The sequence below is a fragment of the Nyctibius grandis genome, chromosome 5 (genome assembly GCF_013368605.1).
Source record: "Nyctibius grandis isolate bNycGra1 chromosome 5, bNycGra1.pri, whole genome shotgun sequence".
NCBI lineage: Eukaryota > Metazoa > Chordata > Aves > Nyctibiiformes > Nyctibiidae > Nyctibius > Nyctibius grandis.
The window spans coordinates 54,086,269-54,230,447 of NC_090662.1; the positions used below are offsets into that span (position 1 = coordinate 54,086,269).

The 144,179-nt window shown below is 41.9% G+C and overlaps 1 protein-coding gene across 3 annotated transcripts; it reads right to left on the bottom strand.

The window, feature by feature from the left end:
- Positions 1-2,787: 2,787 nt before the first annotated feature.
- On the bottom strand, positions 2,788-60,102 carry TMCC3 (transmembrane and coiled-coil domain family 3). Of its 3 annotated transcripts, XR_011048203.1 has the most exons (6): positions 59,945-60,102; positions 13,124-13,255; positions 8,889-9,787; positions 7,238-7,373; positions 3,703-4,431; positions 2,788-3,589 (listed from the first exon to the last, which is right to left on the bottom strand). XR_011048203.1 is itself a non-coding variant. In XM_068400951.1 (5 exons), the coding sequence occupies exons 1-5, from the start codon at positions 60,020-60,022 to the stop codon at positions 4,129-4,131; spliced, it is 1,548 nt and encodes a 515-aa protein (XP_068257052.1). In that variant the 5' UTR covers positions 60,023-60,102; the 3' UTR covers positions 2,788-4,128. The 3 variants fall into 3 exon arrangements, 2 of the variants coding, with proteins under 2 accessions (XP_068257052.1, XP_068257053.1); XM_068400951.1 differs by having other exon boundaries at positions 2,788-4,431; XM_068400952.1 differs by lacking the exon at positions 13,124-13,255 and having other exon boundaries at positions 2,788-4,431.
- Between the last annotated feature and the right edge of the window lie 84,077 nt (positions 60,103-144,179).

A 144,179-nucleotide genomic window follows, 5' to 3' on the forward strand; every position in this document is an offset into this window, starting at 1 on the left:
TGGAGAACTACTGTCAAAGTGAAGTGAAATAATTGACTACCAGACAGCACCAAGCAGAAAAGACACTGTCTGGCAACTTTTCGTTTAGTGGGAGTGTTTGAGAGGCTCATGAGTAAGTGTAAGGAGTACACTGAGAATGTCGAATGTGTTGTATGAGAACATAAAAGCAAACGGTATCCTGACAACACGTGGTTAATTGATTGAAAAGCTGAACGAAGTTCTCATTAAGAGAGGTCTTGCAACCGTTCGGGATGGCCTCGGCCTACTTCAACAGCAAGCAGAGCTCTGACTGCAGGCCAGCTATATACACTCATATAATCCCAGCCTAAGTGGTGGAAGTGGTGCTGATACCGAAGTTAGTGGCACAGGCCTCAGCCCTGGCTGGCCCAGCCACAAGCCTGCTCTCAATCCTGGGCGCAGACATGGCTGGCTAGCCTGTGCTACCACATCCTGCTGCTGTTTGTACCTGTCCCCTGGAGCCAAAAGCTAGGAAGAACCTTTCTGTGCTGAGGCTGCCCCATCATTCTGCGGGGAGGCTGGCTGGGGTGCAGTTTTAGGGGCAGCTAATGATTCACTGCAGCAAGAAAGAAAATAGCTCATCTCCCTTTTTGTCCCCATTTCACACTCACAAGACCCTTCCATCAGCCCTTTAAGTCTCTAGCTGTGGAGGACTATCCACCTCCTTCGCTACGTTTTTCTTCCAGCCTCATAAGCTTACACGGCCTATGGAAGACTGCAACACACACCAGTGTCAGCACAAGGTAAGAAATGGGAAGGTAAAGGCAAAACTATAGCAGTTTCACCCAAAAGCAGACTTTTGCCCTTCACATCTTTTTAAAATTTCTTGATGCATGTCACATCCTCCAGTAATTTAAATCCAGGAGGGAAAATAACCTAGAGAAGTGCTGTGCCCATTTACCCATTAGGATTGTTTTAATTTGCATGAGTAACATTATGCAGCTTTTACTGCTTTCTCTGTGTCCTCTGCCAGATATAAAGCCCATATGGAAATGCAAGACCTTTTTGTTTCCAATTTGGACCCAGTCAGATTTTATCAAGACAGTGAGCAATCTTTTGTAGGCCCATTGATTTTTATGTTCTACTCTCATTTTGCATTGAGGTCAGCTTCCAGGATTGCCATAGGCTGCCCTTGGAATAGAAGCCTTCACATCCCCAGGCTGTACCTTACCAACTTTCTTTGTTGTAAGAAAAATGATTGACCTTTTTCCTGCCTGACCTTGAGTCTACCTAACATTACATTTCTAACTATATACGCTAGAGCTGGGAGGATTATCTCTTTAAACGTACAGGCAAGGGAGTTTTTTCTTACGTAAGAATTATTAATGCGTGGTATTTCTTTCTTGCACATGTACCCTTCTGAACCCATTTAACAAAATGCTAGACAAAGTGTTTTCTCCAGTGGCCAAACCAGAAGGTGGCTGTGCAAACTAAATAGAAGAACAGAGATTGTAATAAAGATGGCAAAAAAACCACCATGAAGAGTCACAGCTTTCTGAGGATCAGTACCAGGACTCTTGTTTTTTTGTAATGGATGTACAATCTCGTGGCCTATGGCAACGAGGGGAATAAAAAAAGTCACAGGGCTGATTAGTAAAATGGGTGGCGGAATTTAGGAGATGACTTCAGAAAGGAAGGGACTCTGAATAGAAGCACGCTCATTGGCTAAAGAAATGGAAAGTACAGGCTATAAAAAGACATTATATGCCTTTTGAAAAATGAAGAGAGGAACAAATTATATTAGAACAGTGGAAAAGACCAAGAGGATCCCAGGGCACATCAAAAGGGCATAAAAAGAAGCCAAGGGAAACCCCTTCTTGTGATGTACAGGCCAGGAAAGAGCTACTTCTTTTTTCCTTTTAATCTTTTTAACATTGTACTTCCCTGTGAAGATAAGTTTATGAGCTGCATTGGTGGAAGCAGTCTTCTCAGTTTATGAGCTGGCTACAAAAAGAGGCTAAGTGCAGGTACTCAGAAGGCAGGGGTGAAGGTCTGTGGCAATGCACGCATACAGTGCCCAAATGGGTGGAGAGACATGAGAAGAAAGGTCTCCCTGAACTGAACAGCAGCAGGAGCACATGCAACAATTAAGACAGAGAAGTTTTGCACATAACACAATACCTCTTTCCTTCTTCAGGGTATACCAGGAATACAGGGGTAAAGGCAAAGAGGAAAAAAAACCCAACCAAACATTAGGGGAAATAATAATATATCTATATAATAATTCTTCCTGACACAGCCAGGGGTAAAGCAATTGGTAAGTCTGGGCTTTATAAATGCATATCCCCCTCAGCAGGACTTCTGCTTTCCACTCTGCCTTCCCCTGAAGATTAGGCAGGGCTGGGTTAGGATAACATGGGTGTGCCTGATCTGATCTGGTGCCTGCTAGCCAGCACAATCCTTCCTGATTTCTCTGTTCAAAGATGTAGCACATATGAAGAATTCTTTAACGATTTTTAAAATGTTTTAATTGAATTCTCTAAATCCTGACTCATATCATTATTTATGCAGTTAATTCTGTCCTTCCTTCAGTCCCTGAAGCCACAAAGAGTAACTGTATTCACTGTTAATCCAATCATGGTAAAATGTCAAAGTTCTTCCCCTGCCTCCCCTCCCCACTCCTTTTCTTCAGAATAAGGTTTTCTGAATTTCTACATCAACTATTCACTTGATTAAAAACAAATACACACATAGTAATCCCCTTCCCTCCCCCCCCGCCCCCCCATAAAACCAGCATAACAAATACTGCAACTGAAAAGAAAATCTGTCGTGACAATTATTTTCTAAGTAAGCAACACTGAACATCAAATAACTGGAGACATTGTCTTTTTTTTTTTCATTTAATGGAGACTGGAGAAGAATTCTGGTTGTGGTGGTTGGTTTCTTTTTTTTCTTTTATTAAAGATCTTGTTTTTACATCATGGCTGAAAGCCAAGCAGATTTCAGGGAATTTTTTTTTTTCAGTTCTTAAATCAAGCAAAATAAATTCCAGTAAGAAAACAAAACCAACCCTGTCTCCTAGTAGTGGTACTGTATGCTAATACATTATATTCAGGAATGTTTATCAAGAGAGTCTGCACAGTGTTTCTATATTTACAGAAGTTTAACTCCCTGCTCCCCTAAGGACCTGTTTCCTCATGCTTCTTCCACATTCCTTAATCTGACACAAGAAAGGGAAATCCACCGTACCCAGAGTCCCACCACCTATCTGCTTTGCGTTCAGTTAGAGCACCCCAACAACTCAGTGCTAACAAAGGCCAACCTAAATGTCGTCTTTCTGTGTACTCCTTTCCCCTTGCAGGTTGCAGGGTTTGAAGTGAGCGCTTTGGTCTGCGTGACAACATACTCACCAGTTACTTGCTTCTTTAGTCCTTTGCAAAGTGGCCTGGGGATCTTCTCATTCAATGCAGTTCATCTTTGGAAGTCTTATGTCACCTTTGTGTGTTTCTTGAGTGTGATAATAGAACAACCACAAACTGTGGTCAATAATCGTCGCTGGTCTAGTTTACAAACAATACGCTCTGTGCAAAGGGTTACTAGCAGGAGCATTGAGTTTTGCTGGTCCTGAAAACTAGAAAACCCATACACAAATACCCATTAATTTAGAAACAAGAACTGTTAACACATACAACTGTATAATTTGGCTTATCATTCTAATTGGATTCAGAGAGAAAATTAACTTACTAGTCTAACAGGGCTGATACACATTATGGTGCACTCCCTCCTGATCACACTCTGCATTCCAGTCTAGTAAAAAGTACACCTGACATTTGCAGTTGCGTGGATCCCTCCCAGAGCAGCATAGCATCTTTTGTGGGTGTGAGTTTGGAAAGTGGAAAACCCGTTGGATTAAGGCAGAAGACTGACGTAAGTGAGCAGTTCATCACAGACACAGCCAATTAGACACAATCTGATTGAACAGGCAACCGACTGCCAACAAGTATGCATTTATGTATTTACACCTTAAAGTCCAAGAGTCTTTGTAGGCTTCTCCATCCAGTTTGCACATTTAAACTGACAAAAAATAATTTGTGTACATACAGCACTCAAAAAATAGGGAGGGGAAGGAAAAAAAAACCCAAAAAAAAGAAAGCAGCCAGACCAGCAGCTTCATCTTGGTATAATCATCCTTTCTATGGCACAAATGATATGATCCCAGTTTTTACAAAATATTGCCAGCAGCGTCACTGCGAAAAAAGTGCAAATGATATGAAAACGGCTCTTCATCATAGGAGCAATGAACTTTGCAATAGTAGAAACACACACTAAGATGACAGTCATGAAGGCCAGGATAACATTTATGCATTTCCCCAGGAGCACTTTGGCATTAACTGTTTCAGACTGCTGTGCTTGCTGTTCCTGCTGATGGAGCTCCAGCTTTGACACTCGGGTCTGGCATGATTCCAAGGCTTCCTGGAGACAGAAAACAAGAAGTAGGGCAGCTGTATTTCCATACACCACTTTTCCCGTTTTAGCTGCAGAGACATCATCCATTAGCTAGATTATAAGTGTAATTTATTATAGACTCCTAAAACTTGAATGAACCACCAACTCTTTTAAAAATACATGCACATGTATACCTGTACATGCGTATCCCTGCCTTCTCAGGCATAATCAAGTCTGACAACACTGTCCAAAATTTAGTTTTTACAGTTTTCATGCTTGTGAAAAAGTACCATAACTCTCATGTTCACAACAGATAATGTTTCCTGCATGTACTGATGAGATAAAGTACTGGGAAAGTTGTTGCCATGGCAACTTTCACTGCATTAAAACAGCAAAGATAGTTTCTTTGTATACGCTATGGAAAACATTAGGGTAGTACAGGCTTGCTGCGACACTAATTAAATCTACTTTGCAACATGTACCATTTGGTTTACACCACCTCTCTGGTCTATGTTGCTTTTCTTTCAAAGCCACCCATCCTACAGAGCTGGGATTGAGTTGTCTGTGAGAGCTTGCCTTTTCCCTCTGTCAGTGTGAAGACTCGTTAATCCACACCCCAAGTGGGCAGCATGCAGTGGAGAAATCTGTGGTGATGCTTTTATGGGATTGTTTCTCTCACATGATATATTCCCCTTCCCATTTTGTTCTAAAGAAAACAGATCTTGCTTTTCTGCTTGAGGTTGGACTAAAACCAACCTCAAGCAGAAGAGTAAATTTCTTTGAGTAAATTTGAGTAAAAAGAGAATTTTCTTTGAGTAAAATTGTTCCTAAGTCACTAACCCCACACTTAAGCCCTCTCAAAGTGAAACACGGAAAAATTTCCGACTGCTTCCGACTGTGGAAAATGCCACTTTTTGCTGGAGCTGGGACTTGGGCACCACTATGTAGCACAGTGCAGCGCTATAATTTAATGAGATTGATCAACTTGACATAACCTTTTACCACTGTGTAAAAGGGAAAAATTATACTCCAGCATCCCTACTTCCTTCCCCACTCTCAAACTCCAAACATTTTCCTTGCACTGGCAGGGGTGTTCACCCGATCACACATTAAGCTGATTCAACCCAATCCTCCATGTAAAAACAAACAAACAAAACCACTGCACACAGAGTTACAAGCTTTCTTTGGCTGGGTCAGTTCTCCAGTTGTTTTGGCAAGTTGAACTGGCTTACTATGTGACCAGCCAGGCACCAAAGTCAGTGCAAAGCACATGGCACAGCACCTTACAAAAGGCTGCTTCCTTTCGCTGTGCAAGGAATTAGTAATAATATAGAAGACAACTCTTAATGGGTGGCACAAAGTCTCTTAGGGTCCATGCATGCTCTCCACTACACACTAAAGAACTTTCCTGGTCCTTCTTCCACTCTGACTGTAAATTATTCTCAAATCATCTCGTTCTGCATCAGAGAAAGTCCAGCTGTAAAAGTCTGATACCTGCAGTTCTGCATTGAGAGGCTAAGTGATTTAAAAACGATCTGCCCAGCCCTTAGGGACACAGTGCTCCGAAGTTAGGTTGTTATTTAAAATATCCACAACTTCAATGCTTTTACTCTATTTTAGCTTGTTTGCCAGCCCCCCAGAGAGACAGGTTTAAACAGGCCCAACTGTACAGAGATAAAAGAAACAAGGCTGTATCATGTAGCACTTCAATTAGATTTAAAAGTCTCTGACACCCCTCCAGGGTTCTGCTAATGAGTCAGTGAACATTTCAGAGCCCTTCTGCTGAAGAACTCGGGTCTCATTCAGTTTTTACACCCTCAAGATGCCTTCACAGAAAGGAGTTCTGCATGAGAGACCTCTCTCATTTAAACCTACAAAGAAACCTATGATCTGCTTAGATTCAATACCATCTCTTTCCCACTCTGTTCCCAGGGGCTTCCTGACTCACACCAATCGAGAAACAGGGTGATCGTCCTGTTGCATGTGCTCTCTATGATTAGAAATGTGAGCACAGCGGTGTACAGGACAGCGTTGGTTTGGTTTGTTTTTTTTATCATCTGAGCCAATAGGAAGACAGTCTTTGAGCATTCCTCAGTTGTTACTGAATACAAACCCAAGGTAAGGCAAAACAATGTCTTCACCATTTTTCTCAACTTGTTCAGACTTTGGGTAGAAATATTATGCATTATATAAACGCTTATATTGTATAGAAATATTCGACTATGTAACTACATGCTGTCAGGACAAACTTGTAGAAATTATTACTGGCTTTTGATTGAAGCCAGACATGACTACAACTGGTCACTGACGTGTACACACCCTACAGCTCTGGTTATAGGGGCCGTTGCGACCATGGATTAAAACTCTTAAATTATACCTGGCAAGCCTACAAGTCTATGTATCAATTAGCTCTCTTACTTTTTACCTTAAATTCAATTTATAATAAATCTTGCCAGTGATATGACTATATTGTTGAAAGTCTGAGCAAGAGGTTTTTATGTTAGGACATTGTCAAAAGTGGCATTTTACACAATACGAGGAGACTCAATTCCTTCCTCCTCTTGTGCAAGAAATTAAAACAGGCCATTCTTCATCCACAAGTCTGCCTAGGCTATATCATCAATTCCAGCAGATAAAATTCTGAATACGTTGAAACAAATGGAGACTGTCACAGATTTAAACGTGCTGGGTTTTCATCTTGAAACAGACAAAATATGGGCTTAAATCTTTTCACCACATTCCTTACATACAAAGCTGTAGAAAGATGCAAGTGTTTTACACTACAAGATTTCTACAAAATGTTAGAAGTTTATGGTAAGGAAAAAAAAAGTACCTGAACATCTCGTGATCGCTCATACGCCTGATACGCCACTTTCTCCTCTATGCTGGCTAGCTCTTGTTTCAAGTTTGCTGTCTCATGTTGATGAAGATCAGTGAGGTCATTTAACTGGTCTTCCAATCTTTCATATCTTATCAGGAAAAAAGGTCTAAATTTAGTGCGTTCTATTCAAGTAATGCTAAATCCTGAAAACAATTAGACATTTTAAAAGGTAACTTCTCAGTGTACTATGGATTCTTCTGACTGGCATTACAGAGCACATAGAGAAATCAGTTAAAACTTTGGAAACTCTCCATAAGCATTTATTCAGCAAACTGAAAGCCTTTTTTGAGTGTTCCTTGCTGGCAGTGGGTGTTAAAAAGCAAATATTTGTACATCATTGGCAAATTATATGAACTATAAACAGTGGCTAAGGGTATCCAACTCACATTTTTCCATTTCTCACTTTTCATTTAGACAAGAAGATACGGTTTCGTAAGTAAGCTTGAGCCCAATAACAGCTCACCAGTAGCAAAAGGAAAAATATGTTCCCTGGTTCCCCTCTCAAACACAAGTGCAAGGTCCTGCCATTCATGTACAGCCTGTTCTGGCATGTCTCTGCATGGTAAACCTTTTCAACTAAAACATCAGAAAACTAAAATATTTTTTGTGAGTTTATAACTTGGTTTAACACACAAACAGGCAAACACTGCAGTCAGCACAAAAACAATGGAGGCAAAACTGTTTAGCTGTGGAAGTAGTGGCAGGAGGCTTGAGATCTTAATAGCAGTGAGCTGCCAGAAAAGGCCACTCTGACTTCTCCTGAAACCATGGCTTGAGTGCAGTAGGCCATTTGCTCTGTTCTTTCCTCCCCCATGTTACCACCTGATATCCAGTCTTCCCTTGTATTTCAAGAAATGTAAACAAGGGAAACATTAAATATTGCAATTCATACTGAGTTTTTGCCCATTAGCATAGTAAAGACTTCAAGAACCAACACTTACTTTAACAAACAATATGACAAATGGGATATAGGTACAGCAGGTGCAAGCCCTCTGTAGAACATATCTCACTTCCCACAGGGTATGATAAAGGAATTAATTGCCAAGTAACAAATGCAAGAGGAAGTTGTGCTACAGCACTTAAAATTACATTTCACAGCCGTGCGTTACACCAGGGTACAAAGTGACATTGCATCCACAAGATAGCAATGTGTCTGAAGTATTTAGAAGAGGTACTCAGGACTAAAGGGTATATTTATCAGCTGTAAGTCAGCTCTGCTACACCATAGACTGATCAGCATTTTCAAGTTGTAATAGATCAGAATTCTTCCACCAGTCAACAAAACAATTGGCATCTCCTACACACAGTATTCACACAATACAATATGGCAGTAAGATGTCAGATGAGGGAATTTTTCTGACAAGCCTTTGACAAAAGGCAAAGAACTACCACATCATTTGATAGGAAATATTAATGTTCTACATGTATTTTCAGTTATTGGAAGGAGTGGAACATTTTGGTACCAGATATTGATTGGAATTATTTTTTCCTCTTGCTTCTGAAATATCACACACACAAGCATACACCCACATTTACACTTTCCAAATAGCTTCTATACCCATCCAAAAGTCATTTCAAGAGAACAGTTAAAAAAAAAAAATACCTATATCTTTCCTCTTGTAACATCTGAGAAATAAAGCCATAGTCTCTTTTAAATTGTGCTTTTAAATTCTCAATATCATCGGCTAATTGGGACTGTGTCTCCTTGATTTCCCTTAGTTCCTCCAAAATCACAGAAAGCTTTCCTTGGCTGTCCAGGGTACTTGCCACAGCAGGACCAAAGGAAGTGTTCCCATTGCTATCCGCTGAGCCAGAGGTCCCGCTTGAGCATTCATCATCACTAACGTATTTTGGTTTAGCAACAATGGTGGCACTGCCCCCATATGTTCTAGAACTCGTTTCTGGCCGAAATTCATCCAAGGTATTTTTGAGATGAGCAATGTTGTCTGCACTACCAAATTTGTTTCGGATCAGGTTTGCAAACTCTCTAGACTTGCTGAAAACAAAGACAGGTGGTGTCAAGGATACACCTGGCACACCTGACTTGCTGCTCTCTGTTCCATGCCCAGAGGTACGAGGCTTTCCATGCTGAATATCTTTCAAGTTATCTTTGCAAGTATCCTTACTACTTTTGGAAGATCCATTTTGTTCAATATCCTTGAGCTTTTTGTGATACTGTTCCAATTTCTTCTGCAGCTGGGCAATGGAGTGGGCAGATTTCTGGTTCTTTTTCTCAAAGACTTGTTTAATGCGCCCAGCCTGTTGCTTGTCTGCACTGTTTACCAGTTTCAAATACTCAGCCACGTTTCCATCTCGAGCTGTTTGTTCAACTTTGATTTGTTCTGTAACCTTGAGGATTTTCTGTTTCAAGCTATCTGCACTGAGTTTGACTTTGTGGAACTCTAGGACCCCATCTGGTACATCAAAGTTCAGGTTGGTGTCAGAGCCTCCACGGCGAATGCTAAGCGGTAAACTCAGGGTATTCATGTCATGTCTTTCCACCTGAGGAGAAAAAAAAGGAGATAAATGGAATTTGAATTTTATTCTTTTAAATCCAACTTTCAGTTTCCTTTTCCGCATGTAATTGTAACAAGTACTACAATATAAAGTAGCTTATAGTAGCAAAATAAAAATTTCCTCATATAAAGTCAAAGCCACAGGGGAGGCATGAGACCAGGGTGACCTAACCAGAACAGCTTCATCCCTATTAGCATCTCGTGCTAGCCTCTGTGACAGAGAAGGTACATTTCATTAAAGCTGCCACAACATCGTATCTATAGAGACTGCTTAACAGTCCAGCCATAATGAGTTTTCAGAGCTTTAAGACCGGGGGAACTAATACAATTGCTCAGGCAGCACCATTGCAGAGAAAAGGCAGAAGCTGTATTAAAGTATCTTTTAAAGACGCATTTGTGAAATGCTTTAACTACTCTTCGCTTCAAAATGCCTGACATCCTATGTTAAAAGTTTGATTTCCAACTACAGTATTTATTGTCTATAATACTGAAGATCTTGCAGCAAGACCTATGTGCACACACATGTCCAGTGATCACCATTCAATCTTTCCCTTGATTAAAAACATAAAAACATCATTAAGCATTGCTGTAGAGCTTGTTTTCTCATCCTTGCACAGCTTTGGTGGCCCCCCTGGAAATTCTCTCCAGTATTCCTGTACTCCCCTTAAAATACGTACTCAGGAACAAGACATAGTGTCCTACTGTTAATGACATGCATCATGCACAGATTGATCAGGAGAACTACTCTCAGCCTGTGTCTATCATGACAGGTTACAAACACAGAAAGGGTAATACAGCCATAAAATTGGATATGTATCTGACCATTTCAGAGACAACATCATCTCTACTCCTACTTTATATGCTTATCCTTATATTACTGAGGATTACAGTACTTTTTTTTTTTTTCCTTTTGCTACTGCACTGCTCAGGGTGCAAAACCAGGTAACATGAAAGTTCTCATTCACCAGCCTCTAAGAAAAATGGGCACTTGAAAAATGCAAACTGAAGAGTTCTACAGTTGACAATTTATTCTGGAGAATATTGGTTAATGGTGACCTTTAAGACTTGGACTCTATTCCAAGGATTAAACGAGTGCTGTGGCCTAATAGCTCTGCACTTTACCAGTTTGATAAAAATAACTGATACTGAGTCATGTGCTTAATTATTAAGAAGAGAAGCAAGTAGTTTTTATAAATATATAAAAACTGTATAGGATTTAGTATCATCAGTCATATGTGCTTCACCGAAAATCCACTTTATTGATGAGATCTCATTTTAGCATTTGTACATGACACACGGATGGTACTCTATATTCAGGGCGACACCTAATTTAAAGAGTGACAAAAATCACAAGTGTCAAAACTAACGTCCATTTTTATTGATTTTTTTTAATTGAACAAGTCTTAGAAATATAACTATAGAAAACAAATAGCTTTCACAGATCACTTTTTAAAGTGGTAACACTCATAATGCTCTTGTGGTAGCTAAAACATGTATTTAATATAAGCAAAAAAAGTTGGACATAGGATACTTATATCTTTCCAGAGGCTCACACGGCAAAGAAAAGCAACCAAGGCAAATAGCTGAAAAGCTTAGATACCAGATTGATACCCCATATTGCAAATATTTCTTTAAATGGGTTTACTGGGTCTGGACAAATTCAGTAAAGAGAAAAAGCTCAGTATAAAATAATAGTTTCCTGAAACAGCCTGAGACATTTTTGAATAAGCTTTGGCACAAAAATATATTGTAATAAATCACCAAATTGCCTATACACACAAGACAGATCCATCACTGATGTCACTCAGGACAAGCCGTACATACTTCCAAGAATGGGTGGGTCTACCTCTAACCTTTACACAGCATTAAGTGTTTACTTCCTTAGTACAAAATAGTCTAAAAATGTATTGTAATAATTGGATACAAGCCCAAACCAGATCCCTTCTCCCTTATGTCCTCTCCCTCACTGGAGTCTCCAGCAGTCAGCGAGGTCTATCATCACCATGCACCCCCTGCCTTCCTGGAACTTCAAGGTCACAACATCAATAGAGATAAAAAGAACAATAACATTGAGGGAATACATCTGCTGAAAGTTGCATTGCTTTTGGAGTTGAGGAAATCAATTAGCATCTGGCAAATCTACTCCTGAAAACTAATCGTAGGGTCAGTTTAAATTCAGTGAAGTTTATAAAAGAACTGTGTCTGAATTCCCAAAATACTACTAGGAGTAGCTTTTTAGCTTACTGGATAGAGAGCTCACCAAGGGTACAGAAGAGTCATATCCAAGACATTCCTCTATCTGATCGTATTTGGCCAAAATGGCAGTTGTCCTCTTGCCATCATGATGCAAGCTTTGGTCAAGCAACAGAAGTTCTTGAAATCTTCTCTTGATGTAATACACCTTTTTGTTGGTGGGATAAGTTTTTTTGGGGTTTGTTTTGTTTTGTTTTCTTTTTTTTTGATTGGTTGGTTGGTTTTGTGGGGGGTTGCAGGAGAGAAGGTTTGTTTTTTGGGTTTGTTCTTTTTGTTTTTTGGGGGGTTTGTTTTTGGTTTAGTTTTTTTGTTGTTGTTGTTTTTTGGTTTTTGGTTTTTTTTTTTCAAATCAGAAGCAAGCAGACACTGGAGGACTCACGTATCTCTAGACAAGTGGCCTATCACTTGTCTTCTGTCTCGATGAGGTAGAACAGTTTGGCAAAGATCCATTTGTGATTGCTTTATAGCTCAATACTAATGTTACCCCAGGACACCAGAGGTCCAACTTCAAATCCTATCCCAAAGCCTCCTTGCTGCAACAGTCTCGAGTTGAGAAGAATTATCCTCTGTGAATCTTCCTGAAGCACTGTAAACATAGCTTGCACTTCTGCTGTATTGAATGCCCAGTTCTTTATACTTAGCAGAAGACTGTCAGTAGGAGTCTGGGATGCTACCTCATCCCCACAGGGACTGGCGCGCTCTCCTGTGATGTAGACTGAAATCCTCCCATGCACAGGAGACTGAACACACATCCCCCTCAAACTACACAAGTATTCTTCCAGCTATGCTACAACAAGAGATGATGAATGCCATCAGTCTTTCTGTGACTCTCAGGTCACCAGTGCCTGACAAGGACACCAAGGTGTTAATAATAAAGAAGCTGTTGAGAGATTTGGTTTTTTTAAGATTTTCACTGTGGCTGCCAAAATAAAACAAAATATATATATATACACACACACATACAGTAGTGGTCCCAATAGTCAAAACAACCTATCTGGGACCAGCCATATTTTTGGAAGTGAGAAGCACTTAAAGAAAAAAGAATGGAATTATCATACATCTCACCTACCACAGTAACAATTAATAGGGTGCTGAGTAATAGATGAGAGGAAGCAGTCCCGAGATAAGTGGTAACACAAGGAAGGCAATGCACCAGCCCAGAGTCTGAGGAAATACCAGAGACATGTCCAGAATCTGGCTTCTACGAAAAACAGAGAAAAACCATTTTGCACATGGTTACTGGGATAGCCATAGCTGAAGTTAGCTTGAAAGAAGAAACCTGGCGCTTGGAGAGACCAGTGCACTTTATGAAGCAGTTCACATGTGCACTTTGCTACAACCCAGCTGAGAACTAATTGTAATGTCTGTGCTGCTCAAAGCTTTTAAGAACAGTGATTTAGGAGCGCAGCAATTCAGGCTCCTTGCCTGCATCAGAGCCAGACACCACAGAGGACTAGATAGGTACCTCTCAAAGGTAAAGCAACTTCATTCTGCCCCAACCCCTTTTTTCCAAGGAGCCAAGCAGACCCCTGGCTGCATGGTGTCGCGACTGGGTCAGGGACATGGCAGAATAATATGGACACCTCACTCCACTGACTCAGAGTCAGGTGATTAGTCCAGTTAGTAACTTCCCGTTACTAGATACCCCGCTTCACTGATTCAATGCCAGGCAGTTAATTCATTTAGGCAGCTTTATTATCACAATTGTCATCGTCCTTAAGCAAAACAACCTTAAACAGCCTGGCGAGCTCAACACACAATAATGCAAATAACAGTGGGGTAAAATAAAAAGCTCTAGCAGGGAAAGGGACCACACGACCTGTCCAGTAGCCTGATGCAGCTGTTGATATGGCAGAAGCAAGGTTAGGTGTAATGGGGTCTCAGACCAGTTGAGAAGGAGCTCTGAAGAGTGGTTCCCTCGGTCACATTTTATACCCTCGAGTTATATAACTACATATGTGATGTGGTGATAATCCCTTAGACTTTTCAAACACCCACCAAGGTCTGGGTGGTAAAACAGGGTTGGTCCTTACTGATAAATGGGTAGTGAAAGGAGAAGCAAAAGTCCTTGTGCTTCAGCAAAAACACACACACTGATATATTCATAGTAAAGTCTGAGAAGGAGAGACAAGAAACACTACAACCCACTCGCAACCACACTGTCGTATTCGTGTAATTTAGTTACAAGTAGGCAGCAGCGGCTTGACCTCATCAGAGCACTTCTTTTTTTTGGTGTCCATTTTAAATGCGACAGGCCCTCGACATGAGTTTAGGCCACAGCTTCTGGTTACGGATAAGCGACAGAGGAGTGGCGGAGGCATCCTTAACGTGGTCTGCACAGTAAGGGTGGTTGTGCTAGACACAGAGAGGCTACTCGGTCTACGCCTGGTCCCACTTTCCACCTGCACAATTATGGCATTCCCTGTCTTCAGCAGGCCTTTAGCCTAAGTACAGACCATGGCTTTGAGGTCTGGGCCTCACACATGGCCAGGCTGTTCATGCAGCCCATCCCAAGCCAAAGTCCAGAGCTTCGAAAGGGATAGCAGAATAACTGCTTGGTGCAATGAACAAAGACACACTGCTAGGAACCCTTCATTATGGATGAACTGGCAGGTATACTTTCCATCTTAAATGGTAAGTGGAGGGCTGGGTAAAAGGCAACCTGCCATTCATAAATAAGTATTCAGAGCACAATAGTGCTTTGAAAACCCAATCACAGAAGCAAGGATAGGGATTTTATTGGCATAATAATGATCCACGTGTTTTCTCACTCACTGTCTGAAAAAGCAAGCCAAAGGTCAGATTTGCAGGCCATGCTAACAATGGGCTCAGAGCACAAAAGGACTCGTGCCCAAATGCCACAGGTAAGACTGTTGGGAAGGGGTTCCATATGGACAGGAACTGCTGAATGGTGAGAACATCATGCTTAACAGCCTGTATAGATTGGCCATTATAAGCTCTGGCTGCAAAATGCAAATCAGACATAGAAGGTTCTTTCTTCCCCAAAGATCCTGGGTGGGATCCATTTGGGAGAAATAAATCCGTAGTGAATAGAGCACAGAGAGCATGCAGCCCACCCTGGTGCAGCCCACCCTCAAGCACGCATCTCATGGCTGCTCAGGTGAATCACTTCCTCTGTTCCACTGACTGTGTCAATAGCTCTACCCTGTCAAGTGAGAGCTCAGCCACCTATGTTTAGGTGTCAAACTGAATTCTCCTGTTTATTTCATAGATTTCTTTTATACTCTTAAGAAGTGGCTGAAAGAAGCACAGAGAAGAAACATTTGCAAGACAGAGTCATTGACTGCACATACGCATCAGGCTCCAGAAAGCACACAGCTTTGGGTTGCCTCACAAACAGAAGCAAACCATGAAGACACAAAGTGATCTACTTACTCAAATAGGCTCAGTTTAAAGGCGGTTGTTTTTCTTCTTTTTCTTTTCCCAAACAGCCTCATTACTATCACCAGTCATAGCTGCACAAGCTAAACAAAATCTTATGATGACAATTTAAGTCTATCTTGCAAGACTTTTAGAGAGGCATCCAATTAGTGCTTAGAAAAAGAATCCCGTAAGAAACATACAAGATAGGATTAAGGCAGCTCTAAAGCTTTTAGGGTTTAGCAACAGCAACAAAAATAATCAGAAGTAATTCTCTTTTTGTCAAGAAGCATCCATATACCAGAAGCACAGGGGTTCCAATTAGTAAAAGAGCATGCAGAAGAGGTTTTGTTACTTTTTCAGTATATTCCAAGTCAGAAATGTGTTTGGGGAGAGAGTTTTACCATCTCTTTCAAATTTGCTGCTCCTTCTAAAACCCACAGAAGAGGAGTCCTTCATGGAGGCTTAAAACAGTGCTTAATCATCATAAAAGGTTGTAAGTTATATAAAGTCGGCCCCGAAAATTGTTGTACAGTATGTTACAGCAAAACACCTTCTGCTCATATTTTTTTAAAGAGCTACTTAATAGTAATATCTAGAAGTACCTACACTCAGAACATCATACTAGTAGTCATGCAGAGGGTTGAGAATATAGGAATGGAGGTAGACAGCAAACCCTGCTCCTACTTTTTACGAGGGAAATCAGAGATTCAGGGTGAGTGATTTCTCTGAGACCACCTGCAAACGCTGAGGGAGTAAATACAGAAGGTTGGTCTTTTATCATCAACAGTTCCTCTATCAGCTACCAAAAAGACAAACATGAAGCTGTAGGTGTCTCACTAACACACAACAGGGGTTTATTCCAGGTGGCAGTCAAAGATAAACCCAGATGCCCTTTGGCAGGTATCTGCACTTCAATATTCAAAGGCTGGGGAGCTTCAAGGCCGTTTCATGAGTAAGGCATCATACAGAGGCAGACTAGACGGTAGAGCTTTAGATACCTTTGAAAATTTTCCCCGTTACATCAACATAGTCTGTTATTTATAAAAATTCAGTTGTTATACACTAAGCACTTAGGCAAGGCATCAGATATAGACTAAGTAACTAAGCATACTAGGCAAGACCTCAGATATAGAACCCACTCCTCAGGGTCAGTTTTGATCACCTCTCTTTCCCCCAGTTTTAATTCTTTTATTAGCACCACAGAATTGAGACTGTAAGCACAGGCACCTCAGAAAGATGTAAATGTGCTTGTAATTGTAGTTTAAAAAAAGTTTAAAATGCTGTAAAACAAACTCTGTAGAAAGCAATACCAAAGGCATATACATGTAAGTTCTGGTGTTACTAGAAAGACAGCTTTACTCTCTTGGTCTAATTTGGTCAATGCCAACTACCATGTATAACCTGCGACCCAAACAGCCAAGTTCATACCAACATTGTTTTGCCTCATATCCTACAGACATGCTCAGTTCAAAGCAGAAGTATCCCAGAAATAACCTTTTACCCAATTTCTAATTAAAGGACTGAGCTAAGGCCAAATTAGCCAGGTCACTGCTTGTGTGTAAATAAGTCTTTAGATATGGTACTATTTCAATTAAACTAACAACGGGAGAAGAGAACAATGGGGGGAAGTGGCAGTTCTCTGCTTCATTGCTAAAACCAGCTCCTTCAAAACCTAACAACACCCACTGAAAAGTCTCTCATGTCACAACTCGCTCTCAGTCCTGTTCCAGTTGTTCCACAGCATAAAACTGACACAAACAAACCAGTTCCAATACAAACAACTTCTGTGCCTAGACACTGCAAACTTCAACAGGCCTTTATAATAGTAAGCACATTACTTTCCATTTACTGTTCAGCAGTCATAAAAAAAAAAAAAAAAAAAAAAAAAAAAAATCACTGTCCTGGCTAGGGAAAACAATACAGTGATGAACTAACTCAAATTTGCTATGCTTAAGTTTCTTAAGTGGGCAAGAGGTAGGTTCCACACCCCACAGTTAACTATTTTGCTTCAGATCAGTCTCACTCTTTAGATAAGCGCAATTAAGGAGGAGTCATTAAAATACTCTCTCCTAAATTCTTAAATCAAAATGTCACTTTTATGTGTATGTTCCTTCTCCCTCAAGGTTTCCATAGCAATATAAGGAAATACTTGGGAGACCCAGAGCCTCAGGTGCTACACAGGTGGTTCTATCAAGAAGTTGCTTATGAGCAGCCTGCGCTCCCACCGAAGGCGAGTGCCTTTCACCTGACACAAATCCCCCAAACACAGCCACTACAAATCAGTGTGGAGGTGGCATATTTTTGAAGAGTGATGCAAGACATTCTGTGTCTCTTCTTCTAGACTAATTGTTCAACACACTTTTAGTGTTTCTAACAAGTGCTTTTCCTCGCCCCTGCCCCAGCTTTTATGGATTTTCTTCCCTCCCATTCAATAATAAGCTTTCTTTTCTAAAGATGTTCAAAAAGGGTGGCAAGAATGAAATTTTCCAGAATACTGTGAAATACTCTGTGAAAAGCCAGCTGCTATAGATTCTCAATTATTAAATCCTTTTCTATGAATGAGAATTTGACAAAAAGCCAGCCACATCCCTGCCACGACTAACCACTTCTCATCGTTACAGCATATGCTTCTGACTTGCCACGACATGTGAATTAGAGCATCCTTTCCTTCGTCTCACTCCATTCTCTACCTTCACATCACAAATTATCTATTCCATGTTGATAAATCTACAACAGGTCACCTGCTCCCTCCACCCGGTTCTTTCTGTTTCACACTCAACCCTCTTAATTTCATTGCTATTTAGACTGTCTAAGCATTTCCTGAAATCCCAGCTCCTGGAACTGTACAATCGTACAAGAGACTTCCAGCGAATATAACTAAGTTTCTTGCCCTCGGTTACAGAGAACTAACTCCCACATCTAACTCAATAGTCAACAACCAACCAAGTCCTCCTTCCCCCAAAATACAGACAATGTTAAAAAATTTTAAATGTGATTTACAGATCTACCAAAAAAAAAAAAAAAAAAAAAAAAAAAAAAAAATCAAACCCACGACCCAACACTAATTTTAGAAAGTCTAATTCATGACTTTTTATTGCTTTGAGCTGGCAACACTTACATAAAACCTACTTCATAACAGGAACATTAAGACTTTACAGTAGCAGGGAATTTTGGAAGTACTACCATTCAGAGATAAAACACTAAATCCAGATAGAGTGTCCAGAGGCAAAAGACCCAAGACGTTGGTCTGTTGTTTGTTTTAACCATTGCAAAACTTCCATTTATAAACAAGAGAACAATAGCTCCATCACGCATAAGACCTTTTCATTTGCGTTAAAGCTGCGGCACCACATCCTGAGCATATAAACAATCACATCTTGTCCTGTACGTGAACTGAGTCACTTATTCAAAGGAGCCCGATTGCTTCTTCCTTTTTTCCCTCCCTTCTCTCCACACTGGGCTGATACAGTAAAATCTCAAAAATACGTTTCTTTTATATCAGCAGTTCTGCCTACACACAGGACTTTTAGTTCATTTTTTGATATGAAGGCCTAACGAAAAGATAAGGTCTGCTTCACTACATTACGTGACTAACGGGCTGTTAAGCAGCTTAGATGTCATTTTTCACTATTATGGGAACTACTGGAAGGCTTACAGCTGTGGCTTTGATCCCCCTTAAGAAGACTTCACACATATTCGATATTCCTCCCATCTCTCTAACTTTTAGATATTAGGGGCTCTAAGCTTTGCTTGTCCATTAAGTGCAATATCCGGTAGCCCTCCTTCCAGGCGTCAGCAACAAACCAACCAACCTATTTGAACTCGGAAGTGTGCTGAACACCACACGGTCTCTCCTTCCTCTCTCCTCCTCCCCACCCTTGCCCTTATACTTCAGGCTGCCCTTCGGGAAAGGATCTCCACTTTGAAGAGCATTTTATTTACCTCTTCATGATAACTAGTACATCTCTTGACAAGGCAACTTTATTTTTTAAAGCTTAGTTACTTATATACACAAACAAACTTTCACCACTTGCCACATTACATGTATATGAGTACATTTTTTTTGTTTCACATCTGATATCCAAGTGTGTTGTATTTGTACCCAATACCACAAATAAGCCCGAAGGCAGAGAACTGCAGGGAGACTGAAGCTTTGGCCGTACTTCATGATCTACATACACTGAGAGAAAGAAAAAAAAGAAAAAAGAAAGAAGACAAGCCCAGAAAAGAAAGAAAAGAGAGATGAAAGGTTTTATTTTAAAGACTACTTTATTAAAAAAAGTTTTAAATTATTTTTATTAATAAAACTGTATTTTGTTATACAAGATAAGGAAAATAAAACTGGAATCACACAGATGCATTATTATACAGGTCATTTGTTATTCATAAACACTGCTGCAATAATGGCATTTTAAGCTACTATACATAACTGATTAACAATGCTATGAATAAACTCTGGAGAAAACATCTTAATTGCAGTGCAGTAAGTGCCAAAATTCTCTGCAGATTCAACCGATTTAAGCCTCTACCTCCTGAAGACCACAACAGAACTTTAAAGCATTTTCTTATTTACATTTCTTTTTAAAATAGCAAAAATCTTTTCCCTTCTTTTCACTGAAGGGGCAATATAAAGCATTAGGCAACAGAACCCCAGTTTCCTGCTCAGATATTCTTTGCATATCTTCCTCCTGGAAGAAAATGAATTGTCCCCCAAGTTAATATAAATAACATTGTTTTGAAAAGTAAAAATATAATGGAACTAAGTTTTCTGTTGTTGTGACTATGCTACTAAACTGTGTCACAGGTGATGCTTCCCATTTCTGAATATTGGTTTGTACTTAGTGATGGGTCATCCCCATACTCCATTTTTTTCCTTTGTCTTTCAAATTTTTGTATACACCATACACTTCAAATACTCATGCACATCACAGAAGATATCTCAACCAGTAAATGAAACTGTATTGTAGAGAAGTTCCACAAGTCAATAAGATAACATCAATTAATTAAAAACCCAAAATGCCCAAGGCTTGCCTAACTGAAAAGAAAATCAGAGATTCACCCAATTAGAGAGGAATAAAACCCTACAGTAAATTTTTTATCTAGTCTTAAAAATATTCCTATCCTGCAAACACACATCCCCAATTATTGAGATTTATTAAACTAAATTACTTTGAGATAGCAATCCTGACAATTTTGGAAGATAAACTAGATTAAATTATACTTGTGTCACCATATTACTTGTAACAAAACTGTTAAATCACTCTTTTTTTTTTTTAAGTTTTAGGGGGAAAGAAAAAAACTATTTTTTAAACAACTGCCTTTAACAGGGATTCAGAAAATTTTGAGAGTATGGACAAAGCCTCTGATGTCTTTTTGAACAAGCTGAGTAGTAACCATTATGTATTGCCAGGGTAGTACTGGCAAATGAAAGCAGACTTTTCTTCTCAGAGATGTTTGCAAACTGAAAATACATCTATCTCTGTTCGGCCAGAACTAAAATGTCAAGGGTGGAATGAACTCCTGCAGATACTTAAGGCACATTACAAAGCTCACTGCCTTCTACTCCAACTATAGGGCACATATGGTGAGTATCTCTTTACGTAGTACAAATACACAGGAGAATGTATATTATGCGCAAAATTTAGGCACAAATTCAGTGCTCATAAACTAAATAAAAAAAAAAAAACACAAACTAAAACCCAACAAAAAAATCTGCTCCTTTCTCTCTGCCATCCAACACAGAAACCATTCCCAAATGCAGAACTGCAAAATGAGAATCAGAGCCAACAAACAGTAATGACTTTGTTTAATAGAGTACTGGAAAGTGCTCAGGAACTGTACAGTTGCATAGTACATGAAAGTGCGTAGAGCAGAAGAGATTCTGTAGAAAAACTGTGTTCAAGTTGGTCTGTCTTAATCTGCTAAAACCATGTTGCTAATCTAAAAGTCATTAATACAGTGAAATTAAAACCCCTTATCTTAGATAATTGTAATTGAGAGGGTTGATAAAATATTATAGACCAACTTTATGCAACTTCTTTGCTACATTAATATGCTTATGCAAAATCATGCTCAATGTGGTACAGATCTAGTCAAGAACTGTCATAGGAGACAGCAGGGCTAGAAAGGCAACACCAATAATGCAACAGCAACAGTAAGAGGTCACATAAGAAAATGACAAGCCACAACAGCTTTGCAGCCTGTATTGCTTTTACTGTCTTTTCTTGCCTTTGGATAAGTGTTACAGGCCCCCGTCCTTCATATTCAAGGCCTTTCAGGTTTTTTTTTTTTATTTTGTTAAAACTCTATCTAGGAAGACAGAGGGGATTAAGGCCTTTATAATTTTTTCAGAGTCATGACTTAATTTGGATGTCAGCATCATTAAGGTTATCTTGAGTGTTTCATCCTAGCCCTCCAGAGGAAGTGATGGTGTCAGAGGGATTATTTATTTAATTGAACAGGGCAATACTAACAATGTTTAATTGTTCTGGGACAATGTCTCTCAGGTAATGATAAAATTATTCTTCAAATAATATTTGTTGAAACATAATTAAAGTTCAGAAAGGTTTACTTTACCAAGATGCTTGTATAGCCAGATGCCATACTAACCATAATTTAGAGTCCAAAGACAAAACAGGCAAACTTGTCAATTCATATCAACGAGGACCACTAGCTAATCAAACTGAGATTTTTTTGGAAGAAGAAGCCTTAATATTGTCATTAGAATACTGTAGTACAGTCAGCCTTACATAAATAAAAACAAGTATAGCTTGCTACAGAAATAATATCTACACTGACAGTTATGTGCTTATTCATGCTCTAAGTTTGTACATTTTTCTTTTCAATTGTGTCTTTCTTCTTGCTTTTGCTCATCTAATATCTGCAACTTCATCTTTTTATCTGAAATTAGGTTAATCATGCTTTTTATCTGGGATATATTTTACCTGGTAAAATACTTACCAAGATTTACAAAAATTGCCAATCTATGCATTAATGTTTCTTAAGAGTCTCGAGTCTCATAGAAGGAGACATTGGAAATTAAGACTATCCCAGAACAAATTGCTTTTTAAAATAATAGTGATGATTTATATTACACCACACAAACAAGTGTTTATCCTGGATACTGCAAAACCCAAAGCACATGATTTTATGTGATCCATACATTTCAATTTGAATGGATACTTGATAAAACAGCTGATAATATTGCTTTATTAATAAAATACAATCTTAAAAAAAATACTGAAGATTTTATCCTCAGTAGTGTCTACTATTAAATTCACAGTGACAGGTAAGTCAACTGGTATAAATATGCATGATAAAAACAAAATTTTCAAGTCAGACATTAGTGCAGACCTGTGTTTTACCCTGAGAATCTCTTCCAGCATTGCCGGTAAGCTTCACATGCTATGAAGAAACATAAAGCTACCTATATTGTCTGAGCAGGAATGGTAATAGAGTTACTCAAATATCTAGAAACACTTCATGATTCAAATAGATATTTCAGATTCTTATATAGCTGTACCCTGTGTTAGCTAGACCAGGATAGCAATAATAATTATGCACTTCTGAAACAAGTGCACAGGCTATCGCTTTACTCCTTGGTCGAGTTGTCACACAAACACTCGCCATCCATGACGTACACCTTCCATGAACCAAGTCACAGAGTTCACCAATCAACTTCTCTGCCAAGTGTATGAAATCAATAGAAGATGCTTCAGAACACTTTTAAGAGTTATTTTTCAGATTATTGAAAGTCACTGCCTCCCTTACCTAACCATGGAGAATTGGGAGAGCCTCTCTCAAGCCACTGCCATAGTCAAACAGTTGCACTCATCTCATTATAATATTTCTGTATGAAGCTTCAGGCTGCTCAACTCAAGTAAGTTTGTTCCCCATGTTCTTTGGCCATTACAGGACAACAGCACCACTTAAAGCAGATACAGAAGTTCAGTCATGTGATTCCCTACCTACCTTCCCCATATAATTTTATTATGCCATAAAATACTGCAATAAGCCTTATGGTCTTTTTAAGGCAGTTCGTAATCTTAATTCAGAGTATTTTAAAAAAATTATCAACAGAAAATGGCATGTGTTCAGCTTACATTCAAGCTAAACAGAGGGCTTCTCAAAAGCACACAGACATAAACGTTAGTTGCCAATTCTCTTTTAATGCTAGTTCCTACGTATTAAACTCATGTTAGATTTTTCTATTTTTAGAGTTGTGGAGATGTTAGCAGCCGATTCACCAATATGATTTGATTAGAAATGAAGCCACAATCAATATTCTGTTCCTAGCCTGCCTGCTCCCCTCTCCTTTGAACTTTCTAAATAGATTCTTTTTTTTTTTCTCTCTCTAAGTTTCTATTCAGACAGTCTAAAAGGATATGCTTTATGACATGGTTAGCTTTTGGTGTAAAAGATTTATAAACATATTACCATATTCAGTCATAGCAACGGCACATAAAAAAGGAAACAAAGCGGAGCTCAGTGGGAAAGGAAGCATGACAAGAGTCATGCTGTCCCCTTGGAGTCCGACCATGGTTACTGGCACTGCACTGAGCCAGGGCTCCATACCTGAGCAGGGAGCTCTGCTTGGCTACAAGCTCCAGGATCCTGTAGTAAACAGCCTAAACATTCGACCCAGGAGGCCTCGTACCTTTGGAAAAGCGGAAAAGCAAAACAAAACCCAAAATACAGCACTCATTTTAAAAGATCAAGGCACTAAAAATTGTCTAAATATTTTTCCCTTTATCTCTCATTTCGGCATGTGCTTAGAGTAACTTAAACCTGCATAAACTGCCGTCTATAAATCCAGACATTTAGTGGTCTCAACAGGCAGATGAAGCTCTGTATCCACTACTAAAGCTTCAAAAATATGCCTCCTGTGAGATTAGCTAAACGATTCTAGCCTAATTACAACTTCCACACAGTAAGTTAGTATTCTATACTGTATTTACAATGAAAAAAACATTTCCAGATACTCTTCCTAAATAAACAAGACTGACAAATACACTCACTTTCTGTAGTCAGTTACTGGACAAGTTTGAGAACACATAAATCACACCATAGCTCTTTCACAAAGCCAGAGATGCCAACAGATCCTCAAGCAAATCCTGCTCTTTCTTTCAAACTACTGCTCTTTGCTCATCCGTGTCTGTCATGCCTTGACTTTAATTCCATTATTTCTAAGGAATGCTTTTACATTCAGGTTTTCACAACTACAGCCAAGGACAAAAATTCAGGAGCCACATAGGTAGTGGTTATGTTAGATCTTGGAGACTCTCTTCCCAGAACAACTTGTATTCGCTGCTGTGTCAAGAAGCTTTTGCTGATACAACTTTGAATTAGAGAAGTAGAGGGTTGTCCAAGAAATTATAGTGCAAACTGCAATGGAAGCTACTTCAGCTTATGCCCTCTAGTTCTTGGTATGTATGTTACAATCCAAGCAAACCACAGGCAGGTAAGCAAGTGGAAGAAACAGATTAGAGGTGTCACCTTCTGTACACAGGAGTAACACGCACGCAGCCTAGCTGCAGTTCAGATTTTGTTCTAGAGTATCAACTGTTTTCCAAAGTTGAGAAAAGTACTTGCTACCAGCATTAAGCTTGGACAGAAATATACTTTAAAAAGTACGCTCCTGCAGACTTAACCTGCCTTAATAAAACAATGGTTTTGGAAGAAAAAAAAAAAAGCAGGTAATAAACTAAAACCAAGAATACCTAACATTTCAGCAACTCAAAGTGGCCTGAATGGCTTATATTCTGCGTCAGCTAGGGAGGGAGCTTGTGGATTTGCAAACATCCATTAAATGCTTTAAATGAGCATTAAATGCTCAAAAACCTTTAATGAGTTGCAGTGATTTGCACAGACCAAAACCTTCCGTGCAACAGAAACAAAATGTGAATGCAAGGAACTCCACACCCCCCCTTCAAATGAAAGAGCAAATGACAAGTTACTTCTTTAATTGATCTGCTCTACAAATCCAGATTTTAAAAGTCTGTCTCTGCATATGATTCTGCTAACTAATCAGGCAACACTGCATCATTTTAACTTTATGGAATAAACTGACGTAGTTAATTATTCATCCCAGTTGGTCTGTAGGCTTTTTACTTGCTTTTGATTATCATTCTTGTTCATTTACTGCTTTAACAAGGGTGTTATAAAAATAAGGTCAGTACAGAAATAAATACACCAGGTGTTATGTTCCTCTGCATAATTTAACAATATTTAGACAATAGTCATATAGCCATGAAAGCAAAAGATACAGTAAAAAATTGCTGAAAAGCCTGTTAGAGCTGTCTGCTAGTTGAAAAACCAAAGATTCACCAAAATAAAAAGCAGTTATATGCTCAAACATTTTCAGATTCACTTAGCCACAGATACTGGGACCACTATAGTGGTAGTACATCCATGTAACAGCTCTTAAGCACATTTAAAGTAGTATAAATTAGACTAGTAAAAATAACTATTTGTCCTTATTTAGCTTTTTTACTGAAAAGCTGTCTCACTCCTCTTAGTGTGACATAGGTGATGTTTAGTTTCTGGTATTGACTTCACAATACAGGTTTTAAAAGATTCATGCACAATGCTGTGCATGCATTTTTGTTTAGCATGCAGAGCTGCGGTTGGGGGTTAGCAGAGTGTAAATAACTTAAGACACTTACGATGTGGTGTAATAAAAAATTTATACCATTTTAGCATTGCTTTTCAAGTTCTCTAGATGGCTTCTGGGTCACATGAGGTAACAGATAAGAGAAGTTCTTACTATGTTTAAAATATCACAGTATTGTGATATTTGATTACCTAACATATTAGGGTTGAAGCTTGTGTCAGAACTGATCACAAGTTTTCTTACAGTTTTATTATTATCTGTAGGGAAACAAAAGGATGCTTCCTGGAAATACCTCCTGGAAAGAGCATTGTTCCAGAAGGTATATAGTTTCATTACATGCAGCAACAACACTCTAGGCACTATGCACAACTCAGAGAAATTTTGTTACAGTCTAGAATGCTAAGACCCAACTACAAGTACCTTACCTTGTTGTCAGACAAAATCTCACAGTGCAACTAAAAGAAAATTAACAGATTCAGTAGATGCGCTAACAGACTGGTCGTATAAGAGACTGCTACATGTGAATGTACACAAAACCACTACTACAGACTTGGCAGCCTGCCAGTATCCTTACAGTGAGCAAGTTTAGCAAGGCCAAAATATTTTTAGAGTAAAATTATCAGAGTTGGGTATTACGCCTAGGAAAACTCCACTAGTTGCAAGATGAAGCCCCAGTGACAAACTATATCTCAAAGCTTGCATTGAGATAGTCATGCCAGATGTACTCAATGATCTGTTCCACAGGAATTTGCCTTTCCCCTGGCCCCAAAGCACACAGAACATACTGGTGGGGCAATATGAGCCAGAGGTGAAAAGAATAAAAACTAATCACCACATTGTTCTTTCAAACCAATCACGAGTTCTGAGTATTAAAACATGATCTATTTATTTCCCTTTTGGTCAGTGTTGCCTCCTGAACCATAAGATGAAGACTTTGTGATCTCCTGCCCAGAGATCAAGTGTCACAACTGCTTTCATCATTGAAACATTCAAAGACTCCCATTAGGCCAAAAATAAACAAAGTGTGTCTTCGGACAACCACAGACACTGATCTGTGCTTACATTTAGATGCCATATAGCTCCCGCATCCACCTCAGGTAAAATTTCATCCTCAGTCTGATACCTGAGGCATCTGACAGCTTGCACATAGTGATTCTGCCACCTGCAAATCGACTTTAGCTCTTATGCCTTCACTTTGTCTCATCCATGGCATGGCTGGCATCCATGAATGATGATAGTAGCCACTTTGGCAGCTGGAAGCTGAACCAGTCGCTATTTTGGGTGAAGCAGGAAGGCCTGGAATTTTTCTAAATGTTAAGCTCAGGGAGGACACTGCAGGACCTGTTCTGCTCCTTCCTGGAGGATGGGAGGATGCCACATACAAGGACTTTGCTTCAAATCACAGTTTTCAGGTTAAGCACAAGTTCTATTCGTGTGAGCAGAAGCTCCTGTGAGTTTCTGCCTCATGTGAGCTCAGGATTTTCCCCTCACTGCTTTCCACCCTTCCTTTATCTCTATATACTTTTTTGTGAACTCTTCTGTTCTCAGTTCCTTCTCTGTCACTGCTTCCCTCCCACTTTTCTGTCTATGTACTTTGTAATAGGTACCTTCCCCTAACCCAGAACTTCTGCAGGATCTACCTATTCCCCAAAATTTCCTGACTCAATTTAGATTTTGCTCATCTCTGAGCCAAGGGGTCTTGAAGCTAGGATCTAGCTCTATAACTTTTAGAACAGAAGCATATAATTTGTCATTAGTGGTAAAACTTCCTGTAAATCATATCAGTATCCACTCACATTGGGAAAGTTGAAGAAAATAATCTCACTACCCAATCACAGTCTTTCTAGTAGGTTATTCTCAGTCTCTCAAAAGATGCCTTCTCACACATACAGATACTCTTCAGCTTACATAACTTTACAAGGAAAGCAAGTGCAGCTTTAATTCTAAGAGTCTAACAGTAAGTTAACAGCAGCAATGCGATGCAGCTGCAGAAGTAAGAACCAACGTAAATGCATAACAAGCAGCTCTGTAAACCATGTAACAAGCTCTGACACTCAGCCTTCCCAATTAGCCTGCCAGTACCTGGAAGAAACTTCTTCCTCTCTAGTCTCTCATGTATGCACCTTCACTTCTCAGAACTACAAAAAAGTATGAAAGCGATCATATATAAAAACCAAACCAAACAAAACCCAAACAGACCCAGGCCAATATTGAAGGTTTAAGTGCTAAGTTATTATCGGCCATAATCTACTCATGAGGCTATCCAGGCTGCCACTTGCCTGTCAAGCAAAAATAACATCTGCTTTAAAACCTACCATTGCACTGTACTATAGGTACTGCGTGAGGGGTAGATGATTGCAATAGCATCATAAACTATACTTCCCAATTTTTGTAGCTAAACTTTTTAAGCTTACAGCAATTGAAAGAATAAATTAAAGCTCTGTGTTATCTGTATAATGAAAAGAAATACCAACATCTTTTTGTCTCTGTTTTGTGCCACTCAAATAACAAAGACTGGAAAGATGGTATGTAATACTTCAAAAGCAATTTCAGCTGAAACAGAGCTGTGATTCTAAATAACCTACCAGAGAACTAACGTAGGTAGTCTGAAAGCCTTGTACTAAGGCAAATGTCACTGTTTCAAGTGAGATGCACTTAGCTAGTCATTTCCTGAACTCTTTTTCCTGTTATTTCACATGCTTTAAAATGTATTTTCCTTAAGAATTTATTCCCTTATTCTCCAGGGACTTCTTTGCAGTGATTTCATAATAGTCCACTAACTGGGGCAGTGATATCACAGTCTGTTGCCAGGGGAATCAATTCAGATGCAAAATGTATCATGACTTCACTGCAGACATCAATGGGGAAGAAATACTCCATCGAAGATGAATCACGTGTTTAGTCATATGTGTCTTCAGCCACAGGCATGGGGAAAGAAATAACCTGTAGGCTTGCTTATCAGTTAAGAATGTTCATCAAGGAGGTAACAGTTGGGTTCTAGGCTCTCTTCAGCTTCACACACGTCCAAACTCACAGCTTCAAGGAAGACATCCTAATCACCAAACTGACAACTAAGACAATCGCATTACTCTGCCTCTCCTGAGGAACTGTGGCCACTGAACCCTGAGATTTATGGAGAGATTACAAAAGACAGCAGAGCAGTGAGGACATGCCCCAGCAAGGGGAAAACTGTCCTCACACCATAGACATGTTTTGAAGAAACACACTCTCACTGAAAGAAGGCATGCTAGCATGTTGCGTTGTGTTCTCAGGCTTGCTCTTGTTATTCTTGAACAGGGAACTTGTTGCCCTGAGCCCCTACTGAGCTGGGGCCAGCCTGCCTCAGGAGGTGCAGAGGCCTCGATCAGATTGCACACCTCAAACACATGCTCCCAAACATCTCATCTTGGAGATGCTGAGGAGCTGCTGAGGGAACTGGGGTTGTTTAGTCTGAAGAAAAGGAGGCTCAGGGGAGACCTTATTGCTCTCTACAACTACCTAAAAGGAGGCTGTAGCAAGGCAGGTATTGGTCTCTTCTCCCACGTGACAAACAATAAGATGAGAGGAAATGGCCTCAAGTTGTGCCAGGGGAGGTTTAGATTGGATATCAGGAAAAATTTCTTCACCAAAAGGGTTGTCAAGCATAGGAACAGGCTGCCCAGGGAAGTGGTTGAGTCACCATCCCTGGAGGTATTTAAAAGATGTGTAGATGTGGTGCTTAGGGACATGGACTTGTCAGTGCTCGGTTAACGGCTGGACTTGGTGATCTCGTAGGTGATCTTGGTGATGTCGTAGGGGCAAAAGGGTTCTGGGACAGGAATTAGCAGGGCTCATTTGGAGAGCTTTAAACTAGATTCGAAGGGGGATGGGGTGGTAGCTGGGCTTGCACCACTGGGGCAACGCTCTAGTGTTGAGGTAGACCAGGAGGCCCCCCATCCCCCTGGGGTGAAATCAGGGGGTGAATCTGGGATGAAATCGGTGTGCCCAGCTCGCTCCCTGAAATGCCTGTACACCAATGCACGCAGCATGGGGAATAAGCAGGAGGAGTTAGAAATCCATGTTCGGTCGGGGGGCTATGATCTAGTGGCAATTACAGAGACTTGGTGGGACGCCTCGCATGACTGGAATGTGGTCATGGATGGCTATGTCCTGTTCAGGAAAGACAGGCCGCTAAGGAGAGGTGGTGGAGTTGCTCTTTATGTGAGTGAGCAGCTAGAATGTATTGAGTTCTGTCCAGAGGCGGATCAGGAGCGAGTTGAGAGCTTGTGGGTGCGAATTAAGGGGCAGGCTGGCAGGGGTGATACTGTTGTGGGTGTCTATTACAGGCCACCGGATCAGGATGAGGAGGGGGATGAGGCCTTCTACAGGCAGCTGAGAGCAGTCTCTCAATTACAGGCCCTGGTTGTTGTGGGGGATTTCAACTACCCTGATATTTGCTGGGAGGCCTACTCAGCCAGCCATCCCCAGTCCAGGAGGTTCCTCCAGTGCGTTGATGATAACTTTCTGATGCAAATGGTGGATGAGCCAACTAGGAGAGGAGCGCTGCTGGATCTGATCCTCACTAACAAGGAGGGTCTGGTTGAAGAGGTGAAGGTTGAGGGCAGCCTTGGTTGTAGTGACCATGAGATGGTAGAGTTCAGGATCTCATGTGGCAGGAACAGAATAGCTAGCAGAATCACAACCCTGAACTTCAGGAGGGCCAACTTTGGCCTTTTCAGGCAATTGCTAGGGGAAATCCCATGGGACAGGCTACTAGAAGGTAAGGGGGCCCAAGATAGTTGGTTAGCATTCAAGGACTGCTTCTTCCGAGCTCAAGATCAGAGCATCCCAACAGGTAGGAAGTCAAGGAAGGGTACCAGGAGACCTGCATGGTTAAACAGGGAACTGCTGGGCAAACTCAAGTGGAAGAAGAGGGTGTACAGATCATGGAAGGAGGGGCTGGCCACTTGGGAGGAATATAAGTCTGTTGTCAGAGGATGTAGGGAGGCAACTAGGAAAGCTAAGGCCTCCTTGGAATTAAACCTGGCAAGAGAGGTCAAGGACAACAGAAAGGGCTTCTTCAAATACATTGCAGGTAAAGCCAACACTAGAGGCAATGTAGGCCCACTGATGAATGAGGTGGGGGTCCTGGAGACAGAGGATAAAAAGAAGGCAGAGTTACTGAATGCCTTCTTTGCCTCTGTCTATACTGCTGGAGGCTGTCCTGAGGAGCCCCGGACCCCTGAGGCCACAGAAGAAGTCAGGATAGAGGAGGAGTCTGTCTTGGTTGATGAGGGCTGGGTCAGGGACCAATTAAGCAACCTGGATGTCCATAAATCCATGGGCCCTGATGGGATGCACCCGCGGGTGCTGAGGGAGCTGGCGGAAGTCATCGCTAGGCCACTCTCCATCATCTTTGCTAAGTCGTGGGCAACGGGAGAGGTGCCTGAGGACTGGAGGAAAGCGAATGTCACTCCAGTCTTCAAAAAGGGCAGGAAGGAGGACCCGGGTAACTATAGACCGGTCAGCCTCACCTCCATCCCCGGAAAGGTGATGGAGCAACTTGTTCTTGGTGCTGTCTCTAGGCACATCAAGGATAGGGGGATCATTAGGGGCACTCAGCATGGCTTCACCAACGGGAAGTCTTGCTCAACCAACTTGATAGCCTTTTATGAGGATGTTACCCAGTGGATAGATGATGGTAAAGCTGTGGATGTGGTCTATCTCGATTTCAGTAAAGCGTTTGACACGGTCTCCCACAGCATCCTCGCAGCTAAACTGGGGAAGTGTGGTCTGGATGATCGGGTAGTGAGGTGGATTGTGAACTGGCTGAAGGAAAGAAGCCAGAGAGTAGTGGTCAGCGGGACAGAGTCCAGTTGGAGCTCTGTGTCTAGCGGAGTTCCGCAAGGGTCGGTTCTGGGACCAGTTCTATTCAATATATTCATTAATGACTTGGATGAGGGATTAGAGTGTGCTGTCAGCAAGTTCGCTGATGACACAAAACTGGGAGGAGTGGCTGATGTGCCAGAAGGCTGCGCAGCCATTCAGAGAGACCTGGACAGGCTGGAGAGTTGGGCGGGGAGAAATTTAATGAAATATAACAAGGGCAAGTGTAGAGTCCTGCGCCTGGGCAAGAACAACCCCATGTATGAGTACAAGTTGGGGACAGAGCTGTTGGAGACCAGCGTAGGGGAAAGGGACCTGGGGGTCCTAGTGGACAACAGGATGACCATGAGACAGCAGTGTGCCCTTGTGGCCAAGAAGGCCAATGGCATCCTGGGGTGTATTAGAAGGGGTGTGGTCAGCAGGTCGAGAGAGGTTCTCCTCCCCCTCTACTCTGCCCTGGTGAGGCCGCATCTGAAATATTGTGTCCAGTTCTGGGCCCCTCAGTTCAAGAAGGACAGGGAACTGCTAGAGAGAGTCCAGCGCAGAGCCACGAAGATGATTAAGGGAGTGGAACATCTCCCTTATGAGGGGAGGCTGAGGGAGCTGGGTCTCTTTAGCTTAGAGGAGAGGAGACTGAGGGGTGACCTCATTAATGTTTATAAATATGTAAAGGGCAAGTGTCAAGAGGATGGAGCCAGGCTCTTCTCAGTGACATCCCTTGACAGGACAAGGGGCAATGGGTGCAAGCTGGAGCACAGGAGGTTCCACTTAAATTTGAGGAAAAACTTCTTTACGGTGAGGGTGACTGAACACTGGAACAGGCTGCCCAGAGAGGTTGTGGAGTCTCCTTCTCTGGAGACATTCAAAACCCGCCTGGACGCGTTCCTGTGTGATATGGTCTAGGCAATCCTGCCCCGGCAGGGGGATTGGACTAGATGATCTTTCGAGGTCCCTTCCAATCCCTAACATTCTGTGATTCTGTGATTCTGTGTGATTCTGTGATCTGATCTTAAAGGATGTTTCCAACTAAAACGATTTTATGATTCTATGATCAAATAAAATGGTGGGGAATATACGAGGTGTCCAACAGACTACTTTCCTTAGTTCAGCAGCAGCTTACTCATGCTGCACAATTTCTATGAAACACGTTGAGTCTAATTTTTATCCTATTCTCATAAAACTGTATTTTGGACCATTTTTCTCAGTACATTATTAATCAGCAAGGTTTGAGCCACACATCTCTCCCATTAAAAGAGCAATTGTGCTGTAATGTTCCCCACCGGCCATGACCTCAATGGAGCTTACCAAAAAACACATGCATCGCTACTTAATATTGACAGGAATAACTTGAAAAATGGTATTGTATGCAAGCCAGAGTGCTTAAATGGACTGCAGGCAGAACCTGATTTCCATAAATTGTTCTTACCTCTTCAGTAAATGTATAACACAAGTAATGCCATCTAGTTACCTCTAAAATACATGGTAGGCTGGAATTGGCTTATATACCTAAATAATTCACCACTGAAGAGAGGTGATTGCACTCCAGTTTGAAATCAAGGCATGAGAGCCTGTCACTGTTGAGACTCCCCTGCACACATTTCCTGACTTAAGAACCCCAAGCTGTTGGTTACAACAACTTTAACTGTTATGCCTGAGCACTCCCTATTATTTTAAAGCTCTACTGGTTTGTTTGTTTTTTTTTTTTTTTCTATTAAATATACTCATGAAAGAGGTTTTCATCAACTGGTCAGAGGACAGCAAGTATCTGCACAAAATAGCTTACATCCTTTGGAACGTTTTCTTGGACAATCCTGCTCTATATGTCAGGTATCAGAAAAGGTAACAGGAAAATTCTGGAAAAAAATTTCTCTATCAGCTGAAGCTTCAGTTTTTCAGATTATGAATCTTAACATGGATGTCTAAAGTTTGGCAAGTAAAAATTGAACTAGAGCTCAAAAGTTACCTTCAATATCCAGCCTTGTATGCAGCAAAGCTCAACACTTATTAAAAGTCAGATTTTATTTTTTTAATGAAAGTGCACTAAGTGTAGATAACCTGTTAAACACTTAACACTTTCTAAGATACTATACAACAATCCATTCCAAAAAAAGCAACATTTGTACATTTTTTATGAAGGCCATGTTTTTCTTGCTTCAGTAATTGTGAAAGTGAAATATTAATGTCATGCACAGGAATGAAGCATACTGAAAACCCCCAGAGCTCTGTCAAGACACCTAGATCCAGAGCTTCAGAAGCAGCAACCAGAGCTACTTTGGTAAAGACCATTCTTCCACACTGTGTGGCAGCTAAGTAGTGCAGAAAAGCATTTCAAATATTTGACTAGCATCAATTACTTTTTGTACAAGCATGGATGAGCCCAGATTCTCAAAAAAATTATCAGGAACATCACTATACTATGCACTTGAAGACAATGACACACTGTCAAACAGAATTAAGTGTGCCAAAAAACCAAACCACTAGACAGCAATGAACACGCTGTGTTCTTGGTGAGAGAATTCAAAATGTAGATTGACAAGAATTTTCTGTTTATCCCCTGCTACATGAAGCATGTGCCCAAATTTAGTTAACGCTAGTCGTCTGTGAATCTTAAATTAACACATGGAACATGGATGAAAAAAAACCAAGACGAACAATTGTTTAAAACTAAAAACTAAGATTTTAGTTTCCAGTGACAAATGCAACCACAGAAACAGTCAAAAAGAAAAAAAAAAGGAAGCAGCCCCCTTCTAAAATTTCAATGAGATGTTCTATACATATCAACACAAACACTTCCTATGGCACTTGTTCTCAATGAAGGATGCTTGTTCCCAACGAAGAGAGCAATGGTGTGATAGAAAACAGGCACATCAAAATGCAGTGGATACAAGAATAGAATCCTGCACAACTGTGGCAGGAAACACTTCAAGTAACACCAAGCACCACACCAGATCAAAGTGGTCTGCTGTCAGTATCTGCTACTTCACTTGACACGTTTTGCCTTCCCAAAGGCATACCATCTCATTTTGAAGCCATCTACCCTCCTTTACAGTGCTTTCTCTGGCCACTCATTTGCTACTAAGAGTGCAAGAGTTGGCTGGGATGTTGTGTTCAAATCAAACTTGCCTTCCCAATGCTCCTACAGAGCTCTCTCTGGCAGGCCCACTTTCTCTTTCTACACTCTAATGGGACACACTGACGATGCTAGAGCACCTTCACCCAAGCATTTAGAGCAGATCATTAATAGAGCTCTCACTCTTAATACACTTCTGTCAATTCATCGCTATCCTGCTGATATGAAAACTTCATTGAAGTTAGAGTATAAAACTGCCTTTCATGGGAGAGTTCCATGGTAGTCATAGACACTACCAGAGGGCACAGCTGATTGGCAGCTGAATAACCAGCAGTTATGCATCAGGTAGCTAACTTGATCCCACATTAACTCCATGCTTTCTTCTGAAATTATTGTTAGCAACACAACGCAGAGGAGACCACAGATGATTAAAGAGAGAACTCTTTTGCAGGGCTGGTTACATGCAAACTGATGGTCAACCCAAAGATAACAGCATCAGACGGTGTTCAGAACCAGCAGACAGGCATCTGCTTCTAAGGTTACTAAAGAAGCTAAATAGGAAACCTCATACCTGAGAACAGCCTGTATATTAAGCAAGTTGTCTACAGTTCTACAGTTCAAAAGCAAATACCAGTAACTGCTTTAAAGACACTAGCAACCCAATTGTCTTGCAACTGACAATTGACAGATGAACAATTACTATGACAAGTTGTATGAATTTTCCAAGAAGCATCTCTAAATCACTGCTAGAAACCACATATGCCCACAAAGTCTAGCCAATCCATTTTTTCATAATAGATTGGATATCCCTGGAACATTAATCTTCTATTATGCTGTGACTTAATGTTTGACCTGGTGAGCACTATGGGCAAGAATATCTACACGTTAACACAGCATTACTATTTTTTAAGCAATAATTTGGGGTTGGCTTAAATTACCCAGGCTACAGACTCCAGCAGCACACTGTCCATCATATAACTTTTTCTAATACATCTGGAGGGTATCCAGGACCAGCAGCTAGGGCAGAGGGCTACAGTGAATATGTATTCTAGTCTAACACCATTAAGCAAAATTAAGGCTTACCCATCACTAAATGGATTGGATTATTAGCTAAGCAGTTTAACATAATAATTTGATGTGAACTGAAATACAAGTGTGTATGTGTTCCTGTGTGTGGAAAAGCACATGACAGGGGACCTCACAGTTCTCTACCACAAACAGAAATTTTGAAAGTGTTCCATAATGCAAAATTATCCAATACCTCTTACAGATTTGAGCCTTAGCTCAGCCTGAATAGCAGCGTGGAACAATTGCTGTATTCCTTTGGACACATTCAAATTGATAGAGAAGTGGCAGGGACAGCCTGCTGTGTAATCCCCCACAATCCAGCAGAAGCATTAGTTCAGCAAAACCAATGAAATGTTGTATCATATGGACCTTAGACTCACTTCCTACAGCAACAACGCCAGCAACATCTTTCCAGATCCCCTTACTCCCTGTACCTCAGTACCCTCGGATGCTCTTAAGTCCCTAAAATGCTACAGAATATTTTCTGCTTCCTCCTGTGTCCTTAATTGTCCTTTATTATGGCTCCAACTTCATTAGTGTCCCTTGAATAACCTTTCTGGCCCAGCAGGTGGGCAAGACAGCATATTCTGTGGATAATCTTAAACTATCTGCCTACTGACAGACAAGCAGGCCAGCCAGTGGATAATAGGCAAATTGTGTCTGACCTTCACTCCCTGCAAGAACAGATAAGTACCTGGTGAGGACACACAAAAATTATTTTCACAAGATGTCTGAGCTCATTACCTTTGAAGTCACTAGTCTCCTGTCACATTTATTAGACAGAACACATTCACTTCAACAAGCCTGAAAGATGCAAAAGCCTCAGGAAACACGTAAAATAATCTCCAGGACAGAAACAAAGGACTTAAACGAAATTCCTGACTCCTAACATTGAAGTTCCATTCATAAACTTATCAGGCTTCCTTTCAAAAGAAGTCATGTATTTTTCCTGGTACTTAAGTTTGGAAAGTAATTTCAGAACATTATTCCCATGAATAAAACTTTTATCTTGATTTACTACCTTTATTTGTAGTTAGATCTTTCTCTTCTACACCCAACTTGATTTCAACTGTTTCTCCTTGTTATTGGCACACAGGTGCAGGATGACATACATTAAATGAAAATTAATTTAACTGTAGAAACTTCCTCTCTTTCCTTAAAGGAAAATTATACCAGATGCTTTGCAAGATTCTTAACCATCTCTAACCCCATCTCTCTTTTATTTCCATATCCCCCGTGAAATCATAGAATGGTTTGGGTTGGAAGGGACCTTAAAGATCATCTAGTTCCAACCCCCCTTGCCATGGGCAGGGACACCTTCCCACTAGAACAGGTTGCTCAAAGCCTCATCCAACCTGGCCTTTAACACTGCCAGGGAGGGGGCATCCACAGCTTCTCTGGGCAACCTGTTCCAGTGTCTCATCACCCTCACATTAAAGAATTTCTTCCTAATATCTAATCTAAATCTACCCGCTTTCAGTTTAAAACTGTTCCCCCTCATCCTGTCACCACTTGCCCTTGTAAAAAGTCCCTCTCCTGCTTTCCTGTAGGACCCCCTTCAGGTACTGGAAGGCTGCTATAAGGTCTCCCCAGAGCCTTCTCTCTTCTCCAGGCTGAACAGCCCCAACTCTCTCAGCCTCTCTTCATAGGAGAGGTACTCCAGCCCTCCGATCATCTTCATGGCCCTCCTCTGGACTCGTTCAAACAGCTCCATGTCCTTCTTTCGTTGGGGGCCCCAGAGCTGGACGCAGTACTCCAGGTGGGGTCTCACGAGAGTGGAGTAAAGGGGCAGAATCACCTCCCTCGACCTGCTGGCCACGCTTTTTTTGATGCAGCCCAGGATAAGGTTGGCCTTCTGGGCTGCAAGTGCACGTTGCTGGCTCACGTTGAGCTTCTCATCAGCCATCACCCCCAAGTCCTTCTCCTCGGGGCTGCTCTCAATCCATTCTCCGCCCAGCCTGTATTTGTGCTTCGGATTGCCCCGACCCCTTGCACTTGGTCTTCTCCACATACTGTTTATCACATGGCACGATAGCAAGACTGACTCAGGGCCACACTCATATTCTAAGCACAGGGAATTCAGCAGACATGGTGTTTACCTTTGTTAAGGTAACAGACCATATTAACTGGCAGGATCCAACACTGGTTAAACCAAAAGTTAAATTTATTTCATTTTCTATTTATCTCCAAGTCTTTAATTAAGTCTTTCATTATTCTCTCCTTGAAAATTTGCTCAGAGGTCTATTTGCTTTAAAGCCTTCCACGTCACTGAGGTTAAACTAAGGCCTTTATTTACCTCCAGTACAAAGAGGTCCTACACTTGCTATTCTCCTGAAGGGGGTTTAGTCCTGCTAACTCCTTGCAGTTTTCTCTCCAGCACAAAGACTGAAGACAAAGTCCATGTTTTATTTTCACCTTGATTACAAGTACCTCTCATTTCTACACATTCACTCTGATTTCCCATTACGCCTCCACTCTTAGACACCAGTGTCTTGCCAAACACCCAGGACAAAGCTAACCATTCAAATTCTAGGCACAAACCTAAATAGGCTAATCTCATTCCCAGTTTATCTTCACTGGGGAATTTTTATTTACATAGTGGAACATACTGTTTCTAGTTCTAAGGGATTAAAAAACTAAATACTTTGGAAACAAGTATCTGAATCTCTTAACAAACAATTTAAAGGTATCAAAGAGAAATGAAACTTAATGAGACAAAAGAGCTAAGAATGTGTTAGTCCAAAGTGAAATGGATGCAGAAGTCAGAGAAGAGACAGGTTAGTCTAGGAGGTGATGGGAAATCTGCATGCTTTAGATTGGGAAAAAAATACCCAAAGAATCTGAAAAATGATCCATCAGTTTCATAAAAGCTCTGGCCAGGATTTAGAGCTGTAATGCGAGGAATCTTTCAGGCTGTTTAGAGGGTTTCTGGGTTGTCTGTAATGTTATGAAAAATATATGCTGATAGAACAGGTTCTTTGTTACCAAATCTAAGCACTGTCAGCACTACAACCACCATAGGCAATTCAATTTATGAGACTTCTGGCTGAAGTCATGGTGTCACATGCAAGAGTAGGAGCAGTTTAGCTACTGAAATACTAATGTTTTAAATAAAAATAATACATGTTGCTATTGTAATCATACTGGCCATTAAATCCCAAAAGAGGACATGTCCTGAGCCAACTGCAATAAAATTCTCTTTTCTTGTGGTAGCTTGGAGATAAACAATGATTAACAGCGACTTCCTAATCTTCATAGCCCTTGCCCCTGTTCTTTCAACTTTGTCCTTTCATAATGAAGTTGATAAACTACTATTTCTATAGAAGTTTCCCAGAGATGGAAAACTGCGGGAACTGGTATGAAATAGCTCCCAGAAAAAAAAACAAAGAAAAATAATCATATTCCATGCATTACACATGGTGTAATTTTTACAATCATTTTTTGTTCATAAACAAAACACTGAAGGCAAAGATCAGCCAGATTTCTAAAATAAATACAGCATTCATCCTTCACGTCTGTTTGCGCTCACTTTTTCTAAAAGGAAAAGAAAGGTTAATCCAATAAAATATAGAAAAGGTATAATATTTCAATCATTTTATACATGCATATCCATGTATGTGTATACATATGTATAAAATAAACACACAAATGGCATATATTATGTCAATAAAATTATGTCTTTGTTCTCTTTTCTCTCCCACAAAACACAGACAACCCCAATTTAAACTTGTTTACTACTGAAAATACATATTTGGGTGCAAACTGGTCATTTAAATTAATGTTCTAGCAAATTAGAAAACTTCACTTCGGCACCTGCAACAGCAATATCTAGCACACAGAGTTCCAACGTCCAGTTAGGAAAAAAAAGTTATCTTGAGCGTGCCACGTTGCCATGAAGAGCACACCTTGCCAGAAAAGAGCTTTATACAGTAGAGAGCAGTCATCACTTTGTCGTGAACAGAGGGATGAACTTGAATAATTCAGAATAAAGAGATTAAAAAACAGAAGTGTGTCTTCTGGGAAGTTCAAATTATCAGAACATTGCAATATTTTTCACATTGTCAATTTGTTCACTTCAGGGAAAAAAGTATACAGAAGTGATGCAGAATATATAAAATATACTTACAATTTCAAATAATCCATAAGCATCATCTTTAGTCATTCTCCTGTTTTAAAATGACAAAGGGCTGAATAAACAATGCAAAGCCTGCTCAGGCAGAAGCAAGCTGAGCGCAGTGTTAGCCTAAGGAATACTTCTGAGCATTCAACATTCAAAAAAGCAAGCACATCTGCTGTGATAATGCTGAGGGATTTTTGTGTTTTGGAAATGAGCTGTTGAAGTGAGGACACTTTGTACCTTTGTTAACATGACTGTCTCCTAAATCTTATGCTATTGCGAAGATAATGCACAACAGACAGACCTGCTGTCTGCCCCAGGAGGAAAAGACATTTCAGTGAATGACACAACTTTATCACAGAAGTCTCAGAGCACTCAGAACTGAATCTTCCCAGTATGTTAATCACAGCAACTGGATGGGGGCAGTTTACCCACCATCGGGCTACCAGGCCCACCCTCTAAAATTAAAGCTTCACCAAATTTAGCAAAGAATAATTACTACAGGAAATAAAGACATTGCTTCACTGTGGTTGGCTAGTAAACTACATGGCAAGTTCACTGCCCTTATATGGAAATTTCAAACACCTCAGCTCAAATACAATACTTCCATGCCCAATTCTAACTCTGTGGCATTAAAACACACCAATACGATAATTCAGTATATGAAGACATGAGACTGTTCAAAATCATCTCGGAATGAGAATCACAGAATCACAGAATCACAGAATCACAGAATGTTAGGGATTGGAAGGGACCTTCGAAAGATCATCTAGTCCAATCCCCCTGCCGGGGCAGGATTGCCTAGACCATATCACACAGGAATGCATCCAGCGGGTTTTGAATGTCTCCAGAGAAGGAGACTCCACAACCTCTCTGGGCAGCCTGTTCCAGTGTTCAGTCACCCTTACAGTAAAGAAGTTTTTTCCTCAAATTTAAGTGGAACCTCCTGTGCTCCAGCTTGCACCCATTGCCCCTTGTCCTGTCAAGGGATGTCACTGAGAAGAGCCTGGCTCCATCCTCTTGACACTTGCCCTTTACCTATTTATAAACATTAATGAGGTCACCCCTCAGTCCTCCTCTTCTCTAAGCTAAAGAGACCCAGCCTCCCTCAGCCTCTCCTCATAAGGAGATGTTCCACTCCCTTAATCATCTTCGTGGCTCTGCGCTGGACTCTCTCTAGCAGTTCCCTGTCCTTCTTGAACTGAGGGGCCCAGAACTGGACACAATACTCCAGATGCGGCCTCACCAGGGCAGAGTAGAGGGGGAGGAGAACCTCTCTCGATCTGCTGACCACACCCCTTCTAATACACCCAGGATGCCATTGGCCTTCTTGGCCACAAGGGCACACTGCTGGCTCATGGTCATTCCTGTTGTCCACTAGGACCCCCAGGTCCCTTTCTCCTACGCTGGTCTCCAACAGCTCTGTCCCCAACTTGTACTCATACATGGGGTTGTTCTCGCCCAGATGCAGGACTCTACACTTGCCCTTGTTATATTTCATTAAATTTCTCCCCGCCCAACTCTCCAGCCTGTCCAGGTCTCTCTGAATGGCTGCGCAGCCTTCTGGCACATCAGCCACTCCTCCCAGTTTTGTGTCATCAGCGAACTTGCTGACAGCACACTCTAATCCCTCATCCAAGTCATTAATGAATATATTGAATAGAACTGGTCCCAGAACCGACCCTTGCGGAACTCCGCTAGACACAGACCTCCAACTGGACTCTGTCCCGCTGACCACTACTCTCTGGCTTCTTTCCTTCAGCCAGTTTACAATCCACCTCACTACCCGATCATCCAGACCACACTTCCCCAGTTTAGCTGCGAGGATGCTGTGGGAGACCGTGTCAAACGCTTTACTGAAATCGAGATAGACCACATCCACAGCTTTACCATCATCTATCCACCGGGTAACATCCTCATAAAAGGCTATCAAGTTGGTTGAGCAAGACTTCCCCTTGGTGAAGCCATGCTGAGTGCCCCTAATGATCCCCCTATCCTTGATGTGCCTAGAGACAGCACCAAGGACAAGTTGCTCCATCACCTTTCCGGGGATGGAGGTGAGGCTGACCGGTCTATAGTTACCCGGGTCCTCCTTCCTGCCCTTTTTGAAGACTGGAGTGACATTCGCTTTCCTCCAGTCCTCAGGCACCTCTCCCGTTGCCCACGACTTAGCAAAGATGATGGAGAGTGGCCTAGCAATGACTTCCGCCAGCTCCCTCAGCACCCGCGGGTGCATCCCATCAGGGCCCATGGATTTATGGACATCCAGGTTGCTTAATTGGTCCCTGACCCAGCCCTCATCTACCAAGACAGATTCCTCCTCTATCCTGACTTCTTCTGAGGCCGCAGGGGTCAGGGCTCCTCAGGACAGCCTCAACAGTATAGACAGAGGCAAAGAAGGCATTCAGTAACTCCGCCTTCTTTTTATCCTCTGTCTCCAGGACCCCCACCTCATTCATCAGTGGGCCTACATTGCCTCTAGTGTGGGTTTTAGCTGCAATGTATTGAAGAAGCCTCTTTCTGTTGTCCTTGACTCTCTCTTGCCAGGTTTAATTCCAAGGAGGCCTTCTAGCTTTCCTAGCTGCCTCCCCTACATCCTCTGACAACAGACTTATATTCCTCCCAAGTGGCCAGCCCCTCCTTCCACGATCTGTACACCTTCTTCTTCCACTTGAGTTTGCCAAATTTGAATTTCTTCCCGTTTCCAATTCACTAACCCTACTTTAATACAAGTATGTATTTATCAGTCCATCAGCCTGCTGGTCACCCAAAACAGCCACACCATAAGCAACATATTTGGCCCTAGATAGAAATACACAGTGATAAATTTTTAAACAAGTATTCAGGTGCAGCTATTAAAACTTTGTCTGCTAAACATAAGGAGAATTCACACCTCTAAAATCAGCAAGCTACACTGGATGTAACTAGAGTCAAAAATTTCTTCTTAAAAATAGGAATTAAAGACTCTATTGCAATGTGCAAGTGATATTAATAAAATGTCACAGAATTAAATTCATATTAGAGCTATTTTACTAGGCACTCTACATATTAATTGTAGCCCTTTATTTTCCTACAGTCAGACACAAATGTTCATTAAAAAAAAGAAACGAACCAAACCCAACCCAGTATGAGGGTTCTGTTTTACACATAAATTACTTCCTCCACTTTTTTAAATATGCAAATTCTAACCCCAAGTCCTTGTTAAGATTTCAGTTTCCTTATTAACAACTTCAGTACCAGTTAATTTAATCAGCATCTGTAATAATGGTATAAGGCTGAACAACCTTTTATTTTTCCTCATTACTAGAGAAAGACAAAGTGAGGGAAAGTGGCAAGATAAGGTATGTGGTGCAGGAACAAGGACCAGTGCCGCAACTCCCTACATACTGTCAGTCACAAACAAGCAGGCACAAATATTAAGTACACAGTTACACTTGAGGAGTGATGAACATCAGACCCCAAATTTCCTTAACTTAGACACTGATTCGAGCCTGTAGATAAAGGGCAGAAATTTCCTCTTTCCCCCAGCTCCTTCCTTTCCCCCATCGTCTTCAAAACATCCATTCAGGACAGCAAAAGCAATTATGGGACACATTCTGAAAACAAGACATTACAGTTTTTTGGCATTCATTGACAGATCATGCTGAAGAAACAGAAGGAGAACTAACGCATCCTTACTCTGAGTCGGAATAGAGGAATTAGAAGATAATCATAAAGGCTAAGTTTCAGAGGAATTAGGACACAGTATCATCTGTCTCTGAAAGGCCAGGATTTATGCAAGTTATGTATTTTCTCAGGCACTCTCTGGTTTGGATCTCTGTTAGAGCCATTTAGTACAAATCCTATACATACTTTAATACAACAGCAGTGCTCCAAGACACTCTTTCCACCTCAAACTTCAGCCTTCTTTGCCCTTCTACCCCTGCCACTGTCCTATAACAGGTTCCTTTTTTAGCCTCACCTACTTTACAAAATGAACATGACAGCACTAATACTTGCCAGTGTCTGGGCACAAAGTAGTCTCATACAAATGACATGTAAGAGTGACATTGAAAACTTACCACACAGCACTTTTTGCCAAGATGTGAAGACTTGCCACATATGCTCAAACACTATACAACTTTAGTTTTCTAGGACTAGGATGTAGATTCCTGCTCCATAGGGAGGATTCATTTTAATTGGCAGAACCTGACAAAAAGGTTAAGGTAGACTGAGGTCTGACAGACACATGAGGAATAATAAACCATCTAAGATGTCCTATCATTACATCTTTTGCTGTAGGTTAGGCAAGGCCAAGCTGAACTCCTTAAACCAATAGAAAAATGTACTGAAAAAATTAACTTGCTTCAAACCCAAAGTTGCACCATATATACACCAAAGAAGTAAGTTTAATCACACTTTCCAATTCCACACTTCTAAAAATTCCTACAGAAAATTTCTGCCTTGGGCTTTTTAAAAATCATGTCTGAATTTCTGAACCTTGTGATGTCTACCGCGCTGAAAGATGATTTTTTTTTTTGCGTCAGCAACACCCATAACAAGGCAATACAAATGTCTTACACTGTGGCTGTGTGCTCCCAGTTCCTATCACTAAAGCTTGTCTCTTTCTGACTACTTACTGACATGCTATAAATTCATAAATGCCTGTTTTCATTAAGAAATGATTACAAATAGCATCTGCAGAAGGCCTAATCCTGCACCACTGAAATTACCCAGTGTTGCTGCTGATTTACCCAAGAGCAGGACACGGCTGATTGGGAATGCCTGGTAGTGGTCTCATCCACTGCAGCCTCAAGTCTCCCACAAGACAACACATGGAAGTCAGTACTAGTCTAATTCCAACTCAATGCACCACTAACGAAGTGCAGAACACTGCAAACTTAACATTATCAGAAGCACAGCTTTCTACCAGAAGTAAAAAGAGCCCTGCAGATTTACAGAGAAAATCTTTTGCTTTCTTGCAGTAACATAAGGTAAACTTAAGATTACTCTACTTTCCAAGTCACACATTGTTATATTTTCACCTTTCTTCCTTTATTAAAAAAAGCAACCCTTCCACAATTTAATTCTGGCTGAACTACACAGAGAAAAATAATGCATTTCTGTACAGTACTCACAGCAGGAGCACTCTATAATAATCATAATGGAGCCAAACAGAGTTCTCGAAGAGAAGAAAGGAAAGGTAACATCCCGTACTGCCAAATTTCTGAGCAACCAGAGACCAATGGTTTTCTATGCATAATAGCAAAGCTGGCAAAGGACAGAGATTTAAAAAGAAAAGTTTTCCTACAGTAGTTATGCATAAGTGAAATGAAGATTCAGTAATATTAAGAACGCACAGTGCAAGAGGGAGAGCCAGAAAAGCCCTTTGCTTGTCTGCCTAATAAAAGTAAAGTTGATTTGGCACAGATGCCTAGATATTCTGTAGGTACATCTAGTTCTAAAATGCATGAAAAATGGTGAAACTTGCATCTTTTCTGCAATATCCACTGCTACACAGCTATTTAGAGTGGATTTAGTCTCACCCAGCTTCAGATACTCACCTGTATGGGATTTAGTTTAAGCTTCTAAGCTTCTACCAAATCAACAGAGATCAGACAGGTCACCTGCAAGAGCTGTACCCCTCTCAGCTACAGAGGGTGCCCTACACAATTACCATAAGAGCAGATGCCCAATTTCAAACAGTTACACAAGACTTACACAGTTTTTGGGGGAAGAAGCACCTACGGCAGATAGTCTTAAAATCTGCCTGAAGTGGAAAGCAGGAACGTGCATCCACTGCGTATTATTGGATCTCCACAAAAAAGTCAAGAGTTTTTTTCTTGAAGTCCATACAGATGGCTAATGATTCTGAAATATGTATCCTTCACAGTATTTATCCCCTCCCCTGCGCACACAAGGAGAAAACATACTCTCTTCAGAGAGGTTAAATGACTCCCATCATTATACAAGCACTGAGATCTGCCACAGTAGCCTGAACCCATGTCAAGAGAGCCTTAGGCCTAACATTGTTACCACTGCTCTAGACTTCATTTCAAACATAAATACACTTCAAGCACATCACTGCATTTCAGCCTTCTCCAACATTAACTGCCATGCTGCATAATGGCACAGAGCACACAAAGACTATTCTAGTTGACTTTCTCAAGTCCAAACAAGAATAACTGAAACAAGGGTTTGGCTGTTTGTTTCAAAACACCACAAATGGGTGTATCTTCATTGCAAGAGCACTTCTTCAAAATTAAAGAGCAGTTGCATATATGCTATAGTGTAATGTACATATCCACCAGTAAATGAGAAATCCCACCTGAAGTGTGCACGAAAAGTGGCATCATAGGTCAAAATATTTTGTGAAAGAACAATTTGTAAGCTATTGCACTCAAAGCCCAGCTTTCCAAACCTAAAAGAATATCATAGCTTCTGACATCAGCAAATCACAAACAACAGCTTGACACTAAGTTTTATGAATGTCACTAGAGATTCCACTTGATCACTTTCAGATCAAGCTTCGTCAGTTCACGCCTTATTCATTCTCCTGAATATTTACCTGCAATCCAATACTTCCCAGTTCCTTGGTAAAAAGAGAGAGTGTTCCTTGGAGGCAAAAAAAAGGGCACAGAAAAGAAAGGTGCATCTTTTTTCTACATTAAATTTATATTGCAAGACACAACGACGCCCCTCAGGTAGAAATCCATAGGAAGCTAGTTTTCATAAATATCAGAAACAGAAGATTTGCTCAATAGGATCTCTCTGTGCATTAGAGAGAGAATACCATAGGAGGTTAACACTGGAAAAGACACAATGGAATGACCTGATAATGGCACACCTCCTTTACCAGTAACAGTAAGCATCTAGCTCTTACAGACAGTAATGTTCTTGGTGCTTCCCAAGACAAATTACTTTAGGACCACATCCATACAGTTTATGGGAACAAAATATGCAAGGGCCAATATGGACCGCATCAGAATTTCTTCATATACCTACTGGCAAACAGATGAGAAACTCTCACTGATTGTCAAAGACCTCATTGTCTTCACTCTTCTCCTTTTCTTAAATCTTCCTCAGGTCTTGTTAAGAAATGCTTTCACTCTCTCTCATCCCCAGCCTTCCCATGCCTCTGGTACAAAGTTTTACCAAACCCAATCCACTTGCACAGGACAGAAGGAGCATAATTCTTGTACATATCACAGGCCCTCATCAGGGCCAGCAACAACTGCTTGTGATGATGCTGCAAATCAGAAGGACCTGAGTGTCACACATTGCATGAATTCATGTGTGAAGAAAGAGTTCTACTGTAGAGACCTTCACAAAAAGCTGACCAGAACAACAACTTAGGAGTATGGCAAACTCACTGTCAACCTCCTGAACATATTTTAGCACAACAGGAGCCTGGCAGCTACTGAATCAGTCTGCTGCCATTTACTGCCTGGCTTTAAAAGAGACTACTAAGAATATCCCTTTAACTCTTACGTTAGGAGCAGGCTATCATCCTTCTTCTGTTCATCAAAAACAAAATTGTGTAATTTGCTCCAAAAAGGACTGGTTACATGTGAAAAGATGTAACCAGATTTCTTCCCTAAGATGTGGGGAGAGGGAGGATATGACAAAGATAACCACTTTTTCTGGACATACGAGGAAATTGGAAGAAGGAAATCAGAAATCTGATGATGTGAACAAATACTTGCTGATCTGGCAACAAGTATCAGGGACAACCATGACACAGAATTGTGTTATTCCTGCCAAAACTTCTAGTAAAACAAAGATTCCTGACATAGGAAGAGCCACACACCCTTATATTATGCACATGCATCAGTAACTGGAGTAATACCAAGTACTGAAGTATTTTATTTTATTTTCAAGTCATCTGTGTGGAGTCAAGAAGGGAACAAGAAATTACACCTGATCTCTGCTATACATTGTTTAGCCTGATTATAGCCAAATCCAATTTTTCACACTTGCTTCAATACATCGCAGATTCTTCTTTGTGGTTTAAGTACAAACAAAAAAAAAGAATACCAGATATATAATTCACAAGTGCAGTCAAGTTTATTTTACCAAAGAGAATCCAAAGGCATGTGATACAGGATGCATCCTCTTCATAACTCAACATATCAGAACGTTACTGGTAAACAGTAGAATTGAGACAGGTATGAGAAGAAAGTGTTCCAGAAGTTGAAATTTAACAAAGCTTTTCTTCAACCAAATGCCTTAACAAAATGACATATCACAGGAGCAATGTACTGTATCAGTCACTTCACACTAACAATATTTTATTACATTTTCTTCCTTTGCTTTTTTTAACGTGTGCCTTATCCCCAAGCCCAAGAAGCATTTCACAGAATCACAGAATGTTAGGGATTGGAAGGGACCTCGAAAGATCATCTAGTCCAATCCCCCTGCCGGAGCAGGATTGCCTAGACCATATCACACAGGAACGCGTCCAGGCGGGTTTTGAATGTCTCCAGAGAAGGAGACTCCACAACCTCTCTGGGCAGCCTGTTCCAGTGTTCGGTCACCCTCACCGTAAAGAAGTTTTTCCTCATATTTATGTGGAACCTCCTGTGTTCCAGCTTGCACCCATTGCCCCTTGTCCTGTCAAGGGATGTCACTGAGAAGAGCCTGGCTCCATCCTCTTGACACTTGCCCTTTACATATTTATAAACATTAATGAGGTCACCCCTCAGTCTCCTCTTCTCCAAGCTAAAGAGACCCAGCTCCCTCAGCCTCTCCTCATAAGGGAGATGTTCCACTCCCTTAACCATCTTCGTGGCTCTGCACTGGACTCTCTCTAGCAGTTCCCTGTCCTTCTTGAACTGAGGGGCCCAGAACTGGACACAATACTCCAGATGCGGCCTCGCCAGGGCAGAGTAGAGGGGGAGGAGAACCTCTCTCGACCTGCTGACCACACCCCTTCTAATACACCCCAGGATGCCATTGGCCTTCTTGGCCACAAGGGCACACTGCTGGCTCATGGTCATCCTGCTGTCCACTAGGACCCCCAGGTCCCTTTCCCCTACGCTGGTCTCCAACAGCTCTGTCCCCAACTTGTACTGGTACATGGGGTTGTTCTTGCCCAGATGCAGGACTCTACACTTGCCCTTGTTATATTTCATTAAATTTCTCCCCGCCCAACTCTCCAGCCTGTCCAGGTCTCTCTGAATGGCTGCGCAGCCTTCCGGCACATCAGCCACTCCTCCCAGTTTTGTGTCATCAGCGAACTTGCTGACAGCACACTCTAATCCCTCATCCAAGTCATTAATGAATATATTGAATAGAACTGGTCCCAGAACCGACCCTTGCGGGACTCCGCTAGACACAGAGCTCCAACTGGACTCTGTCCCATTGACCACCACTCTCTGGCTTCTTTCCTTCAGCCAGTTCACAATCCACCTCACTACCCGATCATCCAGACCACACTTCCCCAGTTTAGCTGCGAGGATGCTGTGGGAGACCGTGTCAAATGCTTTACTGAAATCGAGATAGACCACATCCACAGCTTTACCATCATCTATCCACTGGGTAACATCCTCATAAAAGGCTATCAAGTTGGTTGAGCAAGACTTCCCCTTGGTGAAGCCATGCTGAGTGCCCCTAATGATCCCCCTATCCTTGATGTGCCTAGAGACAGCACCAAGGACAAGTTGCTCCATCACCTTTCCGGGGATGGAGGTGAGGCTGACCGGTCTATAGTTACCCGGGTCCTCCTTCTTGCCCTTTTTGAAGACTGGAGTGACATTCGCTTTCCTCCAGTCCTCAGGCACCTCTCCCGTTGCCCACGACTTAGCAAAGATGATGGAGAGTGGCCTAGCAATGACTTCCGCCAGCTCCCTCAGCACCCGCAGGTGCATCCCATCAGGGCCCATGGATTTATGGATGTCCAGGTTGCTTAATTGGTCCCTGACCCAGCCCTCATCTACCAAGACAGACTCCTCCTCTATCCTGACTTCTTCTGAGGCCTCAGGGGTCCGGGGCTCCTCAGGACAGCCTCCAGCAGTATAGACAGAGGCAAAGAAGGCATTCAGTAACTCCGCCTTCTTTTTATCCTCTGTCTCCAGGGCCCCCACCTCATTCATCAGTGGGCCTACATTGCCTCTAGTGTTGGCTTTACCTGCAATGTATTTGAAGAAGCCCTTTCTGTTGTCCTTGACCTCTCTTGCAAGGTTTAATTCCAAGGAGGCCTTAGCTTTCCTAGTTGCCTCCCTACATCCTCTGACAACAGACTTATATTCCTCCCAAGTGGCCAGCCCCTCCTTCCATGATCTGTACACCCTCTTCTTCCACTTGAGTTTGCCCAGCAGTTCCCTGTTTAACCATGCAGGTCTCCTGGTACCCTTCCTTGACTTCTTACTTGTTGGGATGCTCTGATCTTGAGCTCAGAAGAAGCAGTCCTTGAATGCTAACCAACTATCTTGGGCCCCCTTACCTTCTAGTACCCTGTCCCATGGGATTTCCCCTAGCAATTGCTTGAAAAGGCCAAAGTTGGCCCTCCTGAAGTTCAGGGTTGCGATTCTGCTAGCTATTCTGTTCCTGCCACATGAGATCCTGAACTCTACCATCTCATGGTCACTACAACCAAGGCTGCCCTCAACCTTCACCTCTTCAACCAGACCCTCCTTGTTAGTGAGGATAAGATCCAGCAGCGCTCCTCTCCTAGTTGGCTCATCCACCATTTGCATCAGAAAGTTATCATCAATGCACTGGAGGAACCTCCTGGACTGCGGATGGCTGGCTGAGTAGGCCTCCCAGCAAATATCAGGGTAGTTGAAATCCCCCATGACAACCAGGCCCTGTAATTGCGAGACTGCTCTCAGCTGCCTGTAGAAGGCCTCATCACCCTCCTCACCTCATCACATCACATTTCTCATCACCCTCATCACCTCATCACATCACATTTCTCCTGTCCTTTCTTGGTTACTATAATTTTCAGACTTGAACTCATGTTTCTTCTGGACTTACATAAGATAGTGATAATTTACTGCTTTATAATAAAATAATTATAGTATATTGACACTGGTATGACACTACTGACACTGATAATTCAGTGCCCACATACAGCACAAATATCAAAGTGTGGATGCAAAGGCTCCAGACCAGTACATTCAAAATTTACTGCAGATGAAATTCTGTGTCTCACTTACAGCATCTACAACATTTAGACACTTCTCTTAAACAACAACAACAACAACAAAAAAAAAAAACACACAAAGGTGAGAGAGAGAGACATAGAAAATGTGGGAGTGACTCCATAACTCCATTCTGGGCAGAGCATGTGAAGTCCCACCTCTATTCCCCTTTCCATCATCTGTCCCTACCATCTTTGCTATCGCCCTGACCATGCCCAAAAGCTGCTGGGAGCTGCCCACACACCCACACACTTCCCCTGCCCCTCAGCCCCGGGACAGGGAGTGAGGAAGCTTGGCACTGTGAGGGGTGCAGAATCTGTAAGCACAATATCACCACAGTGGGGGCAAAGGAGCCGCATGCTAGGGTGCTGTTAATGGACTTGATACAAGATAGCTCTGAGAGCTTTGGGAAAGCTGGCAGGGTGAAGGTGGCAACCTGCAACGCTGCAGACTGGAGGAGAAGCTGTGAAAAAGCTTCTGTCAAAAGTAGTCTTTGGCCCTCCTTCAGTAAGAAGAGTTCCTCGTCCCTGATCTAGGCAACTCTCACTCAACAAGATCTGTTCATTTAGTTTTTCTAACACTAAATGTCTCTTTGAGACTAGTACGGGGTTTGATCCTACTCGGTTACAAAGCTTCCACCTTTCCTTGCAGCTGTCTGCAGCCTTCAACCAAAGCTTCTTGTCTACTGTAATCCAAACCACAGTCAATGATGACTAGAGTCCAACAAACAGCCACCTCCCATTTGATTTAAATTTATCTCCTAGGAAGCGAGGGCAAAGCAGTGAATCTTCGAAAGTCCTTAGCACACTTACAGTGCAGTATGCTACTAAGCTGTACTGCCTTGAATTAGAAAAATGTTAAGAGTCAGTTCTAATTGGTCTGTCAGTTTGATCTTTGGGCATCACTCACCTGTAGAGACATGCTGGTATGAAGCAGCACATTTTCTGCATATTTATATCATTTTGCATTTGAACAATGAGCACTAGCTTAATTGTAATTTCTGTATTACATGTACTGGAATAACTTGGAATAAAAGGAGTGAATGTTGTAAAACCAGAGAAACTTGCTACATCAACTTAACAAGGCTTCTCCTCCTGTCACAGTAATCCTTGTAGTGTAGTACTGAAAGCTCACTTAGAAATACACTTAAATTTAAAAACTAATAATCTACAGACCCCAAAGCACTGACTCCTCACATTTCCTGTGAGCTGTGTTACTTGCTTTTTCGGTGGTGGTAGGCAGTATCAGGTTTTTCTCAAGAATGGAGGACTTGACACTTCCACCAACCCTGCGCAACGCTTTGTTTCGCTTTATAGATCAACACCTCCTGCACATAAAAACTGACTCCAGAGCATTGCAGTCTACCCTATCTGTAAAACACCAACTTCTGCCATAATGCTTCATCTTCAATTGAAAAGCCTTGCTTTAAACACAGGATTAGCAAGTCAACAGAAAAAAATATTATTTAATGCTTGCGAAGCCAATGGTACAGTGTCTTGTAAATGCAAGTAGCCTTTTTGAAAGCCATAGTCCTATTAATGTTAACAAAAAAATCACACGACATAGACAATCAGAGTGTTTAATTGTTGCAATCCTTAGATATATACATACACATTGGCTGCTCTTTTTGTCACAACCTTTGCCAGGAAACTAAACAGGTTTCCATACATTTTTAGCCAAACCCACTACAAGAGCATTTATTTACAAAACAAAAACAAAGATGAAAACCCGCCTACATCAACCTGGTTTAAGCTAGATGATACTGTGATACAAACTGGAAATAGCATCTACCATCCTGTAAAGAACACTTAATACGTAGAGAATTTTCCATAAGGCTGTTCTAATCCATCTTGGATTGGTTCCATAGGCCACTGTTGTCAATCAAAAGTCTCCAATAGATTCAGCGCTACTTGGATCACATTTTTATTTTAACTCAATAGCACAGTGTTAATTCTTTGCATCCCCACATAACTTCTTCATCCAGAGCTACTGACACAAAAATTTACAAAGGAAGGTAACTGTTACTAAACTGGACACAAACAGGTAAACCAAGGAACAGGTGCCTACTATAGTAAAGGTTAACTGAGAAGTATTTAGAATTGATGCCAAATATTTAATGTCAAAGGTCCATTAAAGTACACCATAGCCTCAGTGTCCAATACAGAGGTAGCTAAGAAAATATTAGTAGCAGTGGTTTCCATAACTTCTGCCCTCCGGAATTTTACCCAGTTGCAACACTTAAACAGAACAATAATAATATTGAGAGCTGGCCCACTTCATTAAGTTTTTCTGAATTTCTTTTTGGGGAAAAAAAAAGCCTCATTTCAGCTTTCTACAATAACAGCATCACAGCTCACAATTTGTAGGTATTCTTTATACCTCAGCCAGTAGAGACATACCTCCTTTCTCATCCTTGTCCCTAAATTAAAGCTTAGATTATAAACAATGATATCAAAAACTTCCTGAGTGAAAAAGGTTAGCTGCACAGCTACAAGCCAGCCCAGTTGCATACCAGGTCCCATATGTCAAGGCTTTAGAACAGCAGGTTTATTTTTGGCTTTGCATATTAATCCTTTGCTCTTCTTTCAGACGAAGAGAAGAGCAGAAAACTTTCAATAATAAAGATATTTGCAACCCTCATTAGCAATAGCATTAATGCTCTTTAGCAAAGTTTCTCTGTCTGGATACATAATTCTCGCTTCTCATTTGCATTCCACCATTCCCCAACACTACACAGAAACTCATCTCCCACACAAGTCTTTCCCTCCCCAACACTACATAGAAACTCATCTCCCACACAGGTCTTTCCCAAAAACACACTCACTGTGGGGGTGAAGATGAAAGCTACACACTTGCTAATGGTGCCAAAACAACTAAAACTGCACAACTGGCAGTGGCAATCTTTTTAGCCTGGACAATGTTAGACATCAAATCCAGCCAAAGCCTCAAAGGCTCAGCCTCTATGCAGACATTGTGCGAGGTGGTACCTATTAAAGCCTTACCTATGGAGATGACGACAACAAGCCAGCTAGGGATCTAGAGCTGTTGGCATCCCCCTACATCACCACTGGCAACCTGACAGAAGGACAATTACATGTCCTTCAAAAAGAAAGCAAACCAGAAGGTTGGTGATTTTCCTCCAGTGACTTTTTTTTAAATATACCTAACAATTAAAAAGGTGATGATAGATGCTCCAGTCCTGCAAGCAATACCATCCACTGCAATAAGGATGAATCAAAAGCACAGCAAAGGAAAGAAGACACTGTACAGTCTTCAGAGACGTGAATTTTCTAGGTGGAAACCAAGAACTATGAAAGGTCTAAGTATAAAACTTCCAAACCTAAAAATCAGCTTAAACTTGAAAAGAATATGCATTCCCACTTCTACTTACTGTTTAAAACTGTCATCTTGGGCTGGAAGGGAGAAAACGGATCGAGTGAAAATACAACCTTTATGGCTTATAACTCTACCAAAGAGGTTCACCTTGCAGGATCAGGGGAGCACAGCAATACTATACTAAGCTGTACAGCAACAATTTCCCCCTTTTTTTCGTTTGACATCAACAAATTACACCTAACATTGACCTTTAGCTTTTAGATATATTTAATCCCAAAACTCAAAGTATACCAAAAAAAGATACCAGCTTTGTAAACTTCCTAACATTCCTTCCTGGCACTAACAAAAAAAATGTGTTACAGTTTTCCAAACAGTTCTACAACAACAAAATAATCAAAATATGATTACTGTTTTTGCATGAAAAAAACAGGCTTTTCTTCAGTTCTAATTGTCTTTTTGGGTTCACATTACAATCATGGCTCCCCTCTCTTACTCCCAGTACTCCTGCATCACGCAGCCTACTCTTTGACAGGTTTCACACATCTCTAGATACACCGTGGATTTAAAACCAATGCTTGGCGGTCTTAACAATATTCTGTCTTATCAAATTATCTTCATCTCACGTCAAAACATGAGGGAACTGTGAGAAAAGCATGCATAAATTCTTCGAGCACAAAATGTCTGGAGGTTTGGTTACAAGTCACAAAAGCCCAGAACAAGCATTTCTTCTACAGCGATCTTTGCATTTAAAGGAACACCAGGAGATTAACTCTCCCCTTCTCCTAAAACTGTGGGTGGGATTTTTTTTTTGTTTTGAGTGGGGTTTGGTTTGGTTGTTTTGGGGTTTTCTGTTTGAGCTTTTTTTTTTTGTTTTTTTTTTTTTTTTACAGTTTTAATCCTTCTAGGTCCCTTTATGTTATTTCCTCTAAATGTACTAAAGATTTTAAGAATAAAGGGAATCCAAGGACAGATGATGAAAGTGATTAGAGACTGAGAAAGCCTTCCATATGAGGAGAGATTATTAAAAAGACTGCCTCGCTTATAGACAAGATGAATGGGAGGGCTCATGAGAGAAACATGGAAAATGAGAAGAGACATGCTACAGAATGTTTTTTTATCACTACAAAGCAAGTGGATTTCTGTGTTCTTTTTTAACATAAGCCTCTGTGTGTGTGTGTGTGTGTGATCATGTAAGAACCAGTTAATCACAAAACACTGATTCTATTGCTAGTCTTGCTAAGGCTGAAAGCACAAGAAGATTGAAATTAAGATTCTCTATTTGTTAATAAAAAAAAAAAACTTACCTGGAATAGATGTAGTTTATTTGTTTTCAAATAAAGGAAGAATTCTTACAATTTCAAATATAAGTCTACCACTAATAAGAGAAAGTTCTGAATAGGCTCCAACGTGCAAGAAATCACGTAATTAGGATTTCCTGCGCGTCTCGTTAAAGCATCTGGTACTTGTTAAAAGCAGGACAGTATCACTGCATAGACTTCTGATGGGATGCAGTAAAGGAACTCCCATGTTTTAGTCGTACCAGAAAAGGATTTTTCTCCTACAAAACCAATCGTATAAATTTATAATCCTGATAACTGCACTGTAAGGGGTAAGAGATCAAGAGAGAAGAGCAATGCCCTGATCAGCAGCAAAAAAAAAAAAATGTGTACACAGGTTTCTGAGGTCTAAATAGGACAACCTGGTGAGCGTTCAGAGATGACAGCTTTCATAGAGCCCTGAAAGGCAGTCCTGACACAATGCTTTATCAGCAGAAGTCAATACAATGAGGCGTAAGTAAGCTAGTTTGAGCATCAGGAATGTTACTATTGCAATTGCATAGACCTCTGCATGGACTTACTGCCTAAGCAGCACAGTGTAGCCAGAATCTGAGCTCCTCTAGTCTCCCACAGTACTCACTGCAAAAACAAGTCCCTTAAGAAAGCACCATGACACTATTTAGCTGTACTGCAAGCTACAATCCAGCAAGAACAGTACTTGGTGCATGACAGCTAAAAATGCAACCCTTGTTCCCAAATCTTGTCCTACTTCATGGCTTGGGTTCTGCTTTTGAAGGGTTTAGATTAGTTTTCTAATCTAAGTGTTGCAGGAATCGACTAGCAGTGGATGCGAAGCACAGTGAAGCTGCAGCAACCGGCATTAGCAGAGGTGAACCAAAACATTTTGCACAGCTGTATTGTCCACATTGATTCCACCTGTGCCACCCAAGCGAGCTACAGTAACCCAGATTATAGTGACCAGGTACCTTTGACATGGAGAGGCAGGAAAAGTCTCCTGGAAGTGTACCCTTCTGAACGATGGGGATGGATGATTTACCAGAACCAAGGTAACCACACGACTGTAAACCTCTACCCACCAAATAACACCAAAACTGTAAGGCACCAATACAATTACACTATGAGCAATAGTAGTTTTATGCCCCGCTCTGTGCTGCCATGCACAGCATAGCTTGGCTCTCTTGTGACTTGTCCAAGAAAGAGAACAGGAATTCAGCCTCTCCCTCAAAATACTTGGCCTCCTTAAGCAGCAACGACTCCCCCCATGTTAAGAATGAGTCAGCTGTTCTTCATTAAGGTATTTTCTCTCTTTCAGGCACTGGGAACTTTGGACAAAACGTGACATACGGTTCATTGGAGAGTTGTGAGCAGAGCCCAGAATATCTTATACTTCAAATGGCCTCAAAGAAGAAGGTATTGAACAGACCTGTTGCCTTACACTGAAGGAGCTTTCTAGCTTCCACAGGAATTTTAAAATTCTTTTCCCTTCAGATTCTACCACTTACAAACTCAGAAGGCAATACTTGCAGTGTTGTTCTAGCACCTCTGCAAACTGTATAACCTACTGCATATACAGCTGCAATTTTGGAACTGCCTTCTTGCCTATCCATGGAGAAGGCTTCACTTTCTCATAAGAAAAATCCTTAGATGGGCTTGAAAGACACAGGCAGTAACCTACAGGGCTGGAGAAGTCCTTCAAAACCTGCCCACCCAAAAACTGGACTCAGTAGCCCATGTTATCCAGACTATGAGATCCAGCAACTACTTTGACACCTCTCTTTTCCCCAGGCTTTATTAAATGGATCTCACCCTACTTACTATGCACTGTCCCTATCCTGCTGACAAAACCAACTCCAAGACTTTCTTCACATAAGCAAGTCTCTCTAGTTTGTTCAGGTTCTCTGAGCGTCCTCCCATCAGCTCTGTATCACTGTGTTCATGCTCTGCGTTGTTTTTCTCCATGAATGCTTGAGAACAGCAGCTTTAACTCCAGCTGCTCTAATGCTTTTTATTCAGTCTCTAAAAGGAAAACAGCATCCTGATTTCTTGCTTCTTTCCTACATAATACCACCGGCTGTTGCTGTTCCAGTGCCTGACCGTTTCCATACGCCTAGTTAAAGTAGTAAGAGGAATGTTGAAGTTATTCAGACAATTTACCCAGGAAAAATTCCTATTTGTCTGGAATAAGCACAAATCGATTTAATACAAGCTCTTGCCATCATCTGGAACATACTACCTGCTGCTACCACCTCTAGCAGCTATATTACAAGTTCTGTGATATCTGACACAACTTGTAAAGCCCAAACCCTGGAGCAATGCAATTACAACTCTGCAAACTTGTTACAGAGTTGTATTTCCAGTTCTCAGGGTCACTGGAAGGGAAGGAGAGGCTAATCCTCATTAAAAGAAACGCAAAATCAGACAGAAGTGCAATGCTTTCATAAAATTGTCTTAAGCATGAGATATTTTTTTTTAAATTTTTCAATACACAAGTACAATACACAACACTGTTAGCCATGATACTTTATTCTTTTAACCAGATCAGCTAGACTATAGAGCAAAGACTTCAGGTTTAACTCTTAAATATGCCAAAAATCACCCATGAAGGTATGCAACTTTCTTCCACGGCCACAGTAAGGTAGGTAACACATTATTCTTACAGCACAAACAACGAAGAAAAACTAAGCAGTTCAACCTTCAAAGAGGAAAAACACGGGAAATACATAAAATTTTTAACTGGGTTATGACTAGCATGTGCACCCAGCTTACAGTATGAAGAGCACTGTAGACTTCAATAGTAAAGCTACAGTGTACGGGATTAACTATTTTTAAAACATTTCATTATGCAGCAATAATCCGAAGCACACCATCTCCTTTGCAGCACTGTCAATCAATGGGCTGGAGGGATGGAAAGTACTGCTAATGTGCAGTACAGGGGGTGAGGGGGAAACAACAAAAAAATCAAAACCCAAGAAACCCCAAGAACCTCCCCCCCCCCAAAAAAAAAAACCCCAACCAGTCTTCCTTCACAAACAGCTAATCCCTACACCTCAAACTGTAAAGCAAATTTATTGACACATGCACGATCTCATCTTAGCATAGAAAAGGAAACAGAATTTCTGCCAATATCCCAAATTAGCTAAAGCAACCTCCTTTTTCTTCTTCACATCTTCCTGCAGCACATGGGAAGAAAGAGCCATTCATCTTACACCTGTTTGAGCTGAGCATTTAGGTAAGAATTTGAAATCTGTGCATTAACTAGAGAGCCAACTGCCTTCAGCAGGACTCTCACCACAAAGGCTACTAAATATATGAAAGGATCACAAGCATTGCCTATACATGTTTATCACACATTGTATGAACAAAACATCAGAAGAGTAAGATAAAGAAAGATGAACTTGCCCACAGACCATAAGAAAAACTATCCCATAAAGCCATATGCCATGAATATACATTATATTCTTACTTTGGCCGTAGCACACACAGATACACCTTTTCTGTTGATCTCCTTCCCTGCCACAGCTCTCCCATCAGCAACTTCAAGAAGGGAACCGTAATCATTCTCTGCTGCTAGATACAATCACCTGATCCACAGTTTATTAAACAGACCTTAAGAAACACCAAAACCAAGTATTCACCAGTATGATCTAGACACAGAGTCACTTCATTAAATCATCAGCGCTGTTGACTTTGGTGAGTAAGTTCTCTATTACTCTCGCCTCCCACTAGTTTCTATTGGGGATATACCTTGAACATCGGTTTCTGTTTTGTCAACAACCGGTTTCATTTCATTTTCCTATACTAAAGAAAGAGTATTTACAGTAGGAACATGAAAGAAGCACGGATAAAAAAACCCTTCCCTTCAGATCAACAACCTAGCAAACGCAGAGACCTCTCGGGGAACACGCTGCAGGCTGGTGGTTGCCTCTCCGAGGTAGCCCCACCAACCCTCGCCTCCCCGCGCCGCCTTCTTCCCAGGGTGGCCCCGACAGCCCTTTCCGTGCCCCCACACGCCTTTACCCGCGTCTTGCGGCGCCGGTGCCGCTCCGGATCCGAGTACGTCCTGTCCACGGCCAGCGCCGTGTCGCTGCCCGGCATGCTGCCCCGCTGCTGCCGCCGCCTCCTTCTCCTCAGCGGCGCCCGCCAAAAGCCCGCACACAGTTGGGGCTCCCGCGGCACTGAGGGGCTCGCAGCTGCCGCCGGGGTGCGGGAGGGACGGGCACGCCCCTCCAGGCGTGCCCGTCCCTCCCGCACCCCGGCGGCAGCCGCTCCGCTTCTCCTCAGCTGGCACACCCGGATTAACCCCTCAGCGCTCCGGCTCCCGCCGCAAAGGGGCGAGGCGGGCGGCGGCCGCGCGTTGTGGCGACTAACGGTCGGGTCGTGAGGGGGTCGGGGCTGTGGTGTTCCCCCCCTCTCCGAAAAAGGGGAGAAGAGGGTGGGGGCGAGCTTTGGTCAGAGGGAGTGGGCTATAAATCGCTTTATTTTGTAATTTTGAAGGCAGGCGCTTCTGAGGGGGCAGCAGGAGCTGGGTCAAGGATGATGTCCCAGAGGTATATGGCTGGACGGAGGGGTGACAGTCTCATTCCTCCTGCTGACAGCCGCTGCTTTGGTTCAGGCTTTTCGCTAAAGGTCCAGCTCTTGGGGGGAGTTACCATCAAGGGGGGAGTTACCATCAAGGGGCCATCTCGACTTCTGTTAAAAGAAACCTAGACCCTGTGGCTACAGTGAAACCTCACAAAACATTGCAAATCCTAAAGGTTCAGACGACCAAAGGGGAAAAAAAGTAAGAAACCAGAAGTATTAAATATGTTGTCATTCTGGGGCAGACTCACTTGTAAGGGTTTGACTGTTTGTGGTAGCACAAGGCACCCTGGACACGGCTGAGCACTGCTGCTGGAAAGCCCTCGGTACCCAGAGCTTTCCACAATAAACATGTTATAAAAATTCCATCAAACCAACTAAATAACAAGGCTCTGTATTTTCCAAAGTGGTCACTGGAGCACAGCAACCAATTCAGTACCCATTTCTGCACATCACACATATGAGAGAAATCCTTTAGTGTTCTAGCACAGCAGAGCTTCAAACCATACTTGTGAACACCCAAGGAAAACGTGTTCCAGGGCATGCATATGCCGATATACTTAAATTCCCAAGAGTTCGGCCGAGTTCTTGACTGATTTTTGCATTTATCTTCAGATAAATCACCTCATCTATGCTGAGAGATGCATTTAAATCAGTAACACTTAACACATTTTAAACTGAAAAGTGTAGAATTATACAGACAGATTATAAAACAGAATACTCTTTTATAATCGCTCATCAAGTTGTACAGGAAATGTACTTATTTTCTTTTCTGGAATAAATAGAATAGTTGGGTTATCGCTTCTACCTTGTTACACAAAGCAAATCTGGAGTTCCTTCAGACTGACTCCCTTGCAACAGCAGCAGGACTTCACCCTTGTCACGGTTTAAAGCTGGGCCAGCTACTAAACCTGTGGCAGACGCTCTCTGTTAACCCTCCCCCCCCCCACCCTAAGGGAAAGGGAAAAGGGAGAGAGACTTATGGGTTGGAAAGTTAAAACAGTTTTAATAAACTATAGTAATGAAAAAGAGTATAATAAGAATAATAGAAATAATCAAATATATACAAATATATACAAAACCAAGATCAAGAGCTTGGAAATCCTCCTCAGGCAAAGTTGCTCCCCCAGCACAGGCAGAAGGGAAAATGCAGTAGCTCCCCCTGCCATCACACCTGCAGGCTTTTAACTGGAGAACTGGCAAAGCTGGTACCAATCAGTGGAAGACAGGAGGGCCCCTCCCTCCTGGGCCCCACCTCCAGGAGGCAGTGGGTTAGTGATAAATAGGAAAGTGAGAATGACGTGTATGGGATGGAATACCTTGTTGGTCAATCTTGGGTCACCTGCCCTGTCTGCTCCTCCCTGCAGGTGCGAGCCCCCTTCGGCTCTTCACTCATAAGCAGTGAGGAATTTAGCAGTGACCTTGGTTTCTCTAAGACTAATTGGCCTGGTTTGGGCCAAACCAGGACATTCCATCCCTTATTCCATACCATTCATGTCATACTCAGATCACCACTACCTTTTCATTTTCAAATATATATACACATATCACTAGTTTATGATTCATCTTTATGCAAAAAGTTCATCAAGTTCATTTAGTTCAGGATTGTGGGTTTCCATCTGGCTAGCAGTCTCTCAGGGCAGGAGAGATGGTATGAGTTTTGTCATGGTTCATGCCCACGGGTTGCAGGTTCAAAATGTCAGTCTCGAGGAGGTTACTGGATGCCACTTGCAGCTAGCTCCGGTCTCACCACCACTGTCTTAACCTGAAAGACACTTATACAGCAACAACATACAGTTCAGAATTAAGTAGTCTCACCCAGAATCAGATCACCTTCAGGGACACATCGGACTTCACCATTTTGCAACATCACCCACCAAGTACATCCAGGTCCCTGAGCAAAAGCAATCCCACGAATGGGTTTACCTTTGCCCATTGCAGGAAGAATCCAGACAGTTTTTCCCAATAGATTCCTTTCATGCACCACAGGGACTTAATCTCCTTCTACTGTATGTAGAAGGTCTGACTGAGCAGGGCCAGCTCGATTGATAGATCCCCTGGTGTTAACTAGCCAGGTAGCTTGTGCCAGATGTTTATCCCAGTTTTTAAAGGTTCCACCCCCCATTGCTTTCAGGGTAGTTTTTAACAGCCCATTGTATCATTTAATTTTCCCAGAGGCTGGTGCATGATAGGGGATGTGATATACCCATTCGATGCCATGCTCTTTGGCCCAGTTATCTATGAGACTGTTTTTGAAATGAGTCCCATTGTCCGACTCAATTCTCTCTGGCGTGCCGTGTCGCCACAAGATTTGCTTTTCAAGGCCCAGAATGGTGTTCCGGGCAGTGGCATGGGGCACAGAGTATGTTTCCAACCATCCGGTGGTCGCCTCCACCATGGTAAGCACATAACGTTTACCCTGGCGGGTTTGAGGGAGTGTGATGTAGTCAATTTGCCAGGCCTCCCCATATTTATATTTCAACCACCGCCCCCCATACCACAAAGGTTTTAACCGTTTGGCTTGCTTAATTGCGGCGCATGTTTCACAATCATGGATAACCTGTGCAATAGAGTCCATGGTTAAGTCCACCCCTCGGTCACGAGCCCATCTGTATGTTGCATCTCTCCCTTGATGACCTGAAGTGTCATGAGCCCACCGAGCTAAAAATAGTTCACCTTTATGTTCCCAGTCCAAATCTATTTGGAACACTTTAGCAGCTTGTTGGTTGTTTCGATGTTCCTCAGTTGCCCGACTTTTAGGTACGTGAGCATCTACATGACGTACCTTCACGACTAGTTTCTCTAGCCGAGCAGCAATATCTTGCCACAATTCAGCAGCCCAAATAGGTTTACCTTTGCGCTGCCAGTTGCTTCGCTTCCACTGCTTTAACCACCCCCACAAGGCATTTGCCACCATCCATGAGTCAGTATAAAGATACGGCCTTGGCCACTTTTCTCGTTCAGCAATGTCTAAAGCCAGCTGGATGGCTTTTACCTCTGCGAATTGACTTGATTCACCTTGTCCTTCTGTGGCTTCTGTGACTCATCGTATGGGACTCCATACAGCAGCTTTCCACTTCCAATGCTTTCCTACAAGATGGCAGGATCCATCGGTGAACAGGGCATACTGCTTCTCATCCTCTGGTAGTTCATTATATGGTGGGGCTTCTTCAGCACGTGTCACCTCAGTTAAGAAACGGATTCGTGCTGCTCACAGGGACTGGACCTTCATTTCTCCTATTCACACTTGAGAAAAAGGAATTTGAGGCCCATCTACCCTGGCTGCAGTCCTGCTCACTGGTAACTGGAGCAGCCATCCTTCTAGAAAAATTCTCTCTGGTATTTCTTTTAGCTTGCAACTCACGTACTCGTGCCTGTAGGGTACTGGTAGGTTGTCCATGCCATCCGCTCATGTCCTCCCCATAACCACGCAGGGCAAACCACAGGATACTTCGTGATGTGTTCCGTTTCCTTTGAGCTGGTCCTGTAGGAGAGCGTTTTCTCCTAACAGCTGCAACGCGCGCCTGTGTAGGTAGAGAGTCAAGTTTACTCTCGATCCTGGACAGTTTGTCTGACAGTTGTTTAAATGAGTCCTTGTTCTCCTTAGTCAGTTTTTCCACAGCCGAGATGCGTGCCTGCAGTGGGGAAGAAATACTATCTTCATACTGTCGCATACAGTTAGCCATTTTACCCACAGTAGAACGTGCCATATCATCTTCTCCCCAGACTAATATTGACAATGTATGGGTATATGTCGGTGGAGCATTCTTCACAACCTTCCGGAACATGGATCGGTTGCATTCCACTTCATCAGGATCTACAGGATCTACAATGTCCCACGGGTGTCTATAAATGATCTCTTGCACAGCTAGTTCTCTAAGGTAGTTAATGCCTTTTTCTATAGTGGTCCATTTGCTTAGGTGGCTCATAACATCATCTTTATAGGGATACCTGCTCTTTACAGCTGACAAGAGTCGCCTCCAGAGACTGATAGTGTTTGACTTCCTTGCGAGCGCCTTATCAATACCACCATCTCTGGACAGGGATCCCAACTGTCTGGCTTCTCTGCCATCTAATTGCATGCTGTCTGCCCCATTATATCCCAGCATTAGAGCAACCAGGTAATAATAGGTTCACCATCATAACGGCTGAAGTCTTTCCTTATATTTCTCAGGTCCTTCAGGGATAAGGAGTGGTAGGTTATCTCTACGTCCGAGTCCTCCTCTTGTGATAGTTCTGCTTTAGAAGGACCTTTCTTCTGTGATGGGTCTGCTTTAAAAGGACGATCGAGGAAACCCCCATCTGTGTCAGGCCCTAACTCTGCCTGAGAAGGGCTCTCACCTGGGTCATATGATGGCTCTGCCTTAGAAGGCTCTGAGTCATCATCCTTCACTTCACGAGCTGATTTCTTTTGGTATTTCTTCCTGGTTACAGGAGCAATTGGTACAGATTTGATAGATGCTGGGGTCTGAGTAGATGCAGTGGCTGTCGGGGGAGTGCTGAGACTTGTTAGAGTCTGAGTAGCTGCAGTGGCCATCTTGGGGGGTGTAGCAGCTGTGGTGCAGGCTGCCGAGATTTCAGTGGATTTTGTGGCTGTAGCAGCAGCACATGCTGTAGGATCCGAGGTGGCTGCATAACACCTACAACTGTCCCTGCACCAATATTTAATCTTATCCCACATCAGAAACACATTCAGGACAACTAAAAATAAAAATATGCCACCTAGACAGCACCATCCTAATTTTGCAAAATCTAGTGGAATCAGCTTGGCAGAAAAGGAGAAGGTACTATTTCCCAAAGTAAAACTGGAAGTGTAATCATTAACAGAATCAGCTAAAGGACGCCTGGAGCGTGCAGATGAAGTCACTGCTACTGATTCGCGATTAAAGCTGCCCATCATTGTGTCATAGAGATAAGAGATCGGAATATTAACTACCCAGTTTATCACAGCATAAATCAGTATCAAACCCCATACCAAAACAATACATTTCAACCAGCGCCCACTGCTAAACTGCATGTAAACATTCATAAGAAGCAAGCAATAACACAGTGCCCACGGCAGGTAAGGCATCATTGCAATACTCAACTGTGAAAGAAACTCTATAAAAAGACAAGATAACACAGCATTCAAAAATGACATCACCATTTTCACTCTCTGTTTTAATTTCCAACCCCTCATAAATCTCAAAGGAAAAAATCTGATACTCTCAGCTGAGCTCTCTGGGTCTCCTCCCACCAGAGCCAGGATTCAACTTATCAGAGCAACCTGTTGGAGCTTCTCTCTAGCCCCACGTTGGGCACCAATAAATCTGTCACGGTTTAAAGCTGGGCCGGCTACTAAACCTGTGGCAGATGCTCTCTGTTAACCCTCCCCCCCCCACCGGAAGGGAAAGGGAAAAGGGAGAGAGACTTATGGGTTGGAAAGTTAAAACAGTTTTAATAAACTATAGTAATGAAAAAGAGTATAATAAGAATAGAAATAATCAAATATATACAAAACCAAGATCAAGAGCTTGGAAATCCTCCTCAGGCAAAGTTGCTCCCCCCAGCACAGGCAGAGGGGAAAATGCAGTAGCTCCCCCTGCCATCACACCTGCAGGCTTTTAACTGGAGAACTGGCAAAGCTGGTACCAATCAGTGGAAGACAGGAGGGCCCCTCCCTCCTGGGCCCCACCTCCAGGAGGCAGTGGGTTAGTGATAAATAGGAAAGTGAGAATGACGTGTATGGGATGGAATACCTTGTTGGTCAATCTTGGGTCACCTGCCCTGTCTGCTCCTCCCTGCAGGTGCGACCCCCCTTTGGCTCTTCACTCATAAGCAGTGAGGAATTTAGCAGTGACCTTGGTTTCTCTAAGACTAATTGGCCTGGTTTGGGCCAAACCAGGACAACCCTTTAGGTACAGTTTTTACGATGCTCATGCTGCTTTTCTTCTCTAGTTGGAGCTGGCAACAGTCCCAAGGCATGTGCATATATAAACATACATAAATCAACACAGCTAACTGTCCTAGGGGGAGCTTGCAGCTTTTAAAAAATATTTCCCTGCCACCATTTACATTTTTTTATTGGAATCTTATGTTCTGAGATAACACTACTATCAGAGGTTAATTATCTGACACAAGGGCTTCCTTGGTGTTTTCACATAATGAGGTCTTCAAAAATGAAAGATCTGAAATTCCAAAGCAAAAATAAATCCTAGACCTCACCTTCTTGGCAGGTGTTTCTTCTTCAACTCTAACACCAGTTTTTACAAAGTTATCCCAAATTCATAGACAAATTAAGTAGTGAGTGGGTTTACTAAGGGGCAGGTGATGACTTGCCATCCTTCCTATGCTTCTTATGCAGCTTCCTGTTCTTATGCAGCTGAATGAGACAGCTGAAGTTGGAAGGCTGCTGGGCAAAAGTTTTAAAATGGGAACTGGATTTCTTCAGTTCTTCATCTCAGACATGAAAGTTAATTCATGACTCAAAATGTGCCAGAGGGTGGGGAACGCTGGAGGTAAAGGTCAGTAAGAAATTAAATAGGCAAATGTTGTGGGTTTGGGGTTTTCACTGAAGTCCTAACTGCACATTTCCAAAGGGGACTGTGCAGTTTCCAGCACTTAGGATGAAACGTCCTTATTTCCCCAGAAACTTTTGGGAGTTTCTTTAAGCCTTGCCAGATGTAGTTGATCAAAGCATAGAGAGGGTAAGTAGTTGAAAAAGGGGTACATAAAAGGCTTCAACTGCTTGGCTTTTTAGTAATACGTGGCTCATTATAAATCATAGTTTATTCAAAAGTTTAAGAGTTTTATTTAAATAATATCAGCAGACTAGCCACAAAATTATGAAAATTCTCTTCAAGATTAAAAGAGGCAGGGATGTGCAATATATATTTAGAGGTATATCATGTGTGGTTGGGCTCTGTAGTATTAACATACATACTAATATATTTACAAAGAAAACACTCTCTCCTAATGTAGCTTCTAAGAAGAGAGGATAATATGGTTAGTGTCATAAGACCTTGGTGTTGCAGTAGTCACACCTTCCAATCAAGCCTGTGGATCCTTTTGATCGGGCGCTGCTCTCAGCGGTGACAGTTACTGCCACACATACCAGCAACAGCTCCCGTGTCCTGCACCAGCAGGGAAAGCCCTGGCACTGGGCAGCTCCCGGAGGAGCTGTCACCATGGGACAGCGGGCTGGGCAGCTAGGAACAACTGCTGCAGATAGCAGGGAGTTACGGTGGAGCAGAAATAGCTGCTTGAGTAGAGGCACCTGCCCCACAGGTCAGAAGAGCTCTTCCACACAAGCTGAATTAGGAGCTCTTGCCATCTCGGCAGGCTCTGCAGGTGCCGCACTTTGCAAACACCTCAATAAATGGTTCTTTTCATACATTGGAGTGAAATCACCTGCATCTTCAGAATGTAAGTTTAGTGTACATCAAACTATGGTGCCATGCAATTCTCTGGCCAAAGGCTTCTCTTTTCCCCCCTCTATCTTTCCCCCTCACACATGTTCCTGTAGGTCCTCCTTGGCCTGTAGCAGGAGCAGAAAGACTGTTATCCTATGGCATGTTTGCGGAATCCGTTTCATCTTGCTTGGCTGAGCAAAGACAACTCCCCCTCCACTCGCACTCACAGCTGGTTCGTACAGCTTTCCTTCCCCACTCCAGAACAGACACATGACTCCCTGAACACAGGAGAATACTGCACAGCACAGTACTTCTGACAGCCTCACCAGGTACTTTTCTCACTGTTATTTTCAAAAGCCCACAGAGTTTACATGAACGCTCTTCCCACACACTGCACCTGCTCTCAACTGAACCTTCAACCCACTAAAGCAAATCCATCCAGATGTTGGCAGGAGTATGAGGCTGGACTTACAGTGACACAGACAGAAGTGGTAGCCCATAGATTAATTCTCTCATCCTTTGTTCTTCTCAAAAAGTATTTTTAAAATTAATTTCTATGATTTAAATTAATGATAAAAGCATCAAATCATCCCAGCCATCCATTGTGACAATTTTAAAGTTCAAATACCTCAAAATCCCTCACTGACTGCCCAGCTGTCCTTAGAGGCATGAGTAATTTCATCCTTTTCCAGTGGTTTCCCTCACTTCATCATGCTGGCACAACCCATGCTTAACTCTTGATATTTACATTATTTTGCCTACCTTTTAAAAGTGACCTTTTAAAAAATAATGCCAATTAGGAATGGAAGGTCTGGTTAGACTTAAGATCACAGTACAAGGGCGTACACCACTTTATCAGCTTTCAGAGGGACAGACATCAATATCGGGTTTGCCTGCATTGCCCTGTTTTAGGAAAATCAAATCTCAGGAGGCGCAGCAGAGGCACTGCCCAAAGTAGGCCTGTCAGGTGGAGCCTGAGCTTTCTTCAGATGACTCCTGTCTCGCTCTTCCTTGCAAAAGCTGCACCTTTGCCATCCATTTCTGCTGCATGACCCCGCACAACAGACACAGCAGTCCCACCTGTGAACCATGAATTATCTATACTGACTTACATATAGGCCATGAAGGGAGAAGAAACGGCACACACACACAATGGGAAATATCACAAGAAAGGAAACCTTTATGGACATGGAAGGCATGGAAATTCTGTCATTAGGAGGCTGGCTTGAGGATTGGCCCCATTCTCTTTCCAGTTTTATCATTAATCTGGATCTTGGCAATTTACTTTACTTCTTTGGACTTCCACTACCACATTTGAAAAAGGAGAAGCACAGCATGTCCTCTGTGGAGAACCTTGAGCTATCCGGAATTAAATACGCTATTATTAAATGTGTTCTGATGTTTGTTAGGAGAAATTAAACACACAGTGTCAAGGGTATATTGGCAAAGGTACAATCAGGAAGAAGGCAAAGGTCCCTTTTTCCACAGTGGTAACATCGGTACTCCAAACAGGATACCGGGGCTTCTTACAAGAGACCTTTTAACATGCCCTGAAAATCTTTTCCAAAAGCTTGTAGCGACCAGCCTTTGGGGAAAAGGACTACGTGATGACAGACCATCAGTGCCATTTCTAAGTCTGATGGCAAATGGGACAGTGCTGAGTGATGTCGGTCTTGCAGTTAATCCATGAGCGCCCTGTCACAGATCTCAGTTTATCTGCCAAAGCATGAGCCTTTCACACCCACAAGAAAGGAGATGCTCTGCTTGTCTGTACCCAGCACAAACTACCAAGGGATCACAGTGAGACTTATGGATTGCATTGCCTAGCTGTGACGTTCATTCAGAAGATGTTGATAAACATTCAGATATCAAACTAAAATTTTAAATCAACTCCTCCTCCCCTGTCCTCTCCTCGTTCAGAAATGTTTTATGTGCTTTCAGGATATAACAGCCATGGACACTCTGTGAGTACCCATTTTCTACACAGGAAAAAACTCCAAAACTAGGACTGTCCTTGTGTATTAGTGAGATGCATTGATAGGGGGTGAAGGATAGAGAAGCAAGAGAAAAATTCCAGTTGAGGGTAACAGAAGTTGTCCCTCTTCTTTCTCTCCCCTGCCTACTATCTTTCGTTCCTTGCTGTGTGATGAGATGCAATTTCAAGCCCTTTCCTTGTTCTTGTACAGCCTAGGAAAATTCTTCTACATAATTCCTCATTGCTGCTGCTGAGTGACAGCAATAGTGCAAACAGTACCTACAGCATGGTGGCAGTTTCAGGAAAGGTGGCTGTGAGTAAGAGCCACCTTTTCAGCAGACTTGAATGACAGCTATTCTGTACACCCAAGAACTTGCCTGGAGCCCAGCTATTTACATTAAAGGTGACCCATGTTGCAGAGGCAAGTACAGAATTCTCCTTTGGGTAATGTGAATGGTTGCTGCTCATCAGCTTACAAATTTTCTTCTGCCTCCTAGTACATGATTTGGGGCCCTTCTGGGAATAAGTGTACCCAGCCTGTCTGTCCCGAATCAGCCACTTTGATATTGCCACATGGTATGCAGGACCAACATTGGCAGCCTGTTGGCACATAAAGGAATACCCCATTCCAAAACACAAACGTGAACTTGCACCCAAACCGTTCAGACTGCAGCCAGAAGACAGACAGCCTGAATCTCCTTTTACTGCATATCCTGGTGGTTACATCAGCGAGACCTTTCATCCCAAATTAAAGCAAACCAGCAAAAACCTCAAACTCGACATAGCCCATGAGCACAGGCATTGCTCTCAGGATGTGCCACTTCTACCCACTGTTCAGAGAAGCGCACGCATGAAGTGGCATATAGCTGAGTAGCTGACATCTGAGCTGCTAAAGACTCTGTAAGTGAATACGCCACAGCTTTCACCCTACTGCTTTATGGCTGTAGCTTCACAGACATCCCAGCTCAGTTTGTGGCTGATGGTTGCACATCGAGACTGTAGATTGTGCTGGACAGGAACCTGTCAATTTTATTTGTCTACGAAGTGATTGCATGGCTGTGGTTCTGTATAAGTTATGTCATGCTAAATGTGTGACATCAATTATTTCCATATCAAGAGACAATGTCAAATGCAGGACTAGGACTTTTTTGCCAGTCACCCAGAAAACACAGACGGGTTATGAGAGGACAGAAAAGTTAATGATTATGCAAGTGAGCCTACACCTCTCCCTGGCGAGTGTTGTTACAAGGCAGCCCTTTGGGTTTCACTACCATGACTCTCTATCTACAGAGATGCAAGTTACAAGGACACGACGCTCCAGTTCCCTCATCACTGTCAAAGCTGACCACCCACCACTCATCTAACTGTGGTTCTGCTACATCTAATTCAATGCAATATGAAAGATTTCCTTTCATAAACACACATAAACAGGGGAGTGTGTTAAGTCGGTTATTTGGTGGGTTAACCGGGCATTAATAAAAGCCATTAGATAAATATGGTTAAGAGCCCGTTTAAGATGAGCATAATAAAACCAGAAAGCTCCTTCCAGTTTACTTCTCAATCTGCCAGACCTAAACATATGACATTCAGCTCTGATTTGGGTGACACGGACTTGAAAGATTAACATCAACTAAGCAGAAAAGCCTGAATGCCACTACGTTTAATTGGTATAAATCTTCCAAGTGCTTGATTTTCACAACAAATATTTTAAGGGCAGCAAATTGCAAACAAAAAACCACAGCATAGCATAGACATTTGAATTAAGCTAAGTAAATCTGTATCAACCATCATTTATAAGTATCAAGCAACACAGTCCATTTACTCATCTAAATACTGTAATTTATCAAGAGGCAGGTTCTGGGTTATTACTATGTATTACAATATAATTCTACAGGATAGTTTTCACTGAATAAAGTATTTGCTGTATTTGCTTCTTGGTTGCATTGCTAACAAGTATTAAATTCATTTTACTTTCATTTTATAATGCTTTTTATGGATAAAATCCAGGTCCATTGATTAAAGTTTTGCCAATTGCTTCAATATGCAAGGTCTTTATCACATATTTCTGCATATTCCACAGCAAATTCACTCACTACTGATGTCCCAAAGATAGGTGCAGAGCTTCATAACTTCCTGCATGTAAGTAAGCATTTTTAACACCATCAGACTGTAGCATCTGTATGCATATGTTCCTGGATCAGAACTATACACTTATGACTACTGGAATCATGATTTAGATTGGAATTCAGATTTAGTGAGTGTAGACATGCGATTAGTTGACCATGGAGGCGAGTGATAAGACAAAACATGATTCCTATTTTTAACTATCCTGGTGCTGTCAAATGCGCTTCAGAGTAGTCTGTGAGAGAATACAGATTTTTAAGCAGAAAAAATAAGTCTGAATTTTTAACATACACTCATCCTTTGGGGCCTTTTAAAATCATAAATTCATAAGCTATTATTAAGAAATTTTGGGGACAATTTTTGAAAGACTGAAGTCTTCTGCTTTGTTCTTATACAACCAGTGAAATGTATGAGATATCAGAGAGTACAATTCTCTTATCCCTGGGACTCGAGTTTTAGCAGGAACATGTAAGAAGCATATTTTGCAATGTTTTTGGAAACTGTAGCAATATAAGTTAGAGTCCTAGCGTTTCAGGGGAGTTTTCCCCTGAACTCCCATGAATGGAAAAATGTTACAGCATGAGATCACCAGCAAATGGAACAGTGGAGATAGATAGAACATTTGTCAATGAAAATTCATATTCTGCTATATAGGAATATCATTTTCTGGAACAAAATTAATAACTTGTTTTCCCCAGTATAACTGTAACTGAGCTTTTCATACTAAAGTTATATCCATGAAGGATGGGATGTCTTTTTCTTTACCTTCTTAACAGATACAGCTACGTTGATAAAGCATTTATATGTAAAGCAATCCTAGGGCAACAGAAGCACAGAGAACCTCAGTGTCCACAGATGCCTGATGGCACAAGCAGAAGACACCCTGCAGCAGCCAGACAGCTCTGTTTGGTGGAAGAAACTGAAGCCCCTGTGCCCTTCCAGCACCCACTGTGTACAGAGCTTCAGCCCTGTTCAGCACAAGCTAGCCTCAAGTGTCTCTGAAAGATGAAGCTGTCCTTCTTCCTGCCTCAAAAACTCAATTTAGGCAGCAGGGTTTGGGTGGGTCTGGTTTGGAAGGTCGGCAAGTAATTGCTTGAGCTCTGCTCAAGCTCCCCACTTCTTTTTTTAACCACCTCAGGCCAACAATTTTACAGATGTCAGACAGATTTTTCTAGCCCCGTATAAAGGCATGACGTTATCAACAAGAATCTCACAGACATGCTTACAAACCAAAACAGAGGAAAAAACCTGTAACAATTATAGGCTTACTAGTGAAACTGTTCTTTTACAATGTTCCCTTAAATTTATTTGTGTTTGTGCATGTATCTCACACACATACACAGCCTTATAAACAATTTTATTTAAAGTATTACATGGGGAGAAATTGAATGTTGCAGCTTTCCTATTCTGCCAATAAAGATTAATTATTACATGTAGGTTTTGAAACACTTGTAATTGGGAGTCTCAGTAGAAAGCACTGGAGCAACATATAAACTCTAATAGCAACATATAAACTCTAATAGCAACACAGTATATATCATAACTAATTAAGAGTTCTAGCAACCAGGCATATAAATATTACGGCAAAGTAACACAGCTGAGGAGAAGTCGTATTACACAATCAAGACAAACTCTTCAGAAACAAATGGCGTCGCAAAGACATAGGACATGAAGGGAAAGTGTCTACCTTGCCACTCACTCTGGCGCTCACCAATTCCAATGATTTTCAGCATCTCAAACACACAGGTCTGATACAATTACAAAACAACAGAGCATATTCTTCATTTCCACTCACCAAAACCTTGCCTTTCTTTCAATGAAAGGTTGTCTTTTTTTTCTAAACAATGCATTTTCTTACATTTTCTATCTTTTAAAACAACATATCACAAACCTTTCACTGTTTGAAAACTTCATTAAGAGAGTATTTTCATTTTCATTTTTTCATTTCTGCCACAAGTTTTCTTGCAAATAACCTACCATTTTCCAGCAGTTCTGTTTTGCGCTGTTGAAACTCTGGGCATGGTTCGAGAATTTACTTAAGCTGAAAGGCACAGTTCTGCCTTGGCTGGTAAGCAAAGTCGCCCTGGACACATACCTGTAGCTCTGCTGGAACTGCACAGAGAGTAATAGCAAGCAGCTGCGAAAGGGCTATATATGCCCCTGTTGTGTAGATAAAGAATGATCCCAGCTACAGGTGGGGCCTCCCAGCAGCACAGTCACGGGCTGACATCAGCAGCCTTGAAACTACTGGCACAGGAAGGTACCAGAGGCCCCAGGGCCATAAACAGAAATGGCCAGTTACTGATACCAACCTGGAAGCAACCCATACGAGCTGCCCACAGGCAGTAACATCAGCAGAGGAGTATTTACGCTGTGTACTTCAGCTGCAACAGAAACCACTGACTGCTTGGATGCCACTGCTTCAGAGTTAGTATGTAGAATTATGACTGGTAGCCTGTAATGCTACATGTGTATGTATTATCAGGGCAGAGAGATGTACCTTAAATGCCTGTGTTTGGCCTAGTATCTTATCCTGGAGGCTGGGTTGTAATTTGGATGCAACAATGGTCAGCTAGTCAGAGAGCTGATCCAGATTAAAACTACTCCCGTCAAAACAAAATAAATCATTAGATTGTAAAAATATATATGTATTAGTTTTATAAGCTCCCTCATCTGACTAGCTGCACAGCTCCTCAAGCCATGGTGTTGACTCAAGAAAATGGGCAGGGGATCATGCCTGATGGCAGAAGGCAGAACCTAGCAGAAGTCAGAAGCAAGGACTAAACTTGATCATGCAATCACATTCTTAGTTGCCAAAGGTTTAATTGTGTCATAGCATGTTGGGTACATTTGTTTCCGAAGACTCTTAACATCAATATACTGTGGATCTTTATAAAGGCTAATTATCCTTGTGAAAAATATGGAGTGAGGATACAGTCGAATGTTAAGCCATCTAACATTTATGGAAATCTGTAAAAGCATGGGCACTCCAAAATGAACTACTGAATCTTTGAAATGAACTATTTTCTAACAGAACTTGATAATACTGTGATTCAGTCAGGCCTTGAAAAAATAACAAACAGCTTCATCCAAGCAAAAGCTTAGTGGGAAGCTTCGGAGTGAATCTTCTGGTGAAGTTAAGATCAGCAATTATATGAGTATCGTAATACCACCTGCTGAAATAATGATGAGGTAAAGATGAAAACTAACAGGACTACCTGAAGGACCAAGACTAATGCAAATGTGGCATTAAAACATCTGCAGAGATAAAGCATCTGAGGTATGCAAACTATTATCTGGTTTGCTAGAAAAGGGAAAAAAAATCTTTATATATAACTAAAATAAGTGACCTTGCAGGAAAGCTATGCTCTTGTCTTCTCTAAGAATGTGTCATCTCCAGCAGATGCTTCACTAAATCTGTAGAAACTTTCCTCTTGCTACTGATAATGAAATTTCCTTTAGTTATCTGGACTTCATCTGGTCAGTCCCCAAAACCATAATGTATTTATTTTTCTAAGCCATCCACTAGTAAGAAATAAGGGCACATCTGTACACAACTCATCTTCACTGATGCAGAAAAGAAGTAGATAAGCTCAACTAACTCAGCAGGGAATTCTTGAATTCTCTGTAGTGAATGCAGTCAGGCAGCAGAGTAAATATTTAAAAGTTAAACAATGTCCTTAAGCGTTTTAATAGCTTAAAGTGAATCTTCTTCTTAAGATGAGAATAAAAACAAACAAGTGTTTAGGAACTGCTCTCAGCAAGACATTTTCAGCCCATCTATCAAAATCATACAGCGATTTAAAACCAGAAGAGATTAACAGACCCCCAAATCATCCGGTTTTCCCCCTACAAGGCAGGTTTTCTATTTATGGACACCTTTTTCTCTCCTCTTTGCATGCACAGAGCTAAAATCCCTGCAACATGTTTTCATTGTGACCAGCTTCTTTTTGACTTGATTCCCCCAAAACTTCTTGACACAGACCTCGTTTCCTTTTGTAACTTCTAGATCTACACGCATACAAACGAGCGTCAGTAAACACATGCACATGAGCATTTCCCCCTCCCTCCCCTACTTTTCCAATATTCCTCAGTAGCTGTGCATGACACTTCCAGCAACCGAATCCCTACTATTTTCAACATGTCTTTTTACTGCCCTGTAATCTCAGAAATAAGAAAAACACTAGGCAGAAAACTTTGAGGTTAAAAAGATATTGCTCAAGCTACCTTCTCTTTGTTCATTAGGTATTCTACAGACATGCATATGTACAAACACATATTATTAATTTATGCCTCCTCAGTGCTTACAGCATTTTATAGGCAGAGTGAGCAGTTTACATGTGGCACTGCGCGGTGTGTAGGGGGGAACATCTACACGGTGCCTTCTTGACTTCAGTCTGCCAAAAGCCTGAGCAGTTGTCAACTGGGCACTGTGTTGGATGGAGAGTAAATAGTAAAACAGGGCAGGGGGAAGAAAGTTAATGGGTTTTTTTTCTTTTGAGAAGGGATGTGCCACTCTTGAAGAGGGAATTTTTGTCCCAAGAAGAAAAAAGTAAGTGGACCTGTTTGCACGTTACGGGTTGATTGGAGAGGTTTCTGAGCTGTTTTTTAGTAATTAATTCTTGCAACAGATTTTTAAAATGTCCCAAATTGGGACAAACCTTTTAACTTCTGTGAGCGTTACCAATTTTCAACAGCTAAGGACCCTCCCAAATCTCTTCTGCTATTGCCAATGGGTTTTAATTCAATAAATTGAGGACAGCCATTAAAGTAGGGAAATAAAATCAGTCCTATAATTGGAGTGAGCAAGTTCTCCTGTTCTGCAGAACCATTCAAATAAGATGCAGTATCAGTGTCTGTAGTTTACTACAGTCCTGCTGGAGGCGTGCAATAAAATCTTGCTTTCAGCCCCTAGTAAATTTGAAATTCTTTTCACCACAAATTCTGTGGCACTTGGATACTTTTGAATGTCAGATATGGAGCCCTCAGTCGCACTTACTTGTGTGTGTCTAGCTATTTCAAGCTAGAACTTATATACATAAATTCTACTTACATACATAAATACATATATTTATAGATATATAGATATATACATATAAAATAAAGAATGTGCAATAGTGTCGTTTCTTGAATTACAAGTACAAAAGCTGGATGAAAACTTGCAGTTTTAATACTGAGCAGCTGCAGTGTTTTCACATTAATAGGTTGGCTGCAAGCTAGCAGGAGTACTTCCACCAGGAGAGTCTCAGGAGGAGGGAAGAAATGCATAATTTGTTCTAGCTGGCTTTTCCTAATTCCATTTACTAGGATTTAATTGAATGAGTACAGAAGAGCCATATACATGATGACAGTTTGTCCCCCGTAAGAAATTTCTGTAATACATCTCTAGGTTTCTGCATGTACGTTACCTTTCTGATTCAAATCTAATGATAGTAATTAAACTGATTTTGATCATCAAGGTTTTGATCAGCATATAGTGTTGCTGCTTAGACAAACAGGGATTCCTACATATGAGACATCACAATTTAGTTAGACCTTGCTGATCACGCTGTCAGTACTGGTCAGCATCAGTCTCTGGAGCAGCCATGGCAGAATTTACCACATAGGTGAGATACCTGCTGCAACGGATACTCAGGACTAATTCTTTGTACTTTGAGTTTCACATAGTTTTGCAAAGGTACTGACGCGTTTATGCAAGTACTTTGAAGAATATGCTGACTTTGTCAAATCATGTGGCACCTGAGAGAGCACAGGGAAACTATTTTCCAGATTTTAAAAATGTGCACATACAAGTTATTGACTTAATTTATGGCCAACGGCTCTTCCGTAAGGTTATTTCAAAGGCACACTGATATTTTACTGAATTATCCATCACTCAGGGCTATACTATGTGCATCATTTATTAAAACTTAACTTTCCCTGGATAATCTACTTGGTCTTTTAACTTGATTTTTAATCTGTCTTTCCTTAAAAGAGATCTGGAGAGTATCAAGGTGAGGTGCTAACAAAGTAACAGAAGAAAAACCCAGAGTTAACTTCAGATATGGCCACAGCACTAACACTGCTAAACAGGGAGTTTGAAAGGCCTCCCACTGCAACCTTATATTAATATTCAACCTTGATCTTTCTACATCCTTTGACTTTGTGGCTTACTTGAAAGATTGGACATATACAGGCATCCTTCGAATATCAGTCTGAACGGTATTTTATATGTATATATATAAAAATCGTTTATAGCAATTGTGCTTTAAAATAACACAAACAAATATATCTAAATGATACTATTAAACAAATCAGAGATGACACTGTTCCCAGAACAAAGCCTCTTGAGCTCTCCTTGCACTGGGCTCCATATCACCGTCAAGAGTATCGTCATGTTTTTGAGCTGTCAGCACAGGATGAATTTCAGCTCTTGGACAGTTTCCAACCAATCTCATTTCTGTCAGCCTCTCTTCTTCCCCAACATAAGAAGGACATAGAGTTGTTGGAGCAAGTCCAGAGGAGGGCCACAAAGATGATCAGAGGGCTGGAGCACCTCTGCTATGAAGAAAGGCTGAGAGAGTTGGGGTTGTTCGGCCTGGAGAAGAGAAGGCTCCAGGGAGACCTCATAGCAGCCTTCCAGTACCTGAAGGGGGCCTACAGGAAAGCGGGAGAGGGACTTTTTACAAGGGCATGTAGTGACAGGATGAGGGGCAATGGTTTTAAACTGAAAGAGGGTAAATTTAGATTAGATATTAGGAAGAAATTCTTTACTGTCAGGGTGGTGAGACACTGGAACAGGTTGCCCAGAGAAGCTGTGGATGCCCCCTCCCTGGCAGTGTTCAAGGCCAGACTGGATGGGGCTTCGAGCAACCTGGTCTAGTGGAAAGGTGTCCCTGCCTGTGGCAGGGGGGTTGGAACTAGATGATCTTTGAGGTCCCTTCCAACCCAAACCATTCTGTGATTCTATGAAAGATGGAAGACAGTGGATGAATTTGAAATAAATCATAAGGAAGATAAATGTTGTTAACTGGATCTCTTCTGCTGAAGGCTGATGCCCCAGCTGTGTACTGATGGAAATTCTTGTTGGCACAGATGGTTTGTTTTGATCACATTATGTAATTTAAATGTTGTAATAATAACAGAAATTGGGTTATTTTGTGGCAGCAGCCAGTTTTCAAGGGAAGTTAAAAGCACATGGGCATTGAAAAAGTTATAACTGATACTAAGCATGGCAACAGAACTCAGCAATCTGCTGTGTAGGTGCTACTGCAAGACACAGGAAAGCTTGCCTGAAGCAATCCACTGCATCTGTTGGCGAGGTGTAATCCAGCGGTACCATGTTTTAAATTTGCCCTGAGGTGAGAGAACTCAATGTAAACAATCTACTTATACTTGTCAACATTCATCTTTAAATGCATATTGATAAGCGGAAGCCTAAGAAAAATAAAACCAGTGTGCAGTGCACACGTTTTAGCTGCAGCTCTGGCAAAAAGAATGTTTTCTTGTCCCAGGCAGAGAACAGCAAGCACTTTCTTTCAGTCTGATGTTGCTTCATTTGCTGTGGAGTTACACATCTGATCCTTTCTCCAGCAACAGCAGAGGAGGAGGAGGAGGAGGCTGGGGTGGCAGATGTCACCTACCGTGTCCTTGAGGAACTGACGTGCAGGCACGCACCCTGCTCCGTCCACCCATGGGGTGGGGAGAAACTCTGCCAAGAGATATTGTTGTCTCTGCTGATATGATATGATAAATTCTTAAGCTATTTTTTTCCATTAAAAATCTGCCTTATTTACTGTCTTTCCTTATTTCCTTATTTAGCCAGTTATTCTGGATAAATTCCCAGCAAGGACTGATTTGCACCAGTTATCTGGGGAGAAGAGGTGGATCATCCGTAGCTCCGTCTTTATGTTGCTATGTTTTTCAAGTATTTTCAGATGTTACACTGCTTGTACAGGACCCTGGGGACTGTCATGGGAAGTTACTGGGGCACATACATTTTTGTAACCCTTCTCCAGGTGCATTTTTACAAAATGGAGACAGGGATGGGGACAGGGGAACAGGCTCAGCAGCTGCGGCTTACTTGGAGGCCTTTACACAAGAAGCAGAGATGAATCTACATAAGAAGCTGACAGACAAAGCACGAGAGCATGTGGTACTCGGCGTCTGCTCTCGTGCAGGATGGAAAAGAATGGAAGAAGGTACCTAAAATGTTTTGACAAAACTTTCCTGCTTCATGGGCAGCCTCCTGAAACAGCTGTTACCTTCGCCTTCATCCATACTTCCCAAGAATCAAAATAAAGTGCATAGCAACAGGAAAAGAAATCTGCAGTAACCTTTCAAATCCCCAGGAGCAAGAGCATTCATGAACACTTTTTATTATGCCTTAAAATTTTTATGTAATTTGAAATGTTTATGTAGCCTGCAATGGGTCATTTACCTCACAAAAACCTCAAATCCCTTTAAAGCTGAAGACATAAATGAAACTGTGAACCAGAAAACCATTTCTATTGATTTGTGTTTCCTCTGCCTGTTGTTGCTCTAAACATGCTTCTCATTCAACAGACTTATTTTTAACCCATGCGTTGCACCATCATCTGGACATACAGGGAGGAGAAAGCGACAGGACATGGAAAAGCACAGGGAAGGAAACAGCAGTATGGTGATACAAAAAAAAAAATCGGAGATCTCCAAACCCCACTTGCTTTCTAACTTTACTCACCGAAGTGGGAAGCTAGGTGCGGCTGGGTAAGGAGTCCGAAAGAAAACTCAATAACACCAGAGTGTGTTATTAAGCAGGCATTCTTTATTGCAGCGCTGGGCAGCACTGGGGAATTATCCACCATGAGTGCTCCGCCGATTTGCAGATTTTCAGAGATTATATACCATAAAGTTATACATAGTCATAAGATTCCCAATAACTCATTTGCATAGTCATGAGATTTCCCGGAACTCATTAATATATGTAAATGTTCCGTTCCGCATGCGCAGGTCGTTTTCTCTGGTGGTCGTCAGGGGTCTTCAGATGAAGGCTTATAGTCTTCCTCGCTGTGTTCACTAACTGACCCCTGCTTCTGCACAAACTCAGTCCAGGGATCACGTAGGTCACGTAGGCTGTGTCCTTCAAGGCAGCTGTTGCAACTCCCTTATCTTTAGGTTTCTGTGCCTCTGTTTTCCCAAGGCCAAGTTGTCTGAAGTGAAATACAGCCATCCTAATTAGAAACTATCTTTTCAAGGCCCAGTTGTCTGAAGTGAGATATACCCATCTAAATTAAAAAAGGCTCCCTTTGTTTATTTATATAACTAGGTTAGTCGAATGTCTAAGGTATTTACAACATCCTCTTTGTTCTTGGGGCCCTCAACCGTTTCAATGGGAAGAGCAAGAGAGGAGACAGGGAAAACTCAAGCAGTAGCTATATGCTTGCATTTTTCAGAGCAACAAGCGTGTTGTTTTTTTAATACACCATCATCCCTGCTTTAAGCTCTCCGGGGAAGACGCTAACTGCCGAGAGGAGCCAGTGAGACATGGCAGCACCACCTGGCACACGCAGCATGGGAGTGCGCAGCAAGGCCAAGCGTCACTTCTCGCTGACCTGCGAAGACCCCAGCCTCTGGGGGGGATGCAGTGGGCTGCACAAGTCCCACATTGGCCAACGGAGGGTTGGGGCAGGTTATAGGGTCCATTAGCTGTACACCACCATACTTGGAGGAGGTGTCAGGTAGGGAGATGGGAGCTAAATGGGCAGGTCAGAGGCTAGTTAGCTCTGCCACTGTAAGAGGCCCAGGGGACTGCACCGTCCCTCTCGACAGACATAACATCATCCCCTGATGCTTCCCTTTGGTAACCTGGAGCAGGGCAAAAGACAGACACTCATCAGGGAGAGAGCTGGAGGCAATATCTCCAGGTGTGTTTTTCCCCACCCCTGTGCCTACCACGGCCCAGGACAGACCATCTCTCGAGGGCTGCTGCAAGACAGGACAATAATGAGTTGGAAAATGGCAGCATAGTAAACACAGAAGTCTGTAACTTGCTGAAAGATGTCGTGATATCCCCTATGAACCTTGTAGCTTATGCGTAGGATCCACCCATGTTGTAAAACTGAGAAGGTGCAATGTATTTTTAGAACATTACTGCTGGTCTATAAACCATTTATTTATATTGCCTGGCACAATTATCACAGGTTGGGTGGCCCCCAGGTTGATCAGCAGTTAAGAAACCTGTGTAATCAAGTCAAGATTTTAAATTCTCTCACGATCTTTTTAAAACATCGTATTAAAAAAAACCCACAAACACATAGCACAGATTTGAAGCATGCACATACACACAAAAAAAGTCAACTTCAACTTCTCTATAACCCAGTAATCCCTTGCCCAGCATTTATACAAGGACAGCAAAGGCAATATTTCTAAGCCTCTCCCTTTTTTATGAGCATTATACAACAATGTAATTAAGGTCAGATGAGGTCATCATTCTTCAACTGAGTTCCCAGCCCTGACAACAGAAAGTTGTGTCTGATCTTTGGTTCACAGAAAGGTTTTTAACCTTGTTTCCACCCACCACTACTGTTATAAAATTCCTCTAATGTGTGTTGGCTGCTCATTTTTCTTAGACTTTGGAGGCTGTAATATTGTGCCTTCACAAGGCTGAACTCCAAGAATGCCGAGAAAACAGGCATATGGTACGAGGTAGTTCAAATAATTTAGGATCAATAATTAAATACAAAACCTACACACACCAGTTGCAAGCTTAGTCTTAGCTATATTTTTCCTGATATTTGACTGCTGAATTCCACTACTATAAAAGTTTTCTTAAAGGCCTGGACTATGTGAAGCCGCAGAGCAAAAGGAATTGAAAAAAGAGGGATGAAATATGTCAAGGAGAACAACACGCTAACCTTCTAGGACAACAAGACTACTCAGGTATAGTGAATCACAGAGAGAGAAATCACAGCCGTGCTTGAAACTGCCATCATGGACTTTCCTGTACAAGCATCTGGGTAACAATATCAACAGATGTGGAATTTTGGGTTTCGGCTACCAGGATGACTAATGCCAATAAATCAGCACAGCAAAGTAGGTCACAGAGTTACTGCCTCACCTGCTGCTCCCAGAGTCAGAACAGGCTTGCTCTCTTTGGCTTTGATTTCACATGTTAGTTTGGCACTTGCAACTATTTCATTATTTTAAATAACTTTCCAACATTTTACATGGAGTTTATTTCTCCAACTTACAGAATCACAGAATCATAGAATGGTTTGGGCTGGAAGGGACCTTAAAGATCATCTAGTTCCAACCCCCCTGCCACAGGCAGGGACACCTTTCCTCTAGACCAGGTTGCTCAAAGCCTCATCCAACCTGGCCTTAAACACTGCCAGGGAAGGGGCAGCCTTGTTCATTTTAGTCAGTGGATTCAGGTGCACAATAAATGGTCCCTGGTTTTAACACTGATAAGCAGAAGAGCCTTAATTAAAATGCCAGTTAAAGTGGTAGCACAATTACGGGGACAATTTTCTCTGACTAAAGGGCATTCACAGCTGAAGGTAATGAATAAATTTCTGCAAAAAATATTCTTTATTTTGAATTACTATCAGCCAGCAAAGTACTTGGAATGCATAAATTAGACTCCTTCAGAAAATAATATTCTGGACAAATAGTTATTCTAGTGGCAACTAGAATTTTCAGTGGATGTGGTTCTTCCCCATTTTGTGGAATTTAATAAAAATACCACCACAGATAATGGGCCATAAACAGAACTTAGATTTCTCTATTCAGTTAGCATTGCCTCATCTAATGCAAACTATTTATGTCAAAGTAAGATCTTACTTAATTTTCGGTAGGCATTTAAGTAACCTACCAAGTAATAATGATGTAGAAGAAATACTGATATAGTTTGTAAATTAAGAACTGTTTATTACTTTGTACCTGTACAGTTGTTTACAACACTGCTGTAATCCTGGTTGGTCTTTCACCACTGCAGTGATAAATCCAGTGCCTCACAATGCAATGACCAACTGAATTAGTAACTTTCGCTATGTTCCTACTCAAGAACTGCATTGTGAAAGGCATTGTGCAACCCACATGAACGCTGCTCCGAATCCAGCAGACCTGGTGTCAGTCACACCTCCTAGAGTATTTTGTAGCAATCCCAGGTTACAGCAACCCACACATGAAGTGCCTGAGGTCCGTCCTGAGCTGAAACCCAGAGTGCACCAGCCCATCAACTGCTAACCCTGGCAGAGTCCCCTGTGCTGCTGCTCATGCTCACAGCACATCTTTTCCTTCCGCCACCCTCAAAGCTGCACAGGTACCGTCACGCTCCCCAGATATTGCTGCTACCCATCAGCACCACAAGTTCATCTTGAAAGGGCAACCACAGGCTAGGACCCTCATCCATGCAGAGTGTTGGGTTTTTCATTTTGGGCATGCACAACTTTTTACCTTTCTGGTTCACCGACAGAATTCTTTAATTTGTGACTATATTATTGTAGCTTCTTGTATTGTGAATTAAAATAATGGTAATGATAAAAATGTCACTTTTGTCTCAACGCTGGCATTACAAATCTGGTCAGCACTCACTGATTGAAAATATATAAATAAATAAATAGATAAATGTTGAAACAAAATTTCTAAAACCGTTTATGAATTTGCCTAACCTAGATGGTGTGGAGAATCTGGCACTTAGATTTGCAGTCAGACATTAGGGACCATGTTGCCCTGGCCTTCAGCATCAATAAAGCAGTTTATTGAATCAGAATTGCAGAAAGCTAACTTGAAAATTAACTTGATGGTAATCTACTAATTAAAAAACCCACAATGGCATATAGCTACAGCTTCAGTACTATTGCCACCTACAGGTATTTTTCTCTTCCTTCATTACAAAAAATAATGTAGTAAACATGCTGTCCTGGCACTCTACTCTGATAAATTCAATCGTTACCATGTAATTCACTGAAGATGTAACATCATCAGCTCTTTGGGTACAGGCTACAACTGAACATCTGCTCTAAGATTCAGTAAACTGCTACTCATTTGAATGAGGAAAAATGTTAAAAAATTCAGTGGCAGAAAGGCTAAAGTATAAATTCTGTTCAGTTAGGAAAAAAAAAAAAAAGACTTGCTCTATGTGATCAGAGACTATCTTAGTAGTCAGATAGTTTCTGCAGACAGTAAAAACCTGTAGAGGACATGCTTGATAGTATACCCCAGGCAGTGAAGCGTGCCAGCATTCAGGTTTATCTCCGGCAGCAAAAATCCTACAGCTGAAGCTAGCTCAGGTCTCTGCTGAATGAGGAATTAGGGGGTTTAATAACCCCAAGCTGCAGTTGAGAACACAAAGTGCACAGCAAGGATGTGGTTGTCTGTCTTTGCTGCCTTGTCTAAGAGGGGAAGCAACAGCCTTCGTCTTTTTAAGGTACCATATGCTTGTGCAGTGCACAGTGCCTTTTGAGCAACCGCTCTAAACTTGTAACACTTGTCTCTTCATTTGGAAATGAAGAGACAACTACCTGAAGGGAGGTTGTAGTGAAGTGGGAGTTGGCCTCTTCTCCCGGGCAACTAGCGATAGGACAAGAGGACACAGCCTCAAGCTTCGCCAGGGGAGGTTCAGGTTGGACATTAGGAAGAATTTCTTCTCAGAAAGGGTTATTAGACATTGGAATGGGCTGCCCAGGGAGGTGGTGGAGTCACCATCTCTGGATGTGTTTAAGAAAAGACTGGACATGGCACTTAGTGCCATGGTCTAGTTGACAGGGTGGTGTCAGGGCAACGGTTAGACTCGATGATCCCAGAGGTCTCTTCCAACCTGGTTGATTCTGTGATTCTGTGATTCTATGAAATATATATTTCTTTCTAAAAAGATAGTTTAATCATAATTTATAGTGGTGACTATAGTACTTGTTGCTCAGACTGATCATCATCTATGAATACGTCAACAGCAAAGGTTTTCAAGTGAAGTACTTAAGCTTACTTGAATTCCTATTTTAGTTACCCACACTGTAATTTCCAGATATGCTCAAGTATCTGCAAATATCACTGGAAAATAAAAGAAGCTGTGAGTGCTTGCTATTTTGAGAAAAGCTGAAGAACCCAAAATATTAGCAAAATACTATAGTCAGAATAATAAAATAAATCGCTTTTGGCACCTTTTGGTCTTGCCATTAAGCACAGCACTGGAACGACAGGACACGTGAAGAGGGGTATGGGACTTGTTACACAAGATCTTGGAAAACTAAAGAATATAACAGTCTTTGTTGAAAAAGCCATTTAAAAACATGTTTTTTACTGAAAACAAGGATCTGATTTTAATAGCGTTTCCCAGTTTTACACACACGGATGGGTGCAAGTACTGACAGAGAGATGAGTGCTGCTGTCCGGAAAGGTGAACACTCAGTACAGCCACAGATTTGTCTTCACTATTACTGCCCCACACCGTATTAATATTCTATATATTCACAACATTACTGGCAGAGCTAAATCACCGTGACTAACGCTTCCGCTATAGATAAGGCTTGTAAGTATTTCAGAGTCAGAAAGCGCTAATATATCCACTCTGAAAACAAAATTATTTATCATATGCATGTATACAGAATACAAATTATGTTGACATATCTTGGTCTTTCATATTAATGGATCATTTCAATCCAAATGCAGATATTTCTTTTGGCATGCCTTTTGTCATGTTTATGTGCATAAAAAATTAGGAGCTGATAAATGAAACACAACCACCACTTAAATACCACATACCAGATAAACCCAATTGGATATGAAGCTCCACGCAATAAGGCACAAAATAGGTGTGTATTACTACACTGGACATCTGCAAAACTCTATCCATTCAGGAGAAGCAGGTTCACACTATATAAAGAAAAATTACAGAAGCTTCTTGCTAGAAGTACCTGGTTTTCAGTGTTCTACTTTTAAGGTAAATGGCCAAGTCTGAACTTTAACAGTTTCAGGCTCCTTTACTAGATTTCAAAGAGGTAGTGAAAAGACTATTTCCTTTTCTTCATTTTCTCACGCTTTCATTCAACAACATTTTGTGCACAATTGAGTTCTAGCTGTGTCTCCTCTTTGTACAGGGTCTTTCCACAGCAAAACAAAAAACAGGTTGTTTTTCAACAGTAGAATTAGAGGGGGAAAAAAACAACAGGAAAAAATTATATATGCAAGCATCATCCTTGAAACAATTACCTCTGGTTTTGTAATTAACTACATTTCAACCTGATGGTATCTAATTAATCACAAACTTCAACTGAGTGGTCAGGAAATGTCTCAGAGCACAAAACACACAGTGTTTGAATAAGCAGCATGAAAAGCACTCATCTGAAATCAGAAGGTGCTCACAAACAACCGCAGATCTCACAGTCGGGCTGGCACCCCAGCTAAAGTGGGGGCAGCGTTAGAGCCGAAACAGCCATTTGCCATTTTATCCCTAGAAAATAACACTCATTTGAGAAATGATGGCACATCTTTCTGAGCTGGTATGAAACCACTGACCAAGAAATCTGCTGTGTGTTAGAACAGACGCAGCTTGCACCCTCTGCCCAAGATGAAAGCGATCAAGACTACTGTGCAGCTGACAGCAGCGAGGGATGAGGAGAGCAGGGCTGGGAGCTGATGGCTACGCTGACAATGCCACCAGTTTGGTAGCTCTGAGAAGACAGCACAGAGAGTCAGGAAAGGGTCGATGTTTCAAAAACAAGTGAAAAAGACCTTTCGACATACCCTCCTGGAGGCAAAGAAAGCAGCTGGGACTTGTATCCAAGTGACTGGGAGCTCTAAGGTTCTCCCACAGAGGATCTGACAAAGATTAGTTTTGGCTTTGATATTAATAGATACAGGAGAAACAACCAATGTATCCTCACATGCTGAATAATCCAAGTAAATAAAACCACACTGTTCAAGCAATAATGTCTCCAATGGTGTTTAGAAGCTTATGCTAGTACAGTGACTCTTGTTGGTATCGTACTTAGGAGATTCTGGTGGTTTATTCTAAGGGAAAGAACAAGATTTTTTACAAAGAACTAATATATTCTTAAACACACTAGGAAAACTCTGATTTCACTAAACTAAGCGAGAGTTTTGCCTCCGACTTCAGTTATGCTTTCACCCATCTTCCCTGGCACTGTAATAGGGATGTCTCTTATCTTTCATGCAGATAAAATCATACCAACGTGGCCTGTGTCAACATGAAAGAAAAGGGGAAGTGCTGTTAAAATTCACGCTAAAATATAACAGTTTCACTTCTGTGTTTGTTCAAAAATGTAAAGCATTTAACGTTTCAAATAAAACCCTTTTAATTATAAGTGTGAACCAGAAAAGTACATTCCCTCGGAGTATACATTTTTTTTTGATTGAGAATATTTTTTACAGATAGTGTCTGAGCTGTATGAATTTTTAAATGAAGTTACAGTATTTTAGACACAACACTGCGAAGTCTAAGTGATTCAAGAGCTTCAGCACTACCATCAAAATAACTTAAGAATTTAAGGGCTGCACTCTTAAACATACTCAAGTACAAAACTCTCTTGGAGTTGATCTGTTTAATTCATTGGGAATTAAAGCTCTGACTCATTAGTAGATATAGATTAACTTAGGAAAGCTTAGAATAATTTTGTGTCCCAACAATCTGCCCATTTTAGATGTCTCCCTCCCCCCTTACAGGACCAGTTCAGCTTCTGGTGAAGTAGATGCTGTATCACTCTGGCTATGAATGTAAACTAGCATCAATTTTGGTCTTTCTCAGTGCCTCCAGCTATGATTTAAGCAGATCTGCAACTGCTTTAGGATTAGCCGGGCAAACCCAGCAGCAAGGGCAGAAATCTTTGAAGAAGAGCAGAGTGAAAAGCTTAGGGCCAGAATCACTGCAGCAGAGTTAGCATAAGCTGTCCCTATTTGTGAGCCAAAATCTTTGAGCACTCAAAGAGGAACCCGAGTTCAACTGCAATTAACAGACTCTCCTTAGTATCTATGTCTGTTTTTAAAGATGAGAATTAAGAACAGCTGAAAAAAGTTATCTGTATCTTGTTGGCAAAAGCAGACATGACCTGTACTTTTAATTCACCATTGTTTGTTTTACAGCAGGTCATTATTCTCATTAATTGCTAAACTGATGGCAGATTCCTTGAAATTTTGGATGAAAGATCAATCTGGATTTAATAAAGAGATCAAGAGGAGAGAGGTTATAATTCTTTTGCTTAAAAGACTGCCAAATCAATGGCATTGTGCAGACTGACATCATGATAGGCAGTAGCTTATTGATACAGCAGTCCATTTTTTAATCAGGGTGACAACACAGCTATTGTCTGGCATGACATATAATTACACCATATGCTCATGGCCAAATTTTACCACAAATCCAACACAGTGGCCTTTCCTGATTCCTCCTAGTTAGAAGTTCAAGGTTGGCAAGGTAGGCAGAAAAGGGTAAGAGGATTTATACAGGTATGTTTTCATCTGTGGACACAGAAGTTCTTTTGTTGGCTTTACAGGTACATCTGGCAGGACTAACTACAATACAAGGATATTTAGGTTCAGGGTTCTAGCTTTCCATTCACCATCATTCAGAACTACAAAGAAATTTGACTAGCATCAGATGTGAAGATATAGGCTTTTAACTTCTTGTTTTCCAATAATTGTGAAGTTTTCTTTCCTTTCCCTCTCCCTCTGGCTCTCTGACACACATGCACCTTTCCCACTTCCACATTAGCTATTAGGAAGAAATTCTTTACTGAGACACTGGAACAGGTTGCCCAGAGAAGGTGTGGATGTTCCCTCCTTGGCAGTGTTCAAGGTCAGGTTGGATGAGGCTTTGAGCGACCTGTTCTAGTGGAAAGGTGCCCCTGCCCATGGCAGGGGGGTTGGAACTAGATGATCTTCAGGGTCCCTTCCAACCCAAACCATTCTGTGATTCTATGATTAATAGAAACTTCACACTGCTAAACAAATTACACATTTAGCTTCAGGTGCATCTGATTGATTCCTTTTTATTTTCCTGGCCCATCCCAAATTCAGACAGCGCAGCAAGCATGCTCCTTTCTGTAGCTTGGAGCACAAGAGCTCACTTGGACGGGGTCAGTACCATGTCCTGTACCTTCACTAGGAACAGCCTTTGACGTAGTATCAGAGCAAGGGGCTCAGTGCCTCCAGCTCTGAAATGAGGCACACTAACTGGTGTGTTTTATACTAAGTGCAATTAGCTTTTTCAAGCAAAATTACAGGTAATTTATCTTGGAGAAATTAAACAAACCTTGTTTACTCTAAAACATACACCCCATGGCAGAAACATCAGACAGCAGACACTCAGGCTGAACTGAAAACAACTGGCAGAAGGATGAAAGAAATTATGACAACCTGCTCTGTGCCAGGCTTTGGGCAGCAAAAGTTGGGGCAAGGGCTGTGCTGCTTTTGCAACTGACTGGAGTATGCTGTTAACTCAATATAAATCCCAACAAGAGCAAATAGAAGGGTTCATTTCAGAGAGCTCTAGGTCAAGCCTCTGCTCTCTTGCTTAGAAGGCAAGTTCAGCCACAACCCCTGAGAGGGTATAAATGAGAATACATCATCCACCTGGAGTAGAAACTGACCTTGTCAAGGCAGAATTGCAGCACAGCATAACGAATGCCGAAACAACTTAGTACGTGCAAGGAGAAGAAAATAGGAAACTGCTGAAAACTACTTCCAAGACAATGCTTTCCCACTGCGGCCCCTTGAAAAGTGAACTTTGGCTGAACCAAGTAACTGGATTCCACCAGGCTGCAGACGTATTATCAATCACATATTGCTAGAAGTAACTGAGTATTTCTAGAAAATTAAATTTAAAAGTAAACACAGTAGATCTATAGATTCTAAAGCCTAATGACATTCACGCTGGAGTATATTGAATATTTTAAAATTTGGGAACTGAAAAGGATTTTGTGGAAATGTCTTCTAAAATTGTACATTTGAAGGCAGCAGCAAGATGCATTAGGAAGTAGTAAGGCATGAAATTGCCTCATAAAGGAAATCAGTTCTGTGAAACACGGTAATAAATATCACAGTGAAATTAGAGATAATGATCAGCGTTTTTGTGCTATGTTCCACAGCCTGCTCCAACACTTGTTCTGAGTAAATGAATAAGGAACTTGTCTCCAGACAGTGAAACCAAGAAGAAAGAAAATCTGGTGTTATCCTAGTTTGTTGTGTCTTGGTATATGCAGAGATGAAGCACGTGCCATTTTAGGGTGTATCTATCTGAACCGACAAAGCAGTACCTTCTTTGGAGAAAGGCTCTCTGTGGCTTTGTTGTACCTGCAATGGGTGAGCTACTGCCCGAGCAGTCAGTCCATCATATCCCTCTTCTACCAGTCTAAAAAGCTGCCTGCAGTGTGTGGCATGCACTGATTTTTTAACCTGCACCCCTACTTATTGAGTAGGGCCCTCACTCCTCAACTGCTTGAAATGGGACAATTGCTCCATTAAACAAAACGGGGATTTAAGGCGTTAACTGTGTGCAAAGGTTTTCAGGATGAAGTCTAGGAACATCTGAGGTACTGAGACAGATGAGATTGAACTCAATTTGCTGTCAAGAGCTAAGAAGTGAATCAAGCAAATGGCAAGTTACACACGATTATTCTCTATGTACAGGTTAGAATAAAAGCTTGATTTGATTTCATTTGGGACACTGGAGTTTTAATGGCTGGAAGCACATTTAAATAATGCTAATTAGCCATTAACAAGCACTCTACACCTGCAAAGAGCTCTTCCATAGTTAGATACAGTGAGTTATTCTACACAATATCCTTGTGTCATATGTGTCAGGCTCATTTTTTAGCAATAGAAATTGAGGTCTTTAGATGAGAGAATGCAAATTACAGACAATTATCTTATTTGCAGATGGCTTACCAATAGGCATATGATGAGTCAATGACAAAATTCAGCTGCAAGTCTTTGAGTCAGTGACTTGGGCTCTTGTCTGGTAAAAAATCCCTCCCAGGGATTAGGAAAGGCAGAAATAAATAGACCGAACCATTTTAGCTGATTTGCAGAAGGCTGGAGACTCACCACAAGTCTCCAAAGCAGTTTTTTGCCAACAGTGCACTCGTACTGCTCCTCACTCATGTGTCCTAACTCCCACATAAACAAAGGGGTTTCCTGTACCTGAACTGCCATAGAAAAGGCAAATATAGATGTAAATCTGTGGGGAGATGAAAAATTATCTCAACCAGTCCTATCTGATCCACTCTTCAGAAGCAGACAAATGGCTGCCGCAGGGGGTCCCACAGCACATAAAGTCGCCTTCAGCCTCTTCTAGGTCATTTCCTCAGGGACCTCAAACCCACAGGCTCACACACAGTCTCCAGCTACTTTTGTGCTATATGCCTGGGAGTTGCCAGTGTGAGAGGAAGACTTGTCACCTGAACTGCCCAGTGCCACCTGGCAAAGGCTCTGAGGTGTATCTAAAGGCTCTGGAAAAAGAAGGCTCTGAGGCGTATCTAAAGCAGTTGTCTGGCTCAAATCACCATGGCACACTTAGACATAAGTTATTCTATTCAGAAGTGGAATCTGCATTGCCAAAAGTCTGTTCTCAAGAGCTTACCAATTGCCTGGATTCTTTAAATTAGGTGTGAGGACAGAGAGGAACAGTGTCCTTCACCTGAATAGTATCCCAGTTTTTCCCAAGGTCTTCATTTGATGAAGACCATAGATGAGCATCTGCCATTCTAGCAAAATAACCAGCCTCAAGGAGGGTTGGCTTGCACTCCACATGAGCAAATCAAATACACAAAGAGAAATGGCTAATGATTAACCCATTTTTCAAGAAAAAAAAAAGTTACACAAATGTCATTGGCTATACCTAATTTTGAGTAAAACTTAGAGAATACAAATTTTGCTAACTAAAGCTCAGAAAAGTCAAAGACCTGACTTCCAACAAGTGTATCGGGGAATGCAGAATGCTAGTTCATTCAAGACAGCTTGACATACCTAAAAATAATCCATTAAAGAACATTTCTGGGATCTTCAATTCTTCAACAGAAGTTAGATCCTGTTCTTCTTATCAGCCTTGGTAGCCAGTGACTAAGTTGGACCGAGGTATGAGAATAAAGATAACTTTGTCAGCCACTTCCAAAACAATCCATGTGATTTATGACATCAAAAATAAACAGTTACCTGTAACAGGTTTGGTATAGGCTTCCTGGTTTTGCCTAAAGATACCTCAGTTTTTGAGAAAAAGCTGGCTTCCTTCAGCCTGATAGATCTCCCATTGGTATGCCCAGTTCTTCCATTTTCCCTCTGAATTTCTTTAGTCTTCTGAAATCAGATTATCTTCTCCAAGGATTCATCCTGGGTTCAGTGAGAAGTACAGATAATTCACCACTTAAAAATTCCTCTGGGCATATACTAAATACGATACCTACTGCAAATCTCAGCACAAGTCCAGATCTTCTCAGTTCCTTGGTAATATTAAAGCTCTCATTGCTCTACCCCTCTAGTAGCTTAAAAAAAAAAAAGGCAATTTCTTGCACATCTGAGCAGACACATCTGCCAGAACAGAAGCAGGAGAAGACAATGACCCACCTCTTCCTCTCAAGCCCTCTTTGCATGCTGAGTGTGGTTTGTGCCTCCTCTCCTTGACATCCTTCCCTCTAGCCAACCCAATTCCATCAGCAGCACGCAGTAGCTGGTTGTTAGCAAGCAGAGCACTGATGGAGAGTTGTAGGAACAGCATATACATAGTGCGTAAGCAAGAGAGCTGATACGAAGCGAAAGTGTCATCGGGGTGGGGAAATCAAACTTTCTGTATAGTCAACACATCTTGCTCTAAATGCTCATTTCTCAACTTCCCTCAATTCCAGAATACAGCTTGTGGACTCCACATGCCTGGATGGACCAAAGAGCCATCATAACCAAAATCCTAAACTACCAGATACTTGGTTGTTGGGGCTTGGGTTTTTAATACATGTCACCAAGTCTTAGCTCAGCTGATTGAAAAGAGTATATTTGAGTTCTGCATGCAAAGCTGACACTTTTCACTTGTACACATCCAAAAAAAGGAAGCGAGACTGTAACACAAATACTGAAAGGAAACGGTTTTATCGCACACATGCTCTTTTGGCCACTGCCTTCATATTTCCCACAGGGTGGGAGCACACCACACAGCATTAGACTACAGAGAAGAGATCCAGCAGTGAGTCAGGCTAAGTAATTCATAAAGTAATACTGTCTGGGTCCTCAAGGACTGGAACTAGATCTAGTTTATCACCAAAGGCTGGAGCAGAGTTTTTGCACATAATTACATGGCTGAGTTTCTAACATGTGCCATTCCTCATCCTTAGTCTAATGACTTTTTAGCAGAACACAAGCAGCTCCGGAAATGTCATTCAGATAATGCACAGATCTTCCCTGGGATAAAATAACCTGTTTTTTTGAAATCAGAGAAGCACATTCACAACTTATTTAAATCATGTTAGAAAATATCAATTTCACATGTGATGCAAACATGAAAATTCAGAAAGATAACTTTCTACTTTCTCTCTGTGAAATGCAAGAGTAATTTCTTTCTTAACATTTTCTCCAATCATTCTCCCATTTGGCCATTGCATAAGAATTATACAAGGTTAACAGCATCCCTTTGTTTTTAATTCCTTATTGGAGGGAGCTACAAAATCTTGAGGGGGTCAGAATGTGCAACTGCAAACGACTATTGCTAATTTTAGGATTTATTCTTGTGTCTCGGTAGCTCAGACTGCAGTCACTTTGACAAGCAGTTGAAAACCAGTTCTGAATGCCATCAGGAGCTCTGTCTTGTGAACACTGTTTTCCTAACGTTGCACAGTTCTAAGAACAAGTAAATCCCTATGCTCACTGCCAGAGAGGATCTTCAGATATTACTTTCTTCTCTTTTCTTTAAGGACAGATAAACACTGCACCACCGTCATAGACAAAGGTTAGATCAGACCATGACCTTTCCTACAGCAAGAGTTCTCATGGCACATAACTCAGAAGTAGTATGTGAAGACCAGCTTTCTCCACAGTACAGCTGCATATGGGCCAAGTAATCAATTTTTGACAGGGATTCAGTACAGCTGAGAAGGAAGTAGTTTCCTCAAGTCCCCATCCATACACAGCTAGCCAATATAGAGGATATGGGCAAGCAGTGGCTGGGATCCCACACAACCCTTCCAAGGGGACTATGCTCATGGTGTGTGTCTCCTCAGTGTCATTTACTTGTCAGTCACTCCTGGCTTGTGTCCTCTTGGGTTCTTGGGTTAGGAGGACTTGATCCCTTGACAAACTTTGATCCCTTGATATCACTGGGAGAGGCGTGCAAGCCCTGCTGCAGGCTCACATGCAGAACTGAGGGAGGGCTCTATTGTCCCGCTGCAGCCCTTCAACTCTCCAAAAGTTGGTTTTATCCAAATTTCCTGACATTTAGAGTTTCTCAAAGCTCCCAGTCCTGAAATAATAAAACTAAGTGAGATTCTCATCTTTCATCCTTTTTAATAGTGTAAATTTGTGATTACAAAGAAAAGCTAAAAAATCTATCAAGAGTGTCACCTGACAACTCATAAAACACGATGGCAAAGAAAAAAGTCACTGTTTTTAATCTCATTACTTTGGAAGGTCTGACTCATGGCTGCCAAGTACAAAAGTTGGCAGAGGGGACGTAATATGTCTATATGCTGCCTCAAAGGGGTTGTATATCTTGCCCCCAAACTTCGATGTAGCTAAAAATTAATGAATATTGTGGAGTGCCTTGGCAGAAACAACTCACTCAAGTCACAAAGTTCAACTAAGCCAGGAACTGGGCTCTACCTGCAGCAGCCCAAAGATACCATTGCCTTGGTACTCACTGAAAACTAACAACAGATGATGCTTTTCAAAAGCAAACCTACTTGATTGCTTTCATATTTTCTGACTCTGATTCTGTGAAAAATAAATCACTGAAGCTGATGAAAACCGAGCAACTGGCAAGGCGAAGCCCTAACAAGCCATTAGTCCCAGACATTATTGCAACTGCTTGTATGGTTCCCCAGCACTCCCTTGCCTCCAGGAATTGGGTAGCACAACTTGCATAAAAATGTATTTAGAAAATTCATTAGGAACAGTCCAAGTTAATTGTGGCATTAGTACAGCTCAGTGTTAAGCTTCTAATCAAAAGATGCCAAATCTAACTAGGTCCTTGAAATATCTTTAGATAATATGCATGTGTTTGGGGTACATATTATAGGCACGTTGTTTTGGTTTTGTTGTTCTTCAGTCATTATACAAACTGTCTCATTTAATGCCATTTAAATGGTAATGGCTTGTTTTAGTAACACCAAAATAGACACTAGAAAACACCTTTATCAAAGGTGGAAATGGTTTCTTGCATATTTAGGGAAAGAAAGTTATTTAAGACATTGTAAGCTACAGTTCTATTATAAAATAATTCTAAAGGGATTCATCCACAAGACGCATCTGTCTGGGAAATAGCATCCATCTCTTCTAATCAGTCTGGGTGGGCAGGGGGAAAGGGAAATACATGGTGTGCCTCAGCACATTTAACCTTTCAGTGAGTACTCCTGAATTTCTAATGAGCATCCACTTCACAAATCTCCTGTTTTAACTGATGATACTCAACCTTTCTAATCAAACTGAAACTCTGACTGCACATACTTCTCATGCTCCCAGAGTAGTGCCTCCATGACAGTGAAGAGAAATTTATAAGATTCCTCAATATTTTATCAATTGATAAAATTGATTAAAAAAACATAGGAAATGTGTATTTTATCAAGGCACGGCTAGTTTCAACTTGCTGTAAATAGGACACTAGACTAGCATGAAAGACTGGGTCAGTATATTAACAAACAGTTTATTTGCAGAAAAAGAGTGCAGTTTCAGTTGACCCAGCAAAAGCTGCAAGTCAGCCAGAAGTCACTGAAAAGCTTTGTTTGAAATTAATAAAGTCAGGTATTTGTAAAGCAATTACTTCAATGCATTTATGTCTGGAAGTGTTAAATCTTTCAGCTAAATTCAGAAGAAACTTACATACCTTCCACAAAACCAATGAGGGGATGGTGGTATCACATCCCTTTATGGGCAAGTAGTTAGTTAGTCCCCTAAAGGATTAAAAGAAAATACAGAAAATCCAAAATTCACAGAAATCTTAAAAAATGTGAGAGCTAAAGAGACACAGAGCTGCCTTGGGGACCAGCTAGCTAAACAGTCCTTGACAGATGTTTGTTGACAGAAATATATGTATTCATCCCTCCTTCCCTCCCAAACCGGGGGAAGGCCAAAGGCTGTCGAACCTTTGAAGCTCTGCAGAGAATGGCTTTGGTCAGAAATCTGTGTGTGAGTGATAGCTCAGCATGAGAAGCCTGCAGAGGTGGCTTGCATCAGAAGAAACTTCGAGCATGGCTGAACAAGTCAGCAGGAGGTGATTGCAGCTTTCAGAGCAAGCTTTGGGGAGTTACCCGCTGTCCCGAGTGTTGGGGATGTGAGCAAGGACACTGCCTTGGGTTACTGACTGACTCCTCTGGCATCCAAGGAAGTGACATTTTGATGCAGTTCTGTTTATTTACAAGAAGGTACAAAAATACCTGATTCCATTGCATTTGTTTTTTTTTTCTCCTAGTTGGACTAGTTGAAGTGCACAGCCTCTACAGCACAGCCAGGCTCACCTCTTGTAGAGGTGCCTCCTGCATCAGCACATGTTTCAAAACATTGCTGTCACCTGTTGACATCTGTGTAAATGGAGACCTGAAAGATGGAGGAAATTAAGTTTGTGGCCTCTATGTTTAGCTGTTGAATGGTCTGTACGAGATCAAGCACCTTAAAATCTGGTTAAGTTCACTTGGGTGATGTGAAATGTCAACACTGTGCTGTGAACATCTGACTCACAGGTAGTCCATAATGCAGCGAGGAGTGGGGAACACAAGCTGGCAAGAAAATGTTCACTAGAGTTTGGTGGATTTCCCACAGAATAATAGGCAGCAAAGGTATTTCCACTCAGCCTGAGACACATCCCACTGTCATCTGATCGAATTATATTCCAAGAGTATCAAACTCACAAAGGAGTTTCCGTTCTGCCCAATTTGGTACTTGGTTTCCCTTGCTATGCACGGTTAATTCGTGAATCTCTTTATTCCTAGCTTTCCTGCAGGGTTTCTTTCTGTCCTAAAGACTTTTCCCCTCCCTTCACAGACATCTCTCAGACATCCTATATCTATCGTGGTTACCTGGGGATCAGCTGACACCAAAGTCTGCACAGAGAGTCAGGACCTAACCTGCAGGGTTAGGAAATGGCTTCGGACAGGGGAACAAGCAGGACTTGTGGACCCAAACAATTCTGTACAATACTGCAGCTTACAAATAGAAAATTTGAAAGTAATGTTAGAAAGTACATCTTCACAACTGGAGGTGGGAAGGGGGGCAAACAGAAGAGGTTAAGAAGGTCGTTTTTGTGGAGACAAGTTATGAAGTATAGTCTATGCTGCATATTATTATACTTCTCTCTGATGAACCTAGCTGTGATCATAACTAGAGTTGGTGAACTACCAGTGTGATCCAAATTGGTAACTTGTAGTAGCCTGCTTCCTTTATTAAGTATAAGTAATGAAACAGAAAAAAAAAAAAAACCAAAAAACCAAGCAAACCAAACCCCAGAAATATCTGCAGACAGCAACACTGCTATTTATTGACATACTGTGCATGCCTCAGACTGTAATTCAATTCTTTTAAAATAGACCAACCAGCCTAACAAATCAGCATCACATCACCTCTTACAAGAGTGTTGACCTGGCAAAGTACAAAGGCAAAACTTTTCTGCTACTGGAAAGCACATGTAACTGCAAGACAGAGCCACAACACTGTCAGTGTATTTTATTCTTTGCTTCTGTCATGGTAAGGACTCCGGAAAAATGAAATCAGGGAAGAATGAAGCCTTTTAAAATATTTGTTCAGCATAAGTGAGGATATATACATGTAAACAAGTTTCATATAGTTAAGAATGAATAAATACTCAAAGTCCAACATATTGCAAAAGCTCGGTTCAGTGGCACGGTTCTGCTTCTGCCAAGTTAAGCTAAGATAAAGAATGTTAACTCTCCGTTTCTGTACGGAAAGTCCTGTTACTTCCTATCATGACACTGTGTCCAGTCAAAACAAACCTACTAAAAGTAACAAGTGGTAAAGAGGCATTTTTCTAATCTAGTAGTCACCATGTTATTGAAGCCAGAAGATGTAAGGCTCTGCAAGGATGATGAGCAGCCTCACTGATAAACACCATATCTGGGCCCCATCACAGACCGTCCTGTTCTGGCTGCTGCGAGCAAACGGTCCAGCAGATCCAGCCACTTTGCTCTCTTAAAAAGTGAATCCAATGAGCTCGAGCACTTTTATGTTTCATCTGTGGCAATATGGCCTGAGATAGGATTTCTCGCTCACCGTGCATATCCCAGTCCACTTAAGGTTAACATCAGTATTTTAAAAGCCTAATGGAAAGTCAAAAGCCTTCAGTAAGAAAGAAAAACACAGTATAATATGATTGAAGCAAGATGCTCTGTTTAACAGGGTTGTATATTGCTTAGTCCTTAGCGGAGCAATGAAGAAGCAACTCAGACTATAATTCATTGCAAACATCTCTAATGTTGAAGTAACGGTGAATGGTAGCAAATGAATACAAATAAAACAAGTACCACAAATGAGCACACGCCGACCTTTTGCCATATCTGGGAGTCTAACTTAGGCCTTTATTGGCCCATGGGTGCAACCCCTGCCTCGGGGTAAAGGTGGCAGGCATATTCAGGATATTTTTTCCAAGCCTTTTTTATCTGCACTGAGAATGAGCCATCTCACTCTCCTCTATTTTCCAGCCTTGACATGATACTGAAAAACTTGCTCATTTGCATATTAGCCATCAGCAACAGGAAGAAGATATGTGTGACACACCTTTTAATGAAGAAATCAAAAAGAAATGAAAACCTATTTAGAGAGAACACATATGTACATATATCACACAACACCATAAGGGAAGGGAAACGATTTCCCAGTTCCCTCATCAGGATCTCTTCACGGATTAGTAGCGAGGCTGCTTGCAAGAGTCCCATCCATTTCTCATGCTCCACGGGAACGTCAATAACCCCTCAGGAGAGACTGCATGAAAGGCAGATACACGCACTGGAAACAACATATGGGTAATTGATCTCTGTGCATCATTAGGAAAAGAGAGTATGAGTCAATGCAACTAGCAATACGACTGTATCATAACCTGGCAGCTAGACAGATGGGCTCCTAGTGAGGAAATTAGAAGCAGCTAGAGTTGTCTCCCTACATCATATTAATCCCCAACCTGTATTTTGTCACAGAACAAAGGTAGACTGATTGGCAGCACCCAGTATTCAGTTCTGGAGCTTGGAGCACCCCAATGGGAGTCAGCAGCCTTCCATTTTTGAGGACACTCCGGGAGACTCTCCTTCTCCCCATATACAGCATCTTCTTGTGAGTTTCCAATGGCCAAGAAAGCCAAGAATTCAAAATGCAAGAACTGGCATAAAATTACTTTGACTTCTCAAGACAGAGCCACAGCAGGAATGGGGCAGGAGGGGTGTCTGCCCTATGCACCTTCTAGCATAGAGGGAAGCAGAAAAAAGAAAGGCTGGGTGAGTCAAGTGTGTGGCAGCCTCCTAAGAACGAAACCCAGCAAGCCCAGGGAGCCAGGAGCTGCAGCAGAGGACACGAGTCAGTGAGAGGAAGAAGAGGAGGCACATGTGGTCCCCATGAAGTCCTCACGATCCTCCTGCCCTCCCAAACACACACACGCGAGGAGGTGAAAAGGAAGAAAGGCACTAACCAAAGGCCCTAACCAGCTGCAATTCAAGTTGGGAATGAGGTAGCATGAGGTACGCTCTGATGCCAGGCTGAGGTACACAACTCCCAGAAGTTTGGAAAGAAGCTGCTAGATTCAGCTCAGATAAAACAAGTAGGGTGTGCAGCAGGGCAAAATAAGGAGTTATATTCATCACTGAGAAAGCTCATTGAGGCCTACAAATTTCACATGCATGAATTTAGAAATGAAATGCTAAAAAGAGATGATGATCTTCAGCAGTATTTCCTGAGAAGATTAGTAAAGCTATATTTATTTCCCTAAAGAGAAGAAATATTTGCAGAACTAAAAAAATAATTTTAAAAAGCCCCAACACTTCAATTTAGTTAATAACGAATTTTTTTAGGAGGGTTTCTCTTCTGCTTTCCTGTGGAGGGCAGATTGCTCAAGTAACCAGAGAGAGTAAAACTCGCCTGAGAAATATTTCTGTTCTGGTAGCTGCAGTCCCATATTGAAGTGAGGCAGTTCTTCATTCTGGTGAACAACCACATCAGCATTTCACGCCTCTGCATGAGTGTCCACAAGATAATTTTATCAGTGCTATTAATTTATTGCATTTACCTACGGAGAGGCTCATGTTTACACTCAGAGAGATGAGGCTGTGATCGCTGTAGCTGGAGGTGTTCAGGAGTGCCCTGACTCCATTTTCGCCCGATCACTTACAACACCAGTTTTTGTGATTGAACGTCAGAACGTTCAGCCACTCCAGACATGAGGTCTTTTCTCTTCCGACAGCTGCATATAGAGCCTCTAAAAAAGGGCTGAAACATCCTCTCTCCATCTGCAGAATGGACTCAGGTCTTCTACAGGGAAAGCTGCTGGCAACCCTCTACATGTTGGGGTCACGGGCTTGGACCCACAGCTCACCACATGCTATCTGTTCATGGTATGCAGCAGTTTCAGCCCTGGGCAGCCATGTCTCAGGATATATTTTTATCCCGTGAAATGTAAGTAAGGCTTAAAATGTCACTATATAGAAATGCAGTTTTTATAACTATCACTAAGTTTTCTTCTGAAGCAGAGTGTAAAAGACTAGAGCCGTATATAAATTATTGAAATCTGAAACTGAAAATGTGCACATTTTCATAAACATACATGGGGATGCATGTTAGAGAGATTCATCAACTAACAAAATCCAGAAATGATACTAAAATGTAAGTACTTATCATTATTTTTATATTGATGCCATCTTTTAGCACAGAGCATCAAAGCTCTTTAAACATACTGATGATCTAAGCTTCATAACACTCCTGAGATTTAAGCAATAATGACCCAGCCAGTATAGGTAAAACAATGACATTCTATAGAAAAAATTAAATGCTCATTTGTTGTTGATACCTCTGAATGGTATCATATTATAAAGAATGATTCATATTAATTGCAACATCATAACTGATTAACTGCATGCTCTCACTCCTGGGATTTTTTCAAAATTAAACCTTTCAATTATTTCTCTTTCTATGGAAATTTCTCCCCAAATCTAGCTTTATTTTCGTGTGAATCCCATTTTGTTTTCTGATCCCTTTTGTATCTTTCTTTGTGATGACTTGCTTAATACGCATGGGCAGTGAACATCTGTGCTGGAGGTAGCCTCCCGATTTCTGTTTTTCTAGTTCTGTGCTTCGGTGACTTCCTTTCTAATGTAAGTATTTTCCATGATTCTAAAATGACAGATGGAAACTGCCTGTTTCTAATTTAACTTTAATTACCTCTTATTCAGCCTGAGCCTTTAAGTAGACCAGCCTGCTCTCTGGGATATTAAAGTCTTAAAACTTTCTCCTGCAGAACGAAGGACTGTATCTTCAATAGCTGCACAGGGTTTTTCTTTATCAGGTTCAGTGGGTTTTTACATTTAGCACCTCTTGGTCTTGGTTTAGAGGTGTAATAGAAAACAAGTTCTCTTTAATGACAGTGCTGAGAAAGGAAAAGAGAATACAGTTTTATTTGTGAATAAAACCTAAGGGTGTTCAAAGATCTCCAAAATATGAAGCTCCCACATATCTACAAAAGCTGCACAATCTATGATTAATACTAACTGGGACTCCAGGACACTACAGCCACTGCAGGGCTAACATTTTACAATTCAAAGAGAAGATGCAAGTTGAGGGAAACTCGGACATTAGCTGAAGGGTTCAGACACAGCACATGTCCTAGTTTTTACCCAAGCTTTCATGAAATCAGGCTTCCTGTTATTAGTCCTCCATAAGGCATAAGCCTGGCTCTTTCTCAATAAGATGTTAAAAGTATTTAGCTTCTTGACAAACAGTTCACAGTTTCAGGTATGGTAAATGTTACCTACATGACCTGTGTGCCTGCCGAGTATCTGATTTCGCTGCAGACTAAGTGTAAATCCACTCAACTACCTGGACCACAAGCAAGGCAGGTACTTAGTATTTCAAGCCACCAGAAGAGAATATTGACCACAGTCCCTCTCAGCCTGGGACTGGTCCACAGTCTCCATATAGAGATACATTTGTGCAAATACTGGCTAACTGGTCTCTAAGTAAGTCTGCACTAACTGTTCTAAAAACCAGCATTATTTTATACTCGGTGGCCTGCTGATTCATGATGAGAGAAATAAGCTCTGCAATAAAAACCTGAGCAATGTCATATCTAAAAATAGCCAGCAGTTCAGACCAGTGCAGTAATAGCACCGTAATATTGGTACTAATTACAGGCCAACAATTGCAGACCTTAGAGCTAAGAGCAGATTTCTGAAACAAGACAGAACAAGATGTACTCATAAAGACAAAACACTGTGGGATGCTATCACGAAGATGGCTGCATCAGATCAGCCTCATACTGAGATGCAAGGAGAGCGTCTTAAATCATTAGTAAAGCTGCAGCATCTCATTATTTTTAATAGCTCTTATATGAACACCGGTGCCTAAGTACCTACTAATATCCCTACTCAGTAATCTCCAGAGTTAAACACTGGGCTCCACAACGCTAGACCTTCATTTACAGGATCAGGCAGGCTAAAACAAATGCACAATTAATAACTCGCAGTACACCTTCCCCAGCTTCACCTGCCACATCTGGGATCCCAGAGCTGCTCATTAACCACCACCAGTGCTTCAGCAAGCGCAGGTCAGCATGATCCCCATGATTTCAACGAACCTGCATCACCATCCACTGATTCATGGTATAGACACACGACACAGCATGCCCAGAGGAAAGGTTTAAAAGTGCCCATTAGCACTCTTTGCACCTGAGAGGAGGGGAAGAGAGCTGGGAGTACCATGGGCAGGCAGAGACCCTGCAAGGGATGAGTGGGAATGAAAAGGGAGGCTCGAGTAGACCAAGGGCAATCAAAGATGGGAGAGAATGGTAAAGTGCGTTTGCCAGGAGACTAGGGAAAGAGGGTGCTCCCGAAACACAAGAGAACTGCCAGCGCTCTCAGAGGAGGAGGAGGAGGAAAATCAAAGGTTGGATAAGAAGGAAGCGAGAAATCACGTCCTGAAACAAAGAAGCTTATACAGTGCTTGGCTGCTCTCCTGCCTTGTTAATTGAGAGACAGTGCAGGGCTCACCCGCTCGTCACAATAACCATCTCTGCTGAATCTGCAGCAACTTCACCATGCCAGGGGGAGCACGCACACACTGGCTTCCTAGCAAACCCCAGGAAGAAGCACATCTAGCACACGCTTGTTTTGTGCCTGCCCACATTTTTCACTTCCATCCTTGCTCTCAAGAGCAGCAGGATTAAGCCTGTGTTGGAAAGCCACATGCTTAAGCCTAGGTGAGCAGGACCTGCCATGAACTACCATGCTCCCCAAGACTGCAAAACACGTCCTGGACTTCTGCTTGCCCTTGCAGGGAACTTGGTCAGAGAATACCACAACAGCAGTACTTTTGACAGACACTAAAGGATATGGAAACAAAAGGACAATGATTAAACAAAAGGATTGCATCATTCACCTGAATGAGGAAAATGGCATTTGTCATTGTTGTCCATCTAACATTCCAACTGTGTTTTTCTTATTTTATAATGTCACTTCCCAATCCCTGTACGCTGCACTTCTGCAAGGGCATTACTGTGGGATCATCAGACTCCCAGAATTCTCAAACTTTTCTGAAATTATCTTAAATGCATTAGAAAATTACAGGGTACAATTTTACAGGATGGAAAATGAGACACAGAAATATCAGTCCCATAATATCCACCAATTTTGGTTTCATTTTGCACAGAACTTTGCACTTTTATAGCACTTAATACATTCAAAATGAATCTCTAATTGATATGGTTTCTAGTTGGATCACTCACTTCTTCTACACAAATTTTCTAAGGAGACAAAAAGTTCTCTGAGGAGCAGGAGTAAAGTCTGGCTTCCTGAACTCTCATGTCTTACAGTTGGGAGGCCTTGCTGCTTGTGAGCTCTGACTTAAGCTCTTCCAAGACTTTTCCCACTTAAGCTTTTCCCAGAACTAAGACTTCTACCCATCTGCCTTTTAGGGCCAAACTTGGTGGTCTAGAGCTAACTGCCTGTATAAAAAAAAAAGGAAATGTCCTCATCCCCACCCTTCCAGGCTAGGCACACCAGCACACCATGCTGCGTCCCACATGCCTCTCGGGAGCGAGCGGTTGTGTCCCTAGTTGCCCTCAGAGGAACAGACCTCATCAGCACTACCTGGGGACTTTCTTAGCCCACAGGCCAGCAAGGGGTAAGGGGTGAAATGGATATTTGTGTTTCTGGAATTGTGTTCTGGAGCAGAGAGGAGTCTGAAGGCAAATCTGGGAGCAGAGTCCCTTCCCAAGCCTGTGAGACAGGAGGCAAAACAGCCACAGTCACGTGCCACATCCTTCATTCCTTGCAAGAGCCAAAAACCTTTTTGTTGTGTATTACAAAAAGTTTTTGCTCTTTTTCCCTCACAAAAGACTGGGTCCTTGCAGCCTGCCAGCTTATTCTCAAAGACCAGCAAACAGACAAAACTAAACTATTTTCCTTAACTTTGCCCTCAAAATGGATGAACCCTTTTTTCTGCCTCAAATTCTAGACAAAGAATTCAGCCCAAGTCAGATATTCAGCATTATCATCTCTGCTCAGACACATAAAGGATCACAAAGTTACTACCACAGGAATGCAAGCCTTCCAACGCACTATTCCAGCTCTTAGAACTTTATAATGAATCCCACAATGATGCTAAAGGACCCAGTGTCTGGATCAGTATCATCAGATAAACATATCACCTGCCAGTAGGAAAAAATAACAATGCCAAAGTGCAAAAGTTTTAGCTCTCCTAGAGAAAATGTGAAACGGGATCTCAGTACATCTAAAGGCTCAGGAATCATGAGATGAATTAAGAAAGCAGATTTTTTGGTCAGTCTCATTTTTTAAACACTTGACGTCAGCAATTCTGCTATTTGCCCCAAAAATACCACTTCTACAGAATCTAACTATACCAGCACTCTCAAAAAATAAAAACGGAAATAAAGTGCAATTATTAGAGCTAGTCATAAATATTAAAAAGTAGATAAATAATGAATAAATGCTAATTTTACCTCCCTACCTGCGCCAATTTGAAATATGCCTAGTGGTCCTTTCTGTATTATATTTAATAGGCCTTATTCTACTACATGAATTTAAAGCAGCACATTTGAATTCTGCTCATGGAAAATTTTTGTCCCATCATTGAGCACAACGGCATATATTGAAAACAAAACCAGAAGTCACCAGTGCAAGTCATGCTTCAATTAAAGACATTTTTGGTTACAACGTAGGATATTTGCACCTTATAAATGGGGCCAGAGCCATTTTTCTTCTGAGCAATGTCCTGCAAACGTTCTTGCACCTGTGTGACTATTTGCACGAATTCAGCGTGGTAATTCTTGTAAGTAGAAATTACTTATATAGTTCAGTTTACTTCAGTTCATTTTGAAATCAAAACAGATTTGAAAAATACACTGAAATGTCAAAACTTCTCGCAGAGTGAGAGGACCATTTGATGCTGAAGACTGCACGGTACTGAGCTATTCTCTGCCTTCCAAGATCAGTAACAAAATTCATAAAAGTTTCATTGCAGAGTTTTGCAAACTAAGAGCTTTGTTTGGCTTTACTTCGTTACACTGCTTTACATGTTCACATCACAGATGACTAAATACTGCCCAAACTGCTTCAAGTTTGCAAACTCCCCAAAATAAAATAAGCTTGTGAAAGTCTGGCTCAACTGGAGTTCAAGGTAGAGTTTTGCAGCATATGGTAAAGCGGGTTTTGGTCTGAATAAATTTTGGATCTCCTTGATCCTAACAATTGTCTTTGTTTTATCTCAGCGTGATTTATTTATTTTTAACTGGTTTTTTTTCAGTGTGGTTTGAGAAGTCTCACTGATTGCATGTGAAAACGGAAAGCCAGTTGCTAGACATGAACTCCGACGAGCACCAGCAGAAGGTGGAAAATGCGCAAGAAGGTTCAGTTGCCTTTCGGCTCCCACATCTTCAGGGCTCATGTGGGTCTCGGCATAAATCATAGCAGTAACTGTCTTCTGGCTGCCACCACTCCTGGAAGGCTGCTCCAGGCACACGAGCAGCTCCTTGGGCTCAGCTGACGAGTAGGGAAGACTCGAAAGCAATATAATTGCTTCTGGTTTTGTGCTTATATTGTAACACAAACCATCTTCCTATGCCTTCCTCTGCCTTCCTCCTAGGCCGAAATTAGAGCTACAAATGTAATGGTGATGTTGCTGAAATGATAGGAAGAAAATTAATGCCATGATTTTTTTCTTATGTCCCAGAACCAGTGTTGGAAAAAGAGTCTGATCTTACCTCCACTGGGGACAGGGCTTGGGCCATACCCTGCCTGCACTTCACATCCAGAACTGCCTGCAGAAATCATCTCCGAGGCACACAAGGGGACTCACAGCTGGCAGAGTAAGAAATGTGATTTACAGGATGCGAACACCATATGGTACAATTTCCTCTCATTTCATCCACTTCATATCTTGTAGTTGAAAAAAAAAAAAAGCCCATGCCATCTAGTTTATTGGAGGGGAGTCAGGTTACAGAAACAGCAGAGACTAATCCATCAAATCAGCATTCACTCACTCCAATTAATAAATGTAAAGAGATACCAATCTGTGACCAGGATGGAAGAGAAAAACTGAACTGAAAAACATCATGGAGAAAAGTGACATTTCTCCATCAAAGAAGGATTTATTTATAAAGCAGGAAAACAATTTCCAAGCTGTTCAAAATCATCTGTGCAACAGGAAATTAATACAGCGAGATCCATATACAAGCCCAGCAACGCAGTCAGAATTGCTGCCCCTTTTATTCATGACAGAAACTCTTCAGAAGTCCATCTCTGCAGGGTTGACAGGCCTTTCACCTCCATGAGAGGACATCAGTGTGGATTAAGTGTCGTTTCACAGAGGTGAAGCAAACACTTTTTATCAGTAACGTGCAGAAATGTTCCAAATTCCCTGAAAAAAAATTTGTGGGAGGAAGCAGGGCAAGGTGGTGGGAAATTACTGGAAATTAGTATTTTCATGGTTCTTTGGAAACTCGGAGAGAAGCAACTTGTCCCAGGCATCACCAGAAGCATGTGGCAGAACCAAGAAGGGAAATTCCATTTTCAGACTAGTATCACATCTCTGTTTAAAACTAACTTGCCTCTCGGTGCTCTGGAGCATGCCCCTGGCAGAAGCGAGGCAGTCTCAGGTGGCCAAGGCAGAGAGAACCAATACACCCCAGGTATGCCCTGGCAGACTGTTGGGAGGGCAGCTGTATGGCTGCAAGGGCCGGCAAGTCAAAGCCAAGCTGTGATGATCGCCATGCCACCCCCGCTTTGCCTGCTGCCTTTCCTATCATCTAGAGACACAGGCTATGACCAGCATGGGAAATCCCTCATTATCACAGAATCACAGAATCACAGAATGTTAGGGATTGGAAGGGACCTCGAAAGATCATCTAGTCCAATCCCCCTGCCGGAGCAGGATTACCTAGATCATGTGACGCAGGAACACATCCAGGTGGGTTTTGAATGTCTCCAGAGAAGGAGACCCCACAACCTCTCTGGGCAGCCTGTTCCAGTATTTGGTTACCCTCACCGTAAAGAAGTTTTCCTCATATTTATGTGGAACCTCCTGTGTTCCAGCTTGCACCCATCGCCCCTTGTCCTGTCAAGGGATGTCACTGAGAAGAGCCTGGCTCCATCCTCATGACACTTGCCCTTTACATATTTATAAACATTAATGAGGTCACCCCTCAGTCTCCTCTTCTCTAAGCTAAAGAGACCCAGCTCCCTCAGCCTCTCCTCATAAGGTAGATGTTCCACTCCCTTAATCATCTTTGTGGCTCTGAGCTGGACTCTCTCTAGCAGTTCCCTGTCCTTCTTGAACTGAGGGGCCCAGAACTGGACACAATACTCCAGATGCGGCCTCACCAGGGCAGAGTAGAGGGGGAGGAGAACCTCTCTCGACCTGCTAACCACACCCCTTCTAATACATCCCAGGATGCTATTGGCCTTCTTGGCCACAAGGGCACATTTCTGGCTCATGGTCATCCTGCTGTCCACTAGGACCCCCAGGTCCCTTTCCCCTATGCTGCTCTCCAACAGGTCTGTCCCCAACTTGTACTCATATATGGGGTTGTTCTTGCCCAGATGCAGGACTCTACGCTTGCCCTTGTTATATTTCATTAAATTTCTCCCCGCCCAACTCTCCAGCCTGTCTAGGTCTCTCTGAATGGCAGCACAGCCTTCTGGTGTGTCAGCCACTCCTCCCAGTTTTGTGTCATCAGCAAACTTGCTGACAGTGCACTCTATTCCCTCATCCAAGTCATTAATGAACATATTGAATTATCTGTTTCACTTGCCTGGAGCAGCAGGGAGAACCCTAAAACAAGCCATTAAGCACTGAAGTCCATCTTATTTGTCTAATTTCTTATTTCTTTTTTTTATTTATTATGATGATTAATGACTTCAAGTCTCCATCTCAGTACAGAAGCAGAAAAGCCTGGTACAGTCTCCTTAATGGAAATGCAGAGCTGAACAACATGTTTGTCAATTAGCAAAGCTCCCACTAAAGGGTCTGACTCTTAAAGTAATGAAACAATTACTGTCAGATGTTATTATTTATTAGTTATAATGCAGTGGCACTTTCAGTCTAGGGCAAGACCCCACTGTGCCTGGCACAATACAAGCATTGAACAGAATACCTAATCCAAGTGGTTTGTTTGCAAAGCCATGGCCTTAGCTCTGATCCTACTGCTGCTCTTTAAAACATGCAAGCAGTGATAAAACAGAAGAAAACCCAGGAAATAAGTGTCTTTATATAATTTGGTATTTTAAAGTAAAAGAACCAAATTTCTTAAAGGTTTTGGGTACATTCATGGGCTACCACGGGGGAAAAAAAAAAGCCAAAACCACAAATCCCTCAAACCCCAGAATATTCTAGAAATAGGACATTTAGAAAAAGTATGAGAGATGCTATGAAAGTATTCAGACTGGTAAATTTTCAGTGCTTACAGTTACCACTACTTTCTGGAAATTGTTTTATCTAGAAGACACAAAAGGGTCAAAGGACCATGAAGATGGATGGTCTAGAAGGATCAAAAGTGAGATAAAGCCTTGCCAGTGACATGGAATGCAAAATCTCTATTATTAGCAACATCAACTAAATCCTACCCCTCCAAAAGGTGGATGCCATTCTTTCTTCTGTATTTCTCCTCTTACAAACTTCTCTTTTTCTGCCTCCTGTTTAGTAAGTGCCAGAATTAGTTGGCTAACTCATCTCAACTACATGCAACACTGCCTGAAGTGTGTAACCAGGAAGCAAAAGGAAAGCAGTGGTTTTTACAGCTCAGGACTGGTGTAAATTTGCAAGGCCTGAGTGGCTGACACTTGTGTTATGTTTTTAATTTTCCAGGAGAGAGCTACACATGCAAGTGGGTGTCAGAGGTAGAAACTTCATCATTTCAGTCATCTCCCATATCTACCTTTTTCCCATCCTAACAGAAAAAAGAGCAAACTGCCATTAGTGCCAGATCATCTCATCCAATTCTCTATCGCAGAAAGACAGACACCACCAACTAGGACACAGTCACAGAGAGGCTTTTCCCTACACACACACTCCAGGCAGACAACATCGAAGGCAGTAAGAAAAACTGCTACAGTGAAAGCCCTGCTTAAGCCTTTATGTTTATCTGCTAGTGGATTCCTTTCTTCTTCTTGTGTATTTTCTTACAAGGCTAAAAATACTTCAGCGGTGAAAGCCATTAATAATGGAGATCATTGTGTTGTGGGATTTGGTGTCAAGTTAACTGTTTAAAGAAGTAACAGCAAAACAAGGATCTAGTTAACACTGCATCCCCCGTTGAACTCAAAATAGCACCTCATTAACACAACAGGGGCAAAATAAGGGTTTGCGTTAAACATGGTGCTGATGCAGTCTATCAGCTTGTCTGACAAACAACTGTTCCACTTCTTGCTGATTCCCAGTTCACAGAAGCACAGATATTTTAGGCCAGCAAAGACCACAACACGCAGCTCTGATCTCCTGTACCACATGGGACAAAGAAGTCACCCAGGAATCCTCACAGTGAAGAGATTACTTCTCATGAGCCTCATGAGCAAACACTGACCTCAGGAGTCTGTAGATGAAATAAATCCCAGGCCTGGTTATGATTTGCAGTAAGGCTGGCCTACATCCATTCAAGGCTTTTTTACCCTGCTAGGATTGACTGGAGATGCAAGAGTAAAGTTCTGTCCCTCTCAGGAAGTATCTCATGCTTTGTGTCTCAACCTCTTACTCTTAAGTGTAATTCACTCTTCAACACAGATTCTCTGAGGCGCAAAAGCGGGAGGAGAAGGTGAAATTCCCAGTACACTGCTACTTGTGACTTAAATCATTAGGTGAAACTCAACCTTGAGCAGTAGGAGGCTAGAGAACAACCCAGCACACCTCTAGCCCTAGGAGTGGTATCAATGGATGCATAGTTTTATGGACAGGGCTTCAAAGCCAGAGGGGAGCTGCTGCCTTTCAGATGGAGTGACTGACAAAAACTGAACTGAACTGAATGTAAATGCTACAGTCTCAGTCTTCTCAAGAGGAACCATGTTAGGTCAGAGGAAGCCAAGAGCAACTGCTCACTGATATTTGCAATGATAATGCTATTACAATGCATTATTTTTAAGAAGTTCAAAATCCAAGCACAAGTCAGGCTAGTTTCTCTCCAAGGATTTAACAGCCTCCCTTTACCTATATGTTTTTAACACACACACACTGCATTGTCAGTTATTATGGTTAATTATCCCTTTTCGTGGATTTGAGATCCTATTTCTTCTCCTACTAAGAAAACTAATGGATAACATAAGAAAGAACCAAGACATTGCAGTATTCCTTTTTGCAAGGCAGATGTGGGAAAGCCCTAGCACACGTTGTCACACCACTGGATAACAACTCCCTGCTACAGATGCTGTGCACTGCCTCTACTCTTATCCCGAGAAATCCTGAGATCCTTACACAGGCAGGGAACTACATACAGATCAATGGATGAAACCTTCAGACACTGAGTCTAACATGGAAGGCAAGTGCAAGTCTCACTGTGTGTCAGCCCACAGGCACACATGCACACATATGGAGAAAACCACTAACCTACCCCATACAGCCATCTTCTGGAACTGACTTCCCCGGTTATTGCCACCCAATACACAGAATAAGAGTGAGAGTTGCCTGAACAGCAGCTGGCTTAAGATACCTAAGCCCATGCATTTAATCGCTGAATGGCTATCTTTAAAGTAAGGGCACAATGATATATCATTTGGAAGCTGAGCTTTCTGCAGTCTTCTGGCAGTATCACCTGGTCCTGTCAGGACACTGTCCTGTATGGCCCCGTAAGAGAGCTTCATTCAAAGAAATAAAAGTGTTGGAATAAGTGCAAAATACCACAATAGTATGCTCAACAAACACATCAGTCATTAAATACTTCAGTTTATCAAAAAGGATAGATGAACCAATAAAAATGAGTTTGTTCTAGGAGCTATCTTTGGGTCTTTCTACCTTTGGTGCTCCTAATAGAGGTGCATCGCTTCTGAATACAGCATTGCACTGTACTGCATGGTCAGATCCTGCCAACTGTCGAGCTGTAAGGACACTGCACAATGACCATACAACCCTGGACTATCAGGAGTAACATCTACTATTTTGCTAGCATATTTACACACACTAATTACAGCAACATGTAACTAGGAGGAAATGTTCCCACCATGGAGCAGAGAAGAGAGGGCATAGCCTTACTATTAGCATTAGCAAGAGGCCTTCTTTTCTGGCACCCTGAGGTGCTCGAGGTTTTCACCAACAGGCTGTAGCCTGGCACTTAAGACACTGATAAGAAAGAGTTCTCGCAGTCCCAGGGGAAATCCAGTCACACACATCCCCTTTACCTCATCATTTGAGCTATCTTGTGCATGTTTATCTACATAACTTAGAGGTTGTAAACCATCTTCTTTTAAATAGAGTGTACATTGTCTTATTTACACCATTGCATGGTGGCTTTTGTATATTTAAACCCCCTTTGATTACTATTGGGGATTAGATGGCTGATCTGGGCTGTCCCTGTCTAAGATTCAGCTACCTGAAGATAGGCAAGGAGCACCCCGAGCCAGGCAGTCAGTCCCAAACTACACTGCGACAGAGCAGGAATTCCTACCAGGCTGCCCAACTCCCAACATTTTGTTGCTTTGCCGATAAAGAAAAAATACAATACATTTTTTAAAATTGATTTTGCTTGTCTGTTTGTTTTCTACTTCTGGTGTTGTTTCCCAGTTCAGTTATCCCAGTTCTTACTCATATAACGTCAGCTGCTTTCTGTCCTCCATATGCATATGTTGCTCATGGAAATTATTCCTGTTTAGGTTTGCATATAAAAACCAGCCTTGCCCTACACACATAATGCATTTACTATGGATGACCACACAGTCAGGGGATAGTCATGTGAAATAACTTGTTCCACTTTCAGTTAGTGTCTTCTGTCCCTCACAAGAACATCACCACCCCTGAAATCCCAGGTTATTGCATTGTCAACTGCTATTCAGAATGTAAAGAGTCATTAAAACCAGAAATATGTTCTTATTCTGAAGAAATTTCACATTGTCTTCTCTTACAGTCAATACAATAAGAATACACATATGATGTGGAGTATCCTGGCTATTATATCAGAAAGGAAAAACATATTCGATTTAAAGGAAGGAACTCTTGATGATTTTAATCCGCTTTAAAAAATAATACTAGATAAAACAGGCTAGGACCTTTGATAAATTTGTTGCTCATTTATACCACTGCGTCCTGTATGTGGGCATTCAAGTTAGCACCAGTGAAACTGGTCTCCTGGCCAATTTTTCAAAACATATGATAATAGATTCATAAACTGAGTCAACTGCTAACTTGAGCAATGAATGCTCAAAACTAGCCCTTGCGAAACAAGACATGAGTGAGGAACATGACAAATATATTTGGAACATTGTAAATGCATGTCTTTCTCTGTTTTTCCAAATGGAAGGAAAATTGTGAGGTACATGAAGCCAAATGACCACGTTTACCAGTAAGTGCTGCAAATGAGGACTACAGAAATGCTGATTAATCTATTTTCTGATCTTGTATGAACTTCAAAAGCAAAACAACTCCAGTAAATACTGGTATTATCACATACAGCTCATGTCACCTAATTAATCACTGGTAGTTATTACTGCCAAACTCTTGACAGTCAGGATTCAAACACAATCCGTCCTACGTTAACAGTCACGTCTGCAGGCTGCCTACTACTTGTTTAGCGCATACACAATACAGCTTGCTGTCGTGGAGGCAAAGAAGGCGGCCTTTGTAAAAGGGCAGAAGACAGAGTCAAACTGAAAAGTGTTTGAGCATCTGGAAAACATCTTTACTCCTAAACTGCTACCACAGCAGACCACCTACTCCTGGCTGGAAAAGCAGATGAAAGCAATATCTAAATACAGGTAAGTTCTACTCGGGAAGCCAACAGCGTTCCCCAAGCAGTCCAGAGGGACAATGTTCTCCCAGCAAGGTGAGAAGGGTTAAGCAGGTACCGTTAACTTGGAGAGGTAGATGGTTTCTGCCTGGATGCAGCATCTGTTGAACTTATCGTCTGGAGAGAAACAAAAGTGTGAGCTGAGCAGCAAAGACCTGAACAGCACTGAAGTCAGACTAGAGGGCTGTTTCTGTTTCTGGAAGTGCAACCCAGCAGTGGTCTGTCTGCTAAAGATAGCCTGAGAGCCTTCCTCAAACCCAGACTCCTCCTCCTCTTGCGTGAATGCAAAGCCTCTTGCACTGCGGGAGCATGTTCTGCCCAGCAGCGAGTCCAGACGGCAGGTCTGCCAGTGGTCAGCCTACTTGCCCCAGCTGTCCAGGAAACGTGCAGGAGGGCATGCAGTACCTACAGTTTTTCTGGAGGCTGCTCTTTCAGAGCAAAGATGTGTGAGCGACCTTTCCAAGTTTAATTTTGATAGCTCAATACTAATGAAAAGGCTGGAGACCCTGTAGGAATACACAGGAAGCAGAAACTGCTAGGAGCACCTGGGTTTGCTCTTTTTCCAGTTATGCATTTTTTTCTTTATAAACTTCATTTAAGTCTATAAAAACATGTAAACTGGTTTGAATTTTCATCTCAAGATTTCTAAGGCCAATGAGGGACACATAAACCCTTTGTTCCTCCTCCTTACACAGTCACATACAATCAAGTTTAAAGTTCAACAGACATGAGTGCTTACAGACTTCAGATGCCCTAAACTCTCCCAGGGAGAGACTGGCCATGCCTCATTCCCAGGCTATTATAAATAAGAGCAAAAGAATAAATCAAATAATTTGACTAATGCACTTCTTGATCAAACAAAAGAGTAAAGCAATCTTCATTGCTTCTGCGCTGCACAGCAAGCTTCTCTGAAGGACTGCAACCACCAGCTTGCATTTTTTTCTTTTTATAATGCTGTGCTGGTTGGACTTGATGATCATAAAGGTCTTTTCCAACTAAAACAATTCTATGATTCTATTTTTTCAAAAATATTCTAGATCTTTTATTCACAGCCAGTTCATTCCTGCTCTCTGCCTTAACTGCATCCAAGAGGCACACTATGCATAGCCCTACTACACCCAATTGCAACTGTTTCGGTGCTGCAGGTTGCGTTAGCAGTATCTTGAGGACACAGCACTTGCTCCCTGCTGCACTGAGTACAAGGCATGTGCTGATTCCTACCTCACACCTGTCTTCAGTCAGGCTTGGGTTATACTGTGCACAGACGTCCCTCTGCCCAGCTGGGCACCCATGCACTGTACACAGCTCCTTGGCTTGATACATGATCTCCTTGAGCAGCCAAACCCAACACAACGGGACATGGAGCAGGAGAGGAGACGCAGCCTATATTCTTGCTGAAGCTATTTCAGATGGTGACACTGTTCCTTCTCCTCAGTCCCACTACACAATCCACAGATGTGGCTTAGTGCTGTGGCCATTCCCTGTTCACATGACCAACAACTGGCCCATCGCTTCGCCCAACACATGGTGCTTCTCTGCTGCGAAAAAATTACGTTGCGCTTGTACATGAGGTTTCTGATGGCTGCCAGTACTTCCCATGCTCCCATGTTTAGCTGCAGGGATGTTCTTTATCCACTGGAGCCTGCAAAGAGACTTACTACTAGGTATGAGTTTGTCCCCATTGACCCCCTCCTTCCTTGCACCATGATCCAGGTAGTTTCAGAGGGGTCTGCTGGGGGAGCCGTGCAGCGGGAGGAGATGCAGCAAGTAGTGCCTGTTCCCCTCCAGCACCATCTTGCAAAAGTAGGCGTGCTGGCAGATGGAAGGGGAGATGTCCAGGCTGTCCTCCAGAGAGCGGGGAGAAGCTGCTTTTGTGGTCACACTAAAGGGATCAAAAGCCTGCCCCTCCTGAGGTTACTGGGAGTTTTTGCTCTTGATTTTCAATGTTTGGATCTTATCCTGTTTAGGGAGGGTCAGCTAGCTTTTAGATAGACCACTCCTTTTTCAACACAAAATGGAAAGCCTGGAGCACACATAAAAAGGCTGTTGTTTTTTTTTTAAATAGTCTCTAACATTCAAAAGGAATTAGATAACAGCTATAATGGCCCCACCTACTCTTGATCCTTTCTGCTGCCAGAATGTTTTGTGTAACAAGTGATGAGAGCACTACATTACTCCAAAGCTAAAAATGGAGCAGAGTCAGGAGGCAGCACAGAGCTCTGCGTACAGAATACAGAGTCATATGTGCTAACATCTGCACTTGGTCTGATTTTAAGCTTCCTCAGGTGGGATAATGAACCCAAACGAGGAGGGGAAAGTCCACAGGGTGATTATAGCACAGGCTGGCTTTTAAGCCTTTTTCCTTTCAACTTCACTTTCATCACATTTTGATTTGGGTTGGATTAGCTCCTGGGAAGGGTTCTGCTTAACAGAACACCGAAGGCATCACTTACATTTCCACAAAGCCAAGGCAGTTGTTGAACTAGCGAGAGAGTTCATCTGGAATGGCAGGATACAATATCATCGTTCCTCAAATCAGAGGGGTAAGATCAAATAGTTTCTTCCAGACCTGGAGAGAATGCTTCTGAAAACCAGTCCCACCAGGGTACAGGGCGGCTAAAATACTGATTTAGAATTTAAAATGAGTAGCAAGCACTGATCACAGCAGCAGACTTGATAAGGCAGCTCATTCTTGCCGAGAGCTGACACATTGTTCCTGTTGTATCCCAAAGCCCAGTCCCAGGCACCCTCAGCGTAAGTGAAGGCTATCCATGCTGAATAAGTAACCTGGCTAAATGTGTATCGTGGTTTAAGGCTGGGCTGGCTATTAAACCAGTGGCAGATGCTCTCTATTAACCCTCCTTCCCCTGCAGAAGGGGAAGGAAAAGAGAAAAGGGAGAGAGACTTACAGGTTGGAAAGTTAAAACAGTTTTAATAAACTATAATAATGAAAAAGAGTATAATAATAATAATGGAAATAATTAAATATATACAAATATATACAAAACCAAGATCAAGCTCCCCTGATGACGGTCATGTCACCACCGGCACTGCAGGGCAGGCTCCAGGAAGGCCCAGACTGGTCTCAGTGATGGACATGAACTGGGTTCAGGAATGCATGGATCGGGATCGGGGGCAGAAGAAAAACTGACAGAGTCCTCTTCGGACACAGGCCATAGAAGAAAGGGGCTGAGACCCTTGTGATCCCCCAGCTTTATACTGAGAATGACGTGTATGGGATGGAATACCTCGTTGGTCAATTTTGGGTCACCTGTCCTTTCCTGACCCTTGTATGACTCTTCACTCCTAATTAGTGAGGAATTTAGCAGTGACCTTGGTTTCTCTAGCAATAAGTACAGCAAGAGCCTTTCTGTGCACCATCCCTACCGGTGCCTCAGTGATAACTATAATCTTCGAGCGTTATCAGGCCTAGAAGCAGGCACTGTCTGCAAAACATGCAGTTAGCTTCAGAAAGTGCAGTTACTTAGAAGAGACTTAGCTGAAAGTAAAAATCACTGAAAGGAAAATTAGTTCTGTTACAGTCCAAACCAGGACAATATGACACCCGCCTGCCTTTGCCGTGCTAACCAAATGGGTCAGCTGAGCTTCTGCGAGGCAAACAGGGGAATGAAACTATCTCAAAGGTTTATTCATAACAAGAATAAGAGGTTTTAACATCTGCTAGGGACAACTCTGGATAATGGTCACAAACAGAATTTTTAGTCTTTAGGCTTTAAGAACAATTTTAGTTGCAATAGCTGAATTTTGTAGATGGCTGAAAAATAAACCCTGAATACCGGCACTCGCTTAAATTGGATAAAGCAGTATGTTTCAGCTGTTGACACTGAAAAAGCTTTTGGGGCAGATTCATACTAGGGAATCAAAAATAATAAATCAAACGAGAGGTTTTTTCGTCCATTAGACCTGCCACCTAGGAACTAAATTTCAGTGACAACTGAAACTCATGGGGAGCTAATGGAAGTACAGCTGCAGGCTGCTAGTCCGGGGAGTTTTAACACCCACAGCTGCTGGAAAGCACATGGACTGGCTCTCAAGATTTCTGGCAGGCTTTACTGCTGCACATTTACCATGTAAATAACCCTCTGTGACGCAGAAATATCTCAAGGGTTCTTTCCATGTCCAGATGGTATTGTTCTTTCTAGGCCAGTCTGCTAGATGTCTGATCTTAAGGCAGCCCGGCAGGCTACTTAGATCTTCCCCTCAGAAGTCTCCATGTTTTCTTCTGTGACTGATTTACTGGAACAAGAAAAAACAAAAAGCAAACCTCAAAATTGCTACTCGCAGATGTGCACGAACTGCAATTACACGAAGAAATCAAGTGGAGCCACCTCGTTAAGAACTGATCAAATATGTGAGTACTTCTTCTAAAAAAAGAAGAGGAAAAAGAACAGTTAATGATTGACATTATTTGAATTAATAGATATTAAGGCCTGCAACACTATTATACTCATCAGCTGGTCTGATCTACAAAACACCAGCCAAAGAAAACCTCAGGACTCTTCTGTTTCCACTGAATTATTTTTAAGTCTACACACAGGAGTTCATTAAGCACATTCATTTAGTCCTTTCATCATCCTGCACTATTCTGCTTTATTATTTATTACAGATAGAACAAAGGAAGATGATTTCATTGCTCACACCTAGTACTTTTTGTCCCTTTCTCTGCATGCTGTAAACCCAGCAGACTTACAAATGATCTGATCTTTCTATGGCACTGCCTGGTATTCTGGCCACAAGCCAGCACCAAACTATAATCCCTACTGAGGAAAATTTGAGGGACAACTAAAACACACCAGTAGCACTTAGCTCACTAGCACTTTCAGTCTGTTTCCCACTCAATTAAATTTCCCTTTTTAGAAATAATTTTATCTATGTTTCCTGTAAATACATTCTCTGCACTGTTTTCTGTCAGGTATCTTAATCAGATTTTAACTCCACAGTGATATAACGAGTTAAGCATGGCATTTACTACCCACCTATGGACCATCATGCTACCTACTTCAGTGCAAAGCGTATTAACATTGCAGAACACTCTTGTACTTGAACGCTTAACACATAACTGCCAGTTAATACTAAAGCGTGGACCATTGGTGATGATTGATAGCATCACGGTCTAGTTTGGTTTGTTTATATAGCGATTGTGTCTGCATGTCCATCTATTTCCAGTAGGCATCCTTAACAAATGTAACTCAAAAAACCCCACCCAAACTTAGAAACCGTTTTTTACTTCTAAAATGCAATAATTTTCCCATATATCTAGCTAGCCAGAATCATTAGATCAATTCTCCTCCTTCAGTCACTAATCACCCTCGGGAGTATTTCCTCAGTTTTAGTCCCCCTGGGCTTGAAGCCAGACCCAAAAATATACGTTGGACTTGGACGAGCAGAAAACTCCAGGGACGAGAAAAGTTCCAGGCATGGGCATTGCCCTGGCTGCTAGCGTGGAAATAGGAGACACAAAACCAAAAGGAGACTCCAGGGGCTGATATTCTGTTCTTGCCTCAGTCCCAGGTTGCTGTTCAACCAGTTGCCATTTCTCATAAACACCATGGTTATGAGGACCATATAAAGGCCCTGGAGGTGGAGCAGTCTCCACTCACAGAGGCTAGAAGGACTCCACAGCTATCAAAACGACGACAAGATGACCCGAGAGAACAAGCTCCCTAGCTGATCCCAAGTTTTGCAGTTTTCAAGGTAAAAATCAACACAAATGGGTAACTTCTTGAGCTAGACTACAAAGATTGTTAAAAAAAAAAAAAAATTTACAGTGCTATTCCTCTATAGATGGAGGGGAACAAGAGAGAAAAGAGCCAAAAAAAATGAGTTGAGGGAGGGAAGGAGGAGTTCTCCAAGACTGAGGTCTTTCTAGGCATTTTAAAAAAAAGTTCATTGAGTTCTGGTGCAGGAAGAACATGCAGAGTCTGTAATAAGGATCTCTGCTAGGAGGGAAGGGTTGCTCCTAATTTTTTTCCTATCAGGAAGTATTGTTTTTTAAAGTGTGGGGGTTTTTGTTTGGGTTTGGGGTGGGGGGGTTGGTGCATGTGTGTTCATGATAGGACTTTTTAGCTCCTTAAAGCATTGTTTTAATTAAGGGTTGAGCTCTGCAATCTAAGGGACACTGTATCATGCATAAGCCCTGGCTTAAACAGTGTTGAATCATGAACTCAATCATGTATGTAAAATCCAGAGACAACAGCAAGATTAAACGCTATCTATCTCCATTAAGACATGCTTTGCAAAGTGTCCTCTACTGCGGATGTATTTTTGATAAAATATGAGTGTTATCTCAATCCTATGGATATCTGGGCTGTTATTCTAAAAATAATTGAAATATTTTTCTTCTTTTCAGGAAGTTTAATTTTATTAAGTGACTGCAAAGCAATGTACAATATTCATAAGCAAGTCATGAAGACTGCAGGTTAATACTGGCACAGTCAACTTGCACAAGAAAAGGAGAGATTAAGCTTGTTGTCTTAATTGCATTTGTGTAATCAATTTCTTTTGGATACTGAAGAACTGAACAAAATGGTGCTTCCATTTAATCAAAACACTAACAAAAATAAAGATTTGAATTTCTAGCTAATGTCCTGGTTTGGCCTAAACCAGGCCAATTTTCCTTTCAGTGATTTTTACTCTCATCTAAGTCTCTTCTAAGTCACTGCACTTTCTGAAATTAACTGCATGTTTTGCAGACAGTGTCTGCTTCTAGGACTGATAACGCTCAAAGTTTGTAGTTATCACTGAGGCACCGGTAGGGATGTTATGCAGAAAGGCTCTTGCTGTACTTATTGCTAGAGAAACCAAGGTCACTGCTAAATTCCTCACTAATTACAAGTGAAGAGCTGAAGGGGGGGCCGCACCTGCAGGGAGGGAGCGGACAAGGCAGGTGACCCAAAATTGACCAACGAAGGTATTCCATCCCATACACGTCATTCTTGGTATAAAGCAGGGGGATCACGAGGGTCTCTCTTTCTGCTATGGCCGGTGTCCGAACAGGACTCTGTCCATTTTCCTGCTGCCCCCGATCCCGATCCGTGCATCCCTGAACCCAGCTCTCGACCGTCGCTAGGCCCAGCCTGGGCCTTCCCGGAGCCTGCCCTGCAGTGCTGGTGGTGGAACATGGGGGAGCTTGATCTTGGTTTTGTATATATTTGATTATTCCAATATTATTATTATACTCTTTTTCATTATTATAGTTTATTAAAACTGTTTTAACTTTCCAACCCGTAAGTCTCTCTCCCTTTTCCCTTCTTTCCCTTCGGGGCGGGGGGGGAGGGTTAACAGAGAGCATCTGCCACAGGTTTAATAGCCGGCCCAGCTTTATTTAAACCGTGACATAGCTAAGCAGCCAGAAATGACTTCAACTGCTCATACTGCAGTGCTTATACTCTTGCTATAAATAAGTAGCCTAATGACATCCGAACAATCTAATCAGTCAAAACAGGGACACAAAATGAAAAACTATTTTAATAGTCTTGCCATTTTAGCATGCCAGAAGTTAATTAGTGGTATTAACATTTGAGTTTTGAGACCCAAACCGAGGTTGGTTTCAATAACTCTAGACAGTATAAGGCTGCAGAGCAAGGCTAGTCAAAACAGAATTTCAGTATTTTAAAATACTGAAACAGTCCCTGAGATTGAAGGCCTTGTTTTAAGAAAACAACTAGGAGATGTTAGATTGTATACTTTTAAAGTTTTTGTCTTCTGGTTTATGGGTCTCAAAATTCTTATTTTCCCATGTTTTCCCAGAGCTTGAGAAACTAGAAACAGTATTTAAAGGTGAGAACTGAGTGTAACCATCCCAAAAAAAAGTCACTCTAAAGCCAGCAGAGTATAGCGAGTGTCCCTGTGAGTGCATGCTGCTAGTAATACAAGCAACCTGTTCAGCTAATATGATATTTAATCTTTATACAATGCTTACTGAGGGGGAAAAAATTGAATCTTGTAAGAAAGTTATTGCATTCAATATTTCCCATAACATGATACATGGTTTACTGACGTATCTTCAGGAGGCTGTAAGAGGAAAAAAGCAGTCTCCATCCCTCCAAGTGCCAACTGCAGCATTACTGACAGACCTGGACAGGAAGAGGAGGAGGCAGCTGCCTGCAGTCCCACCTTGACAAAGTGGGTCCCAGTCTCAACAAATGAGGAGGCTAAATCCTGTAAGAGGCAAGGCCTAGAGTCTGCTGGCCTGGGTTGGCACAAAAGAGTCACCTTTAATTCTAGGCCTAGGCCTTACTGTTCCTCTGGGCTTTTCTGGTCCCCTCAAACTGATTTTTGCAGCTCAGCAGGGATGGAGGCCAGCACCATGGCAGATTTCAGTCCCAAGCGTTTGCTGGAAGGCTATTGGAGCTAATGTTCTCCCTCCTGCCTGCATGCAGACAGGCTTTCTACCAAACCAATGTCAAACACACCCAGAGAAAGTGCCACTGTGACTGGGTCAAGGTAAAGGACTCAGCAGCCAGCTCAGACAGTTCCATGTCCCCCACTGTCTCCTGGAGATCTTCTCTGCAGATCTGAAGGATCAACCCTAAATAGCAAGCTCTGTAGCAGCCAACAAAGAAATTCAACCAAAAGAACTTAATGGGAGATATACTGGTCAAGATGAGACTGGGTTTTCTCCCTGTTTGAAAAACTCCAACAAGACTAGATTGTATACACACTAGTTACACCCTTACTGAGGCTATTAAAAAATATTAGGATGGAGTATCTATTGTACATATGGTCTCTCTAGGCCTCTCTACAATTATGAATGCCTGCTTGTTTCTGGAGGAAACCCAGGATACTTGTCCATCCTCCACTGAGATCATGGCGATGTCTTTCAGAGCTCTGTTTTGGATATCATCTGCTCAACAGAGCTCTGTTATGGCCAGACCATGAGAGGCTGCCCAGAAAGGCCATGGAGTCTCCATCCTTCGAGATACTCAAAACTCAACAGCAACATACCCAAGCCACCTGCTTGAACTGGGCCTGAGGCATCCAGAGGTCCTGTCCAACCTACCTGATTCTGTGACTCATCTCTCCCTTAAAACTAGCAAGCTGAAACTGTGCAAGATGTTAATGTGAAAAATAATGAAGGTAAAAAGGTTATATTTGGTAGGGTTAAGACACGGAAGAAATCTTAAACTGAAAATTTTGAGGAAAGACAAGAACAGACAAAGGTTTCACTAACTCCTGCTCTGCTGTAATTCAGACCAGTCATTTGCGGTTCATCACAGGCAGATACTATTTTAAGAAAGAGGCTTGAAACTTTTAAACTAAATATAACTTTGTAACAGCAAGAAAAATATTCTGAAGTGTCTTGTGCTTAGTGAATTCTTTTATCTATTAGAGCTCAATTCAGCTCTCATGAGGTCACAGTCCATCCATTAATTTTAGTGCAATTTGGATCACGACCTAAATTAGTTGGCTGATCAGCCTGCCTTTTTAGTCTCAGCATTTTGGATAGTCACAATCATGGCCAAAACTGATTACAAAAAGTCCCTCTCAGGCAATTCCACTTTTAGTGAGGTCCCCATGTTTTTTTTAGAAGGTTAAGCAATTGCATCAATTCATGCAGTAAATCATTGACTTCAAAGTGCATTTACTTGCTCCCTGTTGCCTGAGTTCATCCACCTAACTTGTTTTCTTTAACTGTGGCACCTAAAATGCAATTCAAGCACACTTTATATTCTGTGCAAAGATAAATGAGTTGTCATTTAAAAGCTTCAAATTCTTTGGGGTGAATTTGGGCTGATGTATCTAGATCTCCTAATAGTAACAGCTACAGACAGAGCAATGCTTTTGCGTCAGAGATAGGACTCTGCTTTCTTTTTCTCCCACTGTTTTGGAAAGTAGACTACCACAATTTCTATTGCCATAGTAATTCACTAAATAAAGGAGACGGTATTCAGCAGTGATTATTGAAAGTAAGCTTGACAGAAATTTTCCATCAAACATATAGATGGAAAACATAGTTTCCGTAAAAATGCAGTGAAAATCGAAACGAAATAGATTATAGTTACCTCCGCATAAGAGACAGAGTGGACTATGTTTGGGAACTTCCATTCAGTGGAAAATTTGATGTCTTTCTGGGGGCAACAAATATGCTGACTGACCAGTAATTTCCTGGCCTCGTTGAACTTCCGTTCACAGGAAACATGGAAACAGGAGAGGAAATGAGCACGCTCTTTGCAAGCACCCAGAAGGTTTTGACTGTTACGGAAAAGCTAATGTAGATTTATCAAAGACAGACCGTGTCACTCTTCCTCCCACAACAGGATAAAAGGCCTTTCTGGGCAAGAAAGAAGTAGGAGATGCTCTGTATCTTCAGTTAATATATAGCTTTTTTATGCTTTTTCACAATACAAAACTAGAAAGTGCTTCTCAGTGGTTCATTGCCAAACAAGAAGGCCATACCGTGAGATACTCAGTTAGGTCTGGACCAAGACAGAGAAATAGAGAACACACATTTTCTATAGACAGTACAGACAGTATCTGGAAGGGGCTGCAAGCACCTGGGAGGATAGAGTTAGAAGTTAAAAGGATTTGAGAAATCAGTTGGAACGGACTTAAAATAAGATGATAATACAGTATGAACAAACGAAGTAGTAGTTATCAGCTGCACAAATGCAATATGGAGAATGGGTGGATGTGGAGATCAGATAGGGTCACAAATACTTGTCTATGTTGCAAAAACAAACAGACAAACGAATGATGACCCTAAACCAAACTTCACCTTGGAATCTATAAACCTTAGTTTCACCTGTAGGTGTTAATGATTCAGCAACAGCACTGCACCCAGCCTGGGCACCACTTCTCAGAAAGCGTGGACTACCACAGGGTGGCCAAAGAAGAACACAGGTAATTAAATGTAACGAGAACAGTAACTGGGGTTGTTGTGTTTAGTCCAGGATTTTTCTACTTCTGCTCTCTGCTGCTGCTCAGGATCCCTGGCCTTATTACATCTTCCACCTGACTCTCATTCCCATTACTCATCCTGTGTCATGGACTGGTCAGATGCTGATTGCATAGGAAATTCTGTTCTACAGAAATCCCAGTTCCTTTAACAACCACATAGCACTGTTCTCATAGGGAAATGCATCTGCAAGTTACAAACGGGACAGCCAGCATCAGAACTAGAACAGAGGCCTAGGGTTCAGATCACCCCACTAAAAGCACTGCTAACTTCCTTCTTGCCTACACCCTTTGTTTCAACGGACAGCCAGAGCAAAGGTGAGGCTGTGACCTTCGAGGCGTTCTCTCTGTCCCAGATGACTTGATTGACACAGAAAGGACAGGGAGGCACAGCAGTGGTTCAGTGACATTACAGCTTCTACTGTACAGTGACAGGAAGAAAAAAGTTCAGATAAAAGAGAAAAAGAGAAGTAGAAGTGGCATACTTACAGAGACAGAGCAAAAAAGCCAGCGGCAGGAGAGAGTCGCTGCTATTTGAAGAACAGCATCTGACAGTCCTAGAGAGTCCAAATGCACTCATGGGCAATTCTAGCACCAAAGACGTCCAAAAGAAATAGAAGAGTATCTCTTTTCTTTTTGTGTTAATTAATATCAACCAAGCATACAAAAATCAAAAGCAACACATGTCTTAGAAGCAGCATAGGAATTCACAGAGGCTCATGCTTGTTTGTTGTACTTCACTAGTAAATCAAAAACTTAAGAGATTCAACAAATAGCTCCAACATTTTCCTACTGTGTGATGCTGCAGATACTCGTGTTTTCAGCTCACTAAATGTTTGGGAAACACTATACCTTAAGAGAAGTGAAGTAAGAGTGTTGGTTCAGGAATCAGCTTCTCGGCTGAGGGAACGTTATGAAAATGTCTGGAGAAGATAAGTTTATCTCTGGCCAGATAGCATAAACCGTCACCATTTCAATGCCACCACCTGTAGGAAGCTAAGACCACCCTGCACTGCCTCAGAAAGTGTTTTTTATTTACTGTTTTCAGTAAAACATGAAGTTCTTTTGCCATGGGTAGGATCTCCACAGCAGCGTGTGCCTCCGCTCCCATCAGAGCCCAGCAGTGGGGCTGGCTGCAGTCCCAGATTGAGGGCAGAGATGTAGTGAGGAAAAGCTTCACCAGCAGCCCGAGAGAGACCCCCAACTACTCGCTTCCCCTGAAGCCCGGCTGCCACCACCACCCTGGCTTTGTATCCGTGCCCGAGCCCCCCTGCTCAGTGCCGGAGGCAGGGAGAGCATGCTCTGCCCACGCTGCACCGTGGGGCTGTGAGCACGCCTCCCTCCTCCTGCTCTGCCATCTCCTCCCTTACATAAGCGAAGGTAACCCAGAGGCCACGGCAATTTCTGTATGAATACGTGTCATACAAGATACCTGCTGGCTCACAAGCCCTTCTTTGTTTGCTTCAGACACTGCTGCCTGATGAGGAAAGCAGAACCACTTTAGCTTTGAGAATGACCTGTGCTTACGAAGGCATCCCGATCGCCCAGTCCTTCCTGACAGCAGGCGCAGGCTGGAGTACAAACGCAAGCCATCTCTCCTTCAGTTTGCCATGGGGCCAAAGGGAAGGGTTACAACCTTCATCATAAACCAGCGTATTTAATACATAGTTGTCATCAGTAAACTTTTGGTCAACTTCACCAAATTAATTCATTACCAATTTTCTGTTTGGAGGATCATTCTAAAGACAAATGAGGGATGAATCATGAAATAAAAAGGGTCACATTGGCAATTTTATAAACAAATCTCTTTCTCGTGGTCTTTTGCAGGATAATTCACAACCATATGAAGTTTTTATGGCTACAGGTTGAATATTTGCTCCACAGGGCACAGGAGAGAGGGGGAGACCACAAGGCTCTTTGCCCCATTTCTCCTTCACATTAATCAAAGCATGCCCGCTCCTGTGGCATGTGTAGTAGCTACGTGAGCGAAGAGTCTCCCTCCCTTTTGGATCTTTCCTCTGCCTGTGAGAGCCATTCTGCAACTCTCCAACAGCAAGAAATGAGGCAGAGACCAGTCTGCGTCTGCATAGGTGATACAGGTTTGGGAAGGATGGTTTGAAAGACTACAAAACAGAAAAATAAAAGTGCAAAATCTACAGATATCGAGAGAAACCCAGGAATAACCTGCTGGGAGCATAAGATTCACTGAAATGAGATTATGTGCTGTCACTTTCCATCAGTTCTCTCAACTGATCGCAGCATTTCATATATGCAAGCAAGATTCTCAGGCGATGGCAGATGAACACAACTCATTTCTTCCATCATTAGGATTAGAGCACAGCATGCGCCAGAAGCATCAAATTAAGCACCCATCACAGGATCAATCCCCATCATCCCCTGGGTTTTTGCAAATTAACACTGCAAATTAAGTATTTTAGTGAAAGAACTTTTAATTTGTTTTCTTGGTTAGCAATGATTTAATTATGCCTACTTTTAAAACACAAGATGATCAAAAGTTCTCTTTTTACATAGCTAACGAAGCTGTAGCTAACAAAGCAATATTTTACTACTCCACATTACAATTGCAAAATTATAATGTGAATGTAGAAATTAAAATTCAAATTAAAACTCATATCTCACTTGGTTGTTATTAAACCTGTTAATAATACTTGCATTACCAAGGATTAGTAGAAACAGTAGGAAAGTACAGTTCACAATCAATCAGAAGTAGCAGGAAAGTGGGAAAACACAACAGAACCAACTTTCAAATCATTTTATCCATCTGTACTGTAAATCAAGATATTCTCCAACTGCAGGCTCCCAGCCTGCCAAGTGCTACATACATTGCTAGATCAAAGCATTCAGAAGCACAACATGGGCTAACCAAACTTTTATGATATTTTGATTTGTTGACCAAAGACAGATAATCTAGAGCACCGTGGCAGTGCAAGTACCAGCAAGCACAGAACAAACAGGCTCTGTATGTTTGCCAATTCACTTGACTAACATAATCTTTAGCATAAAATGTAATATTCTGTCTTAGGCTTGCTGGATTTACTTACAGAGTAAGACAATTAACACTGGGAGAATAAATCTGAGGAATACACGTCCTCATTCAGTATGCCTCAGAAAGAGCAAATCTTTTCAAAGTGTTGCCATGTACATGAAAATATCCAGAACGATAAACAGAGGAAGCAGAAAAACACTCCACAGCGTATGGGTTATGTAAATTGAAACAAGTCTGTATACGGAAAATGAGAACAAAATTTAACATTTATTGGATTCTATTCACTTGGAACATAAAGCTGGAATTATAATAGCAGGTGTTCTCAGATATATGTTTGAATGCCAGGAAATTGCTCCACTACAATTTTTGTCTACTGCAAAGTACGGGTTAGTAATTTAGCTCAAAATGGTGTTGGTATTTCTAGGTGTCCCAAGTCTGCTTTTTTTCCAGCCCAGTTTATCTTTTGCTACTGTTCCATGTACTGTACACAAAGCATGCCACAAAAAAAGCAGAAAACTGCTAATAAAAGGGTTTCTTTTACCATTTTTTAAAACTGTGATTCTTTCCCCAGATGTTATTACGGATTAACACCACACACACCCCCACAAGTGGAAAAGGAGAGAAGGTAGATGTAAAACAGGCATAATGCTAGACCTATGCATTTCCAAAAGGAGAGACTGCCACAAAGGATTAAATTATTTTCTCTCTGTGCACAAAGTACACAAACACTACTGAAAATAGAACTATATGTTATTAGCCCCCTCATATCCTGTTCTATGCAGGTCACTTCGGAGCAAAGGGTGCCCCCTCTTTCACAGCTGTATATGATCTCCAAAGTAGCTGGGATACTGGTAGACTCAAAAGACTATTTAGGAAGTCCTTTTTGAACCATTATCACACTGTGGAGCAGTTGCAGCTCCAATGCAACAGGGTGCTTCAGTCCATAGTCCCAGGAGACCATTGAAACAAGGGAGCCAGTTTATACACTCCATCTTTTAACGAGTTAGAAGTTTAGGAGAAGTTATGATTTCATACAAAAAGTCACCCTCATGGCTCCTCCACTAGCCACACACACTGCCCTAATTATCTCAAGTAACTAAATTCAGTGGTGTAATTCTAAACCAATTATTTTTGTTTCCCCAGTAAGAAATCAGGACTTTAATGCAGAATGTGTGGACGTGCCTATCCAAGTGTGTGCATTTGCTTATGTATATGTTCACGCTTCATAAACCTTGAGGTTTAATTCTCAACGGATCATAAATATCTGAAGATTGAACTCAGAGGATTTTCACAGAGTAAACACTTTAAACCTCAGAGCTGGATTTTATTTCCTGCTGTTACGCAAGCAGTTTAAAGTGCTGAAATACATTCTGGAACTACCAAACCCATGTCCCAGGCCTTGTCACATAGTGATTGATTTCTCCATCTTCCCAACCAGATCGCAGATACTCATTTCAGCCAAGCATTGCATATTCTTATCATCTACCACAGCCAATTTTTTTTCTAGTCTGTGGGCCACATACAAATTTGTCCCAACCTGAAATCAGAATTCAAGAGAAACTCTCCATAGCAAATCAATATTCACAAACCAAACACCTCTCTTGGGAAAGATCAGGCAACATTTTTGCCACCTGATCTCCCCAGAGGAGTGAGGACAGCTTTCATTTTGCTTTGTAATCCTTTAGAGCAAACTGTTGAAAAATTCAGGTAAACGTGCACCCACCCTGTTGCTCCAGTCTCACCTTTCTCCCAGCCAGGCCTGTCTCCCTCAAGTAGCTCTAGCAGAGGAAATTTTCACCTTTATGGCCGAATCCTGAAGTTCTGTGACAGGATTTACAACCATCAGAAGCAGCTGTTAATAATCCCGTGATGAACCTGCAATGAATTCAAGCCTAAATCCAATTCTGCAATCGTTACCTCTGAAACCAGAGGTACACTTGTTAAGGGGAAAGGTCTCTACAAATATCAGAAAAAGCTGTGTGACTGAGTCACCAGTTTAAACTTGTTTCATTCCAAAAGTACTTTCAGGAAGTTTCTGTCTGTCCATGTGCTGTCCTGGGGAAAAAAAAAAAGCTCAGAAGCAAAACTAACAGAAGAAATATGTTCTTGTTCTGACTGCAAAGGAATAGCCAAATTCATTCCAAGCGCAGAATCAGGCTGGAAAGTAATACAAGAATGTAAATCCAGTGGAAAGTAGATATTTTGACTTTGAGAAGAAGTTTGAAGGTAAAAACATCTCAGATAAGAATCTTGCTTTAACTAAGACAGTCACTGCTACTTTCCCACACAACTGTAAATCAGTACCCCATATAGGCAATAAAAAGCAAAAAGCTCATATATCAGCTGGCAGAACCATAAAAACAAAAGCTATTCCAATGAATAAGAAAATGGTATGATCTCTACAAGCTGACAGGGATATTTGCCCTCCATTTTACACTTTTTAAAATCATGTCTGTCTTTTTTCCCCTTGTTATCTTGTTTCCAAATTATTATTTTTCCCAGTCTTCTCAAGAGCTACATCTCTGGGCCCATGTGCAGCCAAGCAAATTCAATCAGAGTAAAAAAAAAAAAGAAAAATACTTGCTCCTCTGAAACACACATGACGACATGTCTTCGGGAAGGGTGCAAATATTTCTGTACTTCTCACCTCTCTAGTGCTTACTCACCTTGGTGTCAATCTCAGGTAGCTTTCTAGACCTTCGTCTGTCATGGTATGTACTGCACTGTAATACAGGGCCAGCTCTAACCTTCTTACAGTCAGCATTGCGAAGTGCAATTCCGTGTGAAGGACAGTGGAGCAAATGCCCCAGGCACCAGACTGAAAGGACATGAAGGAGTTTTCAGGAGCCAGGGAAGACAACCAGTGGGGAGCAAGGAACCTGTGAAGGAAGCACGAAGAAGCCCTTCTGGGGGCTGTGATTAGTGTCCTCTTTTCTTGGGGCTCTAGGGGATACCTCACCCCAGTAATCTATGCTCACTATGAGGCCAAAACAGTCCTTGAGGTCTGTCATGCTACGTTGGTGGCTGCAGCTTGAGGCAGCAGGGGTGCCAGAGCACATGAGACAACACACACTTGAGACAACACACACTTGAGAAAGCAACATGAGGATCTCCTCCTCTCCTTTCCCATGGAGTACTGGACACTGCTCATGGTCTGTATTACATCCAGGTACAAACACGCTCACTCATGCTCTGAGATCTTTCCAGACAAGGGCAGAGGTCCCCATGCTCACTGGGTCTCTGCTGGCACATGCAAAGCTGCACATAGGAACCTCAGCTCAGGATACAGAAAGAGCTCCTCTGTGCGCAGGTGTAAGCAAGTGCGAAAAGTGAGCAGCGGATGGAAGGAACAAATGTGACATGACACTGCGATGCTCTGCAGATCCATGTGAGGACCCCTCAGTGGCATTTAAATCTGTTCTTCCCAGCAGCCAGAGAACATGCAGCATTAGGATTCCTGGAAGCCTAATTTAAGCACAGGCAGACCTACAGCTTTAGCACCCAACAAAACCAATTTTGCTCCACCATCCACTTTGATCTGTTGCCTATGACAACTATTCCCAGATGCTTGTGGTTAAGACCACCCCTGCTGCACGGCACAGTTTAACTGTGGTACTTATTGGCAGGGATGTTTTGGAGGACAGAATTATAAATGGGCTAAAATGTGAAAACCTCACAGAGGCTGTGACCACCAGCAGCTAGCAAGAATGGCAGCTTGGACGCGAGCTTTGGGTCAGGACACTCCCCTAACAACACTGATTACCAGAAGTGGGCTATTGTAGCAATGATCCCTTCCATACACACCTATAGCTTTACCTGTATATACACACCCGTGTAGCCTGACGCTTAAATTCGTGTTTTAGAATCTTAAAACTGATTGTCATAGGAGACCTACAGGGTGAGCCGGTATGGCCATTACTCTACCAGAGACAGATAATCAATAACCTCTTTTCTCATGACCCTTGCACGCTGGAGTGCTGTTGCAGCAGCAGATGCAGAATGTACGTGGTGTCCCAGAGAAGGGGCAGCTGATGGCCAGCCAGCTGCAGCTGCAGCAGTGATGTCCTGAGGTACGCTGCCACCTTGTTGTAGTTTAGAGAGATGACAGCGAGCAGCCTTTACTCCTTCCACTTCATTCACAGCAAGATTATCTGGCACCCAGTCAAAGATTGCTGTGTTTGTTGTTGCTGTGGAGATTAAGGGTGATGAGGGTGCTGGCTATTTAACAGTGCAGCCTGGGAGTTCTGCAGGACATAGCAGTTCTATTCGGATGCATTGAAAAAAAAAATATTTTCCCCCTTTCAGCCCTGATACTACGAACATACTTGAAAGCACATATCATTTGATGGGTTCTGGTTTGTCTAGAGCAATAAATGCTTGTCTAAGAACAGGGACAATGTTCCATAACAGGCAGGATAATGCATCTACACTGTCAGTAGGTTTAAATCAGCTGAAGGACTCTGACTTTCTCAAAATCTGTAGCTGGCAGCACATTTCACCATAAATGAGGTACTTTTGCTCACACCTACATATTAAGTGCTGCCAGGGACTAAAGTACGTTTCATCCCATTCTGGAAAGAAATATTAGGGAGCGAAAGGATGAGAAAACAAGGCTTGTCCTCACTTCTGACAGGTAGTGCTGGCAGTTTAAACAAAATAGAGGAGAAAGTTCAGTGGCCTTATAGCTTCTGCTTCAGATCCCTCCTGCCTGGCACATCCCGGTCCTTCTACCCAACACAGCGTTTACTGCCTGAGCATGCAGTGGTGGAAGTAGAAGTGGTGGGATGGTGGGAAGGGGTCTCCCTGCAGCAAAGCAAGCTCAGCTTCCTCTTCACCATCCCTCACCAAAGATACTATCTTAAACCAGCCTGGAAGCTCTGGTGGGGATTACAGTCTGGATGGGAAAAATAATATCATAATCATGAATGAGTTGGCAACAACAGTCATTTCTTACAAAATGGAGGGAACCAGGATCATCGAGAAGCTGAAAGATGAAGAAAGCAAGGATCTGCGAACTAACCTTCCGTGTAAATCAAGACTGGCTCCAGCAGATTTAGACAAGTTACACTGGAAGAAAGACTATAAACAGGATCAGAATCTAGCACACAGCCCTGCATTTCCTCACGTTGTTAATATAATAAAAAGTCTGAATGCCCACATTGAAAAAGAAGTGCAAACATTTTAGAAGCTAAAGGTCCAAGGTTGCAAGACTAGAGGCTTTGTGGACTGTGTGTTGCTCTGGGTAAATTCAGTATGAAACACTGTCACTCACTTCACACAGATGTGAAAAGAAACCTATTGGATGCAAAGGAATGAGAAATTAATTTATTTCGGTGAACTGTGGCCTGTTGACATATCTGCCTGTTCAGGACATCCTCTGCACACTTCTTGGAGCTTGCACACACTTACAAGTTTAATGGGTTCAGCTTAAAATAGCCATTTTTAAGAGCTGTATTTTTACCTACATAACCCAGGATAAAAGTGGTTTGAAAGCATACAGTCACATAGCTTTATCTCCACTGATACAGAAACATTCCCTTAACTGGCACCGCTCTGTATCACGGTCGGTCTTTCACAGCGGTCCTCTCCAAGTCACAGGTTGGGCTTTTCTTACTATTTCGTGAGGTGCTTGTAGAGCTCATACCAGGAATCTGGGACTAATTACCTTGAGACAGCCAAAGCAAGAAGGTAAGTTAATTAGTTAAAGAACATGAAATTGAAATCAACTAACCTTGTTTCTGTGCCTCAGAGTAGGATTTCAGATGTTTTATAAGAAAAAGGAAGAAAAGACAAGACAGTAAGACCTCAGGAAATATGTCTTAGCACTAATGATTTAAAGGCTCTATTTTCTGGAAACCAGAACAATACAATTCATAAGTAAGGTGTTTGAAAAAAGGTTCAGAAAAAGAAAAGGCTACAGGTGAACTAATTTTTTTTTTAGCTTAATTCATTTAAAATACAGAACTGCAAGAATTTGTTTAAGTAGACAATACGATCTGTTCACACCTTTCTCAATATCTTTTATTTTCTGGCTGTCAGCAAGAAGGAAATACTACCTTATGCAATACAGTCTATCGCTGTGAGAGATGACGGCAGTGTTCATCCTGTCCTTTCTTTCCTTCCCTTCATCTTAATTAGAATTGAAGACTGAAAATTTGTGGCGCTCAACAGCCGGGAGATATGTAAACTACAAGGGTAACATAGCTAAGGTCTTGCCTGCACGTGTTGCACACCAGGTAGGGCAATGTTCTTTCCTTCCCTTCTCCTATTACAGCATTGCTGCTATAGCATGTTCAGCTGTACTAAGCTATACAGTACAGCCAAAACTATTTATGAACTCTCACATCTGTGCACACATATTTGTAATAACACAAGACTGTAGTAACTGGGAACATTTTGATATGACATTTTTCTAAAGGAAACCTTATTTCCTTGATTTCTGCAGGAAGGAGGAGAGGAGCCTGCTCAAAACTCTGAGACCTGCATTTAAAGCACTGATGTGAGGCCAAAGCAGGCATTCAAAACCCCGCTAAGCTTTACCTTTGAAGATGAAATGCCATTTTGGATGCTCATTTAAAATTAGGTTTAATTGATTCAGATGTCACTTGCATGACAGAAACAGTAGTTTCCAAGCAAAGTGCCCACCAAAAGGAAATCAAACCAGTAATACAACGTGAAGAGCTGAAAATAAAGACACAGTGATGCAGCAAACACACTGAACTCATGGACACTGCACATCTGGATTTTCTTAGATGGCCTCTGTTTAAGGATGTCAACCAAAGGCTCTTCAGAAACCCAGGGATGATTCTCAGAAAATCCAGCCCTGGGCGCTGCTCCTGAAGGACTCTGAGAGATTTCACCTGTCAGAGAATCCCCTCAAATTTGGCTGCTGGGTGTCCGAGAAGAGAACCATGTCCCTGTGCTAGCTTTTGCTGTTGGAGGGAGTTAATAAGAACAAGTATTACCCCCATAGCATTTGATGGCATTGGTAAGTGAAAAACTGATTCTATTGTTCTGACGTGCGCTCCTGGTATCATGAGGAAAGATGCCAGCCCACTGCATAGTCCCCCTTCCCTTCTCTTTCCCCCAGCCTTATGCTTGTATTTGGCCCCGTGGTGTGGACTGATAATGTTGCCTATCTTGGAAAACTAGTTCCTGCACTTGTAAATAATTTTTCATCTAGTATAAAAAACTTGCTGAGGTATATACTGCAACTTTATCTTCTTCCTATTTTTTTGTGTTGAATACTGTGCTGCATCTTCACGGGTCTGAGCTATTACTTCTAGATAATTTGATATAACGAACCTAATAAACAGACCCAAGATAAACACGCAAATGGAAGCTAATCCTTTTACTATTAAAAAAGGGCTATTTAAGTACAGAGGAACAAAATGCTTCAGCTACTCTCAGCCACCATTTGGGAAAGAAACATCGTGTTAAAGACATGCAAATATCACACTTCTCATTTGATTTTTACTTGCCATAGTTGCAGCAACTCCTAAGTTTATCAGAGCACAAGACGATAACCAAGAATAGCATGAACTGTCTGGGTTTCAGTTTATTTTGTGCCTTTGATGGCAATTTTTATAGAGCTTCCTCTTTCTCATTCACCAAATCACTCTTAGAAATATCGCAACAGGAACAAGTGAGTCCTTTTAAAACCATACTAAGAACATGACTATGAACCGCATCTTTAAATAAACTGCTGTCCTCTTCAAAAGGAAGTATTTGCTGTGAATTATTCTAATGTGTAAGACAACAAATGGTATTTTGACTTGCATTTCACAGGGCTTTCCCAACACTAGTGAGCACAGCCTCCCAGCCCTCCTCCAAGGACGACGGCTGTTCCTCTTCCCGCTGTGGAGGAAGAGGCACAGTGAAACCCCGTGAGTGCCTTCAAGGTCATGGAGGAAGGTTGGGGTAAGGCTCAGCTCAGCTTGTGGCCGCCCCAGCTGTCAGATCCACCTCCTGAACCAAACCCAGCAATCGCTTCTCCCTGGGCAGACGGGTCACTGCTGCTGCCCATAGTGAGATCCTTCAGCCAAAATGAAAAATGGAGGGGAAGGGAAGAATCTTCCACACCTTTCTAGCCCTCTTCTAGCTCTTCACCTTCTCAAGATCTTACATCCTCAGTTGTCAATGGTAAACAAGGAGATCAATCAACCTCTCCGCTTCAAGCCAGCTGGTGGTTAACCAGCAGCACCCAACTGGGCACTGCACCATTGCACCAGCCAATTCTACTTGTGACTTGCTGATGCTACCACACAACAGGAGCTCGATTTGGCAGGATCCTCCTCTTTTCCAGATCATGCGCAGAAACCTTGCTAGCTACAGAAAATAATAGGTTGAAATGAAAATCACTGCCCACCCGTGACTCAAGCAAACAAACAGAAAATGAAAAGGCTCAGATCCGGAGCTGGCACTGCTGTCCTGTGGCGTAGGAAAAAACACTTGGCAATGTACGTATCACCGAGTTGTTTATTACCGAATCACATCACATTCATACGTATCCTGAGCAATCTCTTGCTAGGTGCTGATTTATTTGATAACTTAGTAGACTTTGAACATTTTTCCAGAAAGGAATGCTGGACCTGAAGGTTTTGTTGTTGTTTTGTTCAAATGAAGCGACAGTAGCTGCAAAAACTTGTTATGACTCCTCAGCAGAGGTAGGGGAAAAAATAACTCTGCATTGTGGCAGACCTTGAAATCAGATCAAACAGCAACTGTGATGCAGCCTCTTTTGAACTGCAAGAGCAGGTGTAAAGAATTATTTAACTTTATGATCTTAAGGTGAGATTAGATCCACAACTTGGAGAGTCTGGTTCAGAAACAACCCTAATCAACAAATCTTTCACAAGACATATACTATACTGTTCAACATAAAATAAATCTTTGAACCCAGTGATCTTGGAAGATTTGTTCTATCATACTTTCGGTCCTGTAATTTTGCATCATCAAAGTGAAACTCAAATGACTACTTTTAGTCTTAGCTAAATGTAAACAGATCTTCTGCCATTTCTGTAGATTGTTTTACATTTAAGGATGTCAGAATATGCTGCAGAGTCCATTAAATGGCATTCTTTATGCAGCGGAGGGGGAGAAAATGATGTACAGAAAACTGCAATGACCCCTCTGGCAGTCACAGAGCAGTAATGTTTAGAAAAGACCCACTGCAAGCCCTGTGCCTTCCTTACCAGGCTGTTCTGCTCACCGGAGGCTGTCGTAACTCCAGAGCACCGGCCCCACTTTATGGTCTGAAGACAAGACCTGGGGAATGTGTTTCTTTTGATGAAGCAGGCTTGTGGCTGGTGAGACTACATGCAAGCTAAGGTTTAACAAATGCCTGGGCAGCTGGTGTTCCCCTGACTGCCTCCCTCCCAGACATGGGGGTGGTGGGGCATGGCAGTGGCGGAGCCCACTGGAAACAATTCGGTATGTGCACTTGGGCAGGGGAGCCCCACGTTGAAGGACCAAGCCGCATGGCACGGTGGCATGCGTGGTGGGTGCACGGCACTGTGGGCATCAGCACAACTGCCCACACACCTTCAGCTTTCTCCATGGCTGACTGAGCGACGCAGGCTCAGCGGTGGCAGATCCTAGGTATGGTCTTCAGTAAGTGAGATCTGAGTATCAGACAAAACCAGGGCCCAAACTTTCACTAAACACCGGGAAAAACATAGACCCGGGCTCAGACCTCATCGTCTCTTGCTGCTGGTAAGATGGATCTGAATTTCTTAGCCACACAGCCCTGGTATTGGAGGTCTCGACATGGATCTGAACAGACCAGAGCTAAAATTGCCATAAGAATAGAACAAAATCCCACTGCGAAATCCAGAGAACAGCACTGCATTTCCCCATAAGAACCTCTGCTTTATTCTGTGCTACTGGATAAGTCTTTGAGCAAGAATAAAACAAGCATTTGCTCTTACCAATTTCAAGGCCAAAGCTATACATAGCAAGCTCTAGCTCTTCTGAAAAGTGAATTAAGTTACTTTCTAGTCTCCCTTTATAAACACGACACACAGGTTTCTCAGACTGTGCATCCTTATTGTTGTGTCAAATAAATGTGATTTTGTTATTTTTACAAAATTTTAAAAGTATGAATTTACAAGTTCATGGCATTTTTAAATGAAAATCTGTATTCATCTCTCTTTGAATATTACCATCCATCCCTGAAAATGGGCCCAGCAAGTGCCCGTAAGCAACATGGTGAGCCCAGGTGAGCCAGACACATGGCAAGGGCCTGAGCAAGTGAATTTTTCTAGAAATCAAAATTCAGCACCTACCTGAACTGACTGTAGCTGACAGAGGCACAACTGCTCCCCTCCACGAGTTTCCCAATATTCCAGCTCCATTTCAAAGTCCCCATAGTCTTAGAAAACACTGCTCTGGCCAGCTGAAGGCAGTAATCTCTTCTGGCAGCCTACACACAGATCTGAACTTTATTTTTCCTTCTAAGCATGTTAAACCTTACACAGATCTATGTGTCTGCCAGCCGCAGTGTTCACAGAAAAGCAGATGCAGTGAGCCTGTCTCCTGAAGGTCCACAAGGAACCTGCCCATAAGAACATCACGAGCTATTGCCCCTTGTAAGGGGTTAATCCAAAACCACATTAGAGATGGCAGAAAAAATTACTCCATTTGGCTTCTGTGGCTCTTTGGGTGACCAAGGTCTTACTGCAATTATATGTCCATACATAACGTATACTCTATATTATAGGAAGTAAGAAGTTGTATTACAGCCTCACATCACAGACTAGTTTCGGTATAACATCACATCCCCTAATCTGAGGGGAGGCAATAACTTTCAGAACAGGTGAAACAGAAGGACTCGTATGTTGTACCTTGCAGGGAGATCCTACTGATTTACCTATTTCAAAACTCCATCTAATCATTTGGTCCTTTGAAAGGCATCAGTGAAGTTAGGATCTAGGAGTGGCCCCTGAGCCCACTGAAGCCACTGGGCACCTCATGGCTTTCTGTAAGCTTTGGATTCGGAGTGCAACATCTGTGTAAAACCTAAACCTCAGAAAGCTGAGTGTACAAGAACAAATGGGACTGATCGCATTGACAGATGCAGAGCTTGTAGCAGCTTAAAGTCATTTTGTATACAAGGAATCTAGGCTACAGGGTAAGACAGGCTCGGTTTCTGCAAGGAGATGGGGTTAACCTGTCTCTTGCAGGGAGCCTAGCTCCTAGTATGATCTCTCTCATATATAATACCTTTTCTTTTTCTTTTGCAGCACTGTGTTGGAAGGATGCAACAGAGCAGGAGACTGAAAGCTCAACTCCCCAAAGCTCTCTGTCCTAACGCACTCCTGCTGAGCAAGGCAGGCCCTCAAAGAAGGAGGAAACCAAGTGGAAAGCATTCAAACAGTAGCATTTACTGCAGAACTCAGAAAAACAAACTGGCAGACAAAGAATTATATCGCATGTTCGACCCTAAGCCTGCTACTTCCACCTCACAGGCTGAGCGTCTCACCCAGATTCACACTGACATCACACATCGATCCTGCACCAGGATCCACGCAAGCATGAAGTCCTACGTAACATTAATTACCCCATGCTCTTTAGCAGCACTACTTTTTCCATATAGCTCGTAGCATCCATAATATTTTTCCAGGGGATACACCAGGAGATGTAACTTTGAAACAAAATGCCCTCAGGTGAGAAGCATGTATAGTGCATCATGCTCTGTGTTGCACGCTTAATCACTTTGCACAAATTCTTGTACACTTGCGCATCTTCGAGGTAAAAAAGGGTGAGAAAAGCAGCCTGATTCTTTTTACGATACAGATAGAATTTTCCAAAAAGCAATCCTCTGTTAAAAATGTGAACACAATACAAAGGCTTCAAACACATTAAAAAGTAAACAGCATAAAAATAAGCCATGAGTATTTACTGGTGGTGCAATCAGAAGCAGATCACAGTTTAGGTGTCAAATATTACAATGCTCTGGCAGATGTAAAAAACACTAGCAAGACACAGCATGGTTTTCAGTCTCCTCATCTTGCATAAAGCTGCAGAGAAATCAAACAACATTCGGCTACACATACAGCGGTGAGATTTTGTATGCAAGCATAAGCAAACCTTCAGGGCTGACAAGCAGAGATGCTATAAACCTGCAGATACTGTTGGAGGCAAGGAAGGATCCGCACATCTTTAAATCTGGCCATGAATACCACTGAGAGAGCTGGAAAACTAGTGTGTTGCCGCTTCATACCTGAAACCATAGTTAGACATCAGGGAACATTAAAGCAAACAACAGTGACACAAGACTACTCTTTCTGAGGTAAGAAAAGCAGGGAGAGAGAGGAGAGAAGAAAACCACCAGAAGACTCTCTGTGGAAGAGCACTCACCAGCGATGCCTGGCTGACGACATGAGCCTCGCTACAGCTATGAGCCTTCCTGAACTTGGGAGGTCGTACAGCCTCGGAAACTGCGTCTCCAGAAGCAAACCAAAACCCACTTTCTCTACTCATACAATCCTGAATTCTTTCTAAATGTTTTCTTTCATATAGGAAAACTTGGCACTAAAGAACCTGGCAGAATCCTCAAAAAGCTTGTTTCTTTGTCTCTCAAATTCAACAATGTAATATTAAGGGTAAGAAATACTTTATAAAAATGACCTTCTGTCTCCATAAAATGTGTTAATAAAAAGGTCAAACCAGTAACTGCTGTCTCAAAAATACATATAACAAGACAAATTTACACACTTAAAATGCTAACAAGTCAAATGAAACTTCAAAACAAAGCTATAACAATTACTCCATTGTTATATGGAGTATATGTTATAATACCACACTTTAATGAGAATATACTCATTTTTTCAAAGTCAGCTTTCTTCCTGTAATTTAGACCCCTTCCTTATAAAGAAAGGGAGGAGTAAAACCATTCCATTCATTTAATAACGCAGAGTGAGAATTCATAAATGCAAACATATACGTGCTGCTGAACACAATCAGAACTATACACCTGTGAGTCACAGGGTCCTATATGGCTGAGCAAGGTTCCCGTTTATATCAAAAGAAGCCTGGTGAGCAGGGAGCTCCGACATCCAGCCTTGCAATCCAGGTTGTTGTAGCCAGCTATGCATGGTCACAGGCATGTCTAGATATTTCAGAATTTTTGTATGACCTACCGTATGTGTCTACCACTCACCTGAATCTGGACTGAAATTACTTACCAGAAACTTCTCAAACATTGCAGTTACTTAATTCCCCACATAAATATCATTTTGATATCCAATAGTCTGTGTGACATCCATAAATCCATCATGCATCGGAATGAGAATACACTCCATGAACAGATGATGCTGTTGAAAGATTATGTCGAGGGCACAAAGAAATATGGCAAGTTCTCTCATTTACGATAAATATTTTTTTATAACAGATACCATCACTATTTGAATAAAAAAAGCTTTATTACAATGAAAGGGAAATATCAACTATACAGAAATAATGTTAAGCAAAAGAGTAGACAGGCCTGCCAAACCAGCACCAATTAAAGTCACTATGGATGCCCCGAGGCAGAGCAACATGATTCTTTTGAAGTGACAGTGGAAATATACAATTCAAGGTACATTGCAAAATTGTTCCAAATGCACTCACACTTGGCTGGTGTTCAGCATGGTGCTAGTGTTGAAACTGCTGTCAGCAAAGCTGTAACAGTTTATTCCCAAGAAGAACCTGACACAAGTCACTCAGTCTGTGAGTCAAGATGTTCAGAAGTAAAGTTTGCAATATTCCTTAAATATTCCTTAAATCATGGAAGGCAGTGATGTGAAGGGTTTCAGATGCTCTTACAAGGCAGCTAGAGTTAGCATCACCTTCATTTCAGACTGTTTTTTTGTATCTCCATTCTCTCATAATTTTCATTTTCATTTTTGTCTTCCATTGGTTGTAAGTACCATACTTTTGACTTGGTTTAGTTAGCCGGTTCCCTATGGAAATCAGATTGCCAGGATCAGTCGGTGTATGTGTCTGTAGTAGCCCTTTAATGTTGATTTCAGACCAATCAGACAGATACTGGAGATCTCAAATATGATGAGCTCTCTGTGTATTTTTTAACTCCAGAGCGAGGGAAGGCCAAGGGTTTGATTCTGTTGACCAAATAAGTCAAATGAGGCAGCCTGCATGTAGCTGTCAAAATATGTCATGGAATAAAGGCTGTATGAGGGAGGATGAGAATTTTATAGGATACGTGGTGAGAACAGAAAATAATGGTATAATTTAATTTTTAAAAGTCTACGAATGAAAAGGCTCGAGACCATAGGAAGCTGAATTTCCACAGTATTCTCTGTAGCTACAGGACAACATACACAGTTTTGTGAACAACCCAAATTCATACCAGCAGATATATTTAAGCTAATATTAATGATGAGATTTTCACTATTAAGCTTTACTGTCTTCTACAATAAATGGGCCTGTTCCTGGAATCTGAGGGAATCCAGCAGTCATGCTGGGCTGGCCACCTCTGCACAGCGCTCGGAAAAGCTGCTGTGTAGTGTCTGTGTGCCTAAAAGGAAGAAGAAAGGGCTGTATATGAATAAACTAGTCCAACAGAGAGTCGAAGCCTAGCTAATGGCTCCTGTTTTCTTTTACCCCCACTGCAACCGGTAGCAGATTGACGCTGAGGACGGCGGTGGTGATGGTTGTGTAAAGTGCACTGAGCAGCAGTGCAGTAATGGCTTAACATTAGTCCCAGCTGCTCCCACAGCATCCATCCCTGTGCCACTTCTCATTCCAGTTCAAACAGCAATTTCCATGAGAAATGGATTTCCTCTGCATTCAGCAGGGTAGCGAGGAATCCCATCTTCCTTAATCCCACTTCTGGGACTTATGCATTGTGGCTGTTGGAAGAAACTGCTACTTTTAAACATAGGATTTGATTAAAGTATCTCCAGGATTTTTCTCCTGTAATTCAGTGACCCTTCTCTCACAGGCTAACCGGAATTATTTGCAAACTGTTATGGCTACTGCAGACAAAAGAGGTCTCCAAGCTGCAGCAGTAGCTGTAATTAACACATGAGCATACGTCAATATGCAATTGACTTCTCAGGGAGTTCAGTGCAGCCACACAACCAAGAAGCCCTGACAAGCTTTTGGCATCCAGGCAGCAGTTAGTCCTGCCAGAAACTGGAACAAGAGCAGGAAGAGACCAAGAAGACCAGTTTCTTTTGCAAGGACTTTTCCAAGATCATCTTCCCTGGGTGCAGGGTCACATGCAGGCCCATGAAACCTACAGTGCTTAGGGATCAGGGATCTAGGCGAGCAACAGTGGTGTAGAAGTTCAAAGCCTTTCCTCCCGCTCTTGGCCAGTCAGGGATTATTTACCATGGCGTGAACAACAGGATTGCAGGGGTAGGTAGGATGGATATGGGCTGCAGCTATAAAGATTGTAGATTGTGACACTGGGTTGGAGTGCAATGTCTCAGCAGAAATGAGAGCCCTAG

Bases quoted from the DNA above. Each gene is read 5' to 3' on its own strand.
- TMCC3 (XM_068400951.1), bottom strand. From the start codon at position 60,022: ATGCCGGGCAGCGACACGGCGCTGGCCGTGGACAGGACGTACTCGGAT. The intron at 13,256-59,944 runs GTAAAGGCGTGT...TGTTTTTCGTAG, and splicing joins ACCGGCGCCGCAAGACGCGG to AAGCCAGATTCTGGACATGT. The intron at 4,432-7,237 runs GTACTTTTTTTT...TTCTGTCTCCAG, and splicing joins AGCGATCACGAGATGTTCAG to GAAGCCTTGGAATCATGCCA.